The sequence below is a fragment of the Carcharodon carcharias genome, chromosome 28 (assembly GCF_017639515.1).
Source record: "Carcharodon carcharias isolate sCarCar2 chromosome 28, sCarCar2.pri, whole genome shotgun sequence".
Lineage (NCBI taxonomy): Eukaryota > Metazoa > Chordata > Chondrichthyes > Lamniformes > Lamnidae > Carcharodon > Carcharodon carcharias.
The window spans coordinates 18,486,520-18,630,698 of NC_054494.1; the positions used below are offsets into that span (position 1 = coordinate 18,486,520).

At 44.0% G+C, this 144,179-nt stretch overlaps 1 protein-coding gene across 3 annotated transcripts; it reads left to right on the forward strand.

The window, feature by feature from the left end:
* The first annotated feature begins 16,406 nt into the window (after positions 1-16,406).
* LOC121270841 (cardiac-enriched FHL2-interacting protein) lies at positions 16,407-113,919 on the forward strand. 3 transcript variants are annotated; one of them, XM_041176362.1, is made up of 7 exons: positions 16,407-16,466; positions 17,866-18,088; positions 45,288-45,361; positions 45,904-46,014; positions 94,505-94,613; positions 103,861-103,963; positions 109,730-113,919. In XM_041176362.1, exon 7 carries the CDS (start codon positions 109,890-109,892, stop codon positions 113,706-113,708), a length of 3,819 nt encoding a protein of 1,272 aa, XP_041032296.1. In that variant the 5' UTR covers positions 16,407-16,466; positions 17,866-18,088; positions 45,288-45,361; positions 45,904-46,014; positions 94,505-94,613; positions 103,861-103,963; positions 109,730-109,889; the 3' UTR covers positions 113,709-113,919. The 3 variants fall into 3 exon arrangements, with proteins under 3 accessions (XP_041032296.1, XP_041032295.1, XP_041032297.1); XM_041176361.1 differs by lacking the exon at positions 94,505-94,613; XM_041176363.1 differs by lacking the exons at positions 45,288-45,361; positions 94,505-94,613.
* Positions 113,920-144,179: the final 30,260 nt, after the last annotated feature.

Consider the following 144,179-nt stretch of genomic DNA (forward strand, 5'->3'; position numbering starts at 1 on the left):
CAGCAGGCTGCCTCCATCTACGCTACCAATATCAGGGATGCACCAGGACATGGCGGTAGGATTAAGAAAGTTAAAAAGATTCAGGAGCACAGCGGTGGCATGGGTGTTCGCAACATGTACATAATATACACAAATGTACCCATTTCACATCTCCTCTTCTGTAAGCCTCTATTTTATGATGAGCTGTGTTGCTGTCAATCGGGTGAGATACCATAGCCCCTTGCCCCATTTATCACACACATCTCTATCTTTGGCCTCTCATCTATGTAGTGTGCTTCCATATCACCACAATGTGTGTCCCTTTTGCACATCATTCTCAGCATCAGTGATGTCTCAACCTTAATGTTAATTGTGCTTGTGGAAGGAACCTCGTTTACATGCTTTGCAGGGTCATGTCATGTTTATTCTTGGCTGAGTAAGATTGAGGCAGAGGCGTCCTCCTATCTCGTCTGCATTCTGGAAAGGTGAAGGTGCAGTGCCTAAGGAAACATGTGTTCACACGCAGAGAGGCATCATATCTTGTTCAAATCCGTGTACTCTCTTCCCGGTAGATTCCCTGAATCATTTTAACTTTCTTATCCTACCGCCATGTCCTGGTGCATCCCTGATATTGGTAGCGTAGATGGAGGCAGCCTGCTGACTGCTATGTCCTGTTGTCTGTGATGACCTTGGTGAACGTCTTCTTGAGGGCCGAGAGCTGGAGGGCCCCAGCCTGCTTTGGGTGTCCAGCTGTGGGCCAGTGGCACCGTCCTTGGCCTGTGGAGCTTGAGTCCATACTCAGAGTTCGTGTGCGCTGATGTCGGCCAACTGTGTTTTCGACTTTCAGGGTGTATTTCTGCTAAGCTCAACAATAACTCACTTAGCCACCTCAAGGTGACAAGCTCGGCCCCTCTCAGCCACATCATTGCCCTAGAGCTCAATCTTCCAACCTTGAACATATCTCACCCTGCCATTGTGTGTCCTGGGGAGATAAGGCTCTTGTGACAAACTAGGGGGTGCAGCGCTCTGTGTCCCCTCACCTGAGCACTCGCTGAGGCCACTGATGCTAATTCCAAATGGTGTTTCCTGGTGGCCAATAGAGGCTTTGAGCAGGCTCTGGAAGCAACATGGTTGTTTTAGACAATGTGGAGGGAGCAATGGGATAGGAGCGAGGATGTAGTGAAGCTGAAATGTGCTTTTTATTAGCAATGACGCATGCCCTTGAGGACTTCATGGCGTGTGCACAGTGTGGACTTGGCAAGGACTCAGGGCTGGCCATGAGGACACAATATCAGTGTTAAAGAAGAGCCATTTTAATGTCTGGCAGGCAAGTATTTGACGTTGTCATGCTCACGTGGTCCACATCCATATCTCTGAGGATAAATGCAGCCCAGGATCCCTAACTGAGAGTGCTGGATGTCAGTGTGATTTGGAAAATGCATCATAGTTGACTGAGTCATTTCTAAGTGGATTCACAGCAGCAGAATGTCATTGGCTGCCTTGTCCCAAGTGTGAATTATCTGCTTCACCATCGATGTTACACAGGGTGCATAGTTCCTTTGTTTGAGATGGATCTTGTTGCGGAGCCTTGTGACATTGAAGGCAAACAGCTACGAGACCACTGAGGACCATGCAACAGCTCCTGGCTCTTGTAGGCTGCCGTTGTGACTGGGATGCTGGAGAGACGCTTGAAAGAGGCAGCACCTTCTGATGTCTGATGCCGGGACACCTTCCTCATCTCAGCAAGGACACATTCTGCCGAGCCTACATCATCTTTCGAAGGATCGGGACAATGTAAGCCTGGTGATACTTATCAATGTGAGTATGATGATACTTTTATATTGAAATATATGGGGTGAAATGAGAGGAATTACAATGACCCCTTGGACCCTTTGGAGACTAATGCTGATACTCATCTATTCCTCAATGATGCTGCAGAGAGGAGACCATCTGGAAGATGGATCCTGGATTTAGCGCTGCCTGTGTTATTGCTTCCAGCAGGAGAGAAGGAGACGATTGAGATGGAGGCACCTGGATCGCCAAAGGGGGGAGCTACTCCCTCAAGACCAAGGGCCAGCAGGGCCTCCTTTGGACGCAGGGGCTGATGCTCACAGAGACATTGTGTGTAGGCGTCTCGCCAGACCCGGTGTCTATAGAATTCCCAAGTCTTATCTGCAGATGAGTGAGAACCAGTGTCACCGACAGCTCCATGTCCAGGGATCCAGTGACTCACATTTGCCACATTCTTCAGGAATTGGTGCCACTGGGGACTGGGAGGTCATCCATTGCCATGGCTCCAAAGATAACAGCCGCTCTGAACCTCTATGCCAGTGGCTCTTCCAGGACTACATGGGATCTCTCAGGCGTCCATGCACAAATGCATACATGAGGTCACAGACGCCCTTTTGGCCAAGGCCCACAATTATGTCAACTTCGACAGGGATCAAGCAAGCCAGGTCACTAGAGCACTGGGCTTTGCTGAGATTTCCGGATTCCCATAGGTGCAGGGTGCCATTGACTGCACTCGTGTGGCTATACAAGCTCCTGACCACAGGCACTGCTATACATAAACAGGAAAGGCTTCCACTCACTCAGTGTACAGCTGATCTGTGACCACAAGAAGGTTATCGTGCAGGTTTGTGGCAGATACCCAGGAAATGTCCAGGGCTCATACATCTTGAGTAGACCAGACATCTTCGAGGGACCACCCAGGATCCAGGGCTGGCTTCTCGGTAGCAAGGGGTACCCGCAAAGGAAGTGGCTGATGATGCCCGTTAGGAGGCCTCAGACTACTGGAAAGAGGAGGCACAATGAGGCTCATGCCGCTAGCTGAGGATTGATGGAGCACAATATAGGGATCCTAAAGGTGTGATTCCGATGCCTGGACAGATCTGGCAGAACATTCCAGTCCAGTCCCCAGAGGGTCTCCTGGATTATCCTGGCTTCCTGCATGCTGCACAGCCTGGAATTGCAAAGCGGGGGTGAGGGGGACCTTGGCAGATGGAGGAGCTACCCCCCTGACTACACACCCTAACCTGACTACCCTCGCTAGCTGCCCCAATGACCACCTGAGCCCCCCAATGATTACCCCGCTGACCATCTGGTGCCTCACTAACCGCCTAAGCACCCCACTGACCACACCCCCCACCCACTGGTCACCATCCCCACTGACCACCTCCTCTGACCCACCCACTGACCACCCAATCCCCCCTCCACTGACTGCCCGACCCAGCTGACAACCCAATGCCCCCGCCACTGCAATGGCTGCCCAACGCCCACACTGACCACCACCCCACTGAATCCCCCCAACTATCTGACCTCACACCCAGCGACCACTCTACCCACCCCACCAACCCCCAATCCTGCCCTCTTACCTTATACACTTACCTCCTCGCTGGCTTCTCAAAGTGACTAGACCTTTAAACTTACCTGCTTTACGGCAGCTAGCATGGTTAAAAAAAGGGGGCGTAGCTTAATTTTCTTCCAACTCAGCTGCCTTTGACACAAGGCCTAGTGACCTTGCACCGCAACTTTCCCAACTGTCCTGAGTGGAAGGTGGGGCAAGATAGGTACGGCTTCATTTTCAGGCAAGAAGCTAGGAGCAAAGTGACAATCCAGCTACTCCATGGAAGGTTCCGGCCTCTGTGCATATCCACTGTGTTTAATCCTCTTAGCATATTTAATATTCAAGAGCACTCATCATGCTGTGTACGAAGACAACCCACCTATTATCAGCCCTAAATAGGCCTTTTATTAGTTTTACACTCAAACATTGCTGGAATTCATAATTTTTTTATACTAGAGGCTTTAATGTATTTCTCAACGTTCTTCCTGTCATATGCACTGAAGTAGCACTCTAAACAAGGAGAAAAAGTGTTAAAACTGAAGAAATCCCATTGCCATGGAGATAGCTATGATAATTTCAATGTAGCACCATCTGATAAGATCCCACAACAATTTGTGAGAATGTGTTTTGATTTAAGAGGAGAAACGTCTAGTCAGAGGATGTGAAAGGATTCAATGCAGCTTTTGTTTACTGCTGTTGAGCATTGCGGTGAGGAATATTCGGTGTTGCATAAGAATTAGTGGTTGGTGAGATTATTACGCAGAATATATCCTTCTGTACTTCTCTAAAATTCAATGTCACAACCACATTTATGTGACACTGATCTGGCATTCAGCATTCTGTGGGACGACTTATTCTGTAATGGCTTGCCCATCCTTGTCAATACGTAACTGACCTCCTGATCTCAAGTACATCATTCCAAGGGTCAAGTAAAAATTATTGCTGAGCTCTGAGTCTGAATCTAGTCAGAAATAGCCATTAGGGCCATGCAGCCAGGTCAAAACCCTGGAACTCACTCCCTAACAGCACTGTAGGTATACCTACATCAGATGGCCCACAGCAGTTCAAGAAGGCAGCTAATCGCCACCTTCTCAAGGGCAATTAGGATTGTGCAATAGACGATGGCCTTGTCAGCGATACTCACATCCCATCAACAAATATTAAAAAGCAGTGCGATGGGAATGGGAACTTAGAAAAAAAGGTATGGGATCAAACAAGGGAGTGAAATGAGACTAGAGCAAAGAACAAAGAAAAGTACAGCACAGGAACAGGCCCTTCGGCCCTCCAAGCCTACTCTGATCATATTGCCCGTCAACTAAAACATTTTGCACTTCCGGGGTCCGTATCCCTCTATTCCCATTCTATTCATGTATTTGTCAAGCTGCCTCTTAAACACCATTATCGTACCTGCTTCCACCACCTCCTCTGGCAGCGAGTTTACTCTCTGTGTAAAAAACTTGCCCTGCGCATCACCTTTACAGTTTTCTCCTCTCACCTTAAATCTATGTCCCCGAGTAATTGACTCTTCCACCCTGGAAAAAGCTTCTGAGTATCTACTCTGTCCATGCCACTCATAATTTTGTAAACTTCTATCAAGTCGCCCCTCAAACTCCGTCGCTCTAGCGAGAACAATCTGAGTTTCTCCAACCTCTCCTCATAGCTAATAACCTCCAGACCAGGCAGCATCCTGGTAAACCTCCTCTGCACCCTCTCCAATGCCTCCATATCCTTCTGGTAATGTGGTGACCAGAATTGCACGCAATATTCCAAGTGTGGCCTAACCAAGGTTCTCTACAGCTGCAGCATGACTTCCCAGCTTTTATACTCAATACCCCTGCCAATGAAGGCAAGCATGCCAAATGCCTTCCTGACTACCTTATCCACCTGCGTTGCCACTTTACAGTGACCTGTGGATCTGTACAACCAGATCCCTCTGCCCGTCGATGCACTTAACGGTTCTGCCATTTACTGTATAATTCCTGCCTGTATTAGACCTTCCAAAATGCATTACCTCGCATTTGTCTGGTGGCTCACATGGAGATAACTGGTCCAGCCAGGTCAAATGATTTGATCCTCTCACTTCCTCCAAATAAAAGGTGTGGCTATGGGTACCCACATGGGTCCCAGCTATGCATGTCTCTTTATGGGGTATGTGGTACATTCCTTGTTCCAGTCCTACTCCGGCCCCCTTCCACAACTCTTTCTCTGGTACATCGATGATTACTTCGGTGCCGCTTCATTCTCTTGTCGGGACTTGGAAAAATGTATTAATTTTGCTTCCAATCTCCACCCCTCCATCATTTTCACGTGGTCCATCTCTGACACTTCCCTTCCCTTCCTTGACCTCTCTGTCTCAATCTCTGGTGATAGACTGTCCACCAATATCCAATACAAATCCACCGACTCCCACAGCTACCTCGACTACAGCTCCTCACACCCCACTTCCTGTAAGGACTCCATCCCATTCTCTCAGTTCCTTCGATTCCGTCGCATCTGTTCCGATGATGCTACCTTCAAAAACAGTTCCTCTGACATGTCCTCCTTCTTCCTTAACCGAGGTTTTCCACCCACGGTCGTTGACAGGGCCCTCAACCGTGTCCGGCCCATCTCCCACGCATCCGCCCTCACGCCTTCTCCTCCCTCCCAGAAACATGATAGGGTCCCCCTTGTCCTCACTTATCACCCCACCAGCCTCCGCATTCAAAGGATCATCCTCCGCCATTTCCGCCAACTCCAGCATGATGCCACCACCAAACACATCTTCCCTTCACCCCCCCTATCGGCATTCCGTAGGGATCGCTCCCTCAGAGACACCCTGGTCCACTCCTCCATCACCCCCTACTCCTCAACCCCCTCCTATGGCACTACCCCATGCCCACGCAAAAGATGCAACACCTGCCCCTTCAATTCCTCTCTCCTCACCGTCCAAGGACCCAAACACTCCTTTCAAGTGAAGCAGCATTTCACTTGCATTTCCCCCAACTTAGTCTACTGCATTCGTTGCTCCCAATGTGGTCTCCTCTACATTGGAGAGACCAAATGTAAACTGGGCGACCGCTTTGCAGAACACCTGCGGTCTGTCCGCAAGAATGACCCACCCAAACCTCCCTGTCGCTTGCCATTTTAACACTCCACCTTGCTCTCTTGCCCACATGTCTGTCCTTGGCTTGCTGCATTGTTCCAGTGAAGCCCAACGCAAACTGGAGGAACAACACCTCATCTTCCGACTAGGCACTTTACAGCCATCCGGACTGAATATTGAATTCAACAACTTTAGGTCGTGAGCTCCCTCCCCCATCCCCACCCCCACCCCCTTTCTGTTTCCCCCTTCCTTTTCTTTTTTTTCCAATAAATTATATAGATTTTCCTTTTCCCATCTATTTCCATTATATAAAAAAAAAATTTTTTTACATCTTTTACGCTCTCCCCACCCCCACTAGAGCTATACCTTGAGTGCCCTACCATCCATTCTTAATTAGCACATTCATTTAGATAATATCACCAACTTTAACTTTAACACCTATGTGTTCTTTTGTACTATTGTTGTTGACATCTTTTGATGATCTGCTTCTATCACTGCTTGTTTGTCCCTACAACCACACCCCCCCCTCCACCTCTCTCTCTCTCTCTCTCTCTCCGCCCCCCACACACACGCCTTAAACCAGCTTATATTTCAACTCTTTCTTGGACTCGAACTCAAGTTCTGTCGAAGTGTCGTGAGGACTCGAAACGTCAACTCTTTTCTTCTTCGCCGATGCTGCCAGACCTGCTGAGTTTTTCCAGGTAATTCTGTTTTTGCAAATGATTTAAGGTTGTGCTACAACACTCTATGATCTTTGGAAACACGAGAGAAGATTGCAGTGTTATGAGGTAGGAGCAGGGGAGTGGAGCTAATTGGATAGTTCTTTCAAACTGTCAGCACAGGTATGATGAGTCAAATGGCCTCATTCTCTAACTCTATGGATGGTTTAAAAGATCTTGGTAACTATTGTGATATTGTATGCATGACAATGCAGACAATGACATGGACCTTTAAGAAGCTGCACAGTGACATCGCTATCCCATCCCTGTATGTAAGGCTGGAGGACAAAAGGTACAGTTTCCATGTTAGATGTTCACTATTGCCTGTGATACCTGCTACAGATGTTCACTACTGTCTGTGACTCTGTATCAGTGAAACTTCATGTATACCTTATGAGTCAGGCATATAGCCAAGTAACCAATCTATGTAACTGTTAGGGCCCAGGCTAGATCAAGGCCTAAATAGAGCTGTATGTAGTCCCTGCTAGTAATAAACTTCATGTAATTGTGTTCAACCAGAAGCCTGGTCATTCTCAATATCATGCTTAGCATGGATAGCATAGAGAGAGATCTGTTGAGGTCTACATCGAGACGTTCAATATATATGGTGACAGCAGACCACGAGAGACCACAACACTAACAGCGCTGATCTCATCTACAATATTACAATCATGGGCTGCACAAGGCTATAGTCTGGGTTTATGCTCTTGTACTGGGACTTACTGCTTTTTGCATGCCACAAGTCAAATATTCCCTGGTCTGTTGATGGGCATTTTGTGAAGTGTTAAAGTCAGGCATGAGTCCTTGTTTATTCCCTGCCAGTTCCATCTGATGAAATTGGAACTCCCCTCATTCTCACGATGTGCCATCACATCACTCGATATAGGTTGGAGGCTCTAATGTTAGCCAAGGTTGTCCAGTTTATGCTTGCTGAGGACTGTACTGGGCCTCTCTAATGTGATGAGTTCAATGTGCAATGACTGTCCATCACCATCCAACATTGGCCACTTGCAGTTAAGGGTTTCGTCATCTCTATTGTTATTATTAGATGGTGTAAAATTAGATGGTGAGATGATCATATGAATCTTTAATGTGCATTTACCAAATTCTCTTCTGCAATATTTAATGGAGGTGGGTAATTTAATGTCTCCATTAAAGAAATAGAAACAAGAATTCTGTATGGATAGATTCAACATTCATACAATAAGATCACATAGTAATTTTCAGCTGTTTCTTGTACCATTTTAATGGGAATGGTACTTTTCTCCCAGATACCTGTTGGATCAAGGTGTTTTTGTTCCTCTACCAAAAAGTTAACATTTAACTTTAAAGGCTTGACTTAATACCCCAACCTCTGTTGGTAATGCTATGACCATAATTACAATGCCAAGAGATGGTAAGATGTCTTAGTCATGCTTCTCTCCCAACAGGTACAGAGAGAGCCAGTTGCTCAACCACAGTGGAACAGTGATGGGTAACGTTGAAAGGCTCAAACTTAGAATCATTGACTGTCTAAACTTCACTTTATGAAGTGGTTTGAGCCTTCCCTCAAAGGGAGTTGAAAGTTTTCGATAAATCCATCGATTGCTGACATTGGAGCATATTTCCTCCCAGAGAGGCTAAAGCATTTGCTTGTGCAGAACTGCACAGTCATTCGCAAAAGTCCTATCATCATCTTGCTGTTCAGGAGCAGAGGCAGTGTAAAGAAAAATGAGACAGTTCCTTATTGGCTGGTGCACCTTTAGTGGATTGTCATTGGAATCTGGAAGTAAGTATCTCCTCCAGCCTCGATGAATAACCTTTTTAACGTGCTCAACCTTTTCATTCTGTGTAAAGGCACAAAAGAGGCATTAGCGTAAAGCAATGGTTATAGAGGCCTACAGCACAGAAAAAGGCCCTTCAGCCCATCATAAATTCCAGCTGCAGGATGTGGTTTGAACCCATGCTCCCAGAGCATTATATCGGATATCTGGATTACTAGTCCTGTGATATTACCACTAAGCCACCACTGCCTCCTGGTTAATGGTCATTAACTTCTGGAACTGGTCATTCACCCAGTGCAGGGATCGACAATCCAATTCCTTTATCATTTAGGACATGATAACTTCAATTCTGCCAGTTGTTGAAGTTATGAGGATTTGCTTTTATTGGAAATAAGGATACCTCATGCTAAAGTTTGCCAGATCATGAAGAGAAATTATTTACAATTGAATAGGGTTCATTTCCTGTTTTTATTTCAAATCCCAGGGCATGGGGCAGAATTTTCTGGATGACGGGGGCATGGAACGGGAGCAGACGTGGGTGAGCACGGACTCGATCGCCGCTCACGGTCGGGTCCGCACTGCCATTTTACGCGGGCTGGTCAATTAAGGCCCGCCCAGCGTGTTTCACAAATCCCGTGCACAGTGGGAGTGGGCGGGCGGCGGTGGGTAAGCTCAGGCCGCTGGGTCCATTGGCGACTCGATGGCCTGTGTAAAGGCTGCTCGCAATGGCTGGGCAAAGGGCTCTGCAGAGGGGCAATGGAGATTATGCAAGGCTGGAGGGTAGGCCATCGGGGCAGGCCAGGCCGGAGGGTAGGGCAGGGGGGGCCAGTCTGCCCCTCGTTTTTTGGATGACTGCCTTGCTGCCCTCCTCAAGGAGGTGGCAGCACGGTGGGAGGTGCTGGTTACCCAGGATGGGAGGAGGAGGCCCCCCCCCCCAACATGATGAAACGTGCCTGGGAGGAGGTGGCGGAGGTGGTGAGCTCCTGCTGTGACGTGGTGCAGCACACCTGGATCCAGTGTCACAGGCGCTTCAATGACCTGTTGTGCTCTGGCAGGGTGAGTACCATGTTGGCATTGGTCATTTAACCCAGCAGATTGGCTTACCACCCCCCACCCCCCACCCCAGCTGCACCCTCCTTACTCCACCCCCACTAAGTCTGAGTGCAGTGACTGCAGTGAATCATTGATGGCGTGTGTCCTTTGCTGGGTGGGCCAGCAGATATTGCCAATGCCAAGGTCAGCCTGAGTGGGTGAGGAAGAGATGGACTCTGCGCCTGCAGCATGTGTTACACTGAGTCCCACATGACTGTTTTGGGGGCAGCCTGGAGGAGCGGCACCTAGACGCAGTGCTTGAGCTGCAGGACATGTCCTAGTCAGGGTGATGGGATGTTGGGAGGGGAGCTTCAAGGTGGCGTGGCACCAAACCATCTGCTGCCCTCTGCGCTCCGTGTGCTTGTGCCTCCTTGCTATGGGAGGATATACCATGTAGTGCCTAATGCGATGTAGGCAGCATGTGTCCGGGGGGGCGGGGGGCGCGGGGTGGCAGCGGGGGGGTGAGGGGGAGTAGGGGGGGTGGGGGGGAGCAGGCCCAGCATCTTTGTGTGGGTGTTCGGCAGCAGCGGGGTGAGGAGGCACTGGAGCCCTGATACGTCCCACTCTGGTTGGGGTGGGCCGTGCGTGAAGAGAGTCCATGTGCAATTTGCACAAATCAATGCTCGTCTCTCATTTTCAGGAGAAGAATGTGCATAACGCTGCAGAGCGGGTGAGGACTGGCAGCGGCCAGGCACAGTTAGCTTTTCTCAGCCAGTTTGAGCAGGAGGCCCTGGATTTGGAGAGGTGCCATGCGCCCAGGTCCACTGGCATCGGTGAGGCTGGGATGCCATAGCCAGGTATTTATGCCCAGTATGAGGTCAGCATTGTTCTCCCAATAGCCCTAGCAGCGCTGAATGTTAATTGGTTTAATTTTATAACCTGGCTTGACCATTGCTTATGGAAGGATGAACGCATAATGATCCGGGAGACAGGGATGCACTTTGACATTGTTTCCACATTAACTGATCCAATGTCCTTGTTCTTCCTTTCAGCATCATTGGAGCAGGGCCGGGAGGAGGAGCAGCAGATGCCCCCCCTTACACCTGAGGGGCCTGAAGTCTCACCAGCATCACACCATCTCTGCCAGGCAGGCACCAGCGCTGATACTAGCGCCTTGGTGAGAATTAGAACATTGGCTACTGTCCCAGGGCACAGCGGTGAGGGCACTTCATAGTCGCTGCAGGAGCTGGCAGAGACAGAGAGTGCCCATGGTGCCAGCAGTCGGAGGACTGCAGGGGACCAGGCACATGCTCAGTCGGTGCAGCAGGGACAGGAAATGCGGCCGGGTGTGCGGGAGCATCTGGGGGAGATACATGAGGCTGTGCTTGGCTTGGTGGTGGAGGAGTCTATGCCGAAGCAATGAGCCACACATCCGAGCGCCACGCGTCCTCCGTGGAGAGAGGGCGACTCTCGTGGAGAGGCTCCTCCAGGAGACCCGTCAGTGCTTCCTGGGGATGCAATCAGACCAGCAAGCCCTCACGTCGGCATTGACCTCAGTTGGTCAGTGCCAGCGTGGGAGATGGTCTGGGCATCAAGTTTCCCAGCTCGGTGCCCACCCATCCACGGTGAGCAGGGAGGATCGAAGCAACCTCAGGTTGGTGCAGCAGCTGCCTGGCGTCTCTGCGGGCACCTCTCAGGGCGGCAGCTCCTTCGCCCCTCTCCCAGTGATGGTACCATCCGGTGAGGCTGCAATGACTGGGGAGATGCCAGCTGTGGAACTGGCAGCTCCCTCCCTGGTGGGGTCAGCACAGGCTCCATGTGTCAGAGGATGACCACCAAGGTCATCGAGGCCAACAGGACAGCAGAGTCAGCAGGCTGGCTCAGATGCCACTCCCAGCGATGGGGCAGCACCAAGACGTAACACCCGGAAATGTAAACATAAGGCACATTAGACACACCACGGGTTTCTCACTGGTGCTTTTGTGTTGGCCCGAGATGAGGTCTTTATGATTTGCTTTGAATTGGAACACCCTTGTCATTTTGTTTCATTAAGTATCTTTGCCTGTGATATTAAATTCAGACCATGGCTGAGGGTGCCTCTTTTCTTCTGCATGTGTATGGTTTCCAAAAATGTTAGGAGTGCTTTGTTACACATTCAGCTTTATTAACAAGGCCCTTAGTTACTGTTCCTAATCTGGCAGATTTTGCACTTAGGTGTCGAGTATCGAGCCAACAGCCCAGGCTTGTCCTGGAGGTCCATCTGCGGTGTTCCAGCTGAAGGTTCATTGGATCAAAGCCTCCTGGGTGTCCCTGCCTACCTGCAGCATGCCCAGGTCAGCGTCTAACCCTCAGCATTTCCCTGTGCATACTCATCCTCGGACTCACTGCTGGACACATTGTGTGCAGCTGCAGCCACTGCATTGACAACTTCATCGTCCACTGCGTCCCCCCTTTCCAGCGCAAGATTGTGGAGAGCGCAGTATGCAACCACTATCACAATCTGGGGGGTACTGGAGTGCGCCCCCTGAATAGTCCAGGCATCAGAATCACATCTTGAGAAGACCAATGGCTCTCTCCCCCACAGGCCTTGTGGTGCCGCAGCTCCTATTGTACCGCTGCTCAGCTTCTGTTCTTGGATAGCGGAGAGGTGTCATGAGCCACCTTCTGAGGGGATAGCCCTTGTCACCCAGCAGCCATCCATCCAGCCGGGCTGGAGCACTGAAGAGCCCCGGCACCTGGGAGTGTCTAAGGATGTAGGTATCATGGGAGATGCCTGGGTACCTTGCACAGACTTGTAGAATCAGCATCCTGTGGTCACACACTATCTGCACGTTCATGGAGTGGAAGCCCTTCCTGTTGATGAAGGCACCGGGCTCACCTGCTGGTGCCTTGATGACCACATGTGTACAGTCTATAGCACCCTGGACGCGGAGGAAGCCAGCAATGGCCGTGAAGCCTCTGGCTCACTGTGTCTGGCTTGCCTGGTCCCAACAGAAGTGGATGAAGGTCAATGCCCATCTGAACAGAGCGTCTGTAACCTACTTGGCACAAGTGTGGACAGCTGATTGGGAGACACTGCAAAGATCACCCACTGAACCCTGGAAGGAGCCAGAGGCATAGAAGTTGAGGGCAGCTGTGACCTTTGGAGCCACTGGCATGTGGTCTCCACCCACACAGTTAGGGGAGATCTCAGGCCCAATCATCTGACAGATATAGTTGACTGTCTTCCTTGAGAGACGGGGCCTCCTTCGGCACTGCACCTCAGACATATTGAGGTAGCTGCTTCGCCACCTGTAGACCCTGGCAGCAGGATAGTGGCATCTTCTGCAGCCCCTTCCGCCTTGGTCCACCTCTTGGCCCTGCGCCCCTTGTGGCTGCTCTATCCTCCCAAAGGTGGCTCCCCTGGAGGCTGATTGTGCACTTCTGGCCTCCTCCCACTTCTATCCCTCCCCTCCTCCTCAGAGGAGCTGCCTCCAGTGGAGAGTTCAGCTCCCATTCCCAGACTATGGGAAGGTTTCCTGAAACCTGCAGGCCCCAGAAAAGATTCCTCACTGCGGAGTGCTGACCTGAGGGTGAAGAGTCCAGACAAAGCAGCTGGAATGCATTCCAAAGTACTGCAGATCACACAGGCAAATTTCAAAAATTTTCACAAATAAATACATGACAGTGCGCACTCGCGACCCCAGTGAACTCTCTGATCTTGCCCATGGATGAGGTTTATACAAATGTCTCCTACCCGCCTGCCCATTGTGCCCGTGCGCCGACCTGAAGATCATACGGGCGCCGAAAAATCGGTGTCGATTAGTGAGTCAAGGGCCTTAAGTGGCCCGTTAATTAATGGTGGGTGCGCGATGATATCCGTTGCGCACCTGCCCAACGAAATATTGTGATGGCGCACGGTGATGTCGGGACGCTCGCCCGATGTCACTGTGGGTCATTTTACTCACGGACGTGCGGGACCCATCCTCACATGCCAGAGGGAAAATTCTGTCCCATGGTTATGCTGAAAATTTGAAACTTATCCAAAAGAAAGTCTGACAAACTTATATTTGTACAAAAGATTTCAGGCTTTTGGAAAGGTTAACTATCTAAGGAAAGACTCCAGAAATGGACAGCAAATATGTCTTCTAGAGAAAATTAGGTCCATTTCTGGACAGAGAAAATGGATGTGCAGTTGACAGTGTGTCCACGGTGATCACCCAAACCCATTGCTGAAGGCCCTCCTTCCCTCAGGAATGCCATCGAGGTGAAGATTAGTTGATCATTGATTCTAAGTTTTAACCTGTCGATGTTATCCATCACTGCTCCACTGTTGGTGAGCAATTTTCTCTCTCTGTACCTGTTGGGAGGGAAGCATATGTGAGATATCTTATCATCTCTTGGTACCAAAACTATGGTCGTAACATTACCAACAGAGGCTGGGGTATTAGGTCAAGCCTTTAAAATGAAATATTAACTTTTTTGGTGGAGGAACAAAAACACCTCGATCCAAAACGTATCTGGGAGGAAAGTATCGTTCCCATTAAAATGAGACAAGAAACAACTGAGTGTCCTTATTGTATGAATGTTGAATCTATCCATACAGATTTCTTGTTTCCACTTCTTTAATGGAGACATTAATTTACCCACCTCCAATAAATATTGCAGAAGAGAATTTGGTAAATGCACATTAAAGATTCATATGATCATCTCACTGTCTAATTTTATACCATCTAATAATAGCAACAAAGGTTCACCAGGCTGATCCCTGGGATGGCAGAATTGTCCTTTGAGGAGAGATTAAGGAGACTGGGCCTGTATTTTCTAGAGTTTAGAAGAATGAAAGGTGATCTCATTGAAACATTCAAAATTCTTACTGGGCTCAACAGGGTAGCTGCAGGAAGGATGTTTCCCCTGGCTTGGGGTGGAGGGCTCTAAAACCAGGGGACACAGTCTCAGAATAAGGGGTTGGCCATTTAGGACTGTGATGAGGAGAAATTTCTTCACTCAGAGAGTGATGAATCTTAGGAATTTTCTACCCAAGAGGGCTGTCGAGCCTCAGTCATTGAATATGTTCAAGACAGCGATTGATAGATTTCTCGATAGTAAAGTCACCAAGAGATATGGTGATCATGTGGGGAAAATGGCATTGACATAGAAGATCAGCCATGATCTAATTGAATGGCAGAGTAGGCTCAAAGGGCTGTATGGCCTACTCCTGTTCACATTCCGGTGCTCATATGTTATCAATTTTCAGGTTGAATTTAACTGGTGAGCCAGTTTTGGAAGACCAGAAATCAGCCAGTTTCTATACAAAACCAACCAACATTGAGGGGCAGCACTGGGGGTTGTGAGGTGGGGGGTTGGTTGCAGAGTGCTGAGACCAAAAGGGGCCAAAAACCAGCCAGCACAGCTGAATTGCTGTCATAGTCTTGGGCCCAAAGGAGCTGTTACTTGCTGAGCCCTACTAAAACTGACTCCCAAAACTTTCCAAGCTATATTATGGAGCAGACTCCAGCAGGAGTTCATCAAGGCTCCTTAGACAGCACCTTCCAAACACATGACCACTACCATCTAGAAGGGCAAGGGCAGCAGACACATGGGAACACCAGCACCTGGAATTTCCCCTCCAAGCCACTCACCATCCTGACTTGGAAATATATCGCCGTTCCTTCACTGTCGCCGGGTCAAAATCCTGGAACTCCCTCCCTAACAGCACTGTAGGTGTATTGACACCACATGGACTGCAGTGGTTCAGGGAGGTAGCTCAGCACCATCTTCTCAAGGGCAATTAGGGATGGGTAATAAATGCTGGCCTAGACAGCGAAGCCCACATCCTGTGAAGGAATTTTTAAAAAGGCCCCTTTAAGGTTAGGCCACGTAATGTCTGGCACAACATGGCCCAGCATACATGGATCTTCCCATATGTAATTGAAAGTTGCAACTGGGGTACTAAAACCAGAGTAGTTGGCATTTTTAGTTTTGGGCTGGAGTGCTGTGTGCCCATTTAAAAATCAGAGTGAGAATGGAATCAAGCAAGTCATATGTTTCAAGGGTGAAAGAAATGAGTTGGGGTCAGAGGTGCCCATCCCATTTTTCTCTGCTGCTTGCTTAGTTTTTCAGTCAGGAAGTTGTCAGCCAGCATTTGAAAATCACCCCTCTATGTCTTAGCATGGCCATCTATGGATTGCAACAGAGGAGATGAGGCTTAAGGATAACTAGCTTGAAAAGCGAGTTTCTGGCTAGAATGCCAATAGGGTAGCATCATTTCTTACAGTTTGGAATTTTTGCTGATTTGCATTGGTTTTAACGATGCAGTTCATCGAATTGTTAGTGCAAAAGATTGCAGAAGCATAAATTTCATTAAGTGCATGATCCAGTTTCCATGAACTTTTTGCGTTAGTTTTAGAAACATCAGGCCAGAATCAAGCCCCATCCATGAATACTGGAATTAATTACCAATGGGATTTGCCACAGACTGTACTCTTTTACAGGCCTCTGAGGAAGCTCTAAAGATTAAACTGGATCTTTTGATAGCAAAGACACTAATTGGTGCACTTTCAAAGGTTAGAATATTTATTTTTAAACATTTTAAATAACTGGTTACTATTACTGGTTAATCTAACTAGAAAATAGTTTTGCATATTTGTTAAAAGTCATTATTTTATTTTAAATTGGGTTATTCCTGGATATTGGAGTAGTGACTATGGTTTAAAATGCAAATATTTTGAGGTAAAGTCATTTTCAATGGTGTTAATCAAACATCATTATTATCACTCTTGGATATATCAAGGAAGTCTTTTTTTAAAGCAAAATTGATTTTTGAAATAAATTTGATTTTTGAAAGAAACTCTGGTCTTCCAAATTATTGATTAAATGATAGATTTTACCTTCTGCTTGAGGAGAAACATGGGGATATACACTTCTCAAAGTTCTGGGCAAAGTGTACACTGGAATCAGCAATTATGCCAAAGCAAAGACTTTGTTTTTAGAACTTTATAGTACAGGCACCTGAATGCATTGAATCTTACTATGAAAACCGTTTTCAGTTCATTCATAGATTTCACATAACCTAAACCAGTTTGCTAGATTATACTTGTAAGTCATTTTACTAGAATGCTTTTCAATTGAGCTACTTTATGGCTGGAGAGTGCATATGTCAGAAGCTGCAAAAATCATAACATCCATTCATTGTCCTGTGCTATTATTTTGTTAAATATTAGGCAAGAAGAGTGAACTCCTATTTGTATAGCATCTGAGTTCTGCTTGTGGGAATGATCAATGAAACTGATAATATCTGTCACCGACCAATGCAGTTCGTAACACTGTCAATGAGTGGGTGGATTAAAATGAACTGGAGCCCAGAGAAACGAAAATTCAATGTCACTATATCGACGTAAGACAAGTGCAGCAAGACTACCAGAAGCTATTAAGTCTCACGATAACTCAGTTTCACAGTGGCTTAATTACATCTGTGACTGATAAGTGCTTTTTAAGAACTTCCGGGGCAGTTTAACTCCCTAAGCATCAACTCAGACCACTCTGACTCTAACTGACATTGTTCCATTGGCTTCTCCTTATTAACATAAAAACGTAATCGGCATTTGGAAGTCAGTGAGCCGGGATTTTCACAATTTTGCCAGCAGAGCTTCACCTCGTCAGATCAGAGAGCAATATGGAGCCAGCAGTATAACTTAGGTCTGCAGTCTAAGCAGGTGTCAGTTTCAAACTGGAGCCTTTAGCATCACTGCACTTTTACTGTAATGAATTCACAACGGGAATTTGGAGGAAAAAAACATTATTCTGATGTAATACAGTCGGAACTTAGGCTTCTATAGGGTTGACTCTGAAACCCTTAACAGATTGCCCAGGACTCCATAGCATACCAATTAGACCCCCTCCCCCTACTCCTTGACAACCTGTTTTCTTCAAATGATACAACAGTCTTTTGCTCGATTCCCACAGGATTGACGTAGCTGAATGCTATCTGCATCACAGGAACCACAAAGTAATAATGGGATAGCTAATCTGCTGCAACAAATCCCAGTCAACTGCTGCAGCCGATTAAACATTTAGCTCTTGTATTCGCAAGCAGGAACAACGAACGGCGAAATCCTTTTGGCTGCTTTCCTGATGTCACGCTTGATCAGTTAGGAATCACATCGAGGAATTTCATTGAGCATTTCAGGTCAGTTACAAACATGCATTCAACATCAATGACTGTTTCTCGAGGCTACATCATGCATACCAATGATGTCAGAAGTGGAGAGAGAGGGAGGGAGAGAGAGAGGAGGAGGTGGGTAATGTTGAAATTAATATTGTATTAGGTTGATTGGAGTGTAGTGAGGATATAAAGAAGCTGTTTTATGGAAGAAATATTGTAGGTGGTACTAGGTTTTCTCGATATTAACATTATTGTAGTGTATTACTTGTTGATGAAGGGTGATTAATCATATAATTATTTTACCTCTTAAAACTTCACTGGACTGAAACACATAATATGGTAATTATGCAAAACTGTGAGTGTTGACAGCGATTGAACATGGTTAAAAATACCAGCTGCTTGAACATGGTTAAGACATAATATGAAAGGACAGGGAGTAGTGACATGTGTCAAAAATAACTGAAAAACGGCAAACTCCCTTCCCTAACAGGTTACCGTCATGTGTCCAGTTGTCTAGCGACTCATGCTAGGCTGGCATTTGGCGTGAGCTTTAAACGTTAGAAACTGTTAGTTTACCGACAAACTATATTCCCTAAACACTTGTAATTGTAGATTTTCTGCATTACAAATGAGAAATGTTGGAAATAATATCGTGGTTAGGTCAGCATTTGAAAGAGGAAGAGGCTAATGTTTTTGAGGCCATCTTTCGTTACGGGGAATGTCACATACTGGGGATCAGAATCAGGAATACAGATTAGTTTTGGCTACAACAGGACCAAGCCTGATGAAGGCGAACTGACGTCAACCGGAGTGTCTCAGTTAATTCAGAATAAGCATCGAAACCTTCCTGGTCCCCACCTCTCAGTGCCCCACGCCAAGCCATCTAGAAAATTAAAATGTTACTTGTATTTAGCATAAAATTAAAATGGAGACGAGTTTTTAAAAATTATGCATGCCGACACATTCGAAAAGAAGGAAAAGCTGGTATTTTGTCAGTTCCTCAGAAACGCCTCCAAATGTTGCACGTACAATGAATGTTTTCATCTGAAATGTTAACCAGTCTAGCTCCTTCATGTCGATTTGCCTCATGCTTTTACTTTAGATGACCTGAAATTCCAGATTTTAGTCTGTAACCTCTTTTGTGCATTCTGCATCCGTCCAATTTGAAGCTATCTTGATCGAGGTTGGGGTAAAAGTGTATATTAGCAAAAAGTAAGTTATTTTCACTAAGGTTATTCCTTGCAGGTAAATATGATGGAAGAATCTAGGACTGACATCTTGTACAATCAGTCTGAGAAACACAATGTGCTAATAATATCAACATTTTCTGTTGATGTCGCCTAGATGTAGGTTCTTAAACATGACTGTTAGCAAATACAGGAAAATGACAAAATAGTTACTAAAAGGTTACAATTGCTTGCTAAATCTCTCCAGAGGTCTGTAATCTTTCATGAATGTAATCAGAGGACAACAGGTTGCCAAGTAATTTTTGTCCTCTGAGATTACTAAAGAATGACTTCAGCATTCTAATGTTTTCACTGGACTGGCTAAACCTTTCTTCATATACAAGTGGGATCAAGCTTGCCTGAGTATTTTGCTGTTGACATTCATTGTTTCTCTCCCAGAAGGCTAACCATAAACAGGATGGTCTACCAGCGATGATACCACTTAGTCACATCTCTAAGCTGGCATAGTCTCCAGAACTGAAGTAAAGCTCATAGGCTGACATACTTATATAAAATTTTGAATGAACAATTAAATATTTCTAAGCGGTACATTAAGCTCAAATGTGACCAAGCTTGAAGAGTTTGCAACCAGTAGATCCAATGTATCCACCTCAACCTATTTCCTTTGCTAACTCCTTTTTTCCTAAGAACAATTAAAGACTGAACAATCTTGCACATACCTTAATCTCCGTGCCTTCTGAGGATTCATTTAAGGAAAATCTGTTCTTTTTTAATTAACATGACTATCGACTGCACTCATTCTGCACCTCTTGTGAGAATTCCCTGGTGGAAGAATACAAAGGAAAACCTTACCAAGTACCAAGTAGACCCTTAAGTAATCGCACAAGTAGCCTGCGTGTTGTTTAAACCTGCAGAGCATGCACTGCATGATAAAGTCAGCTTGACTTCCTGAGGCTCTAGTCCCAGAATATCTGCTGCCAAATTCCACTTCTATCTCATACTATCAATCTCTCAGTCCCTCACGCCCAGTGTACCATGTACCATTCTGAAATATTGTTCTTTTCAAAAGCTTTTTGTCCCCTTCCAATTTTATTCCTCCCTCTCTCAAGCTGGATATGTTTCCATGGTTTGGCCTGATGCTCTGCTGCCTCATCCAACCGGCCATTCCTTATAGACCATTTTAGGATAACATTGCGGCCAGCTATATTGCAGTCTTCACCTGATATCTATAGATGCACACTTTCTTAAGAGGACAATGTACTGGATATCAAGACCAAGAATAGTATCTGGATTAAATGCTAGGCTCACTAATAACGATCATGAACCTACCAGGTTGTTACAAAAACCCATCTGGTTCACCAATGTCCTTCAGGGGAAGAAACCTGCCATCCTTACCTGGTCTGACCTTCATATGACTCCAGGCCCTCAACAATGCAGTTGATTCTTAATTGCAGTCAGAAATGGCAAAGTCACTCAGTTGTAGGCAGCTCACCACCACCTACTCAAGGCCAATTAGGGATGGGCAACAAATGCTGGCCATGCCAGCGATGCTCACATCCTAAGAACAAACATTAAAAAGTTAGCTTTGACCATCCCAAGATCAAGTCTGAGGCAGACAAATTGAAATCAACTGACATGTCCCAGTTGAGATCAGATAATTTAGAATAGGAATCTAACTTTGAAATCTTCCTGGTCCCTACATCTCAATGATACAACAAGCCATCTAGGAAATTAGTGTGTTATAAAATTAAAATGGAGACGAAGGGTGGAATCATTCCAGATTTGCACTAAATGCGTTAGCAGCTCGGTGAAGCGATGTTTTACCCGTCAGCCGCAATGGCGGCTTTTCACCATCATCCCAAACCCATTGGTTATGCATTCCCAGGAAACACACCGTTTCGATGGCGGGCACGGTCTCATTCAGCTGCCATGCCATAGCCCTGTCTCTTCACCACACCGGGCTCCACATTTAAAGTGCAGCCGCACGCACACCTCTCAGTGCTTCCAGCCCAGGACTGCTGCACAGCAGACAGGATGGCTCTGAGCTTTTCGACATGGTGGAGGCCCGCCATGATGTCCTGTACCCCTGCTCTGGCTGCAGGATGGGCAGTAACATTATCTGTCCAGTTTGGGAGGCAGTGGCAGAGGTGGTCAGTGCCAATGCCCTGCAAAAGAGGACAGCCACCCAATGTCACAACAGCGTGAATGACCTCCGTTCCACCAGGGTAAGTCACTCTCCTCATTACACTCAACTTACACACCCACAAACCTATCTCACATCCACAGGAATCTCAGACCTCAAGGGACAACACCACTAACTCTCACACACACCCTCACATCTCCGTCAGACTCATATCCTCTCGAGCGCACGTCCTCATCCTGTACAAGGCTCCGTTCACCACACAAACATTCCCCTCAGTGCCATGTGTCCTGCTCACACTCTCTCCATCTGTTTTCATGCAGGAGAAGCTGGCTTACATCAACAGGGAGAGGTCCCAGACCGGGGTTGAAGTGGCCCACATTAGGCCCCTCACTCACTTTGAGGAGTGTTCCATCATGCTGACTGGTAAGGACATGAATCCTGCCTGCGGTGACGGTGAAGTCAGCGGCAAACACCCTCGTGGGGATCCTGCACCACATCATCCCTCTCAATACAACTGTGAATGCTCTCTCTCCTGCTTTTGACTCTGCTGCCATGCGCTACTTATCTCTACTGCCAAGCGACTGACACCCTCAGCCAGCCAGTCCCTCAGCTCCTTCCATTTCCTCACCCCCAGCCAAGAGGAGGCCTCCTCCGCTGAAGAGCTGGAAATAAGCAGTCTAGAAGACCTGTCACAGTGCTTACCCACACCCTCCACCAGCGCAGACACACACACCTCAGCGGGACATAGATCTAGAGCAGGCTCGGGTTCACAATCTGGTGGTTACTGCACGGGCATGTGTCCGCAGCAGGAGGAGGCAGGTTCAGCCGAGCTCTGGGTTTGGCCTCCCAACTCATTCTGGAGAGTCAGCAGAAAGCAGAGAAGATCAAGCTGTTGGAAGCCCTCAACAGAGTCGTATGAGAGTCAAAGGAATGCGTGCGCCTGCTCTCTGATGAAGTGGTGCCCACATGTGCGCACATGGAGGTCTCCATGAGAAGGATGGCTGACGCCATGGAGACTCTGGCCTGGCAGAACATGGAGGTTTGTGCAGACCTGCACTATATCGCGGGAGCCGTGGGTGAGTTCCTGCAGTAGCAATGCAAGAAGAAAGTGGGACTCCTCAACTTCCCTCCCTTAATGCTCCTTCCTCTCAAGGAATCAGGCTGGGGCCCTCAGGCACCCGAAGAGAGGAGGAGCAGCAGCTGGACACCCCTGGATCATCCACTCAGGAATCTCAGAGGCTGCCCTCTCCCTCCGAATCCCCTTCGCCTGTGACCCCTCAACCTCATCCTCTGTCACCACAGAGGGGGCAGCTGGTCGGCGAGTGATTCTGAAGGAAGAAGTTTGTATGTGGCAGGGCCTCGTGCAAGCATTCTCCCACACACACAACTCCTTCCTCATTACACTCACCTCAATGTCCAGAGCATTTTCAATGCCGCCTGCTGGGGTTTGCTTTCAGTTGTCCATCTGAGCTGACCTGCATCTCCGCCAACCCACCGATCACACTCCCATGCAGCACCTGACCTCACCCACCACAACTCTCATTTCACTTTCGATTTGGACAGCATGGTGGTGATACAGTATTTCATTCACTTCCCCATCCTTTCCCCTCCCCCAGCCATCCATTTCCTTTCCCCCATTACAGTTGACCACCCCCCTCCCCACCTCAGCATCACCTTCCACCTCCCTTCCTTGGCCTACCAGCCACAAGCCTTTTCTTTCGGGGATGTCCAGGTGAACATGCATGTTCCCTTCCTTCCTGGAAATCCCACATCCATCCACATTCAACTCTCTGACCTTCTCCTTCCCACCTCCCAGGTCCGTGTTTGCCTCCGGGTCCCCATCAACCATCCTCACCGTCCCTTCTACTGATACCATCAGACATTCGCCCTCCCAACATACCGTCTCACTCTGCCCTCGGTCACTGTCTCCATTCCCTCTTGGGCACCCACCCTCAGTTCACTCCCCAGGAGGATATTATGGACTCATCAGAGCCTTCCCTTGCACATTCGCCTGAACATCCCCCCCTTCCAGACCCCTCACCCCCCCCCGGAACCCCTTCCCACTTGAAATCTGTTTCCCCCCCACCCCCGGGAACCCCTACCTCCCTTGGAACCCCTTTTCTCCAGAACCCTTTCACCCCTTGTAACACCCACCTCCCCCCAGACATCCCCCCCAGCTCAGTCCTTCCTCCTTCCTGCCTCCTTCAGGCAGCCTTACTTCTTCCACCAACCTTACTCCTTCCCCTCTCTGCACTCCTTCTCCCCCCCGGACTCCCTCCCCTTTCCACACTCCTTCCTTCCCCCCCTGGATTCACCCCATCTCCGCATTCCTTCCTCCACCTTTACTCCTTCCCCTCTCTGCACTCCTTCCTCTCCCTGGACTCCCTCCCCTCTTTGCATTCCTTCCCACTCCAAACTCCTTCCCTTATACCTTCCACCCCCTTACATCTACCACCCCAGTTGCCATCTTCTCTCCTGTTACCCCCTCCTCCCCGTACACCCTCCCCTCTACATCCCCCCCAGAACTTCACCGTCCAACACCTTCTTTCCCTCCCTCCAAACCTCACCTGCTCCCTCCCGACACCTCTTCCTTTCCCAGTCAAAACTAGGCCTCCCTCTCCCACCCCCCCCAGTACATCTTCCTCTCCCAAACACAGCTGGGCCTCCCTCTCCAGACCCTGTGAGCAGACCCTCAACGGTGACTTCCCAACTCCCGTGAGCAGCTTCACAGCAGAGCCATGTCCATGAGAGTCCACCCAGCCTGCCATGGATGTTCCTCCAGTGTGGCACTGCCATCGGGCTCCAGCATTTTCTGCCCCTCGGATGTCCGCGATGTGAGCAAGGCCCTGGCGGGTAAGCCCTGACTTCTGCACGTCACACTTGCCAAGACGTGTTCTGCACTTTTGTGTTTCCCCGCCGATGTGGCCAGATGATCCAGTGTGGCTGGTGGCGGGGTGTGTGTGTGTGTGTGTGGAATGATTCCAGCAGGCTGGCCTTATAATAATATGCAGATGTATTACAACGAGGTTCCCAACGTCTGATGTTGGGAAACGCGGCCCCACCATCGACAGGCTGAGCGGGCAATCGCAAACTGGCTTCATGACACCATGGAACCCATTTTTGGCCTCCTTGCCATATTGTCCGCTCACACCCCCAAACACACTCAGCGCCAGCAGGCATGGAAAATTCCGGCCAAAGTTTTAAAAATTTACACATGCTGACTCATAGTTCAATAAGAGAGGAAAACTGGGATTTATTTGAGTGTCCAAACATCGCCAAGTGCTTCAAGTACAGCAAGTGGCTTTGAAGCTGTGATTATAGCATTCTGTGGTCATGCCTGTTGTCATGATGCAGGTCACAGGACGTGTCTGTTAGAGAAGCCTTCATAGTTTTCCACACATTAACACAAGCTGACCCTAGCCCTGGGTCATGTGCCTTCTTACATCACTGTGTGGGCAATAATGTACCTAGTCCCCCATTAACCCTGTATACACCAGACCCTTATACCACAATGCCTTCACAGACAGCTCACCCAAGCAAAGGCTTCACTTTTGGGCCACTTGCTTCACTGGTCGTGGCCCTCAGTTAAGGCCTGAAATATTATTGTTGGTGCGGGCGGGCTATGTTGGGGAAGTGGGGGAAGATATTGTGATTCTTGTGGAGTTTGGGTTCTACAGATCGGGCACAGACTGACCCATTGCTTTGTGCCCATTCTATTCTGAAAAGCGGGCACGATGCACACCAATTACTCCCCTAGTATCTTACATGTAATTTTACTATTCTACAGATAACATTTTAACTCTCACAAATGGTTCGATTGTTCAGGGAAGTAATGGGAAAGTGATACTGAGGAAATGAAGAGAGTTAAGTGTTATTTGCACTGAAGTTTACAGTGACCCAAAGTGTAATTCCGTGAGCAGCGCAGCTAAAGTAACCATGCGGAGTATGACCAAGCTGAGATTGGTTGCTGTAGTTGCTTTGCCTTCCTATTGTAACAAAATTACACTGCAAGAGGCAGGAAATTGTTTAAAATCATGCAAGAAATTGAAAGGGGCACTTCATGCCCAGGTTGCAGACGCAGGAAACAGCAAATACCTACACCTCCTTCCCAGCAAAGGCAATAAAACCATCAGAAAGGTTTGCCAGGGGGTTGGAGATCACCTTTCTCTTGACACTAACAGCACTGCTGATGATGTTGAACTGACCAAAATGAAGACACTTCTGACATTAATACTGTCGCCACATCCCCTCATCCAACCCACAACACCCCCTGCTCCACCCGCCTATTGCAACCTTACTTGAAATGGCATCAGGAAAAGTGTTATCTCATATAATAACTGGCACTATACAAGCCCTTCCCTCCCTCCTGTTCTAAAGATCTTCTTTGTGTCGCATGCGCTTCACTTGTACGCGTTTTAATCACTTGTGAGGACGTAGATTTGTAACTCACTTCAGAGGCATCACAGACTCCTGCTGCCAACAACTGCAGAGGAAATCTTGCCCAGAGTTTTGTTCATTTTTTCAAAAAGGAATTAATAATTACAATGCAAATCAATTATCCAGTGATAATTGGCGATGGTCTGATGGGTCAATCGCTTCTTTTGTTAGTGGTTTAAGGTTGTAAATTCAAAGAATCACTTCCTTTGGTCCATGTGGCATGGAGGGTGGGGGAGGACAATATCTCAGTCAGAGGCGTCCACTGCTCTGATGGCCCTGGAAGGAAGCTAATCTGTCTCTGATTTCCCTAGTGGTCCGGGAAGCTGACTTCCTAACCCAATTCAGAATTTAAAGTCTAGATCAATCCAAATGTTCATCCCTAAAACCTTGTAATAATGTCCCCAGGTCTTAGCCACATGATGATGGCAAGTGCAGTCTTTAGACAACCTTTCTTCAGTAAATGTATCTTTGACTGCAAGCCCTGTACTGCTGATTCCCCTGAGAGCTGGCGTACAAGATAATCAAATGGTGCTGAGCCAAAGGTTGCACAACTAAATTTTGGAATGACAATAGGAGCTGGGTCAACCGACTTCAAAGAGTTTTATTTTTAAATTGCCATAATTAGCCTGTCCTCCAACTCTCCATTCAGCTTTGCATCACAAGTCTAAGGCTTGCATAAAAAGACTGTCAAAATTGAAGGGGGTAGGAATGAACTAAAATGTCTTTCTCTGCTGTAACACTTGGCAGCTCTTTCCATTATAAATCCCTCTTCTACACATGATAAAAACTGAGATGTAAGCTGTAATTGCAATCTCACTGCAGTGAAAGCACTGCATTGGAACTGGTGGTGGGAAAGGCTTGTATTTATTTAGCACTTTCCACAACTACAGGCTGTCTCAAAGCACCTTATAGTGAATGAAGTACTTTTGAAGTGTAGTCATTGCAGCAAACGCAGCAGCCAATTTGCACACAGCAAGCTCCCACAAACAGCAATCTGATAATGATCAGATAAACCGTTTCTGTGATATTGAGTGAGGGATAAGTATTGACCAGGAATCCAGGGAGAACTCCTCTGCTCTTGTTCAAAATTACACCATGGGTTTGTTTGCATGTATCCAAGCAGGCAGAGGGGGCCAAGTTTTAAACAGCTCAGTCAAAAGGCAGCGCCTCCAACAGCACAGCAATAGATTTTGTGGTCAAGCTCTGGAGTTGGACTTGATTCTAGAACCTTGGGATGAATCTTCCGAAGTGTGCCAAACACCGATGGATTGCCAACCCACTTCTATTTTTTTAGAAGCTCTGTGTTTCTCACCCAGAGTTTTGAATCAGGCCGCTTCAGAAATGCGGAGCATGCCTCTTCTGGAATTCCTTCGTCGCTGGGCAGGAACGTCAGGGGAAGCCAAACAATGCTGCCTTTTTATGGTGCTAACTGCTGTATTTTGGTAAGGCTCCATTCACTAACACAGAGAAAAGCTTTGGGCAATTTAATAGCTTTTCACTGTGCTAGTGAATGAGTGTGAGTGAGGTAAGTGGGTAGGGTGCCATCTGGATAGGGTGCTATGGTGGCTGGAGTGGCAAGGTGGGTAGGGTGGCAGCATGGGTAGGGTGCTAGGTGGCAGGATGGGTGGGTGAGGCCAGGTCAGGTCAGGTTGGGGGAAAGTCAGAGGGACGGGAGGTAGTTGGAGGATCGGGACAGTCAGAAGGTTGGGGGTTCAAAGGGTTAGGGGAGAGTTGGAGGTCGAGGGAGAGTTGAAGGGTAGGAGAGGGGTTGGAGGATTGGGAGTGAGTTGTGGGGGGACATGTCAATTGTATAGTCACCCAGGAGTTAGATATTTCTTTTTACTGTCTGACATTTCCTGGGTAACTATCCAGTCAAGTAATCAGAACCCTTCTAACTCTAACTCAGAGTTGAAGACTTTTTTGGAGGGTTCCTGATGCACAGTGATTGCCCACCGGATGTTGAAACTTCCTGGACATTTCCTGCCGAGTCCTTTCATTGGGACTTCTGAGGGGTCTCCCAGCACATCTTCCGAGGTAACTCTGGGGTACGGCCATCCAGAGCCTGGAAGATCTAGGCTATTATGACTCCGAGGTTAAAGCACTACTAACTGAGCTAACTCGGGCATGTAATGGCAGCATGGCAAGGTGGCATAGACTGTACCATTATAAATGTAAACACAGGAATTATGAATAGAATGCAAAAAATGGTGCCCTGCTCCAAAATTCCCTATTCTTTTTCCCCATTTCCCCTGAAGATTTCACGTGGCCATGACTTTGTGACCATGGGAGATCACACCTATTCAACAAAATGTTCAATCGCCTTTATCTTTTGTAGCTATAACTCCCAGTCCATATGTCTCCTCTCAAGCACTGTCAAAGTTCATTAGCTCTTTCTAAATCTAGTTCCCATTCTTGGAGATTCTATTCCCTTGCCCATTTTTTCTCCTGTTCGCCTCGATCTTATGCAGGGCAATGAGCTCCAGTTCCAGCAGTCCAGTGGCCAACTCTGGTCAGACATGTTTCTGGAGGTACCATCACATGAGCTCCTGCCTCCAACTGCCCCAATTCCACACTCCTGCCACTGGCTGTCTAACCTCCTCCACCCAAACTGGGCACAACTGCCCCATTACTGAACAGGAGAAGATAGACTCATCATTGCTCGATTGAATTCTTTTTGACTGAGTCTCTCAGCTTTTTCTTTCTGAGATAAACGAGCAAAGAGTTATGTTTTATTGTCTCTCTGATTGTTTTTCCTGGGTTTCTTACAGCAGTCAAGTCTCCTGGCAACCACTTGGCAATGAAAATTCTATCTATTTTGGCCAAGTAATTATTCTCCATATGGAAGTTGACTACAGGTGGCATCCCAGTCAGGAACAATGCTGCACAGCAGCGATCACCAGCATCAAGAAGAAAGGAATCTTGAATGACTTTTCTTCTTCCTCGCTCTCCAAGCTAAGACTTTATAGCACTTTACTTGAAATCAGTCAAATCAGTAAAAACCAGATATCATAGAAACTTTTCTTATCTCCATTTCTGAGTATCATAAACGGTATGTTTACCTACATATAGTGTAAAAAAAAAACTGCATTTCCTTTAACATGTAACTTCATTACCATCACATCCTATCTATCACTTCTACAGAGCTATCAACATGCTGGAGGAGCTGGTAACAAGATGATCAAAAATATCTACCAAGGCAAAAGTTCCAGTGTTCCAACTTCTAGGGTGACCAACTCTGGCCAGATGTATTCCTAGAGGTACCATCCCATGTTATGCGCTGGAGAGAGAACACTATTACAATGTGACAAGCTTAGTTTTTAGAACATTAATCGCTAAACAGATTTTTTTTTAAACCATAGTCACTTTGCTGGCCTTTTTTTTCAAGCTGTATCTACCCAGTAGTTTGGTGGCTTCCTGTTAAGCATTTAGTTATCAGTTTTTCACTCTCTCTGAGTTTGTTACCTTCAAAATTCTAGTGAAAATCATTCCTGCCAACCCAAAAAATGACCCATTTATTCCTACTTTCTGCTTTCTGCCTGTGGGAGGTCTTGTGGCACAGTGGGTAGTGTCTCTACCTTGCAGTTAGAAACCCTAGGTTCAAGTCCCACTTCAGGATTTAATGGCCACAGAAGGTGTGTTCATAATGTAGCCAAACAGGTTCATTATCAGCCTGAAAATCCAATATGCCTGGTGGTAAGAGTGGGAGAGTCTCTTGGTTAGCCATACTGCAGAAGGCAACAGCAAGCTACTGCAATGCTTTACCAAGCATAATAGTGGACAAGTCTATGGTTGTTAGTGCCCTCTTGGGGCATGGTACCTGAGGGAGTAGATGGTGTTTCCTGTCCATTGACCAGTTCTCAGCACATGCAAATATATTACCCCGACTTCCATGAGCTCTAATTTTATACAATAATGTCTTGATCATGTTTTTGAAAATCCAAATATACTGCATCCACTGGTTTCCTCTTATCTGCTCTGCTGTTTACAACCTCAAAAACCATTAAAAGATTTGCCAAACATGATTTCCTTTCCATAAATCTTGGTTCTGCTTAATCAGTTCATGCTTTTCTAAGTGCCCTGTTACCATGCAACAGTAGGTTCCAGCATTTTCCTTACAACTGGTGTCAGGTGAACTGGTATATAATTTTCCATTTTCTCACTCCCTCCTTTCCTGAATAGCAGGATTACATTTGCACTCTGCAAGTCAAAGAAACTTTGGAAGATAAAAGCTAATACACCCACAATCTCGGCCGTTACCTCTTTTAAAACTCTAGGACGCAGGTCGTCCATTTTCAGACCTGACCTAATGGCCCAAGAGCTAGTGGATGCATTCTTTAATTTTTCAGAATTCCCTGCCACTACTGCAGCTATTCAAGAAGGTTATCACTTCTCAGGATAACTAGGAATGAGCAATAAATGCCGGCCTAGCCAGTGAAGCCCACATCTTGAGAATGTTGCTTTTGAAGTGGGGAGGTGGTGATGTATTGTCACTGGGCTAGTAAACCAAAGACCCAGGGTAATGATCTGGGGACCTGGGTTTGAATCCCACCAGGCAGATGGCAAAATTTGAATTTGATTAAAGTCTAATGATGACCATGGAACCATTGGCAATTGCTGTAAAAACCCATCTGGTTCACTAATGTCCTTTAGGGAAGGAAATCTGCCATCCTTACTTGGTCTGGCCTGATCCCAGACCCACAGCAATGTGGTTGACTCTCAGATGCCCTATGAAGTGGCCTAGCAAGCCATTCAGTTCTCAAGGTTAATTAGGGATGGGCAATAAATGCTGGCCCAGCCAGTAACGACCCCATTCCATGAGCAGATTTTTTTTTAAAGTGACAGCAAGTGTCTGTTAAGAAAAGTGGTTCTTGGACACAGAATTTACCCCAATTTTCCTGCTTGTGTATCCACTTACCTGCAGGCATTAATTAAGGATACAGGTAGGTGATTGGTGAGTTTTAACCTTTTTTCCCCTCCAAACTGGAGAAGTAGTTTAAACCAGCACTGGGGAACTATATAAGTATTATATTAAATTTATAGGCAACTATTTATGTTCATAATATAACTATGGATAATTGTTGAGTGATATTCTAAACTTGAAATCTGATTAGTTAAATGGAAACAAAATAAAGATGGCAGGGAGGTGATGTGTTGCAGCTGTAGAATGTGGGGCTGGTGGATATTTCAGTGATCCTTGGCAACCACATCTGCAGTAAAAACCTGCAGCTTGAGGAACTGTGGCTCAGAGTTCATGAGCTGGAGTCTGAGCTTCGGACACTGTGGAGGGGGACAGTTACCTGGACATTTCACTCCAGGAGACAGTCATATCCCTTAGGTTAGGTACTTCAGGTTTGGCAGGTATGGGAATCCGGAATGTAGCAATTGAGGAACCTCAGTCCATGCAATGTCCAACAGGTTTGAGGTTTGTGCAGCTTGTGTGGATGAGAGCAGTGACTACAGGGAGGATGAACAAACTGACCACAGCATCAAGATGCAGGGGGCCGTTCAAGTAGAGGGAGTTAAAAGGAATGTAGTGGCAGTAGGGTACAATATAGTTAAGATGATAGATACAGTTTTCTGCAGCTGAGAGTGAGAGTCCCAAAAACTTTGTTGCCTACATGGTGCCAAGGTTAAAGACATCTCCTTGTGGCTGGACAGTAACTTGGAATGGGAGGGGAAGGATCAAGTTTTCATGGTCCACTTGGGTACTAATGACATAGAAAGGAATAGGAAAGGGTTTCTAACAAGGGTGCATGAGCAACTAAAGGACTAAATTAAAAAGCAGAATCACAAAGATAATAATCCCTCAATTATTACCCAAGTCACAAGCAAATTGACGTAGGGTAAATAAGTTGAATGCATGGCTCAAAGATTGATGAAAGATGTTACCTCTCATGGGGAAATCTAGAACTAGTGGGCACAGTTTAAAAATAAGGAGTCTCCCATTTAAGATGTAGATGAGGAGGAATTTCTTCTCTCAGGGGGCCGTTAGTGTTTGGAATTCTCTTCCCCTCGGAGCAGTGAAACCTGGATCAATGAATATAGTTATGGCTGAGCTAGGCAGATTTTTGATCAGCAAGGGAGTTGAGGATTAAAGGGGCCAGGCAGGAAAGAGGAATCAAGGCCTCAAGCAGGTCCGCCATGATCTTATTGAATGGCAGAGCAGGGTTGTGGGCCAAATGGTCCAATCCTGCTCCTAACTTTATCACCTTATGGTCTTATAATTATATCTATGTTGTGTTCTTCTTCCTGGCCCTCTTCCTGTGAGCTCACAACCCGTAAACCTGCTGTCCACGCCTTTTAGGATGGCAAAGCTACAGCAGACAGTGATGACGATGCTGGGGATTTTGACTAGAATGTTAAGGTCTAAGCAGTCCAGACAACGGAACTATTGCTTAACATTCTTGTGGTCTGCCTGTAGTGAATCAGAGATGGCAGGGGCCAACTGAGACACCCAGAATCAGTTACACAGCCTTTGAACACAGGTCTTTGGGTACTTGGGTACTTGAGCACGCTGTGTGAGCTGTCATTGCCCTCAGGAACTGCACTTCCTCACCCAACCTAGACAGAACTAAGGGAACAGCCAAAGGAATTTCCTGTCTTGCAATCGTGTTCGCTGCAGCTTGTAATGCAGAAGTAATTGGCAAGAATTTAGCAAATGTGGGCTTTGCTAAATGAAAGCTTTAGCAAAAATGCAGAAAAAAATAGAAGAAAATTAAAATATGTGGTATGGTCAATGCAGAAGGAGAGAGATGTACCCCACAAAAAAAAGTTGCACTTCAATAGCAAAGACTGTAGAAACAGCTGCAAACTTGCTTTGAAAATTATTCCAAAACACATGAGGTTGAATGCTGGGGGTTGGAGGGGTGGGCTGGGTGGTGCGGTGATGGGGGGGGAGCCTCATCTTAATTCACGTAATTCAGAATGGGAGCCCGGGTATCTGCAGCCCTGAAATGATGTCGCATGCAAGGAATTAGGTGCATGACCTAGTGAGCCCCATTTAATGCCCTGGCATCAAGAAGGCTTCATGTCAACAGCAGTGCCTCTGAAAATTAGGGATAGATCTCTTGAAGGGACACATTGCATGACTTACTATGATAACATAGCACCCTCTGCAAAGTGTAAAAAGACAACATATGATTCTGACCTTAAAGTATTTCACCCTATTGAAAACTGAGCAGTTCACGAAAACTCATTGGAAGATATTTTGGTTATATAAGTTTCCCACTGATTGTCCCACTTACCTGATTTAAAAAAACATTAAAAGCTTCTGGGGCAGAATTTTTAGGTTGGCATGCGAGTGTGCGCCCGACAGGTCCGAAAGAGAAATAAAGCGTCAACCCGCACCCTCGCAATATTTCACTAGGTGGGCACGCACTGAAGATGGAGGCACGTCCGCTATTAATTAAGTGGCCAGTTAAGGCCCTTGAGACACCAATTGTCCCAGGGTTTATGGCCTGAAAATCGCAAAGGCTAAATAAGCAGGTGGGTAGGCCACATTTTCAAAAACCTCATCCACGAGCAGGACAAGAGGAGTGAGTGGGCTATTGATGTGAGTAGTTTGTACTTTAGCTTAAAACTTGCTGCTGTTTGCTTGTGCGAACAGGACATCTTCATTTCGCTTCAGAGCTGCTTTGACAGAAATAAGAGGCTTCATTTCAGGACTCAGTGTTTCGGAGGATTCATACCACTTGGGACCTTTCAGGTATCAGACAGCCCTCCCTTACTCTGGTAATGGGGATTGTGGTCTCCGCTGGAGGCACCTCCCTTGAGGAGAAAGAGAGGGCCAGAAGGTGGAGGAGGACATGTGTCCCTATTCAGCCTCCAGAGGAGCACCCTGCAGGAGGAGAAGCGCAGGCACAAGGGGTGCAGGGCCAACAGGAAGTCCAAGGCAGAAGGGGCCACAGAAGACACCACTATCCTGCTGCCAGGTTTACAGACAGCGATGCAGCTACCTCAATAGGTACAATGCTGAAGGAGGCTCCACCTCTCAAGGGAGACAGTGAGCTCCATCTGTCAGAGGATCGAGCCTGAGATCAGCTCTGACTGGACACCCCATGCCAGTGGCTCTGAATGTAATGGTGGCCCTCAACTTCTACGCCTCCGACTCTTTGCAGGGTCAATGGGGGATCTTTGTGGAGTCTCCCAATCAGCTGTCCATAGTTGTGTCAAACTGGTGACAGACATTCTGTTCAGGCATCATTGATTTTCATTTAATACCACACAGGCAAGGCCAGCCAGGCAGAGCGAGCCAGAGGCTTCGCGGCCATTGCTGGCTTCCTCTGCATCCAGGGTGCTATAGACTGTACACATGTGGCCATCAAGGCGCTAGCAGGTGAGCCCAGTGCCTTTGTCAACAGGAAGGGCTTCTACTCCATGAATGTGCAGATAGTGTGTGATCACAGGATGCTGATTCTACAAGTCTGTGCAAGGTACCCAGGCAGCTCCCATGACACTTACGTTCTGAGACACTCCCAGGTGCCGGGGCTCTTCAGTGCTCCAGCCCGGCTGGATGGATGGTTGTTGGGTGACAAGGGCTATCCCCTCAGAAGGTGGCTCATGATGCTCCTCTGTGAAGAACAGAGGCAGAGCAGTGGTACAACAGGAGCCACGTCTCCACAAGGGTGGTGGTAGAGAGAACATAGGTCTTCTCAAGATGCACTTCCGATGCCTGGACGACTCAGGGGGCGCACTCCAATACCCCGCAGATCGTGTGTCACTGATAGTGGTTGCACGCTGCACTCTCCACAACCTGGTGCTGGAAAGGGGGGACACAATGGAGGAAGTAGATCTTGACGCAGCTGCTCAGGCAACAAACGATGAGTCCAGTATTGAGTCCAAAGACGAGCATAGTGAGGAGAATACTCTGGGCATAAACACCCCAACCCGGGCAACCTCCAGGGAGGCAGGGATACCCAGGATGCTGCAGGCTCCATGCTCAATTCCTGACAGGAACATTTGCTTGGCCAACAACATACACCATGTGCCATTGCAATAAAGTTTAATGAGAAACTAGTCAATCATAACACCATGCAGATTACCCTGCACCTGCAGAACAAATGAAGCACCCAGAGACTTGTTGTACAAAAACACATTTAATGATATGGTGCCTGGCATACATTATACAAATGAAATTGAGAGGTTTTATCCATCACACCTTTGAACAATTAACACAAAAGTGGGGGAAACAAATATCACCCATGTTCTGATCAGTCCATGTTCTGACTAAGGTACTTTAAGTTTGTGTTTACGGATGTCACGTCTTGGTGCCCACCCCCCTCGCTGGCACCGGTATTGGAGCCAGTCTGCTGACTCTGCTGTCCTGTTGGCCTCGATGACCTTGGCGGTCGTCCTCTGGCCAGTGGAGCCTGTGCGGGCCCCGCCTGGGAGAGAGTGGCCAGTTCCACAGCTGGCATCTCACCAGTCACCGCAGCCTTATCAGATGCCACGGTCACTGGCAGAGGGGCAGAGGAGCTGCTGCCATCATCTGGAGCACCCTGAGAGGAGCCCACATAGACAACAAGCAGCTCATGTGCCAACGTGAGGTCACTGTGGACCTCCCTGCTCATCATTGATGGATGGGCATCTAGCTGGGATACTGGGTGCCCCATCCATCTCCCACATGGGCACTGACCAGCTGAGGTCAATGCCGCTGTGAGGGCTTGCAGTTCCGAGCACATCCCCAGGAAGCCCTGATTGATTTCATGGAAGAGTCTCTCCATGAGAGTCACCACTCTCTCCATGGAGGAGGCAGTGCGCTTGGACATGAGGGTCATTGCATTGCTCACACTCCACAATGACTCCTTCACATCGGAGACCATGGCACGCATTCCCTCATGGATCTCCGCCAGATCCTCCTGCACACGCTGCTGCACTTCCAGCATCTGCTGCTTCAGTGACAACTCCAGAGACACATCATCAGCCACCGACTGAGCATGTTCCTGCTCCTCAGCAATCGTCTGACTGCCGGCCCCCTGCACACTCTCTGCCTCTGCCTGCACTTCAAGCGAGTGTGAAGTGCCCTCACCAATGTGCACCGAGATACCAGCCTCTGATCTAAAGCCCACTGAGGTATTGGTATCTGCACTGGCACCTGCTTGGCAGAGAGGGTGTGTCACAGGTGCGTTGTGATGGGTGCTGTCCTCTGGGGTCAGGGTTGGGCCTTCAGGCTCCTCACCCCGATGGGCAGCCTGAAAGGAAGAGCAAGACACGTCATTAGTTGAAGTCATTACACTGTTACTGTGATGCCTGGCACCCGGATCAGGGTGCCCTCGTCTTTCCATTATCAATGGGGATTCCATGTTCGAGGCTCATATCAATATAGAGGCTACAGTGGAATGGTTGCAATGATAGACGTTCTGACCTCAGTGGACGGCACTCTTACCTCCCTGTGGCACCCCAACCTCACCGTGGCTGGTTGACCCAGGGGCATGATGCATCTCCAGCTCCAGGGTCTCCTGCTCATACCAAGTGAGGATTAGTAGGTGGGGTGGTCCTCTGCCAATCCACAGCTTCTCAGCATTGTCTTCTCCTGAAAGGTCTGAGGAGCGTTGATTAGTCCATCCTGTACCTGCAGCACCATTGCAGCCTGACCAACCCCAGCTGAGGAACACCTCGCAGAGCTCAGCCCATTCGTAACCCTGGAGCCGCAAGACACTCATTCCAAGCAGCCAGGGCTCACCCCCTTGGCCAGATGCTGCCTCATTGATATTTGCCGCTCAAACTCTAAGACCTCTGAGGTCCAAGGAGAAGAAGGGCAGATCATAACTGCTCTGCAAAGTGACCTGTGCTAACACGGTACTCACCCTTCCTGATCACAGGAGATCATTGAAGCGCTTGCGGCACTGCACCCATGTGTACCTCACCACATCATGGGAGCTCACCGTGGGCGCCATCTCCTGTCTCTGGGGACAAGTGTTTCCCTTCTGGCTGCCACCTCCTCCAGGAGGGCAGAGCACGACACTCATCAGAGAAACGCGGGGCCGAGTGCCCCGTCGACCTGCCCTCCCACCCGCAGCGCTGTCCCCCACGATCTCGACGTCCTTCGCAGGCAGCCTTCGAATGGCTGCCGTGGCTGGATACGAATCAGCTTGACCCAGAGGACATTGACCCCCCCCGCCCGCCTCTTCTCGCTCATTCCGCAGCTGTGTCCTACGCTGGGCGGGCCTTACTTGGCCCACCTGCGTAAAATGGCGGGGTGGAGCCGATGGCGGGCCGCGGTTGTGTTCCTGGTTGTCCCCGCCCACTCCCGCTGAGCCCGACCGACAAGGGAAAAATTCTGACCCTGGTCTGTTTGGGACTCAACTGATGAATATGAATTTCAAAGGTGAACATTGGTATTGTTATCCTGATTCTTTTTCTCCTCATTCTAACAATAGCAGGTGTAACTTTGTTAACAATCTAATGGAACGTACAGTTAACGATGAACAACTTTTAGCCTCTTTCTTTAAAGATGGTATTCAGTGAGCTTTTGAGGAATGGAGCTAAAGCTCTGTGCTTTTGGCCAATAAATTACTATGTGGTGAAGATCTATGGTATCGCTCATGTATTGTTATAGTCCTGCACAAGGTCATTTAAACATAAACCACAAAACAGAACAGGAACAAGACTTTAGTCCTGGGAGACTGTGATGACAATCCCTTTAGGATGTAAGTAGCTATCCATCAGCTACATAACATGTTTTCAGCGCCCATAATAAGATTGGAACTAATTTTGGACAGTCGTACAATTCATCCAATTCATTACTTAAATAGAAAAAAATGCATTTATATAGCACCTCTCAGAGGTGAAATCTCCTCCCTTCAGTTCAAGTTTTTGCTCAACATTAGTCAGGAGCTGCTGTGCTACTGCAGTGCAATTATCGATGTCTCGTTCCCAAACTCGTGTCAGAGCTACTAAATTTACCAACCCTCACTGATTAGGGAAGCTGTAGGTTCTGGAAGAATGATTAAGCAAGTGTAGGAATGGGTGCACCAGTATCTAACCCGTAGCTTTATAAACTTGAGCTCATGCAACATTCTGCTGCCAATGTCCTAACTCACACCAAATTCCACTCACTCATTACCCCTGTGCTCTTTGACCTCCTTTGACTACTGGCCCTGCAACACCTCAGTTTTAAAATTCACATTCTTATGTCCAAACCCCACCATGGCTTTGGCCCTCCTTATTTCCGTAACCTCCTCCAGCCCTTTGAGCACCTCAGGTCTCTGCGCTTCTCCAATTCTGGCCCCTTGTGCATCCCAGATTTCCTTCACTCCTCAGTTGATGGCTGTGCTTTCAGCTGCCTAGGCCCCAAGCTCTGAAATTCCTTCCCTAAACCCTCTCTCTCCTTCAAACTGCTATTTAGAACCTATCTCTCTGACCAAGCTTTTAGGCACCAGTTCTAATACCTCTGAGGTGGCTCAGTGAACAACTACAATTGAAGCACTTAGGCAAGATTTTATGTTCTCTGGATAGGTGAGTGTCACTTGTAAGGCTTTTATTGAAAAGGCAATAACAAAATAAGGGTCCAAGTAACATATACATATCATATTATGGTAGCTAGAAGGTCTCCTTAATTCATTGCCAATTATAAGCTGATTAACTCATGGCAGATGTGTCCCTTACATGTGGCTCTTGAAAGTATTTGTCAGTCTGCCTTTTAACTGAGTCACAAATCTAATTGCAGACGGTATTTGGATATTCCTCATGGAGAATACCAAAACATGTTATTCAGCCCAGTTCATGGTTGAAATTCTCTTTCCAAAATCTTTTCACTCGGGAACAAAAAGTAAGGAGGCGCTTTGAATATTGTAATTGTCTGTTCATTGAAGATTCAATTAGGTCAAGGCCCAGGGCTGACCTAAGCGAGTTAGATTGGAACACATGGGCTGCCGATGCTTCTGTTGTTTCAAAAACCCTTTGAAAACCTGGTCCTGCTTTGAAAACCACCCTATGTGATGGAGGTAGTCAACTTGAATAATATTAAATAATCTTCACAACCCATGAACACAAACACATGTTAATGATAAATAATCTATGTTTGGGCTGTTTTGACAAATCCCCCCCGGTCCCTGACCAAATCTTCATTAATTCAATTAATACCCTTTGGAACGTAATGAAGGCTTGATAGGATTACAGTGACGGTTTCTAGTTAGACATTTACTCTTCATAAGTTTAGCAACAAAATTATTTGCATATTATTTCTCTATTCATGAGCTTACTGTAGATATACCCACTGTAAGTGGTCACTATTCTATGTTGCTAAACAGAGTAAATGCATTCTTAGAGGTTACTACCCCAAATCCACTCAGATGCTGAGAGAGAAAGAATATGTTAGGTAAGGAGGTGAGTGAATCTGTATGGGATGGAAAATGTACATCAGCACCTGAGCCTTGAATGACCTTAGGCACCCTTGTGATGTCATTGAATCTCTTCCTGTATTGTGTGGTAGCTCTTGGGTCAATGGAGTGTGAGCTGACTATGTATGCTACCTACCTCCATCCAGACAGCCGACACCACTCTCTTCTGGGAACTCCAGCCCTGAGTGCATATTGAGCAGTCCCTACCAGCCCTCACTTCTGCCAAACAGCATCTCCACAGATGCATTGGAAAATCTCTGGACCCTTCCAACTGATGGTCCTCCTGAGGCTATTGCTGCTTCTGTTACCTTGTTGAAAGTTATCGTCCATTTTAAGCGATTAGAGCTTTTTAAAGATACATTAGATCTGTTTCCAACCTCAGTGAGTCAATATAGGGTAGTTTTGAAGGCCTCCACATGACTAATGAGAGTTCTGTAAGGATTTTATTTTTACTCATTCATGGAATATGGGCTTCATTGGCTGGGCCAGCATTTATTGCCCATCCTCAATTGCCCTTGAGAAGGTAGTGGTGAGCTGCCTTCTTGAACCGCTGCAGTCCATGTGCTGTTAAGGAGGGAGTCCCAGGATTTTTACCCAGCAACAGTGCAGAAATGGTGATATATTTCCAAGTCAGGATGGTGAGTGGCTTGGAGGGGAACTTCCATGTGTCTGCTGTCCTTGTCCTTCTAGATGGTAGTGCTCATGGGTTTGGAAAGTGTTGTCTAAGGAGCCTTGGTGAAATCCTGCAGTGCATCTTGTAGATGGTACACACTGCTGCCACTGTGCGTCGGTGGTGGGGGGAGTGAATGTTTGTGGATGTGGTGCCAATCAAGCGGGCTGCTTTGTACTGGACGGTGTCAAGCTTCTTAAGTGTTGCTGGAGCTACACTCATCCAGGCAAGTGGAGAGTATTCCATCACACTCCTGACTTGTGCCTTGTAGAAGGTGGACAGGCTTTGGGGAGTCAGGAGGTGAGTTACTCGCTGCAGGATTCCTAGCCTCTGACCTGCTCTTGTAGCCACAGTATTTAAGTGGCTAGTCCAGTTCGGTTAATGGTAACCCCCAGGATGTTGATGGTGGGGGATTCAGTGATGGCAATGCCGTTGAATGTCAAGGGGCAATGGTTAGATTCTCGATTGTTGGAGATAGTCATTGCCTGGCACTTGCATGGTGCGAATGTTACTTGCCACTTGTCAGCCCAAGCCTGGATATTGTCCAGGTCTTGCTGCATTTGTACATGGAATCTCAAGGGTGTGGATTAACCAGCAGGGTAATAGAAAGCAGGGTATGAAAACTGAATTGGATTTTCACTACTTAAAGGGTTAATCTTTTTTTAAGGAAAAAAAACTGAAGATAAAAAATTACAGACAAATCAATATTGTTTGTTTTATTTTAGTATCAGTAAAAGAATGAAAGCAATGCATCTATTTTACTGTACTAAATTGTCTGACTATGGTCTTGATCCAAAGCCCAAAATGACTGACATTTTTATCTTTTATGGCTAAGCTTAACCAATTCTGAGCTGGGTTCCTGACCTATTCAATTTTAAGGAGAAGGAATAATGACAAAGAGCTGTTCCATCTTCAACAACCACATATCATGTTGGACAATTATGGAGCAGTAGTGGTAAATTTAGAATGTCTGCCTCTTTCTACTGGAGGAAACATGTGCCAAGCAGCGGCGAGAACTTAGAGAGGAGGAAAGATATTTAAGATGTGGAAGAAGACTATGTATTTAATGAGTTATACATATATTTTGTGTTGGATAGCTTCATGCAGGCATGGTAAACCAGGATTAACTGGAGATTATCACCTTGAAACAGAAGAGTGGAGCTTAGTTTAAAAAAGAATGAGCATGAATATGATCCAATCAGTTAGTTGGTTGTCATAACCAGCTGACCACAGATATGATATGATTTGTTCTTAGGCTCTTCAAGTTCCCTCAGCTGTCTCTCTCTGTCACTCTTCCATTCGTTCTTTCACTCAGTTAATCCCACCATCCCAGCATTGGTTTCTCATGTATTTGTCTTCTCAGTTTGGCCCACTCTCCCTTCCAGTAATGCTACTCCTCAGTCACAAAAAGACTTGCATTTATATAGCATCTTTCACTACTTCAGGATGCCCCAAAGCACTTCACAGCCAATGAAGTATTTCTGAAGTGTAGTGTCCATTGTAATGCAGGAAACGTGGCAGCCAATTACACACAGCAAAGTCTCATGAACACACAACTTGCAAGCCCTGTACATTACAGCCTTCTCGCCATACATGCACACAGATCCATTGTTGTTGGCCATTCTGTTCTTTCAGCTGCCTTTCAAATACAATGGATCCAAAATTATCCAGCCTCTTCTCTGCCCTCTCGATGGCCTTAGTTTTGACACCATACAGAAGACTCAACCTAAAAATAACTAAAGACATGTCTCTTTTCATCCAGAGTGCTTTCTATAATCCATCAAAATCTTTCAGCCATGGCATTGCACCTTTTCCATTTATCAGACAGAAAACCTAGTAGATACAATGTCACTTCCTCCTTCCCATTACCATGGTTTACTTTTCTTACTTCACGTTTCTGTGCCTTACCTTGTATGTGCTCAATCCTTGGAAAACTGATATTGAGCACCCACTACTTTGTCATCTAACTCATAAGTCATCGTAATAACAGCATCTAAGATGTAATGAAAATGATATCTGTATAGTGCAGTTTTTTTTTACTGCTATGGGTGTCTTTACTTCCATTATCTTGCTCATAATATGGTTGGAATAATATTGAGGAAATGAGATATAAATACAATTCCACTGAACTCCTGTCTTCATCTGAAACCATTGTAACAGTTCCATTCAAAACTTTGTTCTATTATACATCTCCTTCTACAGTTTGGTCATTTTTCCAGCTTCTCTATAGAATTTCAGCAACTCCTTTATTATTAAGTACAAGTTTGCATAAAGCCTTAGTGAACCACATGGCGTAGTTCACAAGTATCATCTAAGGTTGAGAATTCCAATGATTTGAAACCCTCTAATTGAAGGAATTTTTCCTCATCTCAATCCTAATCCCCCTTACCCTGAGAATGATGAATAAGAGATCAATGGTCTCCTAGAAAAAAGAAGGTAACCCTATAATCACAAACCAACAGGACAATGATCAATAGATCGGGTAGGAAAACTGAAAAACAGCTCCTTTTAAGGGATGGGGGTGTGTGACTAAACCCCTATTCATAACTTAAGCTTTCTTTTACAATTCATAGACAGAAAGAGAGAGGAGAATGAAAGAATCGATGATGGCTACAGCTCTATACAGAGTGAAAGCAGATAACATATAGTTTATTTCTCTGTATGCCTATTGCTTAAGACACTGAATGTATCAATACTTCATTGAACTCAATAATTTGTTACCAAGATTGATGTCAAGCCTAATAACCTTACAATGGTACTGTGATAAGGGAGGAGCACTTGCATCTGAGTGCAAGGTAAAGGTATGTGGAAAGGCTGAAAATTAACCTGATAGCACTCTATCTAGGTTAAGTTGTGAATAAAACTGGTGAGGAGCAACAAACAGTGCAGTTACATATGTGTACTTTGATGCACTAATGGAATAAGTGAAAAAGATTTAGTTCAGCCCAGATGGATGGGTTCCCTGCTTTCTGATGGGGTCAAATTGGAGATGTAGACAGCCTACTAGAAAAGAACAATGCGAAAAGTGTTCAGTCCAAAAGGGAAAGGGAAAAGCAAAAAATGGTTTCCATGCTGTTGGGCTGATGGTGACTCACCTGCAATTGGTCAGAGTTGAATGGTACGACTTTTGAAATTCAATTTAGGCCTTGGAGATTTCAAGATCAGGGCAATATTTTCCACACCTTTATTGTATGGCTGTATTCCCCATCCATAGCCTTCTCCTCCTGGCAATGCGACTTGATCTAAGGGAGAAACTGGCTTGATGCTGTGAGTGAGTTTTTGGAATCTGATTTAAATACCATACTGTTTAATATTATGGTGTCTTGTGGTGCATTGGTAGCATCACTACCTCTGAGCAAGAAACTCTGGGTTCAAGTCCCAACTCAGGACCTGATGTTCATGAAGGTGTGGACCAATCTAATTGAAGTCCATGATTGCCAAGGCCCTCTCAGGACATGGTACCTGGAGGAGGGGGAGTGCTTGTTATGCAAAAGTGTGTTCTTGCCAAGGAGCACCCCTCCTTCTTACCAGGAGGCACACATTGGAAAATTGGAGGTAAAATCACAGAGAAGCTTTCCATTATTTCCCAGTTTATGTTCTTGGGAGCGCAGCTTTTTAAAAATCCTCCCTTCTATTTGTTCCATAGGTGTTCAGTGTAGTCAAAAACATTTAATCCCAATTTAATATTTGGAGTGATTCTCAATGATTTCTGCAATGCATTGGTGTACTCAAGTGTACAGCCATAAAGAGTTTCTTAACATTCAAACCTGTCGCAAGAGAAGTCAGCTTGGATCAACCAAACTTGGAAACACGAGTAGGCCATTCAGCCCCTCAAGCCTATTCCCCCACTCAGCTCGATCATGGCTGATCGGTATTTTGACCCCATTTACTTGCCTTGATTCAATATCCTTTGATGTCCATACAGATGAAAAATCTAGTTATTTAAGTTTTGAATTCTTCAATTGATGCTCTGCTTCCCCCCCCACCCCCCCCACCACCACCCGCCCACCCACCCGCACCCCCCACTAGCCTTAAGAGTTTTTTGTGGAGAAAGACTTCCAGATTTCCATTATCCTAAGTCAGGAGAAGTGGTTCCCTGATCATCACCCCTGAAAGGCCCAGCTCCAATCTTAAGGTGATGTCCCATTGTTCTGTACTCCCCTACCAGAGGAAATGGTTTCTCTCTCTCTACCCTACCAAATCCTTCACTTCTCTTTAACACCTCAATTAGATTACTTCTTAATCCTCTCTACTCAAGGGGGTGAATTTCTGTGGGTTTTTCCTACTCACCCACCATATTCTGGCAGAAGATATGCAGAACTGCTGGAAAAAGACACATAAACTGTGCATCTGTGGTGGGCAGGTGGGAGAATCTTCACAGAAATACATCCCCGTAATGCAATCCATATGAGTAGGGAACAACTAATATTAACTGATATGAGCTCCTTTCAACCTAAGCTCCACTTTGCTCTGTCTTACCCCCATTAATGCCCTTCCTCTTCTTGCCCCTCAACAGCAACTGTGCCTTCAAACATTTAAGTTCCATTTAGTGTCATTTCTATCTAAACTCCTCTGTCTCTCCATCTCCCCCACCACCTTTAACATTCTCTTTTAAATGCCCCTCTTTGAGCTTTCGTTCACCTCTCCTAGTCTCTGCTTTGGTTCAGCATTTGTTTTCCTCGTGCCACAATGAAGCATCGTGGGACACTTATCCAAAGACGCTTCTGTCTAAATGAAACTCGTTGATTCTCAATATTATCAGCCATTCAATAAAAAAAATTTGGAATTGCTATTGATATTTGGGAGCTGAAGCAGCCTGTGATTATAACTCTGTCACAGAGATCTAGGAGTGGATAAGTTAATAGCTGCTTTCGTTCATGAATCACTGACTGACGTCCAACCGCTTTCATTCCCCCCGCCCTACCCCGTAATCCTACAACGCATGTGTGACTGTCCATCAACTTGTACTGTGAGATCACTATACCAAGGGCCCTGGGGAACTTAGTCACCGTATCCATCGCCTATTATAGTATTGCTTGTCTACATATAAGGCTGCAGGGGGGATTACTAGACTAAGCAGAGAACTGGAAAGTGTGCTGTTCTCTTATTTGAGATATCCTGTGCACGTCTTCTGACCTTCTTTGCTGAGAGGTAAGTGTCTGAAACTTAAAGACAACTTCCCCATGAGTTCCCTGCTACTCTAAATGTTCCCAAATGCCGACACAGCACACACAGGAGATTGCTTTGAAGTTTAGCTCTTAAAATGCTGAGTTGTGTTTGGTCCAAAAAGCTCACCAAGATTAAAAATGTTTATTTGATATCAATTATCTAGCTTTATATTAAATGCCCAGCACCATCATAAACAATAATAACACAATAATGGATTTACTGAATTAAAGCAGAGCACAAAATCACTCCGTGTTAACCCTGGGTCTCTAATTCACAGCAAGGTGACAAACTGATGAGCTGCACTGGAAATTTCAAATCTTGCTCCAGTAGATGACTATTCTACTGGCAAAGGTATGACCGCACTTATTTTGACCTGATGATGCAACATTTTTATTTATGGGACAGAGAATCAACCAAGGATGATGTGCTGCTTAGCCTCGGTTCCTTTTAATGTATGCAAAAACAAGTTATTTGAAAAATAAAGCAAGTCCAGGTCAGAAAGCTGTTGTTATGATTTTCAGGGACTTCACAATGTTTTAGCTGTAGCTCAGGCATTCATTCTAGAAGATAGAGTATGTAGCCCATCAAAATAACCACCCAAATATAAAAATAGCTGACCAGCCTGTTTGTTTCATCCATGTGATACTCGACACTGACAGTATTGCAATGCGTGTACTAGCTTCCCCGTCTCGTCAACTCTTTTTGGTTTCTGCTTTCCTGGAGTCTATTTAAGTACCTCTTACTGACGCTGACTCCCCCTGAAATTTTTCAGTTCCTGCTCGTGGTTCGCACAAGATTTCTAAGAGGTCTGGCGAGTACCTTTCTTTGAAATGATTTTTGTCTGGTAAGATGGCACAGAAAGAGTAACAGAAATCACTTGCTTTTCACCACAGCTGCCCTGAACTGTATGAAAAGCATTCATAGGTTTACCAGAAAACAAGCACTGAGGAAGGGATTAGGAATGCGAGCACTTCAACTGTGACCAGAAAAAAAATACAGTGATGGTAAGTTAATCTCTCATTTATATTCATGTCTCAAAATCGAAGGGAAACTAAATCTCTGGTGTAAATATATGAAACCTCAGTTGTAAACAAAAATAGCTGGGTACAATGAATTTGATTCGTAGGCAGGAGTTACATACATTGTGGAACTTTTGATTATTCATTTTGAATGCATTTAAGAGTTTCCTTTTGCTTAATATGTCAAGTATAAATTATCAAAGTAGCACTGATTGATAAATCATTTCCAATCTTTATTGACAGCCCGAGTGTTGCTTAAGCTATGTCATGTGTTGTCTATGGGTCTTTGGTCATCTTGCAGAGGAGCTGTGCCTAATGTGTAGTGGAATGTACCATTGGCAACAAAAGAGTTCAGAACCACACATAAGGAAAGGATCTCAGTCACAGCTGTCAACTAGGGGCTAGTTAGCTGAAATATGAATTCGTCTCTATCTTATATTTCATTATTGCAGACAAGTTGTGCATTTGCATATTGTTAACAGCTAACTCATACTGTTTGTACCATATTATTACCTGCACTTTAAAAGCAGGTTTTCAGTTTTCATAAGTTTACACAGAAACATCATTGTGGCGATTGGCTAAAGGGAGAGCTTATTCTAGCTATGAGGAACATCACAACGCTCTTTGGTGAAATTATGATTTGAATGACAAAACAGGTACAGTCTCTGTTAAGTCAGCTTCTAGTGCAGCTTCTGTTTCTCCCACAGGTGATGGAGAGTCTAAGTTGTTTTAAATTTTACCGTAAATAACTGAATGGTTCAAACAGCAGGAACTACCTATTGTGGTTGGATGTCAGGCTACAACAGGACACCATGAGGTGCATAAGCATGTGAATTAGTGTGGAAGTAAAGGGTAGTGATGCACCCTCAGCTAGAGCATTCGATAATACAAGCATCTTGTTCTACGGTTTTAAGCCAACTGTTAAGATACTGCCTTTATTCCACAATATCCTACAGGCTTACATAATATTGGTGTCCACTGTTAGTTTAATCAGTCTTCTGCTTTTTGACATGGCTTCCTTGTCCAATCAGAGTCCACTTGCCAATCAATCAGCACTCTCTTCACATTCAGTTGTTTTCCCCTTATATTGGTATTCTTGCAAAGTGTCCTGATGAGCCCAAGACAAAAAGCTTCAACATGTCTCTTTTTGAGCAATACTCAAGTTCTGTCCTACCAAATAACTAAAAATTATATATTTTTAATTTTATGTTAACTTGATGCTAACCATTTTGTAACACATTCTGTAGTCTCATATGATTCCCTTAATAACCTTGTCCAAAATATAAATCTATAGGTTGATCATTATCAGCTGTATTTGTGTAAATTTAGGGGTAGACTATTGGCACAATAATCGCAATGCCCAAAGGCAACAAAAACTGATAACGTTAACACTGATCCATAGCTCCCAATGTGAAGACAATAGTAGCAAAGCGTGTCTTATTTGGAGCATTGCCAAGACCACCCTGACTTATGAACAGTTTGATTCTTGTTCTGTTTGGAATCAAGGACACTCATATGGTTTGGCAAATGTTCTTCTTATTCTTTAGTCTGTTAGTCATGAAGTTGAATTCCAGTGCAAGTCATGCTGTGAAGAGGATGGAACCTGTAATATCTGTCAATCTGGAGCATTAACGAAAGTCTGAACAGCCACCATCTCCAAATAGAGAAGGAATTTATTGTCCATAGTACCGTGTGTTGTCACAAGCTGGAATTATACCATTACAGTACAATGTGCTGTAACGTGCGCAGCTTTGTTCCTCCCCTATTATTCCACCCTTTGTCCATGACATGTAAACTTTAGCTATATCTTTAAATGGACTTTTTCCAACCTCAGCAGGCTGAAGGTTAAGTTCTTAATTTCAGGCTGATTTCTTGAACTGGAAGGTGGGTCAGCAAACTGCATGATTAACCACAGTGAAGGTGGGCAGGGAGAGAGCAACCAACCTACCAGTAGGATTTGGCATCAATTTGACCGATGACTACCCTGATCAATCAGACTTGGTGGGCCACCCAATTTGAGGGACCCAAGCCTGTAGAACAGATCAGGCTGAGCACTGTCTTTTTCAAATAGTTTGTGTTCAAGAATTACAAATTGACAGATTACAGGCACAATTGTGCCCAGCCATGACTGCAATGAAGAAGTTGGAGTTTGCCTTTCTGATTAGCCCTGTATCTTGCCTTCAAGGCATATTTAGGGCAGGTATCTGGAGTTTTCCTTCACACAGGGATGAATGAATACATGCAATCGATTTCCAGATAGAGTAGTATAGACAATAGGCTGAGAATTGTGCAAAAAGCGATTAGTTGCTAAATTAGGGAAACAATATGGGGCTGTATTTTACATGTCCCCACTGGGTGTGTTCCAAGCTCACCCCCATAATACATAATACGGGGGGGTGGGGTGGTGGGTAAGCACCAAAATTAGCAGCCCGTCCATCATATTCAAATAAGTAATCAAGGATCAATTAAGCTTGAAATCAAGCCAATTGACCATGGTAATACGCTGCCCACACCATAAATCGTATGGCATGGGCATTCGGGCAGGAACAGGCAGGCCGATTTTGTAACAAAGTTCTTCAAAGGGCGGGAAGGAAGGAGAGTGGTGTTGACCTCCGGGAGCTTTCCTTTGCTCATTGGGATGCAGCACACCCCCCCCCCCCCCCCCCCCTGCCTCCCCCCCACCCCCCCCCTCCAAGATCAAAACCCATCTTCCTGCTTACACCACCACCGCCCCCCAACCCTGGCAGCATTGAGCCCACCTCATCCCCCAAAGATCCCTCCCTGGCCTGCCCAAACCCTCCCTGTCTAATGCCCTGGACTTAATTGCTCCAGGGATCCAAAGGCCTTCTTCTCCTGCAGCCCCAGCAGTGACCACTGACACGCTCGTGCTGCTGCCAGGACTGATGGAGCTACTGGCTAATCGGATTGACCGGCAGCTTGAGATGGTGGAACTTCCTCCCCAGTGAGAGGCTGAAGTCCCATGGCCCTCGCTTAGCCCGCAAGCAGTGGTTTATGGCTGTGGGGGTGGGGTGGCATGGAGCATGTTGACTCCACTCCAACTTTGCTTCAGGGTCGGGGGACAAGCCATACATCCCCCTTCCCTTATTATTCAGCCAATGGTTTTTTGGACTAGAATAACTAAGATGGGCTGAATGGCTTTCCCCCTCTGTTAACAACTTATGATTTTGAACTCTTTGCCTGTAAGTTTTCCTATTATTTTCACACTACAGTTGCATTGGGTTATGATTTTTGTGTCATGGCTTAAAATTTCTGTAAAGTCATCAATAGGGGTCCTAATAACTCAGGGGATAAATACAATACCCTAGACATCCTTGAGACATACAAACCAGAGGGGGTTCTCCAGAATGTGCCCAGCTGGCTCATCTTGACCAAGGTTTTGGTAGAAGCATTATAATTGGCCTTAGTTGCTTCATAGGATCATAGAATGGTTACAGCACAGCAGGAGACCATTCTGCCCATTGAATCCATACTCTACAGATCTAATCCAGCTCCCAGCTTTCCCGTAACCCTGCAATTTTCTCACTCTCAAGCGCTTACCTAAATCCCTTTTGAAAGCCATGACTGAATCTGCCTCCACCACACTCCCAGGCAGTCCAGATTTGCACATAACTAATGATTGTTTGTGTGAGATGCCATAAGATGGTTGGCTTCTGTGGATTCAGCTCCAGCTGGGTTTGGTGTCCTGTGAAGGAAATTGGAAAGGCAAGGTGCAAATGATGGTTAAATGATCCTGTCATGTCAAGACAGATCCACTGGCACCATTTGCTAAGAAGATCTCCAAAGGGTTTGATATATACTGCACCAGGGCAAACCCAAACCAGTGTTCGATGGCCTTCTGGCTTTAGTGTGCTCAAGAATTACATTGGGAATGATTTACAAGTTATATTTGTGTCAATATGAATATAGAACCTTATAGCACAGTAGGAGGTCATTTAGCCACGAGGTCAGCCATGGTTTTATTGAATGGCAGAACAGGCTTGAGGGGCCGAGTGGCCTACTCCTGCTCCTAATTCACATGCTCGTGAATAAGCCTATCATGTCTGTGCTAGCCCTTTGAAATTTATCCAATTTGTCCTACTCCCCTGCTCGTTTCCCCAAACCCCTGCAAATTTTTCCTTTAAAAACACATATCCAATTCCCCTTTGAAAGTCCTGAGAGAGCCTGCTTCCACTATCCTTTCAAGCAGTTCAGGACAACACACTGCATTAAAAAGCTTCTCATCTTCCCCTCCCTACTGACTTTTTAAACAATTATCTGAAATCTGTGTCCTTTGATTACAGATCCACCTGACAGCTTCTCCTTATTTACTCAAGCAAAATGCCTCAGAATTCCATTTAGCTTCCATTTACACTTCAATATTTTTGCCCAAATTTTCATTGAGCTACCAGCAGTCAGACATTATACCTCAGGCATGATGACATTTTTTTTTTTGCCATTTCCACTATCACTGCCCCATTAGACTCACTGGAAAAATAAATGATCTAATGAAAGCTCAATGGAAAACTCAGGGATGGAGGCACCACATTTATTAAACCAAATATGCTGGGCCACTAGGTAGGAACGGTGAACCTGATCTGTGCCATTCCTGTCCAGCCCTGTGTTTCCTGTCCTAGGAAGGGAGCAGTTAGGTGTTGGGAGTAGTCTGAAAACTGTCTCCCAAACTGCCTTAGAAAATCAAAAATAGTCCAGGAGACCATGTATGGCCCTAATATTGTTGAAGGTGATTTTCGCCCCAGCCACAGAGTTCAGCTCTGGCCTGAAGGAACTCAGCGAACCACCATTCACCACACAAGAAGCAGTTTGTTCCAGAGGTCGACTATTCTCCAGGGAAGAATCACCTCTTGACATCTAACCTAGATCTGGCCTTACATAAATTGGGATTGGGACCCCAGTCCTCAGCTATTTCATTGAAACAACTGTTCACACAAACAGAATTGATGCCATCGCTTTATAAACCTCAATCAAATCACCCCCTTAATATGCTTCTCTGCAGGGTAACCAAGATGCTTTAAAGTGGGAGTGAAGAACATAGGAGCAGGAGTAGGAGTTGATCTGTGGTGTTCTGCTGCACACTTTCCAAAGCCTCAGTCTTCTTCTGTAGAAACCTTTGTTTCCATCCCTCATCGCAACATCTTTGAATCATTCCAGAGTTTCTATCTCTCCGCTATCAGGAGGACCATCCACATTGTTCATGTTTTGTAGGAAGAGGTGCTCCTTGACATCAATGCTAAAGTTTTAGACCCATAAAATTGTTCCGGCACAAATGGAGACCATTCGGCCTATCGTGTCCCTGCCAGCTCTCAGCATGAGCATATCGGCAAGTGCAGCCCTGCAGCCCCTGCAAAATTTCTTCTTCAGATAATGACGTAATCCTCTTTGAGATCCACAGTTGAATCAAATTGAGTTTTTACTGACAACCTAGTAGCTCCTGTGGTCATATTTTCCTTGTGGTAGCCAGCAGATTGTCAGATTTAATGAATTCCATTGTTCAGCTTTAGTTTCATAGGGTGGAATTTGAAATCTCAACCTCTGGGGTGCCCGGCCAGTATTACAAACAGTACAGTGCCATACCTCCCCTGAAAGACCTGCCTTTTCAAATGTGCAGCCATATTCTCCTGACCTTCAGTCATGGTTTAATCCGTGATTACCTATAACCCAACCTGCTGTACCAGCATTAGCTGCATCGGCTTCTGTCACACAGAGTCAGTCAGATACAGTTTCAAGTTGGATGATCCAGTGTTCTTCACTTGAAGGGAAGTGGGACACAAGATCTTTTCCCATCTGACTGAAGCTGTTTGATGCTATCTCCTACACACCCAGATGGAAAGTAAATCGTATGATGGTTTAAGCGGGAGACACGTGTGTTACAGTATGGCTGGTGACGACAAACATAAAAGCCAGGGCTTTACAGCCCCGCTGCGGCGTGTCTCCCACCCCCACCCACCCCCTGCCAGCGAATGCAGCGAGCCATTTAAATCTCCATTCAGTTCGGCAGGGCCATAATATCCCGCCGGGGCAGGAGGGATCGTAAGATGCTGACCATAATGCCAGAGTCTGGATCTTCAACCATACCCTCCAGCGTGCAAACATCCTCCGAATATTATTTAAATGGAGAGAGACCACAGGATGCTGCAGTATGGAGGGAACTGGCACCCTTGTACAAAGGAAGTTGGCACAGCAAGTCATTAAGAAGGCAAATGGAATGTTAACCTTTCATTGCAAGGGGGGTGGTGTTTAAAGCCTTGCTAACAACTGTACAGCGCATGGGTGAGGCTGCACCTGGACTACTGTACACAGTTTTGGCCTCCTTGCTGAAGGAGGAATATTGGAAGCTGTTCAGATAAGGTTCACTAGGCAGATTCCTTGGATAGTGGTATTGTCTTATGTGGAAAGGTTGAGTAGGCTAGGCCTATACTCCTTAGAGTTTAGGAGAATGAGAGATGATCTGACTGAAACATATAAGATTCTGAGGGAGCTTGACAGAGTAGATGGTGGGCTGTTTCCTCTCGTGGGGGGAATCTAGAACTAGGAGACACAGTTTAGAAATAACCAGTCATCAATTTAAGATACGGATGAGGAGGAATTTCTTCCCCAGAGAGCAGCAGAGGCCCAGGTCATTGAATATATTCAAGGCAGAGTTAGACAGGTTTTTGATCAGGGTTATGGGGCAAAGGCAGGAAAGTGGAATTAAGGCCACAGTCAGATCCGCCAGGATCTTATTGAATGATGGAGTAATCTCGATGGACCAAATGGCCTACTCCTGTTCCTATTTCTTATGACCTAATGAACCTCAGGAAAACTAGAAGACAACATATTTTATCTGTAAAAATAATTAGGGTTGATTGCATAACTGACCTGGGTTTAACCTAAAATAAAAGCAAAATACTGCAGGCGCTGGAAATCTGAAACAAAAACAGAAGATGCTGGAATTACTCAACAGATCTAGCAGCATCTGTGGAGAGAGAAACAGAGTTAATGTTTCGAATCTGTATGACCCTTCTTCAGAGGTTTAACCTGTCTCTTTAAATTAAACAAGCTGTTTTACTTTTGAATATGTGTCAGGCACAGCCACCAGAGTCACCACTCTCCTGCCAGTGTAACGCCGATTGCATAGTTTGTGATCCTCATCTCCACTCCAGTTGAGGAGATGTCAAAGGTGATGCAGGTATAGAATGAGCAAGAGGGAGAATGCTAACCTGCAGCATTGTTGGATTGAATGGTCACTGTTGCTATGTTGACAAATATTGCAGCCTTCCTGCACACAGCAAGATGACACCACCCCCCCCCACCCCGCCCCCACCCCGCACCTCCCCTCCCCCCCCAACCCCACACCACACCACCCCCCCCACCCCCCTCCCAGCAGCAATGAGATAAATGCCCAGTTGATTTTCAAGGTGCCAGCCAACACACTCAGAACATTCCCCACTCTTGTTCAAACACTCTGCCATTGGATCAGGACATCGACCCACCACCTTCTAAGAGGAAACCTCCAACAATTGAGTCAGCCTGCCAAGATCAACAGCTTTAATTTGAAAGATGATTTCATTCTTCCTGCCAGCATTGGTTCGGTTGATTGCCCTCCTTGCTGCTTAATTAAAAGGTTGATAGTTCAAGCCAGCAGCTAGTTCAAGCCTGCAAAACAGTCAGATTTTGTGATAATTGGGTTTCAATGGAGACAAGATCTATGTCATCAATTTTGGACTGAAAAGGATAAATCAGAATACTTTCTAAATGATGAAAAGCTAGGAACAGTCATGGTCCAAAGAGACTTAGGGGGTCTACATACACAAATTATTAAAATGTCCTGGACAGGTAAGAAACCAATCTAAAAGGCAAATGGAGTGCTGACCTTTATATCTAGAGGACTAGAATATAAGGGGGTAGAAGTTGTGCTACAAATACACAAAGCACCAATTGGCAATGCCCAGAGTACTGTGAATAGTGGTGGACTTAGGACGAATGCATGGCCTTGGAGAGAGTGCAGTGCTGATTTACCAGAAAGATACTTGGACTCAAAGGTTTAAACTATGAGATAAGATTACACAAATTAGGGCTATAGCCCCTGCAATTTAGAACGTCAAGAGGTGATAAGATCAAGTTTTCAAGATATTAAGGGAAGTTGTGGCTCAATGTGTTGCTCTATAATCTCTGAGTCAGAATTTGTGGGTTCAATCCACTCCAAACATGTAGATGTAAAATCTAAGCTGGCATTAATACTGCACTGTCAGAGACCCCCTCTGCATTAATACAGCATTGTCAGAGACCCCCTCTGCCACCAGATCATCTGATCATTGTCACAATGTGAATTTGGCTGTTTGAATGCTGGTTACAATGGGCAGAATTTTGCCATTGGTGAGCAGGGGGCGGGGCCCCACTCGCTGACGGGTAAAATGACTCAGGATGACATCAGGCGGAACCACCCATGTCATCCCGGCTCATTTAAATTTTCAGGAAGGCGGAGGGCACAGCAAAAGCGTCCAGGGTGATGGATAACCAGCAAAGATAAGGAAGCTCTTGTGTCCTTAACTATTGCAGTGTTGAAATGAAATGAATGGAGTGCTCCATTCTGATGATTAATACAAAAATTGAGGCCATTAACAGGATCATTTAAACAATTAAAGGACCTGTCCGTCCAACCTTAAGGTTAGTGGGCAGGCCAGGAGCTCCGGCGGGCAATAGAAAAAACATGAAACCTCATCCACCGGTGGGATGAGGTTTCATGCAGGGTTCTAAAAAGTTTAATAAAGTTTTACTGTAATTTATGAACATGTCCCAACTCATTTTAGGTTGTCACATGAATGGGGGCATGTTAGGGAATTTTTCTTTCTATTTTTAATTTTTTTTAAAGTGTCACCGATCTCCCTGAGGCGGCACTTAGCCTCAGGGAGATGTGCGCTTTATCGTGCGCATGCGTGAAAGAGCCCACTCTCGCTTTTGGTGGATGCCCCCCCAGCCCACACAGGGAGCACATAGCGCTTCCCACCGGACGTCACGCTGGGCGGGCCTAAATTGGACCCGTCCACGTAAAATGGTGGCGGGGCCCACTTCTCCGGTGGGGATTGGCTCCCCGCCCACCGGAGATTGGGTCGGACCCGACAGGCAGAAAATTCTGCCCAATGTTTCCCACATAACAGAAGTAAATTGAAAAGTATGCATTTATTTAACTGTAGGAGCTTTCGGTCATCCTGGGGTTGAATGTGCTGCATAAATGCAAGTTTATTTTTCAGGTGTAAAGTAGCATAAAGAGGAATGTAGTAGAATACACAGGAATGTGGGATGAGTGCGATAAGATTGGTACGGGTGCCAAATTTCTCCCCTCCATTCCCAGTGCTGCTTCTCTCCAGAGCAAATGCTGCATGGGGGTTGGCATGGTAACCAGGTGTTGCTTCCTCAATTCCAGGAAGGACAAACCTAAGTGAAAGTAATAAATGATACGATTCAATCCAATTCGATTATGATTTAAATAATTGAGCAGATTAGCTCTTAGAAACTGGATCATAATAGAAGTGAATTGATTTTTTTCCCCCCTTGATCTTCTCTTAGGCTGTGTAAGGCCAGTTGCCACATCACCTTTCACCATCTGTGCTGCCAAAGGAACTTACAGATAATTTTTGGCTCAATATGACACTTTGTAATTTTTTAATTATCATTTTAGTGCAGTGATTTCACACAGGCACAAAAGTGTTGTTTTTTTTTAAATCTCTCCATCTGCGGTTGCTATTTGCAGGATAATTTTCTACACCAACATCCTACTTGACAACTGTACTTTTTTTGGCACTAATGAAAACAGAAATTTCTAGAACAAAGTCACACCACTGCCTTGCAATGTAGTTCAAAATAGCTGATGGTTTTGGTCTTTAATGATGCGTAACATTCACACGAGCAAACCCGGAATGACTGAGAAATGGAATATTTTGGATTGAAGAATATACAGAAACAAACATGTTGATCTGTATGAAACTTTAAGACATAGACATAAAGCAATAAAACACCCAGGGAATTGTGTAATTCCAATGGAAAGGTGTCAACCATAACATTCCACTTCTATGCCAATCTACTTTTCAACAAAACCATTGCAAACCTCAGTCATATCAAATTGTTTCTCTCCCAATAATTTTTGCATTAATCATCAGAATGGAGCACTCCATTCATTTCATTTCAACACTGCAATAGTTGAGGACACAACAAGAGCTTCCTTATCTTTGCTGGTTATCCAACACTCTGGAAGCTGCCAAAGGTCCCCCAAATACATCCACAGTTTTCCTGTAACAGGGATGTGTTTCGTTTCAAGGTGGGATATGGGCCGGGATTTTCCGGCCCCATCATGGGTGGGACCTGCCTCGAGTAAGTGAAGTCCATTCACTTGCGGCTGGACCAGAAGATCGAGGCAGCGGGTGGGAGTGGAAAATCCCGCAGATGGCATCTTGAGTCCAACCAAACCTGCACGCAAGCTTTTTCTTTCCAATAATATGCTTCATTCATTAAATCTGTAAAATTACATTCCCAAACATTTGAAAATAGAGGAAGTGCAATAGAATTCAACTTTTCTCCTCACAGCATTTTGCACATTGAGGTGCCTCAATTCAGTTTCAATATGCATTATATTTATAACATGTCAAGCATATGTCATGAGGGGTTCTACACACTTTCCAGCCCCTCAGTGCACTATGGCTGAAAGGCCTTAGATGGTAGCCTTTCCCCGCTGCACCTCTGTATTAGCTGCCCTAAGCTTTAGTCCTAGACCTTGGAATGTGGCAGTCTGCAACAATCGGACATGGACACCTTTTTGCAATGGAAGATTTGCAGGTTTCAGGCAGACCAAAGAACCATACCTGTTCACAAGATTATGTCAAGATAGAGGTAGCCTGAGACTGCAATTGGTTGGTTGGTTCTCATGGTCTCATAGGGTAGCTAGCTTCTTAGATATCAGGTCAATCTTTCTGTTTGGCTTCTTTGTAACATTGTACTACCTCTCCACATGAAGTGGCCTCTCTGGTCACCAACATTGCCTCTAATTTCTTTTTGCTGTGCATAGCTTGTTTGTTGCACTGGGCGGATCTCTTTAAGATGGTTGCACAGCCAGACATGAAAAATAAAGGGAATATTGTGTGCTGTCTGATTGTTATCTGTGTGGTAAGTTTTTTTTAAAAATTTATTCAATCATGGTATGCGGGTGTTGCTGGCTAGACCAGTATTTATTGCCCATCTCTAATTGCCCATGAGAAGGTGGTGGTGAGCCACCTTGAGCCGCTGCAGTCCATGTGGTGTAGGAACACCAACAGTGCTATTTGGGAGGGAGTTCCAGAATTTTGACCCAGCGACAGTGAAGGAACGGTGATATATTTCCAAGTCAGGATGGTGAGTGACCTGGAGGTGAACTTCCAGGTGGTGGTGTTCCCATTCATCTACTGCCGTTGTCCTCCTAGCTGTTAGAGGTCGTGGATTTGGAAGGTGCTGTCAAAGGATCCTTGGCGAGTTGCTGCAGTGCATCTTGTAGATAGTACACATTGCTGCTACTATGTGTCAGCAGTGCAGGGAGTGAATATTGTAGGTGGTAGATGGGTTGCCAATCAAGTGGGCTGCTTTGTTCTGGATGGTGTCGAGCTTCTTGAGTGTTGTTGGAGCTGCACTCATCCAGGTAAATGGAGAGTGTCCCATCACACTCCTGACTTGTGCCTTGTAGATGGTGGACAGGTGTTGGAGAGTTCTGGTTTGCTGTATGGTTATTCACTCACGCAGTTTACAGGGAACATCATTGTTCAATGTACATATCACACATGGAGATTTCCTCTCGTTGAAATCAGAAACATGTTTAAAATGAAATAGCAGTCAAGTAAGATCTTCATGAATGGAGTTATGATCGCGTTATGCAATAACCAGAACAATTCTTCCCTTTAGATTCAATTTTAAAGGAGCTGATTTTGTCAGCAATTGTTTACTTTGCTTTTTCAAATCAGTTCAACTAGACTTATTTTCCTAAACCTCTTCCTTCAGAAAGTGATTTTCTGATGACCAAACCTTTCACTTTATTCTTTTTATTTCCATTGTTTTTGTGCACATTTCCCATCATTAATTTGATGTCAGGGACACAGCTCTGCAAGTTTGTAATGGCTATTCTGGTGACTCTGATATTAATGTTGCAAAATTTGTTGGAATATTTTGCATTAATCCACTGACCCGAACAGTAATCCATTAATAAAAACTATAATACTGTATAGAAGCTCAAGGCTCTGTTTTTTTATTCATTCATTGGATGTGGGCATTGCCATCTAGGCCGGCATTTATTGCCCAGTTGTCCTTGAGAAGGTGGTGGTGAGCTGCCTTCTTGAACCACTGCAGTCCATGTGGTATAGGTACACCCACAGTACTGTTAGGGAGGGAGTTCCAGGGTTTTGACCCAGTGACAATGAAGGAATGGTGATATATTTCCAAGTCAGGATGGTGAATGGCTTGAAGGGGAACTTCCAGGTGGTGGTGTTCCCACATGGCTGCTGCCCTTGTCCTTCTACATGATAGCAGTTGTGCATTTAGAAGGTGCTGTCGAAGGAGCCTTGGTGAGTTCCTGCAGTGAATCTTATAGATTGTACATAGTGCTTCTCACTGTGTGTCAGTGGAGGGAGTGAATGTTTATGGATGGGGTGCCAATCAAGTGGGCTGCTTTGTCAGCTTCTTGAGTATTATTGGAGCTGCACTCATCTAGGCAAGTGGAGAGTATTCCATCACACTCCTGACTTGTGCCTTGTAGCTGGTGGACATACTTTGGGAAGTCAGGAGATGAGTTACTCGCCACAGGATTCCTAGCCTCTGACCTGGTCTTCTAGCCGCAATATTTATATGGCTGGTCCAGATCAGTTTCTGGTCAATGGTAACCCACAGGATATTGGTAGTGGGGGATTTAATGATGGTAATGCCATTGAATGTCAAGGGGTGATGGTTAGATTCTCTCTTGTTGCAGATGGTTATTGCCTGGCACTTGTGTGCCGCAAATGTTTCTTGCCACTTGCCAGCCCAAGCCTGGATATTGTCCAGGTCTTGCTGCATTTGGACATGGACTGCTTTAGTATCTGAGGAGCCACGAATGGTGCTGAACATCGTGCAATCATCAGCGAACATCCCCACTTCTGCCTTTATGATGGAAGGAAGGTCATTGATGAAGATGATTGGACTTAGTACACTATCTTAAGGAACCCAACCAGAGATGTCCTGGAACTGAGATGATTGACCTGCAACAACCACAACCATTTTCCTTTGTGCTAGGGTATCACTCCAACCAGCAGAGAGTTTTCCCCTGATTTCCATTGACTCCAGTTTTGCTTGGGCTCCTTGATGCCACACTCGGTCAAACACTGCCTTAATGTCAAGGGCAGTCGCCCTCACCTCGCCTCGGTAGTTCAGCTCTTTTGTCCATGCTTGAACCAAGGCTGTAATGAGTCAGGAGCTGAGTGACCTTGGCAGTACCCAAACTGGGCATCAGTGAGCAGGTTATTGCTAAGCAAGCTTTGTTTGATAGGACTGTTGCTGACCCCTTCCATCACTTTACTGATGATCAAGAGTAGACTGATGGGGCGGCAATTGGCCTGGTTGGATTCATCCTGCTTTTTGTGTACAGGACATACCCAGGCAATTTTCCACATTGCTGTGTAGATGCCAGTGTTATAGTTGTACTGTAACAGCTCTGTTGAAGCCAAGGCATTTTGCACAGCCCCATTCTCTAAATTAATCTGCACCAGGATCAAAACTCGAGTTCATGGGAGTATACAGGAGCAGAAAAGATCATTTGTCCAGTCTCACTGTCTTGGAAATCTTGCACCCTGCAATACCTTTCATAGAGAAGATGTTTCCCCTCATTGGGGAATCTAGAACTAGGGGGCATAAGCTAAAGATAATGGCATCTCCCATTTAAGATGGAGATAAGGAAGTATTTCTTCTCAGGGTTGTTCATCTTTGAAATTGTCTTCCTCAGAGAGTAGTGGAGGCTGAGCCACTGAATATATTCAAGTTTGAGTGAGATACATTTTTGATTGACAAGTGAGTCAAGAGTTATGGGCAACAGGAAAGAAAGTGGCAGTCTGGCCACAGTCAGATGAGCCATGATCTTATTGAACGACAGAGTAGGATCGATGAGCTAAACGGCCTACTCCTGCACTTATTTCTTATGATCTTAAGATTGATTTTTTTTCTTGAATGTGCTAATACAATCAACCCTCATTACCAATTTTGGTAATCTGGTCCATGTTTTTACTACCTTCTGGATAAAGTAGTTAAACTGCCTTTTCACCCTTGCTCTTCTAACTCTGAAACTATCCCCTCAGTGTACAGTCTGTATTGATGTTTATCTTCTTCACGAATGGCCAGTGTTTTAGGGGAGGACAAAGTTAACATTTCAAAGACATTCTGAAGCTCACCTTGAAATGCAGCATTGACATTAATGATTACGAGGAGCTTGCTCGAATCATTCAGAATGGCGACAACTTGTCCATTGAGCTGCATCATGTTTTAAGTCACCATACCTTAATGATGAGGTGGAGCAGTGGCAGACAAGGAAAGGAAAGGAAGCAAATCCTGCACTCTGCATCCCACTACCTCATAAGACATCCTGCCCCATGTGCTCAAAGATCTGTGGGTCAAGAATCACCCATGAAGGACCAAGACAGAAAATCACGACCCTGAGTTGACATCATCCTCGAATCAATGGACAGCCTCGAATCCTCGAATTAACAGGCAGCCAACGGTGACTGATCTTGCCTCTCACATTTTAGAATCTTCAATGTGTCCACCATCAAGTCTTTTCTGTTGTGAACAATTCTAGCTTCTGTGGCTTCTCCTCATGACTCAAGTGTCTAATCCCAGCTATCAATTACATTGGTCTTTGCTGCACCCCTCTAATGTCTGGATGTCTTTCTCATAATTCAGTTATCAGAATTGCACACAGTACAATCCAACTATGGCCATATCTAAGATAAACCTAAGATTATTCCCTGAGATGGGTGCCCTGTTGAGTGTAGGTTTCTCTTTGCTCTCTTTACTGCTCCCACTTTGCTGATACTTTCCGTGATCTGTTCATCAATACTTTCACATCCACCAACCTCCCACACTCTTGATCCCTCTCCTGTGTTATCTCCAGTACAATGCCACAGCTTAGCTTATGTTGTTCTGTTCCCAATCTCATAGCTTCATACTTTTACTTGCTAAATGAAATTTTCTACTTATCAACTCAACTCTCCAATTTGTCTAAGTCCTTTGCTATTTGATCAGCCTCAGTTGGTTCACCTCTACATCGTTACCACCTGCCCCCGGCCCCCATCCATACACCATACCGAGTTTTATTTCTCTCTACACTTTCAAGCCATTTATCTGCATTGTAAACAGCGATAGCCCCAACAGTGATTGGGTACAAGGCCCACTAGTTACTGCCTTGTATGTTGACCAGATCCACATAAAACTTTTGCCTCCTCTGCTTCAATCAATTTTTGATCCCCTTCAGCAGCACTCCACCTGTTTCCATAGTTTCCAGCCATGGGGCACTATATCCAAAGGTTTGCTGAAATTATGGAACTCTTTACTCCCTTCTCCCTTCCCGTCATTCTACAGTAGATGTTTAAAGCTGGAGCTTGGCATCATTCACGTAGTCCTGATTTATCTTATCTTCTCTCGTAATCTAATTAAGCTCACTGGTCTCCTACATTATGGGCTTTGGCTCTTCACCTTGCGTTCTCAATTCATAAAACAGATGCTAAAAGTGCTGCATTAGAGATGCTACAAATAGCAGTTATGAAATCATGTTCTCTGTCTGGGTTTATCATCTCATGCTTCCCTGCTCCTAGTGCATCAGATCTGCTTGTTCATGCCTTCACTCAGGAACAGAACTTATAGCTCTTTAGGTAGTACTGTTCCCACCTATCCTCAGCGAGTGATCTTTGAACTATTATTATAAGATACTTGGAGCTGATGGACTCTCTGGTCTGCCCGGGTCATGCTTGAGCGACTAGACGCCCTTTCGAGCAGAATTTTCTTCACAGTTCTGAGTGATGATCGTTCCAATTTTGGTTTGAAAGCCCATTGCTTAAGCCATGTAATGTTCTCTTCATCTGAAGTGCTCATTAGTCTGATGCTACCAGTTTGGGAATGCAGATTCAAACTGTGCAAGGCCTGAACTAGGCCTCAGAACATAAATAAACTCTCAGCCTTGCTTTGAGATACTTTCTAAATTCAATGTGATTGATCGTATCGAACACACAACTTGCATTTATAAAGCACTTTTAACCTCTCAAGGCACATCACAGGAGGATTATCAAACATACTTTGGTGGTTTGTTAATCAAACTGTGTAAATGCTGGACCAATCCGGTTTATATACATAATGAATATTAACGCTATCTAACAATAAATTTCCCCATTGATTTTGTCAAATCCAATATGAATATTTGCAAACATCTATTATCCTTCAGTGTTTCATCATAATATTGCAAAAGGTTGCTCCTCTTAATATTCTGATGGTGACTTTGTTTACCTAGTTTTATTGTAAATGATTCATTTTATGCTTAATACAACCCTATTTTGTGGGAAAATGGAGAACAACTGGGTAGTAATTGAGACATTGGGAGATTGTGTAAAATGGTTGATATCAACTTGCCTGTTAAACGTCTGTTAAACATTTTGCAGCATTCAATTGCTTGGCGTTTGATTATGCATGTCTGGTATCTGTTCTCTGTTCTCTGTGTGGATTTGTTAAACCTGGGTGTGGTGACTGAGAAAGGGAAACTGTATGCGAGCAGCTGTCAACATGAGAGAGCAGACACTTTAAAGCATTGAATAAACTCCTGTATCATCTCTCCATATCCTCCAAGGCATAAAATACAACACATCTCTCCCAATTTTCATTGAAATGAAAGGGCATGAAATTTCATAGAGGTCTATAACAGGCAGTTCACTCAATATCACCCCATAACACAGCCACCCAAAGTCAAAATTCCCTCCCCAAGACTTTATGCTCATATAGATTTTTCAGTATCAGCTTTAGGTAGTTGTTACCACTTCCCTCTGAGCCAGAAAATTGAATAATGAAACCCCACTGTAGAGTTTGAGCACATAATTTGGAGCGATACTTTACCGCAGTAGGTGCTACACTGTTGGAGGTGCCGTCCTTTGGATGAGATGTTTACCAGAAGCCTGATCTGCTAGAATACACATTGCAACATTTTTAAAAGAGCACGTCTTAATGTTTCTGGCCAGCAATCCTTTCTCAAACCCCACCAAATAAAAACTGAAATGGTCTTTTATCGGAACATGCTCCAGTTATAAAAGTGGCTGCTTTGTTTGCAACAGTAACTATGCTTCAGCAATAATTTGTTGCATGTGAAACACTTTTGGATGCTTAGAGAGATATGGTAAGGTGCAGGTTATATATGTGCTTTTTCTTTCTACGTGGCACTTGAACTGTGAAGCAATGAAGTTAATGGTGCAGAACAAAATATTTACTCCAAGAGCACATAGCCACAGATGATAGAATTCTGAAAAGAAAACATATAACAGCAGAAAAACTCAGTGCACTGGTTGGCATTTGTGGAGAGAACGGAACATAGAATTATACAGAAATTATAAAATATGGTTGTTTGGTTGTGCTGGTGTTTACTCCACATGAGCAACAGTCTAATCCCACGTGTGCATTTTGTTTCCATATCCCTTCACTGTTCCTTTTCCTTAACTGCCTATCTAATTATCTAGAAATGTTAACATGAAATAAGCTGTCATCACAGATTTGGTTCCCCTGGGGTTTTGTTAGGCCATAGAGGTGGAAGACAGTCTGGGTGTTTGAGGATCTGTGGTACTACAGTGAAAGGAGGTTCTCTTTGGATGAATTGGCCCAATGGTTTCCTCATCTGTATCTACCTGTCACTGGTAACAATGTACTAAATAGATGTCATGCTGTAAGCCACCAGTTCATTCCTGCTGATCCCTGGCAAAGTGACCTTCAATCTCAATCAGGCCATAAGGTAAATGTAGAAAAGAAAGTAGTAAAATATCACAATATATATTTCTAACTGCCATCAGATATTTCCCGTTTTAATTGATTTAGCATTCTCCTAACACAGATGGAAAATCGGAATGTTGAAACCATCTAATATACTGTGTGTCATGTTTGTCTTCATAAACAAAAGGTTCTTGCTGGTAATACCATGTGCAGTTTAGCATGGATTTGACCTCATTCATCACTCAGCTGCTTGCATCCTAACTAGCACCAAGTCTCATTCACCCATTGCTCCCCTGCTTACTGATCTACATTGGCTCTTCATCTGGCCATGCCTTGATGTTAACATTCTCATCCTTGTTTTCAAACCCCTCTATGGCCTCAAGCCTCCCTATCTCTAACCTCCTCCAAGCCTATGAACCTCAGAGATACCTGTGCTTCTCCAATCTTGACCTCTTGGTCATCTGCAATTTTCATTGCTCCACTATTGATGGCCATGCCTTCAGTTACCTTCTTAGAAAACCTTTCATTTTACTCCTGACATTACAACTAGTCACAACGTCTCTGGACTAATATGGGAACGATAAGTGGCCACAAAAACTCTAGGTTGGGATGGGAAAACATCAGTGAAGAATGCTATTTAGCGACCTATGCGGGAAAGTGCAGTGGATGACCAGGATCAGCTTTGGATCTGTTAATCTCTGTAGTCAAATAACCTGCCACCACTCATGTTCTGGACTCACACTGGATTAGTGGTCATCTCTGTGAGACTCCAATGGGCAGCTGACATCAGTCTCCCCTATTACAGCACTAGTTCACCATACCACAACATGAGTCTACTATAGTACAGCACCAGCCTATTGTACTACAGCATCAGCCTATCGTACTACAGCATCAGTCTACCATACCACAACATGAGTCTATTATACCACAGCACCAGTCTATCCTGATACAGCACCTGTCTACCAGACTACAGCAGCAGCCTACCCTTTTACAACAGGAGTCTACTATAATGGAGTCTACTATAATTAAGTATATTGTGGGAAAATATGAACTTGTCCACTTTGGTTGAAAGAATAGAAAAGCAGTATACTATTTAAATGGAGAGAAATTGCAGAACCATATGGTACAGAGGGATCTGGGTGTCCAGGTACATGAATCACAAAAAGCTGGTATGCAGGTACAGCAAGTGATTAGGAAGGCAAGTGGAATGTTGGCATTTAATGCAAATGGAAATCAAGTATAAGAGTGGGGAAGTGTTGTACAGGGTGTTGGTGAGACCACATCTGGAGTTCTATGGACAGTTTTAGCCTCCTAACTTAAGAAAGGATATAATTGCATTAAAAGCTGTGCAGTGAAGACTGATTCCTGGGATGAAGGGGCAATCTTATGAGGAAAGGTTGAGCAGGTTGGGACTAAACCCACTGGAGTTTAGAAGAATGAGACGTGATCTTATTGAAACATAAAAGATCCTGAAGGGACTTCATAGATAGATGCTAAGAGGATGTGTCTCCTTGTGGGGAAGTCTATAACTGTGGGACACAGTTTAAAAATTAAGGATCTCCCATTGAAGACTGAGATAAGGAAGGAGAATTTTTTTCTCTCAGAGGGCCGTTAGTCTGTGGAATTCTCTACCCCAGAGAGCAGTGGAGGCTGGCTCATTGAATATATTCATAGCTGAATGAGACAGAAGTTGGATAGACAAGGGAGTTGAGGGCTATGGGGATTGGGGGTTACATGGGGAGAGAGGCAGACAGGAAGGTGGAGTTAAGGCCACAATCAGATTAGCAATGATCTTTTCAAATGGTGGAGCAGGTTTGAGGAGCTGAATGGCATACTCCTGCTCCTAATTCTTGTGCTCTTATGTGTACAGCATTAGTCCACCATACTATAGGACCAGCCTACCCTATTACAATAAGAGTTTACTATGCTATAGCACCAGTCTACCCTACTACAGCACTGATTTAACTTACTACAGCACCACCTATCATATCACAATGGTGCTGTAGTACAGAAAACTCTTATTGTAATTGGCTAGACTAGTGCTATTATACTGATGCTGTAGTAGGGCAGGCTGGCGCTGTGGTTTGATAGACCAGTGTTGTAGGGTGGGCTGGTGCAGTGATACAGCACTAGTCTATCATATTACAGCACTAGTCTATCATACTACAGCACTCATTTACACTATTACAACAAAAGTCTACTATAATACAACACCAGTCAACCCAACACAACGCCAATTTACCATGCTGCAGCACCAGGCCAGTATACTACAGAACCGAGCTAGCATACAATACCAGACCAGCATATTACAACACCAGATGAGCATATTACAACACCAGTACAGTATACTACAACACCAGACCAGCATACTACAACACCAGACCAGCATATTACAACAACAGTACAGTATATTACAACACCAGTACAGCATACTACAACACCAGTACAGCATACAACAACGCCACTACAGCATACGAAAACGCCAGTACAGCATACGACAATGCCAGTACAGTATATTACAACACCAGTACAGCATACTACAACAACAGTACAGCATACTACAACACCAGTACAGCATACGACAACACCAGTATAGCATACTACAACGCCAGTACAGCATACGACAACACCAGTACAGTATACGACAACACCAGTACAGTATATTACAACGCCACTACAGCATATGACAACGCCAGACCAGCATATTACAACACCAGTACAGTATATTACAACACCAGTACAGCATACTACAACACCAGTACAGCATACGACAATGCCAGTACAGTACATTACAACGCCAGTACAGCATACGACAATGTCAGTACAGCATACGACAACGCCAGACCAGCATATTACAACACCAGTACAGTATATTACAAAACCAGTACAGCATATGACAACACCAGTACAGTATACTACAATGCCAGTACAGCATACGACAATGCCAGTACAGTATATTACAACGCCAGTACAGCATACTACAACACCAAACCAGCATATTACAACACCAGTACAGCATATTACAACACCAGTACAGCATACGACAACACCAGTACAGTATACTACAGCACCAGTACAGTATACTACAGCACCAGTACAGTATATTACAACGCCAGTACAGTATACTACAACGCCAGTACAGTATACTACAGCACCAGTGCAGTATATTACAACGCCAGTACAGCATACTACAACGCCAGTACAGCATACGACAACACCAGACCAGCATATTACAACACCAGTACAGTATATTACAACACCAGTACAGCATACTACAACACCAGACCAGCATACGACAACACCAGACCAGCATATTACAACATGAGTACAGCATACGACAACACCAGTACAGCATACAACAACACCAGTACAGCATATTACAACACCAGACCAGCGTACAACAACACCAGTACAGCATATGACAACACCAGTACAGCATACAACAACGCCAGTACAGCAGATTACAACACCAGACCAGCATACGACAACACCAGTACAGTATACGACGACACCAGTACAGCATACTACAACACCAGTACAGCATACTACAACACCATACCAGCATATTACAACACCAGACCAGCATACGACAACACCAGTACAGCATACTACAACACCAGTACAACATACGACAACACTAGACCAGCATACGACAACACCAGTATAGCATACTACAATACCAGTACAACATACGACAACACCAGACCAGCATACGACAACACCAGTACAGCATACTACAACATCACTACAGTATACTACAACACCAGTACAGCATACTACAACACCAGTACAGCATACTACAACACCAGTACAGCATACGACAACACCAGTACAGCATACGACAAAACCAGTACAGTATACGACAACACCAGTACAACATACTACAACACCAGTACAACATACTACAACACCAGTACAACATACTACAACACCAGTACAGCATATTACAACACCAGTACAGCATACTACATTGCCAGTACAGCATACTACAACACCAGACCAGCATACGACACCAGTACAGTATACGACAACACCAGTACAGCATACGACAACACCAGTACAGCATATGACAACACCAAGAGCAGCATATTACAACACCAGTACTGTAAATTACAACACCAGTACAGCATACTACAACACCAGTACAGCATACTACAACACCAGACCAGCATACGACAACACCAGACCAGCATATTACAACACCAGACCAGCGTAGGACAACACCAGTACAGCATACGACAACACCAGTACAGCATACAACAACGCCAGTACAGCAGATTACAACACCAGACCAGCATATGACAACACCAGTACACTATACGACAACACCAGTACAGCATACTACAACACCAGTACAGCATACTACAACACCAGACCAGCATATTACAACACCAGACCAGCATACGACAACACCAGTACAGCATACTACAACACCAGTACAACATACGACAACACTAGACCAGCATACGACAACACCAGTACAGCATACTACAACACCAGTACAACGTACTACAACACCAGTACAGTATACTACAACACCAGTACAGCATACGACAACACCAGTACAGTATACTACAACACCAGTACAGCATACGACAACACCACTACAGTATACTACAACACCAGTACAGTATACTACAACACCAGTACAGCATACGACAACACCAGTACAGCATACTACAACACCAGTACAGCATACTACAACACCAGTACAGCATACGACAACACCATACAGCATATGACTACACCAGACCAGCATACGACAACACCAGTACAGCATACTACAACGCCAGTACAGCATACTACAACACTAGACCAGCATAGGACACCAGTACAGTATACGACAAGACCAGTACAGCATACGACAACGCCAGTACAGCATACTACAACACCAGTACAGCATACGACAACATCAGTACAGCATACTACAACGCCAGTACAGCATACTACAACACCAGACCAGCATATTACAACACCAGACCAGCATACGACAACACCAGAACAGCATACGACAACACCAGTACAACATACGATAACACCAGACCAGCATACGACAACACCAGTACAGCATACTACTACACCAGTACAACGTACGACAACACCAGACCAGCATACGACAACACCAGTACAGCATGCGAAAACACCAGTACAGCATACTACAACACCAGCCCGGCATACGACAACACCAGTACAGTATACTACAACACCTGTACAGCATACTACAACGCCAATACAGCATACTACAACACCAGTACAGTATACTACAGCACCAGTGCAGTATATTACAACGTCAGTACAGCATACTACAACGCCAGTAGAGCATACGACAACACCAGACCAGCATATTACAACACCAGTACAGTATATTACAACACCAGTACAGCATACTACAACACCAGTACAGCATACGACAACACCAGTACAGCATATTACAACACCAGACCAGCGTACGACAACACCAGTACAGCATACGACAACACCAGTACAGCATACAACAACGCCAGTACAGCAGATTACAACACCAGACCAGCATACGACAACACCAGTACACTATACGACAACACCAGTACAGCATACTACAACACCAGACCAGCATATTACAACACCAGACCAGCATACGACAACACCAGTACAGCATACTACAACACCAGTACAACGTACTACAACACCAGTACAGTATACTACAACACCAGTACAGCATACGACAACACCAGTAGAGTATACTACAACACCAGTACAGCATACGACAACACCACTACAGTATACTACAACACCAGTACAGTATACTACAACACCAGTACAGCATACGACAACACCAGTACAGCATACTACAACACCAGTACAGCATACGACAACACCATACAGCATATGACTACACCAGACCAGCATACGACAACACCAGTACAGCGTACTACAACGCCAGTACAGCATACTACAACACTAGACCAGCATAGGACACCAGTACAGTATACGACAAGACCAGTACAGCATACGACAACGCCAGTACAGCATACTACAACAGCAGTACAGCATACGACAACATCAGTACAGCATACTACAACGCCAGTACAGCATACTACAACACCAGACCAGCATATTACAACGCCAGACCAGCATACGACAACACCAGAACAGCATACGACAACACCAGTACAACATACGATAACACCAGACCAGCATACGACAACACCAGTACAGCATACTACAACACCAGTACAACATACGACAATGCCAGTACAGTATATTACAACGCCAGTACAGCATACGACAATGCCAGTACAGCATACGACAACGCCAGACCAGCATATTACAACACCAGTACAGTATATTACAACACCAGTACAGCATATGACAACACCAGTACAGTATACTACAACGCCAGTGCAGCATACGACAACACCAGTACAGTATACTACAATGCCAGTACAGTATATTACAGCACCAATATAGTATATTACAACGCCAGTACTGTATATTACAACACCAGTACAGCATACTACAACACCAGTACAGCATACGACAATGCCAGTACAGTATATTACAATGCCACTACAGCATACGACAACGCCAGTACAGCATACGACAATGCCAGTACAGTATATTACAACACCAGTACAACATACTACACCAGTATAGCATATGACAATGCCAGTACAGTATATTACAGCACCAATATAGTATGTTACAACGCCAGTACTGTATATTACAACACCAGTACAGCATACTACAATACCAGTACAGCATACGACAATGCCAGTACAGTATATTACAATGCCACTACAGCATACGACAACGCCAGTACAGCGTACGACAATGCCAGTACAGTATATTACAACACCAGTACAACATACTACACCAGTATAGCATACGACAATGCCAGTACAGTATATTACAGCACCAATATAGTATATTACAATGCCAGTACTGTATATTACAACACCAGTACAGCATACTACAACACCAGTACAGCATACGACAATGCCAGTACAGTATATTACAATGCCACTACAGCATACGATAACGCCAGTACAGCATACGACAATGCCAGTACAGTATATTATGACACCAGTACAACATACTACACCAGTATAGCATACGACAATGCCAGTACAGTATATTACAACACCAGTACAGCATACGACAACGCCAGTACAGCATACGACAATGCTAGTACAGCATACGACAACGCCAGTACAGCATACGACAACGTCAGACCAGCATATTACAACACCATTACAGTATATTACAACACCAGTACAGCATACTATAACACCAGTGCAGCATAAAACAATGCCAGTACAGCTTACGACAACGCCAGTACAGCATAGGACAATGCCAGTACAGTATATTACAATGCCAGTACAGCATCTGACAACACCAGTACAGTATACTACAATGCCAGTACAGCATACAACAATGCCAGTACAGTATATTACAACGCCAGTACAGCATACTACAACACCAAACCAGCATATTACAACACCAGTACAGCATACAACAACACCAATACAGTATACTACAACGCCAGTATAGTATACTACAATGCCAGTACAGTATACTACAGCACCAGTACAGTATATTACAACGCCAGTACAGTATATTACAACGCCAGTACAGTATACTACAACGCCAGTACAGTATACTACAGCACCAGTACAGTATATTACAACACCAGTACAGTATATTACAACACCAGTACAGCATACTACAACATCAGTACAGCATACAACAATGCCACTACAGCATACGACAATGCCAGTACAGCATACGACAATGCCAGTACAGTATATTACAACACCAGTACAGCATACTACAACAACAGTACAGCATACTACAACACCAGTACAGCATACGACAACACCAGTATAGCATACTACAACGCCAGTACAGCATACAACAACACCAGTACAGTATACGACAACACCAGTACAGTATATTACAATGCCACTACAGCATATGACAACGCCAGACCAGCATATTACAACACCAGTACAGTATACTACAACGCCAGTACAGCATACGACAACACCAGTACAGTATATTACAATGCCACTACAGCATATGACAACCCCAGACCAGCATATTACAACACCAGTACAGTATACTACAACGCCAGTACAGTATACGACAACACCAGTACAGTATATTACAACGCCACTACAGAATATGACAATGCCAGACCAGCATATGACAACACCAGTACTGTATACTACAATGTCAGTACAGCATACGACAACACCAGTACAGTATACTACAATGCTAGTACAGCATACGACAATGCCAGTACCGTATATTACAACGCCAGTACAGCATACTACAACACCAAACCAGCATATTACAACACCAGTACAGCATACGACAACACCAGTACAGTATACTACAATGCCAGTACAGTATACTACAATGCCAGTACAGTATACTACAGCACCAGTACAGTATATTACAACGCCAGTACAGTATACTACAACGCCAGTACAGCATATGACAACGCCAGTACAGCATATGACAACACCAAGAGCAGCATATTACAACACCAGTACTGTAAATTACAACACCAGTACAGCATACTACAACACCAGTACAGCATACTACAACACCAGACCAGCATACGACAACACCAGACCAGCATATTACAACACGAGTACAGCATACGACAACACCAGTACAGCATACGACAACACCAGTACAGCATATTACAACACCAGACCAGCGTACGACAACACCAGTACAGCATACGACAACACCAGTACAGCATACAACAACGCCAGTACAGCAGATTACAACACCAGACCAGCATACGACAACACCAGTACACTATACGACAACACCAGTACAGCATACTACAACACCAGTACAGCATACTACAACACCAGACCAGCATATTACAACACCAGACCAGCATACGACAACACCAGTACAGCATACTACAACACCAGTACAACATACGACAACACTAGACCAGCATACGACAACACCAGTACAGCATACTACAACACCAGTACAACGTACTACAACACCAGTACAGTATACTACAACACCAGTACAGCATACGACAACACCAGTACAGTATACTACAACACCAGTACAGCATACGACAACACCACTACAGTATACTACAACACCAGTACAGTATACTACAACACCAGTACAGCATACGACAACACCAGTACAGCATACTACAACACCAGTACAGCATACGACAACACCATACAGCATATGACTACACCAGACCAGCATACGACAACACCAGTACAGCATACTACAACGCCAGTACAGCATACTACAACACTAGACCAGCATAGGACACCAGTACAGCATACGACAACATCAGTACAGCATACTACAACGCCAGTACAGCATACTACAACACCAGACCAGCATATTACAACACCAGACCAGCATACGACAACACCAGAACAGCATACGACAACACCAGTACAACATACGATAACACCAGACCAGCATACGACAACACCAGTACAGCATACTACTACACCAGTACAACGTACGACAACACCAGACCAGCATACGACAACACCAGTACAGCATGCGAAAACACCAGTACAGCATACTACAACACCAGCCCGGCATACGACAACACCAGTACAGTATACTACAACACCTGTACAGCATACTACAACGCCAATACAGCATACTACAACACCAGTACAGTATACTACAGCACCAGTGCAGTATATTACAACGTCAGTACAGCATACTACAACGCCAGTAGAGCATACGACAACACCAGACCAGCATATTACAACACCAGTACAGTATATTACAACACCAGTACAGCATACTACAACACCAGACCTGCATACGACAACACCAGACCAGCATATTACAACACCAGTACAGCGTACGACAACACCAGTACAGCATACGACAACACCAGTACAACATATTACAACACCAGACCAGCGTGCGACAACACCAGTACAGCATACGACAACACCTGTACAGCATACAACAACGCCAGTACAGCAGATTACAACACCAGACCAGCATACGACAACACCAGTACACTATACGACAACACCAGTACAGCATACTACAACACCAGTGCAGCATACAACAACACCAGTACAGCATACGACAACGCCACCACAGTATACTACAACACCAGTACAGCATACTACAACACCAGTACAGTATACTACAACACCAATACAGCATACTACAACACCAGTACAGCATACGGCAACACCAGTACAGTATACGACAACACCAGTACAGCATACGACAACACCAGTACAGTATACTACAACACCAGTACAGCATACGACAACACCAGTACAGCATACGACAACACCAGGCCAGCATACTACAACACCAGTACAGCATAATACAACACCAGTACAGCATACGACAACACCAGTACAGCATACTACAACGCCAGTACAGCATACTACAACACTAGACCAGCATACGACACCAGTACAGTATACGACGACACCAGTACAGTATTCGACAACACCAGTACAGCGTACGACAACACCAGTACAGTATACTACAACACCAGACCAGCATACGACAACACCAGTACAGTATACTACAACACCAGTACAGCATACGACAACGCCAGTACAGCATACTACAACACCAGACCAGCATACGACAACACCAGACCAGCATACGACAACACCAGAACAGCATATTACAACACCAGTACAGCATATTACAACACCAGTACAGCATATGACAACACCAGTACAGCATACAACAACACCAGTACAGCAGATTACAACACCAGACCAGCATACAACAACACCAGTACACTATACGACAACACCCGTACAGCATACTACAACACCAGTACAGCATAATTCAACACCAGACCAGCATATTACAACCCCAGACCAGCATACGACAACACCAGTACAGCATACTACAACACCAGTATAACATACGACAACACCAGACCAGCATACGACAACACCAGTATAGCATACTACAATACCAGTACAACATACGACAACACCAGTACAGCATACAACAACACCAGTACAGCATACGACAACACCACTACAGTATACTACAACACCAGTACAGCATACTCAACACCAGTACAGTATACTACAACACCAGTACAGCATACGACAACACCAGTACAGTATACTACAACACCAGTACAGCATACGACAACACCAGTACAGCATACGACAACACCAGGCCAGCATACTACAACACCAGTACAGCATACTACAACGCCAGTACAGCATACTACAACACTAGACCAGCATACGACACCAGTACAGTATACGACAACACCAGTACAGCGTACGACAACACCATTACAGTATACTACAACACCAGACCAGCATACGACAACACCAGTACAGTATACTACAACACCAGTACAGCATACGACAACGCCAGTACAGCATACTACAACACCTGTACAGCATACTACAACACCAGTACAGCATACTACAATGCCAGTACAGCATTCTACAACACCAGACCAGCATACGACAACACCAGACCAGCATACGACAACACCAGAACAGCATATGACAACACCAGTACAACATACGACAACACCAGACCAGCATACGACAACACCAGTATAGCATACTACAATACCAGTACAACATACGACAACACCAGTACAACATACTACAACACCAGTACAACATACTACAACACCAGTACAGCATACAACAACACCAGTACAGCATACGACAACACCACTACAGTATACTACAACACCAGTACAGCATACTACAACACCAGTACAGCATACGACAACACCAGTACAGTATAGTACAACACCAGTACAGCATACGACAACACCTGTACAGCATACGACAACACCGGACCAGCATACTACAACACCAGTACAGCATATTACAACACCAGTACAGCATACGACAACACCAGTACAGCATACTACAACGCCAGTACAGCATACTACAACACTAGACCAGCATACGACACCAGTACAGTATACGACAACACCAGTACAGCATACGACAACACCCGTACAGTATGCTACAACACCAGACCAGCATACGACAACACCAGTACAGTATACTACAACACCAGTACATCATACGACAACGCCAGTACAGCATACTACAACACCAGTACAGCATACGACAACACCAGTACAGCATACTACAACGCCAGTACAGCATACTACAACACCAGACCAGCATATTACAACACCAGACCAGCATACGACAACACCAGAACAGCATACGACAACACCAGTACAACATACGACAACACCAGACCAGCATACGACAACACCAGTACAGCATACTACAACACCAGTACAACGTACGACAACACCAGACCAGCATACGACAACACCAGTACAGCATACGAAAACACCAGTACAGCATACTACAACACCAGCCCGGCATACAACAACACCAGTACAGTATACTACAACACCTGTACAGCATACTACAACGCCAATACAGCATACTACAACACCAGTACAGTATACTACAGCACCAGTGCAGTATATTACAATGCCAGTACAGCATACTACAACGCCAGTAGAGCATACGACAACACCAGACCAGCATATTACAACACCAGTACAGTATATTACAACACCAGTACAGCATACTACAACACCAGACCAGCATACGACAACACCAGACCAGCATATTACAACACGAGTACAGCATACGACAACAGCAGTACAGCATACGACAACACCAGTACAGCATACAACAACGCCAGTACAGCAGATTACAACACCAGACCAGCATACGACAACACCAGTACACTATACGACAACACCAGTACAGCATACTACAACACCAGTACAGCATACTACAACACCAGTGCAGCATACAACAACTCCAGTACAGCATACGACAACACCACCACAGTATACTACAACACCAGTACAGCATACTACAACACCAGTACAGTATACTACAACACCAATACAGCATACTACAACACCAGTACAGCATACGACAACACCAGTACAGTACACTACAACACCAGTAGAGCATACTACAACACCAGTACAGCATACGACAACACCAGTACAGCATACGACAACACCAGATCAGCATACGACAACACCAGTACAGCATATTACAACACCAGTACAGCATATTACAACACCAGTACAGCATACGACAACACCAGTATAGCATACTACAATGCCAGTACAGCATACGACAACACCAGACCAGCATACTACAACACAAGTACAGCATACTACAACGCCAGTACGGCATACGACAACACCTGTACAGCATACGACAACACCGGACCAGCATACTACAACACCAGTACAGCATATTACAACACCAGTACAGCATACGACAACACCAGTACAGCATACTACAACGCCAGTACAGCATACTACAACACTAGACCAGCATACGACACCAGTACATTATACGACAACACCAGTACAGCATACGACAACCCCCGTACAGTATGCTACAACACCAGACCAGCATACGACAACACCAGTACAGTATACTACAACACCAGTACATCATACGACAACGCCAGTACAGCATACTACAACACCAGTACAGCATACGACAACACCAGTACAGCATACTACAACGCCAGTACAGCATACTACAACACCAGACCAGCATATTACAACACCAGACCAGCATACGACAACACCAGACCAGCATACGACAACACCAGTACAACATACGACAACACCAGACCAGCATACGACAACACCAGTACAGCATACTACAACACCAGTACAACGTACGACAACACCAGACCAGCATACGACAACACCAGTACAGCATACGAAAACACCAGTACAGCATACTACAACACCAGCCCGGCATACAACAACACCAGTACAGTATACTACAACACCTGTACAGCATACTACAACGCCAATACAGCATACTACAACACCAGTACAGTATACTACAGCACCAGTGCAGTATATTACAATGCCAGTACAGCATACTACAACGCCAGTAGAGCATACGACAACACCAGACCAGCATATTACAACACCAGTACAGTATATTACAACACCAGTACAGCATACGACAACACCAGACCAGCATACGACAACACCAGACCAGCATATTACAACACGAGTACAGCATACGACAACAGCAGTACAGCATACGACAACACCAGTACAGCATACAACAACGCCAGTACAGCAGATTACAACACCAGACCAGCATACGACAACACCAGTACACTATACGACAACACCAGTACAGCATACTACAACACCAGTACAGCATACTACAACACCAGTGCAGCATACAACAACTCCAGTACAGCATACGACAACACCACCACAGTATACTACAACACCAGTACAGCATACTACAACACCAGTACAGTATACTACAACACCAATACAGCATACTACAACACCAGTACAGCATACGACAACACCAGTACAGTACACTACAACACCAGTACAGCATACTACAACACCAGTACAGCATACGACAACACCAGTACAGCATACGACAACACCAGATCAGCATACGACAACACCAGTACAGCATATTACAACACCAGTACAGCATATTACAACACCAGTACAGCATACGACAACACCAGTATAGCATACTACACTGCCAGTACAGCATACGACAACACCAGACCAGCATACTACAACACAAGTACAGCATACTACAACGCCAGTACGGCATACGACAACACCAGTACAGCATACTACAACACCAGTACAGCATATTACAACACCAGTACAGCATACTCGAACACCGGTACAGCATACTACAGCACCGGTACAGCATACTACAGCACCGGTACAGCATACTACAACGCCGGTACAGCATACTACAACACCAGACCAGCATACGACAGCAGTACAGTATACTACAACACCAGACCAGCATACGACAACACCAATACAGTATACTACAACACCAGTACAGCATACGACAACACCAGTACAGTATACTACAACGCCAGTACAGCATACTACAACGCCAGTACAGTATACTACAACACCAGACCAGCATACAACAACGCCAGTACAGCACACAACAACACCAGTACAGTATACTACAACGCCAGACCAGCATATTACAATACCAGTACAGTCTACTGCAACACTAGTACAGCGTACTACAACACCAGTACGGCATAGACAACACCAGTACAGTATACTACAACACCAGTACAGCATACGACAACACCAGTACAGCATATTACTACACCAGATCAGCATATTACAACGCCGGTACTGCATATTACAACGCCAGACCAGCATATTACAACACCAGTACAGTATACTACAACACCAGTACAGTATGCTACAACACCAGTACAACATACTACAACGCCAGTACAGCATACTACAATAGCAGTACAGTATACTACAATGCCAGTACAGTATACTACAATACCAGTACAGCATACTACAATATCAGTACAGCATATGACAACATCAGGCCAGTATCCTGTACCATGAATCTGCACCCTCAGGGGTGAGGAAGAAAAACTGAGGAAAACAGTTTAAACAGGCAGATGAAAAATCGAATGTACATATTTGACACACTGTTTTTCTCGCACGTTGTAGATAACGGAGTCAGCTTGGCTGAGTTTAAAAGGCATCCCTGTAAAATGTGAAGCCAGTGCAACACTTATAGACTGCTTGTAAAACCATTAGTGATGCCATTCTAAAGCTGGAAAAGTATGGAGATCGCTTGGAGCAGTGGCGATTTAAAATAGACCACACTTGAGTATGGAACATAGCAATGGTCTGGCAATTTTATATGCTCAGAAAACACTTTTCTCTGGCCTGACTCATTGGGTTTCTTATGATGAATGCGGAGATACTTCCAACCTTTATAACAGATTCTAGTGGGGAAAATGCTAGAATCCATTATAAAGGGTGTGATAACTGGACACTTAGAACATCATGGTAGGATTGGGCAGAGTCAATATGGATTTGTGAAAGGGAAATCAGAGGGAGAATTTTCTCCCTGTCGGGCAGCTGGTTGGGAGCAGGCAGGGGGCGGGCGTGGAGCCGATCGCCACCCGTGATTGGCTGGGCGCCGCCATTTTACGCGGGCGGGCCAATTAAAGCCCACCCAGCGTGACGTGCACCTGAAAGCGCTGAGCGCTCCCTGTGCAGGCGGGGAGAGTAGGCTGGGTCAGGGCCTGCGCTTAAATCTCCCTGAGGCATGGAGCTGCTTCAGGGAGATGAAGTTCATATTGAGAATTTTTAATTAAGAAATTTAAAAATCATTTACACACGTCCCCTCAGGTGATAGTGTCACATGAGCTGGGACGTGTTTATGAAATGAGCAAAATGTATTTACTAATTGAATAAAACCTTCACGAAACCTCATCCCACCCGTGGATGAGGTGTCATGAAAAATGCGAAGGCCGCTTGGGCCCTTCGTCTGCCACCCCCCCCACCACCACCCCACATCACCGCGCATCATTTTACACATTGACATGTGGGACCCGCCCCCCACTCACCAACGTGAAAATTCTCCCTCATGTTGGAGTTTTTTGAGGATGTAACTAGCAGAATAGATAAGGGGGAATCCAGTCGACATGGTATATTTGGATTTTCAGAAGATTTTTGATAAGTTTCCACACGAGCGGTTAGTAAACAAAATTAGATCACATGGGATTGGTGTTAATATACTGGCATGGACTGAGAATTGGTTAACGAATGGAAAACAGGCAGTAGGAATAAGCAGGCCTTTCTCAGGATTGCAGGCTGTGATTAGTGGAGGACCACAAGCATCAGTTCTTGGGCCCCAGCTATCCACAATCTATATCAATGATTTGGATGTGGGGACCAAATATAATATTTCCAAGTTTGCTGGTGACACAAAACTCAAGGGGAGGTGGTGTAATGGTATTGTTGTTGGGCTTGTAATACAGAGACCCAGGGTAATGCTCTGGGAACCTGGGTTTGAATCCCACCATGGCAAATGGTGGAATTTGAATTCAATAAAAATCTGGGTTTGAAGTCTAATGATGCACCATGAGACCATTGTCAATTGTAGTAAAAACCATTCTGGTGGTGTCCTTACCTGGTCTGGTCTACATGTGATTCTAGACCTGTAGTAATGTGGTCGACTCACTCAGTTTCTCAAGGGATGGGCAATAAATGCTGGCCTAGCTAGCGATGCTCATGTCTCGTGAATGAATTTTTTTTTAAATGTAGGAATATGAGCTGTGTCGAGGATGCAAAGAGGTTTCAAGTGGATTTAGGCAGGTTGGGTGAATGAGCAAGAACATGGCAGATGGAATGTAATGCGGAAACTGTGAAGTTATCCACTTGGGTAGGAAAAACAGAAATGCGGAGCATTTTTTAAATGGTGAGAGATTGGGAAATGTTGATGTTCAAAGAGACTTGGGTGTCCTTGTTCATAAGTCACTAAAAGGTAACATGCGGGTGCAGCAAACAATTAGGAAGGCAAACAGTATGTTGACCTTTATTGCAAAGGGATTTGCGTACAAAAGTAAAAATGTCTCACTGCAATTGTATAGACCCTTGGTGAGACTGCACCAGGAGTATTGTGTATAGTTTTAGTCTCCTTACCCAGAAAGGGTATACTTGTTATAGAGGGAGTGTAATGAAGGCTCACCAGACTGATTCCTGGGATGACAGGATTGTCCGTGAGGGGAGATTGAGGAGACTGGGCCTGTATTCTCTAGAGTTCAGAAGAATGAGAAGCGATATTCATAGAAACAAAGAAAATTCTTACAGGGCTCGACAGGGAGGATGTTTCCTCCGGCTGGTGGGATGGGGGGATGGGGGTGAAGGGACGGGGGGGTCATGGCTGGCTAGAACCAGGAGACACAGTCTTTGAATAAGAGGTAGGCCATTTAACATTGTGATGAGGAGGAATTTCTTCACTCAGCGGGAATAAACTTCACAATAGAGAGTGGTGAATCTTTGGAATTCTCTACCCAGAGGGCTGTGGAGGCTCGATCATTGAGTATGTTCAAGGCAGATATTGATAGATTTCTAGATAGCAAAGGCGTCAAGGGATATGGGGGTAGTGCCGGAAAATGGTATTGAGTTGAAGATCAGCTATGATCTCATTAAATGAAAGAGCAGGCTTGAGGAGTTGTATGGCCTGCTCCTGTTCCTATTTCCTGTGTTCCTAACTGTGAATTCCAGTTTGGAGGATGGTTTACTTAGCTCGCATGACTTTAACAAGACATATCAATGGCAACTAACAAGGGCTGCGTCAGTTGTGCATTAGGAACAAATGGTGATATTGTTCCAGCTCCTATTCCTGTGCTTGCTTTTGAAGCTAAATGTGGCAGCATGGAGTGTGAAATAACTCTAGGCCGGGTCTATTGCTCCCTTTAGTCCTTCCTTGAGGCAGGGGAAGGAACACCAGCACAATCTCTCCATGAAAGGTGCCAATCCAGTCACTGTTAATCCCCAGTAATCCAGTTGTAAAGGTGGAACCACCAAGCAGGCTGATGCCCCTGCAATTTGCTGCTGTGGCGATACTGGCACCGATCATCATAAGTTAGACCATTGTGCCTGGTGGGTACTCCATGGGCAAGTTTATTCCACAACCCTGTTCGCAAATTAATTGGGTTATATTACTGTGAGCATAGCTGAGGGGGTCCTGTCTGTCCTTTCAGGTGACTCGAGGCATGCCATGGTAATATTGAAAGACTAAGGAAACGCTCCCCAGTGTCCTGGTCAATATTTATCCCTCAACCAACATCAGCAAAAACTGTTTAATTAATCATTTATCTCATTGCTATTTTGGGGAGCTTGTTGTGTGCAAATTGCCTGCTGCATTCCCCTCTATTGCAACGATGAATACACTTCAAAGGCAATTAATGGCTGTGAGATACCTCGGGCAATTATGAAAGGCAGGAGATTTTGTCTGTTCTTTCATTCAAGACTATTTTTATATCTGTCTGGTTAGTTCATGGAACAGTGAACCCCCCTTTCAACACTACCCCTTCTTTTAGAGTTGTCTGAACACTATGGAAATCAAAGGCTTTTAACCTTTGATTCCTCAACCAGCCTGTAATCCCAGTGCTACTTCTGTCTTACCACTTGGATCGTAGCTCCATGTAAATAGGGACATTGTAATCACTGATAACTACATTCGCAACTCATAGGATTAACCATCTAAATTACATGTTGAAAAAGTCACATTTGGATGGAAGATTAAGGCCGGGAACCTACACCCACTGGATAAATATAACATTTTAATTAGTTTGCACGGGTGACACCAGATACTGATGTATCAGATGCCGCTGATGCCACTGTGGCAATATAAGTAAGTAATTAACCATAGTCCACACACAGGGCCGTAGGCATCTCTCTCCATTAGAGAAAGGGCGAGAGAGCCAACTGATTATATGTAGCTGGAGTGACAAAACTCTGCAAGCATGGGGTAAGCTGAGGGGGCCAGGCCTCCATGAACCACACAGCTGGTACAGGAATCAAACCCACTCTGCAGGAGTCATTCTGCATCACACTCTAGCCATCTAACCCACTGAGCTAACCAACCTCCACATTTAAATAATTTAAACAGTACATATGATTCCTGTGGTTACACCAAAGACACTGAGCCCACTGGTGCTATTCTGCAATGGCCTAAGTGGGTGATGCAATCATAGGGCGTTAATTCAGAAAATTGGATCTTGCCATTGATGAGAACGTGAAGCTATGATAATTAGCTAGAATGACCAACTTTTTTCAATATAAACTGCACGGATGAACTACAATCTAAACACAAATTATCAATATAAAATATTGTAATTGGAGAGATTGGTTACATAAAATAAAATAAATTGGGTAAGGAAAAAGCTCCTTGCACCCAGATTTGAATATAAAAACAATATGTCTGCACTTAAGGGACTGAAGCAAAGGGTAACTGAAGCAGGACGAGCTTTTGTATTGGAGGCGGCTTTAAATGAGTCTCTGCAAAAGTGATTCAGGGAGAGGAAAGGTTCAAGAAAGGGTTGTGTTAAACTGCAACAGATAAATACTCAGGCAGACGATAAAGGGAACAGGCAACTTAGGGAACAAGCCCACAGACTGATTTTAGCTGATGGGAGGCATCATGGACATTACTGCAAGAAAGTAAATGCAGCATTAAAAGCCTACTTCAGGGATACCAAGAGCCACCTTCTGACCGGTTACCAGTAGCAGCTCTGCCGACTTATTCTACCTAAACTTTTATTTCTAGCTCTTGTTTGAACTTCATAAGCCTGAAGGCTTACAAATGTTCTCAGTTCAGTTACCTTGATATCCAAAAAGACAAATCCTGTAGGTGAGCTGCCTTTACAAGAGTATTATGGGTTGGAAAATTGCAGATAGCTTGGCACTTTTTGACGCACTGGGAAGATGAGCAACTTTCCTTGCCATCGTACTTGGAAAACTTAGATTTAAATATGCATGTTAAGACTTTAATTTAAATTCAAATTAACATGATTTGATTACAACTTTTTATTTGGCCCAGGGAACAATTAAACAGTCAACCATACTAGAAAGCCTCTAGTCCTACACTTATTGCCTGAGGTAAATAGTTTGCTGACTGGAACTTAATTCTACCTGAAAGTCCTGTCACATATTTACAGACAATTAATTCTGAAAATTGTTTTGTAGGCTAACACTCAGCAAAGTGCTACAAAACAATGAACAAACGTGTGCCAGCAGCTGTGTCCCAATTGCATGGGGCTCCTGAGTGGATCCAGTCACCTGACATATTCTGCATCTGGGCAGTCGGTTTGTACAAACCATCCCTGTCACCCAGCCTTGGCTGCAATATGGGATGTTTCGCACAGACTGGCTCTCTGGAAATGCAGTACATTGGGCTGAGAGCTCACTGTGCTCCCATTGAGCGATACTGCTGGCAGCAGCAGCAGCTGATTGTGCAACACAAAAGCCTATCGAGGTGTGTCCACACAATTAAAGGCTGCAAGGAATCAGGGGTAAAGCATGCAACTTCGGCTTTGTGGAGCCATTGTGATTGTCGCTTTGCTCCGATGATGTAAATTGATTTTGGGAATAGAAACAGAAAATGTTAGGACACACTCAATAGGTCAGCCAGCATCTGTGGAGAGAGAAATAGTGTTGATATTTCAGCTCAATGACCTTTTGTCTAAATTTGCTTGGATTTTGCTTAATTACAAAAATTGAGTGCGTATGTCAGCTTTTGGCTGAGCAACCCATGTGATCGTACAGCCAGCGATCCCTGAGTGGTTCCAATCCCCAAACTGAACCCTTTGCATAGGGGACCCATAAGGTTAACAGCAACGCTCCACACCCACCCACCCTTCCCCCATCCCCACTTGTGCCTCTGCTCATGAGCAGTCAGGGATTTGTATTGTCAACTGTGCCGGCACTAAGAGTCCAAAAGTTAACAAGTATTTTGTTCATTTGATTTGATAGAAAATATACCAGTTAACTGATAATTGAAATAATTGCATCTGTGTTTAAAAATTATAGGCAATATTCAGTGCTCTAAGTGTGAGAGGTTGATCACCCACGTGCGAGAGTCTTTCCCTTTGCATGAGATTGAGTCTGATGATATGTGATTTATATTATGAACACCATGACACATTCCTTTATAACTCTTTGTGCAGCATCGATTTAATGCATGAATCTATACACCAATCTCATGTTTCCATTCATTCTAGTGGCATGACACTTGGCAACCGATGACTCTGTCCTATTCCTGATTCCTTCCCCACCAGGCATTGGACAATTGGCCCACCTATTTGGTTGTGACAAGAACTAAGTAAATTACTTGTTCAGATCATTTGCATAGAGTTTTGGTCTCCCAAGGTATGAAATCATATTGCTAATTTCTGCCTATTGTGTGGCTGAGTATGAACTCCTGTATGCACAATGTGTATGAAAAATAAGGGACAAGAAAAGACTTCCTGGTCCATCCAGCTTGTATTGTGTGCCACAATAAATAGCCCTTACCCCATTTCAGAGAGGCAAAAAGCCAGATAAAATACCATGCCATTTTTTGGATGGGAGGTGGAGGGGCTTGGAATGTAGGAAATTCCTCCCCCAGACCCCTTAGCTGATTGAAACTAGTTCAGGAGATCATTCTGGCACTAAGAGTTCTCTGCTGTACCTAACTTTTTGTACATATATAAACTATACTTCAGAAGGATGAGGGGGGATCTCATTGAAACTTACAGAATACTGAAAGGCCTGGATAGACTGGACGTGGGGAAGATGTTTCCATTGGTAGGAGAGACTAGGACCTGAGGGCACAGCCTCAGAGTAAAGGGAAGACCTTTTAGAACAGAGATGAGGAGAAACTTCTTTATCCAGAGAGTGGTGAATCTATGGAATTAGTTGCCACAGAAGGCTGTGGAGGCCAGGTCATTGAGTGTATTTAAGACCGAGATAGATAGGTTCTTGATTGGTAAGGGGATCAAAGGTAACGGGGAGAAGGCGGGAGAATGGGGTTGAGAAACTTATCAGCCATGATTGAATGGCAGAGCAGACTCGATGGGCCGATTGGCCTAATTTCTGTTCCTATGTCTTATGGCTTATGGTCTTACACACTTCACAATGCTTGAATCAATAGCCAAGAGTGGGAAAAACTGTATTAGTCAGGGTTATGTCCCCAGCACGTATCTTAGGTGGTACGTGTCATCTGTCCTACCAATATTGTCCAACTGTAGAGTTATCACTTGTTTTTTTGAGTGGCTTGTCTGACATTGGTAACATGCGGAGCCTCTATTACAAAACACACATCAATTTTTATCCATTTCCTTTTCTTGACTGAACTGGTAAACTTCATCAACTTTGCTTCCAATTTCTATCTTGCTCTCACCTTCACATGGTCCGTCTCCAACTCTTCCCTTCACTGCCTTGACTTCTCTGTCCCAATTTATAAGGATAGGCGGTCTATTAATATGCATTATAAGCCCACCAAATCAGAATGGTACTTTAAATACATTTCCTCACACCCTTCCCCTGTAAGGACTCCATTTCATTCTCCCAGTTTTTCTGTCTCCGTTGCATCTGTTCTGATGATGCAACCTTCCACAACAACACTTCTAATATGTCTTCCTTTTTCCTTAAACGAAAATTCTTCCCCAAATGTTCACAGGGCCCTCAATCAGGCCCCACCCGTTTCCTGCACTTCTGCTCTCACCCTTTCCTCTCCCTCCCAGAACCATGGTAGCATTCCCCTTGTCCTCACTTTCCACCACCCCCCACAGCCTCTACAAAGAATCATTCTCCACCATTTATACCAGCACGATGCCACCAGCAAACACACCTTCCCCTCGCCTTCCCTCCCCTGCCCATCAGCATTCCGAAGGGAGTGTTCTCTCTGCAACTCCCTAGTCCACTCCTCAATCACCCCCAGCACCTCATCCCCTTCCTACGGCACCTTCCCATCCAATCACAGGACATGTAACACCTCCTCTCTCCTTGCCACCCAAGGCCCCAAACGCTCCTTCCAGTTGAAGCAACAATTTACAAGTACTTCTTTCAACTTAGTCTACTTTTTTCACTGCTCATAATGCAGTCTTCCCTACATGGGGAGGCCAAATGTAGATTGGGTGACTGCTTTGCAGAAGGCCTCCACTCAGTCTGCAAGCATGACCCCGAGCATCTGTTACTTGCCATTTTAATCCAACGCCTTGTTCTCACACTCAGATTCCTGTCCTTGGCCTGCTGCACTGTTCCAGTGAAGCTCAACACCAGCTCGAGGAACAGCACCTCATCTTCCAATTAGGCACCTTGCAGCCTTCTCAACTCAACATTAAGTTCAACAGTTTCAGGTCATGAACGCCATTCCCCCATTTTGATTCATTTTTTTTTTGCCATGTTCCAGTCTGAATCTTGATTTTCATGTATTTTGCTTTCGGACAGAACTGTTCATTATTCTGCCATTCACACTCACTCTGGACAGATGCTTTGTTTCTTTAGTACAACCTTTACCACTCCCTTTGCCTTCTGTTCCATGATATCTTTGTTATTTAATTTCTTGCTCTCTACCTGATCTCAGACCTTCTCTTTACTTCTTCCTCCCCCTCCCCCTTTTCTACTCCATAAAATCATCACCATCCTTCAGTTCTGAAGAAGTTAAATTCAACTCAAAATGTTAACTAAGATAAAAGCAAAAAAACTGCAGATGCTGGAAATCCAAAACAAAAACAAAAATAAAATTACCTGGAAAAACTCAGCAGGTCTGACAGCATCTGTGGAGAGGAACACAGTTAATTTTCAACTGTATTCCTTTCCGCAGATGCTGTCAGACCTGCTGTGTTTTTCCAGGTAATTTTATTTTTGTTTTTGTTCAAAATGTTAACTGTTTCCCTCTTCACAGATGCTGCCTGACCTGTTAAGTATTTCCGGCACTTTCTGTTTTTATTCCAGATTTCCAGCATCTGCAGTATTTTGCTTTTATATTATTGAGCTTCCATTTTTACCCAGCTTGCTTGATGAATTTTGACCGGGAGGTTTTGACGTTGAGGTTCACGGTGTAATTTTATTATCTGTGAGGCAAACATCAGAAGTTAAGCCTCAGTCTGATTCCTAACGCCCCTTCCCACCCCCCACCCCCACTCCTGACCCCACTGCACTTGGCCCAGTCCCACCTACAGCTCCTTCATGGAGCGAGCAAAAAGAACAGCCTTATGACATCTATATTCTTACTTAACACCAACAAATCAGATCCAGGATAAATTGGAGGGTTTCCTCCACCAATAATATCCACTTAAGCAGACCCACTTCTCAGTGTCACAGCAAAATGTATACATCCCTAAAAGCCAATCATCTGAAAGACTGATTAGAGAAGAAATATTTATCCATATCTCCACAGTGGCACAAATATCTTGCAGTGGTCTGCGTTTTAAAGCGATTTCATAGCACAGTGTCAAATAAATTAAAACAAATGGTGCCCAAAGTCTATTAGTATAAACACACTACAAATAAATTCAACTTTGGTGCAGGAAAGTGTATCCTCCTCAACCTATTTAAGAAATATGAACAGGTTCCTCTTGTGTGCCAGCATCATTTTAGATTTTTTCACATATTTACATTTTCATGTTGTTCTGGGATGCCTCTAGTTGCTTTCACAGTCGATTCCATTCTCTACTTTGGGCCAAAAATGCTGTTGCCCCTATTCCCAATTTTTCCTGTTTATATATTTGACAATGCCTATTCGAGGATGGACAGCAACAACAGAACAACATGCAGGCTGTGTTCAGGGTCCTGCAATTATAAATGTGAGGCTTCCATGATGTCAAAGGTGCATATAGGCAGGATGTCCTTTTCTTTTCTGACTCACGTGGATGGGTTGGAAACTCCTGGCCAGAATAAAATGGCCTGGATCGCAGATGGAAGAGTCAATGTTGATCCATGTTTTCCACTGATTGCCCTTTGCCCTTGAAGGGCAAGGGATCTGAGCATCTTTGAGGTGGTGGTCCTTACCTGCAGATGCATGAATAGTCCTCCATTTTGGCTGCAGTCCCATCTGAAAATTCAGTTAGATCCCCCAGATTTGTTGGAATTTCATATTTGGGAATTAAGCCAGCCAGCAAGGAAATGGGAAAGAGGATTTGACCTGTTTAAGCTCCAAGCTGAAACCATAAATTCCTAATCTTACAACCAAGTAAATGCAGTAACCTTGACCTACCAGAAAGCTGACTCTTTGGTTGGCTCTTTATTTATATTAAAACATAACTGAACACAGATGGTCAGAAAAAAAAACAAAAAAGCTGCGGATGCTGGAAATCCAAAACAAAAACAGAATTACCTGGAAAAACTCAGCAGGTCTGGCAGCATCGGCGGAGAAGAAAAGAGTTGACGTTTCGAGTCCTCATGACCCTTCGACAGAACTTGAGTGAGTCCAGGAAAGGGGTGAAATAATAGCTGGTAGCTTATATTTCACCCCTTTCCTGGACTCACTCAAGTTCTGTCGAAGGGTCATGAGGACTCGAAACGTCAACTCTTTTCTTCTCCGCCGATGCTGCCAGACCTGCTGAGTTTTTCCAGGTAATTCTGTTTTTGTTACAGATGGTCAGAACCCTGTTTCCCACTGGTCAGGAAGCAATGCAGTATTGGAAGTATAACGTGGGTGCCCATTTTCAAGAAGGTAACATAGATAATGTATATCACATTCTTTTCAATTCATTCTCGGGATATGGATATTAGTGTTGCAAGTGCTATGACAACTGTGCGTGCTCTAATTATGAGTAAGAGCAACTGACACTTATTGGGGAAAGGTTGGGATACATAGATAAGAACCAGTTCCCACCTGGGGCGGGGTGGGGGAGCTGTGTAGAAGGGAAAATTATTCTGTGCTTATGTTATACCAGCTTTTGTAAATAAACCTCTGTTGAAGTCAGACTGGCTCCAGTTTCTTCCTTTGCCAGATGGATGTTCAGCCAGTTAACATGGACACCACTTTCAAGGCTAACATTTGTTGCCTATCCTCAGTTGACCCTTAGAAGGTGATGATGAGCTACCTTCCTGAATGCCTGAAATTCATGTGGTGAAATAACTCCCATAGTGCTGTTAAGTATTAAATGCCAGAAGGTTGCCCCTAGAATTCTGTGCTACAAATTCTATGTAAATCTCTATAAGTTAGCTTCACATCTGTCATAGGGAAAATGTTAGAAACTAATATTGAAGATGTTATAGCAGGACACTTAGAAAAATTCAAGGCAATCAGGCAGAATCAATATGGTTTTGTGAAAGGGACATCATGTTTAACCAATTTATTGGAGTTCTTTGAATGAGTCATATGTGCTGTAGATAAAGGGGAACTAATGGATGCGCTGTATTTAGATTTCTAGAAGGCATTTGATAAAGTGCCACATCAAAGGTTATTGCAGAAGATGAAAGCTCATGGTGTAGGGGGTAACAAATTGGCATGGATAGAAGATTGCCCAGCTAACAGGAAGTAGAGAGTTGGCATAAATGGGTCTTTTTCTGGTTGGCAGGATGTGACAAGTGGTGTGCCACAAGGATCAGTGCTGGGGCCTCAACTTTTTACAATTTATATAAATGACTTGGATGAAGGGACTGAAGGAACGATGACTAAATTTGCTGATGACCTGAAGATAGGTAGAAAAGTAAACTGTTAAGAGGAGATAAGGAAGCTACAAAGTGAGTGGGCAAAGATCTGGCAAATAGAGTATAATGTGGGCAAATGTGAAATTGTTCATTTTGGCAGGAAGAATAAAAGAGGCATATTATCTAAATGGTGAGAGATTGCAAAGCTCTGAGATTCAGAGGGATCTGGCTGTCCTAGTGCATGAATTACAAAAAAGTTAATATGCAGGTACAGCAGGTAAATAGGAAAGCGTATAGAATGTTATCATTTTTTGTGAGGGGAATTGATTACAAAAGTAGGGAGGTTATACTTCAGTTGCACAGGGAATTGGTGAGACCACACCTGGAGTATTGGATACCGTACTGGTCTCCTTATTTAAAGAAAGATGTAAATGTGTTAGAAGCAGTTCAGGGAAAGTTTATAGGCCAACAGCAGGAATGGGGTGGGTTGTCTTATGAGGAAAGGCTGGACAGGTTGGGCTTGTATCCATTGGAATTTAGAAGAGTCGGAGGCGACTTAATTGAAACCTTTAAGATCCTGAGAGGTCTTGACATGGTGGATGTGGAGAGGATGTTTCCTCTTGTGGGAGAATCTAGAACTAGGGGTCACTGTTTAAAAATAAGGGATCACTCATTTAAGACAGAGATGAGGAGAAATTTTTTCTCCTGTTTGACTCTGTTTGGCTCTGCCAGGCTCTGTTTAGCTCTGTTTGGCTCTGCCAGGCTCTGTTTGGCTCTTTTGGGTTATGAGTCTTTGGAACTGTCTTCCTCAAAAGGTGGCATTCTAATATATCCTTATGTGGCTGGATGTGACTTTTTGTCTGATTACACTCCTGTGAAGTGCCTTGGGATGTTTGACTACACTCAAGAAGCTATGTAAATGCAAGTCCTTCTTCATCTTCATCTTTATCTTCAGTTCCTCCATCAGAAACCAAACCAGAATTCAAAACCACACATCGATTACTGGAGGATGATTCAGCTATAGACAGGGTTAGTACTTCAACAATAACAAGTTGATCTGAGGACAATGGTCTACCTCAATACCTGGAATAGCACCGATTCAATCAAAATATTCTTGCATTTTACAAGCCTCGTGGTATCGGCTGACACTAGTAGTCTGCAGACTCAGCCATGTGACACATCCCAGCACTTTCAACATCTCCTGCAGTCATAGCTTTGAGAGAAGACTGACATGTCATTGCACTGAAATGACAGTCATGATCATCCTTTAAAAAATCTGGGCTCCTTTCCAGGACTGGTGAGGTGTTGTCCTCTTAAAGGAAAAAACTTATCAGAACCAGCATATCATTATTAATGTTAGTAGGTGAGAGACATATAAGGGGAATAGGGCTTCTGTCACATCTTTATCTGTATAATTTCTGCTGTAAACTACTGTATGTGAGTTCATAGAAGGTTCTTCTGCAGTTGAGTTGCCATCCATCTAAAATGTAAACTACACACCTGTTTTAAAACATAAAAGTCCATTTGTTCATTCACTTCTCTGCCTAATGTTGTCAAAGTGTTGATTATTCACATGACTTGATGCCTTTGTGAGCTCTGGAAAAGATGTGGAATAGACCTGGATCACAATTGCCAGTGCATCCAAGATGGCTCCTGGACAGTCAGCTCCCTAGGGAACTCCTCACGGCGTATGTCTATCCTTTCACCATCCTTCACCCTTTCTCCTCTTTTCACCTGGCTTCCTCTGACCCTAGATCCTTTTCGGAGCTCACAATGCAAAAAAGGTGCAACAGATCACAGACAGAAGCTGATGCTTACAGTGTAGTCAATGCAGTCCCCTACAGAAGGGTGGTCTTGATGTCCAGAGAAATCCATTAAATTGGAGACCAGGTTTGAGAGAAGCTGTACATCCAAGGCTTTTCCACATCTTTCCCAGGGCTCACATCAACAGCCAGTGACTCGGTATCAAGTTTTGCTTTGAACACTCCAATGTCACGTCTACCGACTCCCACAGCTACCTCGACTACAGCTCCTCACACCCCGCTTCCTGTAAGGACTCCACCCCATTCTCTCAGTTCCTTCGCCTCTGTTGCATCTGTTCTGATGATGCCACTTTCAAAAACAGTTCCTCTGACATGTCCTCCTTCTTCCTTAACCGAGGTTTTCCACCCACGTTGGTTGACAGGGCCCTTAACGGTGTCCGGCCCATCTCCCACGCATCTGCCCTCACACCTTCTCCTCCCTCCCAGAAACATGATAGGGTCCCCCTTGTCCTCACTTATCACCCCACCAGTCTCCGCATTCAAAGGATCATCCTCCGCCATTTCCGCCTACTCCAGCATGATGCCACCACCAAACACATCTTCCCTTCACCCCCCCCGGCGGCATTCCGCAGGGATTGTTCCCTTCAGGACACCCTGGTCCACTCCTCCATCAGCCCCTACACCTCAATCCCCTCCCACGGCACCTTCCCATGCAACCGCAGAAGGTGCAAAACCTGCCCCTTTACTTCCCCTCTCCTCACCGTCCAAGGGCCCAATCACTCCTTTCAAGTGAAGCAGCATTTCACTTGCACTTCCCTCAATTTAGTCTACTGCATTCGTTGCTTCCAATGCGGTTTCCTCTACACTGGAGAGACCAAACGCAGACTGGGTGACCGCTTTGCAGAACACCTTCGGTCTGTCAGCAAGCATTACCCAGACCTCCTTGTCGCTTGCCATTTCAACATCCACCCTGCTCTCATGCCCACATGTCCATCCTTGGCCTGCTGCATTGTTCCAGTGAAGCCCAACACAAACTGGAGGAACAGCACCTCATCTTCTGACTAGGCACTTTACAGCCTTCCGGACTGAACATTGAGTTCAACATTGAGATCATGAACTCTCTCCTCCATCCCCACCCCCTTTCCAATTCCCCCTCCTTTTTTCCAATAATTTATATAGATTTTTCTTTTCCCACCTATTTCCATAATTTTTAAATGTATTTCCATCCATTGTTTTATCTCTACCTTTTAGCCTATTTTGATTCTTTCACCCCACCCCACCCCCACTAGGGCTATCTGTACCTTGCTTGTCCTGCTTTCTACCCTTAATTAGCACATGCCTTAGATAATATCACCACCTTCAACACCTCTTTGTCTTTTTGTCTGTGATATCTTTTGGTTATCTCCACCTATCACTGGCCCTCTATCCAGCTCTACTTGTCCCACCCCCCCTTAACCTAGCTTATATTTCACCTCTATTTTATTTTTACTTAGTTCTGTTGAAGAGTCATATGGACTTGAAACGTTAACTGTGTTAACTCCGTTAACTCCGCAGATGCTGTCAGACCTGCTGAGTTTTTCCAGGTATTTTTGTTTTTGTTTTGGATTTCCAGCATCCGCAGTTTTTTGCTTTTATATAAATAATGGACTTCAAATCAGCAATGGTTTTTCCAAATTTCCATCAAACTCATTATAGATCAGACTTAGTTCCATCAAAACTCAAACTCAACATGTTTACAAAAATGCTCTTTTATTTTTAGCAAAGAACAGTTTAGGATGCTGCACAGTGTAAATCGAACAGTTACGAAAGTCTGGTTGGTGATGAATAAGCAGGTATTAAACTGCCCCATGAGATGAACAATATCAGAGGTAGGAACTGGCATTTTTTTTTATCTGCAGCTTAATTGCCCATCCTGTGTTGCTGAACCACTTGCAGTGGAAATGCTGCTACAAAATAGTGGGATCTCCCCTACATTCAGAGTTTACTCTGCTGAAACTTCGGGTTGCCAACTCTCCAGGATTGCCCTGGAGTTTCCAGAAATTAAAGATTACCGCTTGTGGTAGGCAACACCCAGGAGAAATGGCACTGAAACCATTGTGCGTCTTCTTCATTTTCTTTGAAAACTTGTGTTTATTAGCTGTAAAAACATTAGAGGCTTTTTGAACCGGGCTTGGGAGCTGGGAGGTCATGTGACAAAGCCTCTAGGATTACATCCAACCAGAGTTGGCAATGCTGCTTATACTGCAAGGTGAAGTTAAGATCATGGCATCACTCCAATGACTGCATTGCACAAGACTTAGGACTTTAATGACTCTGACTTTGGGCTCTCCGGAGTCACTGGGAGCTGTGCACTGGCCAGTAATGTTAAAATCAGACTGTTGGCTTATAGGACTGAGCTGACACATGGTGGCCTGACAAAGAGAGCTGCTGGCTGTTGTCATTAATGTTTACCACTGGTAGAAGTTAGTTTCCAAAGGCAGGCAGCCCCTCAAGCCTGCCCCACCATCAAATAAGACCATCACTGATCTGATTGTGGCCTTAACTTCACTTTCCTTCCTACCCACCACCACTCCCCCATAACCCTTGGCTCCCATGGCAACCAAAAACCTGTCTAACTCAGCCTTGAATATATTCAATGACCAGTCTCTCATTGGGGAAAAGAATTCCAAAGATTAACAACCCTCTGAGAAAAGAAATTCCTCCTCACCTCCATCTTAAACAGGAAACCCCTCATTTCGAAACTCTGTCCCCTAGTTCCTGATTCTCCCACGAGAGGAAACATCCTCTCAACATCTACTCTTTCAAGCTTCCTCTGAATCTGGAAAGTTTCGATAAGATCACCTCTCACCCTTCTAAACTCCAATGAGTATAGGCCCAACCTGCTCAACCTTTCCTCATAAGGCAAACTCCTCATCCCAGGAATAAGTCTAGTGAACCTCCTCTGAACTGCTTCCAATGCAAATATCTTCCCCCTTAAGTAAGGTGATCAAAACTGTACACAGTACTCTGGGTGTGATCTCACCAATGACCTGTATAGTTGTAGCAAGACTTCCCCACTTTTATACTCTATCCCCCTTGCACTAAGAGCCAACATTCCATTTGCCTTCCTAATTACTTGATTTACCTGAATGCTGACCTTTTTGTTATTCATGGACAAGGACACCCAGATCTCTCTGTAGTCTCTCTCCATTCAAATAATATTCTGCTTTTCTCTTCTTCTGACTAAAGTGGACAACTTCACATTTCCCCACATTATACTCCACCCACCAAAGTTTTGCCCATTCACTTAACCTATCCATATCCCTTTGCAGACTGTATCCTCCTCACAACTTGCTTTCCTACCTACCTTCGTAATGTCAGTAAATTTGGCTACAATACAGCTGGTCCCTTCATATAAGTCATTACTATAGACTGTAAATAATTGAGGCCCCAGCTCTGATTCCTGTGGCACTCCACTAGTTATAATTCGCCATCCTGAAAATAACCCATTTATCCCAACTCTGTTTCCTGCTAGTTAGCACATCTTCTATCCATGCTGATATATCATCCCCAGTGCCAAAAACTCTTATCTTATGCAGTAACCTTTTATGCGGCACCTCATCAAATGTCTTTTGGAAATCTAAATACACTACATCCACTGGTTTCCCTTTATCCACCCTGGTTATTACATCCTCAAAGAACTCCAATAAATTTGTAAAACATGATTTCCTTTAGCAAAACCATGTTCACTCTGCCTGATAGCCTTAAGATTTTCTAAATGTCCTGCTGCTACCTCTTTAATAATAGATTCTAGCATCTTCCCAATGATCGTTGTTAGGCTAACTGGCCTATAGTTTCCTGCTTTCTGTCTCCCTCCTTTCTTGAACAGAGGTGTTACATTTGTGGTTTTTCAAACCATTGGGACCTTTGCAGAATCTAGGGAATTTTGGGAGATTACAACCAATGCATTCACTATCACTGCAGCCACTTTTTTAAGACTCTAGGATGCAGGCCATCAGGCCCAGAGGCCTTTGCAGCTTTAAGATCCATTAGTTTTCACATTACTTGTTCTCTAGTCATAGTGATTGTTTTAAGTTCCGCCCTCCCTTTTGGCTCTTGATTTTCTATTATTTTGGGGTGGTTTTTGTATCTTCTACTGTGAAGATGGGTGTTCAAAGCCTCTGCCATGTCCTCATTTCCCATTATCAATTCCCCAGTCTCACACTCAAAGGAACCAACGCTCACTTTAGCTACTGTTTTACCTTTTATATATTTGTAGAAACTTTTATTGCCTATTTTTATATTTCTTGCTAGTTTTCTCTCACACTCCAATTTCTCCCTCTTTATTATTTTTGGTCTTCATTTGCTAGCTTCTAAAACTTTCCCAGTCTTTTGGTCTACTACTAATCTTCAGAGTATTGTACACATTTTCTTTCAATCTGATACCCTGAACTTCCTTGGTTAGCCACAGATAGCAAATCCTTTCACTAGAGTCTTTCTTCCTCAATGGAATATATCTTGTTGAGTGTTCTGAAATATCTCCTTCAATGTCTGCTACTGTTTCTTTACCATTTTCCCTTTTAACCTATCTACCCAGGTCCACTTTTGCTAACTCTGTCTTTACACCCCTGTAATTGCCTTCATTTAAGCTTAAGACACAAGATATGGATCCACAATTTGCACTTTCAAACTGAATGTGGAATTCCATCATGTTATGATCACTCTTACCTAGAGGGTCATTTACAATGAAGTCTTTTATACATTTCTCAGATCCAAAAAATTGCACAGGGCTTTGGTGAGACCATACCTGGGATATTGTGTGCAATTTTGGTCACAATATTTAAAGAAGGATATATTTGCATTGGTCGCAGTACAGCGAAGGTTCACTAGATTGGTCCCTGGAATGAAAGAGTTGTCCTATGATGAGGGGCTGAGTAACTTGGATCTATATCGTCTGGAATTCAGACACATGAGAGGTGACCTCATTGAAACATTCAAGATTATGAAGGGGCTTGACAGGTTAGATACTGAGACGTTGTTTCTCCTGGCTGCGGAATCTAGAACAGGGGAACACAGTTTCACAATAAGGGGCCAAACTTTTAAGAACTTAAGTACATAAAAACATAAGAAATAGGAACAAGAGTAGACCATTTGGCCCCTCGAGCTTGCTCCACCATTCAATAAGATCATGGCTGATCTTCTTGTGTTTCGATTTCCACATTCCCATCTAACCCCGATAACCTTTGATTCCCTTACCTAACAAGAATCTACCTACCTCTGCCTTAAAAATATTCAATGACCCCGCCTCCACCACCTTCTGAAGCAAAGCATTCCAAAATCGCACAACACTCTGAGAGAAAAAAATTCTCCTCACCTCTGTCCTGAAAGGATGACCCCTAATTTTAAAACAGTGCCCCCTGGTTCTGGACTCACCCACAAGAGGAAACATCCTTTCCACGTCCACCTTGTCAAGCCTGTTCAAGATCTTATATACTTCAATCAAACCACCCCTCATTCTTCTAAACTCCAGTGGAAACAAGCCCAGTCTGTCCAATCTTTTCTCATAAGACAACCCACTCATCAATCTAGTAAACCTCCTTTGAACCACCTCCAATGCATTTACATCCTTCCTTAAATAAGGAGACCAAAACTGTACTCAGTATTCGAGGTGCAGTCTCACCAATGCCCTGTATAACTGAAGCATAACAACCTTACTTTTATGTTCTACCCCTCTCATAATAAAGGATGGCTTTCCATTAGCCTTCTTAATTATTTGCTGTACCTGCAAACTAACTTTTTGTGACTCATGCACTAGAATACCTAGATCCCTCTGCACCTCAGAATTATACAGCCATTCTCCATTAAGTAATACTCTGCTTTTTTGTTCTTCCTGCCAAAGTGAACAACTTCACATTTTCCCACATTAAACTCCATTTGCCAGATCTTTGCCCACTCACTCAAACTATCTATATCCATCTGCAACCTCCTCATGTCCTCTTCACAACATGCGTTCCTACCTATCTTTGTCTCATCTGCAAATTTAGCTACCATGTCTTCCCTCCCCTCATCTGAGTCATTGATGCAATTTGAGTTTAGGACTAACAGTTGTGAATCTTTGGAAGTCTCTACCCAAGAGGCTTGTGGATGCTTCGTCATTAATTCAAGCCTAAGATGGACTGATTTTTAGTCCCTCAGGTGATCAGGGTATATTGAGAGCAGGTGGGGAAATAGAGTTGAAGCCCAATATCAGCCATGATCTTATTGAATAGTGGACCAAGCTCAGTGGGTCATATGGCCTTCTCCTGCTCCTATTTCTTACGTTCTTATGACACGAGATTCAATGAAAAGGGAAGTGATGGGGCCAGATTTGAAATGGAGGAGGATAGTACCTGAGAGGAGAGAACAATTAACAATGGGGAGCAGGAAGGGGAGTTGATGGTTAACAGTTTGGTGGGAGTAAGGTGGGAAGTGCAGGAATTGGGTCTCATGGACGAGAAAAGATATAGAGAGCACAAGGGGAATTTTGGAAAGATATAAGTTAAGGGTGAGGACAGGGAGGAGTTTGGTTTGATGGGCTAGGGGAAGGGAGACATGCGGCAGAGACAGATAAACAAGGGTCTCAATCTCAGTGGTAAAGATGTCCATGCTCACACTTCTTGTTGGAGGGAAAGGTGGAAGGGACAGAGGAGGGGTCAACAAGAAGCCTAATTGTGGAGAAAAGCTTAGCTTTTCATTGACGGATGGTCCTGGAGTAGTGAGCAGTTTTGACAGAGGAGAGCAGGATCCAATATGCTTTACATAATCTAACCAAATCTGCTGAAGAATGGCTAAAGCAGTTATCTGCATAAACTTTGTCCTTTGGATGTAAGAAAGCAAAGGAGGTGGCCTAACTGAGGGGAATGTCCAAAATGTGCAAGAGTAAGGGTCTTACCTGGAACAAAGGCATCCAAAATGGAGGAGAGTAGGTGACTGAGCAGATCGGTTGCTGCTGAAGTACATGGCAAATAGAAGGCAAGAGGCTTGGCTGTCCAGAATACCAAAGTGCTGCTGTGAGTGACCCAAGGGAGTTTTTTTTCCAGGAGTGGATGGAGAAGGAGGTGGGATTGGAAGGATGAAGCGGGTTATCAGCGGTAAAGATTGCAGGCAAGTAATTAAAAACAAGCATGTTTGGTGCAACATTGGGGAGGCTAAACACAGACTGGGTGACCACTTTGTGGAACACCTTCGGTCAGTCCACAATCATTACCCCCCATCCTTCCTCTCACTTGCCATTTCAATTCATCGGGCCATAAACCCCAAGCTTCCCGATGTCGGATTTGGGGGGATACCTCAAAGATGCACTGAGGAATCCCTCTCAGAGGCTCCCAGGTAAGGGTTTGCATAGCAATTGCCCAAAAGTGCATACTCCCTCTGGACAATTGCCCTGTGCTGGGAACCATCCAAAAAATATGGTTTAAATTGCAAACTTCGGGTCACATCAATTGTTACTCAGAAAAAGTTAGAAGAATTAAAACCTCTTCTAACTTCTCAGTAAATATTGTAAACAGCCAGACTGACCCAAAAGGACTCCCCCTACACCCCCAACGAACCTGACCTCCCACACCCCCAACCCCCAACCTCTGACACTGCCACCCCCAACCTCCGTCCCTCCAATCCTCACCACCCCCTCGCCCCCCCCTCCCCTCCCCCCCACCTCCCCGACAGTGCTATATAAAAGAGGGAGCAGCATCCTTGAATCCACCAGACCCTGCACTCAACTGGGGCCTGCAAGGACTCTTTCAATGTAGGCCCCAAGCAACTCCAGCGAATGGAAATGTCAGCGAAATTTTCAAGGGCTGGTGAGCACATATTTATTTCTTCTAATTCCCCTGGGCAATCTTTTTCTGACGCTAGTTGGAAGTTATGCCCAATATCTTGTTCTCATGCCCATATTTTTGTCCTTGGCCTGCTGCAATGTTCCAGTGAAGCCCAATACAAACTGGAGGAACAGCACCACATCTTCCGATTAGGCACTTTACAGCCTTCAGGACTTAATATTGAGTTCAACACCTTCAGACCATGAACTCTGTCCTTCATTTTGATCTTTTTAATTTTTTTTCCCAACCACCTCACCCCACAGGGCCATTCTGTAATTTGTTCTTATGCTTTGTTTTCACAGAGCACTGACCTTCGCTCTGCTTTTTAACATGTTCTGCTTTCTTACCTTTATGCCGCTATTAGCACCTTCTATAGTCCTTAACACTGTTATTAACACTCCCTTTGTCTTGTGTCCATGACATCTTTGTCAAATCTTTCCTGAGCTCCCCCCTATCCCTGACCTACTATTTTGGTCACCTGCTCCAACACCCACCTCCCCCTCTCCTCAGCAGTATAAAATCTTTCACATTACTACCTATCTTGACCTCTGAATAAGAGTCATATGGACTCGAAACGTTAACTCTGTTTCTCTCTCCACAGATGCTGCCAGACCTGTTGAGTTTTTCCAGCATCTTCTGCAGTATTTTGCTTTTATTATTATGTTTGGTGCTAATTACTTTTTAAATGTAAAGTCATTAGAAATTGAGGAAGCAAGGTGTCCTTGGCTTCAATCAATCTACAAGATTACATAGATTTTAGGCACATACTCCAGCAGAACTAACTGTGCCAGTAACAGATCCCTACAAACCTTCTTATATGGAATTGCAGTCCATTGAGTGCAAATCTATGAGTGTGTACCTTCATAGAATACACAATCTAAAAGCATGCATCTGGGTTTAAGGGAAGCGGCACCATAATGTGTCACATCCTCTCGTTGGAGGAGCTGAGCTCCAGGTTAGGAATGTGATGATGCCCTTTCCTTTAACAGTGCTGAAGAGTAGAGGAAGCAGGAACATTCTGGGCTAACCTTCAGAGGTATAAGGGGGTAGGGGAGCATTAATGTACCTATTGTCTATTGCCGTGCTGGAGTTGTGGAAGGCAAACAGTGCAGAAAAATTCCCTTTATCTGAGGGAGCTGTGGAACCAGGAGATCCCCGTCACATTTTATTGCATCTGTCTTTACACTATGTAGTCAGGAAAATTGGACCATGGTGTGCTGGTAATGTCCTTTCTTGTAAAGGGAACTAGAATGGGTCGCATGCCCCTCATAATCTTGTACACCTCGATTAGGTCACCCCTCAGTCTTCTCTGCTCCAACGAAAACATTGTGAAAGCTCTCGAACAAAAAGCATTTTAATATCCTCATCAATTAGAAAGCCAACAGCAATAGGAAACCAGCATAGTTCAGCTGCAGTCAGATTTTCCATCTATTTAACATTTTTGTATGATTGGACCTCAAATTGTATTGCATAGACATGTGGGCTTCCCAATCCAATTAGAATTCAAAATGGTGTGGCTGACCTCCCCTTCCCTATAGACAGGATGGTCAAATGGGCAGGAAAGTGGCAGATGGAATCTAATCCTGAAAAGTGTGAGGTGATACACTTTGGAAGGAGTAATTTGACAAGGAAGTATTCAATGAATGGCAAAACACTAGGAAGTTCTGAGGAACAAAGGGACATTGGCGTGTGTGTCCATAGATTGCTGGAGGCGGAGGGGCATGTTAGTGGGGTGGTGAAAAAGGCATATGGGACACTTGCCTTTATCAATCGTGGCATAGATTACAAAAGTAGGGAGGTCATGTTGGAGTTGTATAGAACCTTGGTGAGGCCACAGCTGGAGTACTGTGTGCAGTTCTGGTCACCACATTATAGGAAGGATGTGATTGCACTGGAGGGGGTGCAGAGGAGATTCACCAGGATGTGGCCCAGGATGAAACATTTAAGTTATGAAGAGAGGTTGGATAGACTTGGGTTGTTTTCGTTGGAGCAGAGAAGACTGAGGGGTGACCTGATCGAGGTGTACAAGATTATGAGGGGCATGGACAGGGTAGATAGGGAGCAGCAGTTCCCCTTAGTTGAAGGGTCAGTCACAAGGGGGCATAAATTCAAGGTGAAGGGCAGGAGGTTTAGGGGGGATGTGAGGAAAAACATTTTTACCCAGAGCGTGGCGATGGTCTGGAATGCACTGCCTGGGAGGGTGGTGGAGGCAGGTTGCCTCACATCTTTTAAAAAGTACCTGGATGAGCACTTGACACGTCATAACATTCAAGGCTATGGGCCAAGTGCTGGTAAATGGGATTAGGTAGGTAGGTCAGGTGTTTCTCGTGTCAGTGCAGACTTGATGGGCCGAAGGGCCTCTTCTGCACTGTGATTCTGTGAAATATGTTCACTTCATCTCCACACTCCAGCTATCAATTTCTCAGGACTAGGGAAAGCAGCGTAAACCATGGCAAATAACAGTTTTTAAAATGTATGAACTAGATGCGATAATATACTACTTAACATTGATGCTGCTATCATGGCAACAGCCACTTGTTAGCTGCTTCGCCACTATGTCCCTACAATGGAGCCATAGGGATCAGCACAGTCCCAGGTTTCAACCTTGATCTGTGGAGGATTAGCTGAGCTCAGAAAGGTCAGCCTTGAGTCCAGCAGGAAGAAACAATCAGGCTGCACACCCCATTCACATTGGCGCCCTGCCAAAAAAGTGCATGTATGGAATCATCAGGTGAGGATGGGACTGAGCTTGACTACGATGGAATTCTTTGTCAAACATGCAGCCTACATTCACTGCTTCGGCCTATGTATGAGAACTGGCTATTTGGGTGAAGTCAGGAAGGGGTTCTGTAACCTGTGTGATTCTACCCCAGCTTGAGGCAGGGTTTTTAGGAGGGCATAGAAAAAAAAGGGACACACAAGAGGGAAGAAAAGCATAACTTACCTTTATCAAGGACAAAGTTCTTCCGTGTCTTCTCCAGAGGGATCCCATTTTGAAACTGCACCAACATCGAATCAACGAATGGATCAATCACAAACTCATATGTTTAGAATACTTTATGAGTATGAATGATCAGCAGCTTAAGATTCTACGTGATCCATTTTGCCTAGTATATTAGTTTACACTCAGCATTTCTGATGTTAATAATGGGCTTGGTCTCTTTCCATCTATCGAGAGTTCAAGAAATGTCAAAATTGCTGAAGGTCACAGCTATGCTTAATCAAAGTTTTACTAGCAAAGGATCTAGTTCATTGCACTAAATTTAACTTCTCACTATAGATGGGCAGCAATGAGACCAAATGAAGGTGGGACAGCAGTCTATAAACGTACAGGAACCTGGTCGGAATGCACACAAGCCTTGCTACTTCAGCTGACACAGCAGGTACGTGTAAGGACAATGCTTTTCCTCTATAGTGTATAAATGTGTGTTATTTATTGTTCAACTGGAATTGAAACACAAGTTACTCGTCCATTTAAAGGTGTCCACTACATTTTAGGGCATTATTAAGAAGGCATATATTTTCTTTTACAATTGAAAAATGACTTGATAAATCTGAAAAATTTATGGCCTCAGTTCTTGTGCATTGCAAAATGCAGTTGTTCCAGGTGCAAAGTCTGACTTTGACATCTACGTGGCTTAACTCAGCTGAGCTTCAACAACTTCTGAAACCTCCTGTTGGTTGTCCATGAAATGACAATGGCAGCAATCGTGGATATCGACTGGGCCAGGCTGACCTTTCACCTCAGAGGAAGGCAAGGGGACGTAATCATCACTTGCCCATTTGACGTTTCTAAAGTATGCATCAAGCAATGAGGAACGAATGATTGACTCAGCAGGACACTTTCTCCAAATACTTCTTGTTACAATTGCCTCGATTGCACCTTTTTTTGTCACCAAATGGAATCATTGTGGCCGGAGGCATGAAGGGAAAAATACAGGTACGGTGAATTATAGTTAATCTATGAAGCCACAAGAACATTTTATCTGAGCCCTTGGCTCAAGCAGCAACAAGACTGCAATCTCACTGGGACCACTGGAGGGTGGCCCGCAGCATATGGGGAAAATCATTTGCAGGACCCACATTTACAGAATGACTTAAATCACTGACCTATCTGTGGAGGATTCTGGTGTCCTAAGCCGACACAGCCAAAGGAGACAGCATGGAGATCCTGTGGCACCTGTTATGGGCTGTTTTAATTACATGCAATGTATCCGCGTCGCCAAGCCACTATCAAGGGCAGGCAGATTCAGTGTCAGGCTGTTTTCTCTCAAAACTTTTTCAGCTGGTCTTGTACTTCGATACTTCAGTAAGTAGCAGTCAGTAAGGAGATGCTGTACTTCATGGACCACTCTGCCTTCTACTGGTGGGGCAGTTATCAGCAGACAATTCCTGCTAAAAAATTTTAAATTCAAACTCCTCAATTAATTCATGCAGTGGATATATCTCACTTATTTGAGAAAAATAGGGAAGCAGACATTCAACGGCATAAAGTCCAAGCTTATTTTGTAAGAGTCAGATATATTTCATTTAAAAATATTTGATTGGGTGCTTCCGCGAATTGTACATTAAATATAACCTGTTCACAAGTAACTTGAAAAGATGTATTCTTTATTCTAAAGCTAATATTTATTCAAGTGGAAGTGTACATCAAATAAGTATGTTTATACTGAATTGCATTAGCCATATGGTACAGTAATTACTGTTCAAATTGTGCTTCTTATTTTATATAGTCAGTATCTATGTTTAAGAATAATTCAAATCTGTTCAGTTGCATAGAGCATTCTACAATCCATCTTAAAAAGAAAAAGGGTATTTTTAAATGATCCTTCCTCTTGGTTTCAAGTTCTCGTTTAGCAAATGCATTGAAACACATTGTTTCAGTCTACGTTGCTTCTGGAATTTATGCACACTAAGGTGAGGGAAGCTGACCATAAGACCATAATACATAGGAGCAGAAGTAGGCCATTCGACCCATCAAATCTGCTCGCCATTCAATTTGATCGTGGCTGATCTAATAATCCTCAACTCCACTTTCCTGCCTTTTCCTCATAACCCTTGATTCCCTTACTGATTAAAAGCCTGTCTATCTCAACCTTGAATATAGTTAACAGCCCAGCCTCTACAGCCCTCTGCAGTAGAGAATTCCACAGATTCACTACCCTCTGAGAGAAGCAATTCCTCCTCACCTCTGTCTTAAATGGGTGACCACTTACTCTGAGACTATGTCCTCTGGTCCTAGATCTTCCACAAGGGGAAAACAGCCTTTCAGCATCTATCCTGTCAAACCCCCTAAGGATCTTATATATTTCAATAAGGTCGCTTCTCATTGTTCTAAACTCCAATGAGTACAGGCCCAACCTACTACAGAATGGAACCATCTAAGTATCAAGCACACCCAAGTCAGGTATTGCAGTTTACTTTATTACAGTAAAGCAAATCGCCCTCTACTCTGGCCCACCAACATATCTCAGCCCTGAAGTAGCCCAAGACCCCCTGTAACATTTTTTCCACTACTCTCACAATTTGCCAATCACAGACAACTTGATTTGGTGAGCTGGTAAACTGGATTGAGACTCCACTTTTCAGATTGGGCTATTGCTGCCTAACAGTTCCAGAGTTCCAGAGATGAAAAACTGGTGCTTAACTCACTGTGCCACCCAGTCTATAGTTAGAGCAGTGCCAAGACATTTTAAGATTGAGATAAAGTTAGCTTATTGATAAATACATGCCCCAGTATGGTACTGAGCCATACACATTGGGATAGTCCTAGTTCAATCTGATATGCTTTGTTAAGTGCAAAGTTAGTGGATATTAGTTGAGACACAAAAAGGAATGTTACTATTGGCCACAGTACTTTAGGGCTAGGGAGAGGAGAAAATCAGCCAGATTACACATGCTTTTTGGCTCTGATTACCTTTGAGATTAGTCCTACCCTGTATTCCTAAGAAAATTGAGACTTATAGCATCTGAGGCTCCATCTACTTATTCAATTGGACATGATGGATCCCATGGTATGGTTCAAAGAAGAGTAGGGAAGTTATTCCAGTGACATAGCCAATATTCCTCCCTCAATCAACCAACATCAAAAACAGGTTAGCTGTTCACTGTTGCCATGCACAAATTGGATGTTGTTTTGGCTACATAAGAACAATGAGTGCACTTTAAGAGTAATTTGTTGGTTCTGAAGAGTCTCAAGAAGGCCTGAGGATATGAAAAGCACACTATTAAATGCAAGCCTTTCTTTCTCATTTATTTAATAATGTACTGTGGTTTAATATGACCTTCAAAGCTTGTTTCATTGCCTTAAGGAGTCAGGGAAAAATTTCCGAGTGGGTTTCATTGAATTTGGCCACCCCATCCACCATTTGTCTTACTGATGGTAGGGAGGGTGATAATTTGCACTGTCAATTTGATAGTGTGAGCATCTCTCACTTTCTGTTTTTAAAGTTCATATGTCTAATCATTCCTGGTGGAACACATACCGCTGTCGATGTCTGGCTCGAATGGAATAAGGCTGGATTCGCATACCCACCCACCATCCTCCCCATCTAACTCAATGCTTATTGTTAAGTTTCACACTAGCCTCTCGATTTAGATACTGGAGAGTAACCAGCACCTTTGGAACTACATCCTAGGATTAGATGGGACCTTCTGAACACAAAGAAAATATGGGCTAACTCAGTACTCACAGTGAGGAAGCCGTTCTTAAGGGGGCCATGAGGTTGGAGGTAGATCTGCAACATTGTAGCCCCAATCTCCTATCGGTGCTTCCCGGAGACGTGACTCTCTATGGGAAGCATAGAATTAACTCTCGGGAGTTGTAAGAAGCCAGTCTGAGATTAAGATCAAATATTCTGATCTTGATTTTAAGATAAAATCAAATCTATTATATCTTCACCTGACCCATGGACTAATCCATTTCCAGTCAATAAAATGTGAATTTTTAGCTTTATTTAAGTTTTCTGAGATAAGATATTATTTCATGTCTTATTTTGTAGATCTAAATTTGAACCTGAGCTAACCACGGATTGAACTCTCTACTCTCCTTCTCTTGTTCATGCTTTTTTATGAATCAAATGAGCAAAGACAGATTAACTACCCTATTAATATAAAAATAAATGAAAAATTAAAACATGCTTCCTGTTACTTCAAAAAAGGTTGGTGATCTTGGAATTAACATCATAAATAATTCCATTCATAAGAGTTCGGCAAAAAATATAAAACATTTTTATTACACATTATAAAAAAATATATTTTTAACTTTACCATTTACAAGATGCACTGCAGCAACTCACCAAGGCTCCTTCAACAGCACCTTCCAAACCCACGACCACTACCATCTAGAAGGACAAGGGCAGTAGGCGCATGGGACACCACCACCTGCAAGCTTCCCTCCAAGCCACTCACCGTCCTGACTTGGAAATATATCGGCCGTTCCTTCACTGTTGCTGGGTCAAAATCCTGGAACTCCCTCACTAACAGCACTGTGGGTGTACCTTCACCACATGGACTGCAGCAGCTCAAGATGGCAGCTCACCACCACCTTCTCAAGGGCAATTAGGGGTGGGCAATAAATGCTGGCCCAGCCAGCAAAGCCCAAACCCTGTGAACAAATAAGCAAAAAAAAAATTATGGCAATGTAAGTGTCAACATCTGATAATAGAAAATAGATAATAACACCAACTTTATAAATTTATCTAACATTTCAAGGCTGCCCCCTACTTCAGATTCCCCTCCCTCTCTGTGATTAGAATTCAATTTATGTTTTACAATTACAGATAAATTTACAATTGTAATAATTTATACACTTGCCAAATAAGCAAAGCGGCCAACAGTGGTGGGGTTGGTGGGGGAGGGAACTGAATAGAGCTCAGTTAGGCTTCTGAACCCAAGGTATTCATCATTTCTGGCACATTTTTCTGTTTCCTTTCTGAATGTAGCATATTTCTTCAAATTTTCTTACAATAGATTTGGCCTATCCTCATCCAACATGCCTCCAGTTCGAGGAGGGATAGGGAGTGAAAGTTAACAAGATGACTTGGGGTTTGGGCTGTGCCATTGGCCAGTTTGGGCAGACTGACTCCTCAGGACACCAGCGCCCAAGGAAGATGGAGAAGGGGAGGGAAGAAAATGGATGAGAAGGTTGGGGTTAGGAATGATTTAGATGAAGGGAATAGAAACTGGTAAGGTCAAGAAACCATGAGTTAAGGATAAATTTCTTTGTTTAGATATGTTCTTGAACTGAGTACAGAATATGTTGAACACAAGTAGATGTGTGTAGGTTTATATTTCGTCATAGTGTCTCTTCTGCTTAGTTGAAATGGCCTGGAAAGGTCAAAGGCCTTTTATTATTCATATAAACATACAAGAATATGAAATAGGAGCAGAAGTAGGCTATTTGGCCCCTCGAGCCTGTTCTGCCATTCAATAAGATCATGGTTGATCTGTTTGAGTTTCAAGTTCCACACTCCCATCTATCCCCAATAACATTTGATTCCCTTGCCTAACAAAAAGTTATCTACCCTTGCTTTAAAAATATTCAATGACCCTCCCTACATCACCTTCTGAGACAGAGAGTTCCAAAGTCGGATAACCCTCTGAGAGAAAGAATTTCTCCAGCTTATGCTTTTATGAAAGAAATTGAAGTTTCCAACGAGTTAATTTTTCACCTCATGTCGAATCAGTTGGTGGGCTATTCAAAAAAAACAAGATGTTTCAGACCCAACCTTTTCAGGCCATTCTATTTATTTTGCTGTATATGTGGACATTGTGTGTCCTTCTTCTCCCCAGCCTTCCCCATTTCCTTTGTTCTGTTCAATTTTAAATGCTGTTCATATATTTTAGCTCTAAGGAAGGGTTCTACACTGAAATATTGACTTGTGTTCTGTCAACACAAGTTACCTGACCTGCATGTTTCCAATATTTTCAATTGTGTCTCAGGTTTCCAACATCCAAAGTATTTTGGTTTTATCTCCAGTCTCAATTTTCCTTTAACTCAAAATTTGAATGCATCCGAAGCTAGTAGTTTTGCTTAATTAGAGCACAAAAATTAAATCACAGTGACAAATGTTCAGCCTTAATTCACTGTTACAACGACCACAAGATAAATCTTTCAAAAGGAAATAACGGTATTTTTCTTTACACAGGAAAGAAGCCCTTGTTTCATGACTGGGTATCTGAATGGATGAAGAATGAAGAAGCTCCAGAAATATTAAGTGCGAAGCCAAATGTTTTAGAAACCCAACGGGGAGTAGAATTGAATGTGTGCATGTCAATAAAACAGATTCTGGTGAGCCTATCAGGATTATGAACTCTTTGGATAACTGGAGTGCAGAAAAACCAAGGATCATGCAGGGTCGTCCAAAACACGTGGATGGTTTTAGTGATACGTCGAGTGCTGGAAGCATTTTGGATGAGGCAGATAGAGAAGTAAGTAGACTTACGGAGCGTGCTTTTAAGAGCTTGTGTGTTGCAGAAGAAGGCATCTGTAATGATTTGGATATATCCAGCTTTCCATCAGCTGTCAGTGTGAATCAGGCAAGTGACCTCCCAAGTTCAGACAGGAGCAAGCTTTCTACGGGCGAATTGAAGAACTGCAATAAGTCATCGAAACTAATCCAAAAACAACCAAAAGAATTACCTGACACATTCCAGGAATCAACAGTACAGTGTTCTGTCGAAGAAAACGACGCTAAAGGTAGCACAGGAAATGGTTTCCTAAAGGAAACAGTTGGATCAAGTCAGAAACCGAGCATACAAAAGTCAAAAGTTTCCTCTTTGATTGAAGCATTTGATCAAAGTGATAATGATTTCACAGGAGACCTCATTTTGACTGCAAAACAAGCTATGAGTGGACAGTCTGAATTAGCAGAGGAAAGTGACGTTAAAAACATTGCACAGTGGGACTCATCAGCTGTCATCAACATGCACAAAGAGAAATCAAGCTTTTCGGCCGCATGTCAAGAAAATTATTGGGTTAACAAGAAGCAACTTCCACCAGGAAAAGGCAGCAAAGCCAATATTTTGAAGTACATGAAAAGTGCACAGCACAGAAAGCTAGGTCACCCCACTGACTTGACAATTCTTCAACATTCTAGTAAAAAGTCAGATGAAAGCCCATCTGAAAAAGCCAGCAAGGTGAAGAAACCGGATTTAAAAAGCAATTTCCTTCACAGTGAGTGCAGCGCGTTCAAATCCTGGCACGATCACAGTAAGTTTCTGTTTGAGGAGGATGACCACATTGAAGGTGTCAATCTTCAGTCCAGTATGCAGATGCAGAACTTGTGTGATGATATTATCAGTTGCAGAAGGGCACATTCACTGGTACAAGTGCAGTCCCCAAATGAACTCAGAACTAACACAACACAGAAGCCGGTGAACTGTTCGCCCAGTAGTAAGGATTCAGATTTTCGCCCATTTATGCCTGAAGAAAATAATTATAGTGTCAAAGAAAATGCTGAGCAAGACAATAGTTTGCAGGTAGTTAGCCCTGAAAAGAATAGTGGCGGTGCAATAGAAAATGGGGACGAGGAAAAAGGTTTCCAGCTGTGGAGAAGCTCAAGAAATCCACAGTATAAAAAGCAAGTGGATTCAGAAATTGCGAGTGGGGAAGTTGCCTCCACAGAAGGCCACCTTGCAGTTGACCTTAAAGAAGCTCCAACATTGACTGAACAACTTCCTCGAGAGGAGAGTCCGTCTTTCAGTATTTCAAAACTCCTAACACCAAGTATTGTCCACAATGCAAATGGAACAGGCGTGTCAACAAACCAGCCAATTGTACTGACACCTCCTCTGATTCAACTTCCTGTGACACAGGGGAATGAGCTTAAAGGACGTACTGATTACCAATCGCGTGATAGTTATAAATCCAAGGCTTCAAGCCTGCTGTATAACCTCAAAGATGTCAGGAAACGAGTAAAATCCACCTACTCATCTGCTGTTACTCCACAGAACCTTTCTGAGCAAGGCAGAAACAAGGACCACATTTTCCAAAGCATACATCGAGCCAATGAAAGAACGGCTTCTGCACCTTTAAGGCTGGACAATCAGGAAGACTATATGGGTGACTCCAGTGAACAGGAAAAACCTGACAAAATGCCCAATGCCGTAACTGCAACACCTACTGCTGGGTGTCTCAGTAAAGTTGCAATAATCCATAAAGCTGAGCCAGACACATGGAAAAAAGATGACTATCTCAACTTAAGGTCCCCGCAAACAGTTAAAGAAGCAGGAACTTACCCCACTTGGCGAACCAAAAATGCGAGGCCTCAATCTGCAATGATAGCAACGGAAATTCAGGCAGAGAGGGGCTTGGACACCAAGGTTGCATATCAGCTGAACAAACTCAATCAAAAGAGGGAAACAGATTGCCCTTCTACAACTTTACAGAAAAAATCAGTGTTGGCAAGAAATAGCCCAGAGGGAACAAAGGCAGTGCAAGAAAAAGCAGAAGAGAAACAAAATCGATTCCATCGCAACAGGAAACCTGAATGTCCCTTGTTCAGCCACATGTGCAAAGCTAACTGCCCAAATGAGAATAATTTCAGAAAGCAAGGTGACAAGTTGGCATTACAAAGAGCAGAAGACACTTGTCGACCAATGTTGGAAGCGGATGTGTCAAGCAATGAGATATCTTCTCATTCTGCGAAAGAAGGCAAAGTTATGCAGGACTTTAAGTTACCCAACCAGTCCTATTTTGTCTTAGGTGATGATTGCTCTCAGGATGCAGAACGTGTGATGGGTGACCACTCAACTGAGAGGTGCGCTGCCGGCAATGCCAAAAGGAGTTTTTTGAATAGTTATCCTGCAGCTGAGGTGCTGAAAGATGTTGAAAAGAATGAGTTGCAATATTGTGCATTGAGTGACCCAGCTGCAAATTTTGAGAGGAAAGACGAGAATCAAAACCTACCTATGGAGTTTCAGAGTCATCTCCAAGAGAAAATGCCAAGAGATTTAACAGGACATAGAGTAAAAGACAATAGTCCCTTGGACATGTTGTGTGAAGAAAAATTCTACAGCATTTTTTCAAAGCAAGAAATACGAGGACCAGGAAATAATATCACAAAGTCACCAAGGCCTACTATGATTAAAATCAAAGATAACATGTTGAAAACATCCTCAGTAACTAAAAGTATGAAACCAGCTATGCCCAAATCAGCACCTGAGGGTGGGGATGTGAATACTTTTAAGGAAACACCAAACATGTTTGTGCCAGAAAGAAACCCAGAATGTGACAAACTTGACTCTGAGGAGATGGCGACGGGCAGGTCGGCAGTGATGAATCCTCGGCCAGACTCGACGTGTAGTATAGATTCAAAAACAGCAGGGAAACCTCCCGTTGTTCCTCCGAAGTCTGAAAAAGCATTACGCCGAGCCAAAAAGTTAGCCACCAGGAGAAAAAGGACTGATAGCAAGCAGAAAAAGCAAAGTGATGATGACACGGAAACCAATATGGCTATCTCAAAAGCACCAGTGTCTCCCCCACGTGTACCCATATCACAAATACCTATTGTTTGTTCTCCGGTACCTACACTGCCAACTGATTCGTGTGTTATTCCAGCTGTACCCAACATCATGGCATTAAATAGTACACGGCCGATTGCATCCGTACACTCATTTCCATTAAGCCAGCGAAAATTGCTTCAAGATCCTGAATCTGGCCAGTACTTTTTTGTAGATATCCCTATCCAAGTGCAGACAAAGACATTGTACGATCCAGAAACTGGCAAATACTTCCAGGTGTCCATACCCTCAACAGGTCAAAATGCATCACTAGATTTTTTTAATAATTCCTATGTGTTATATCCTGGGTTTCTGTCCTTTCCTTTAACTTCAGTATCAGCCATCAGGTCACCTTCTCAAATGTCAGCGCCAGCAATTCTCCTGGACGTACAGGAAAAGGAGGAACCTTTAAACGAATGGACTAACACTGACTTGAGATGCACAGGGGAACAAGGGAATCAACCATATATTGAGACACTTTTTGATCCTCATACTGGGTGCAGGGCAGGTATTGAAGATGAGACTCGGTGCAGTGCAATGAGCAGTCAGTTACAACCAGGAGGCCATAATTTGGAGTTAATTGTCATGGGGGATCTGGAGGATATTGCCATTGAAAACAATTAGCAAAAGGTAACGCAGGCTGTGACAATTCCATACTGAAGGAATCTCAGCATTTTAAAGAATACATCCATGTCCGTAGAATAACTCAGAAACGACATCTGGAGTGGTTCATATATGTTACTGCTTTGTAAGCTGGTTTATAATAATTCAGGTGTTAAACTAGATGTGGCATCAGAAATTGGAAAATCTAATAAAGAAGCAAATGTATATAAAATATGTATCATTTCTTAATGACAAAGGAAGTGGGTTAACAAGCGCAAAATGGGTAGGCTTCATCAGTTAGGTGACTAAAGCACACAATATATCTCACGCTTCAGAGGGGAATTTTGAATTCTGTGATTTTCTTCCCCCATTATATTAGCTTTACCGCAAGGTTTACATGTAGTGATGTTAACATTTGTGGTTTTGATAAATTGAGGATGGCCTTGGCTAAAGCAAGAGATGACATTATTTTTAAAATTTGGTTTGATCTTATTAAATAAGGAGTGCCATGTTGATCGTAATGTAGTCCCATGTTGTCTGTTGCCAAGTGTTGGCACCATTCTATAAGCCTTGCACCAAAACGCAATTCCAACATGACAAATTTCAGCACCTTCTCCAAGACATGTCAACATTTATTCACCAAATCATCCCCCAATCAGTACATCTTACATTTGGAATGCAACTTAAAGCTGCTTAGATTTGTGTCAACTGAATTGCACATGTAGCTCTCAAATACTCTTCTTGGGAGCTGACCTGTATAACTCATAATTGATAACGTTCTACAGCTCCAAGTTCCTGTTGCATGTGTCTCCACTACACGATGCTTTGAACATGGTGCAATTTTGTTCCATATATTTTTCAGAATGCAATTGCAACAAAAATAATAGCTAAAATTGTAATTTCTCAGTTCATTTGAAGCATAACCTGAATTATAGACTAGTTCCCATCCCCCTTCCAGATGGGTGCGGGGAGTGTGCTGGGTGTTGGTAAATGAATCATGTGATGTAGATTTGAGCCGTAAATGCCAGTGAGGTCCCAGGCTCAATCTCTGAGCTGTAGAATTACAAAGAGGTTTTCCCTGTCTCCCATTGGAACTTCAGATTTCATACCATCTACAAGGCACAAGCCACGAGTGTGATGGAATACTCTCCACTTGCCTGGATGAGTGCAGCTCCCACAACACTGAAGAAGCTTGACACCATCCAGGACAAAGCAGCCCACTTGATTGGCGTCGCATCCACCAACTCAAATGTTCATTCCCTCCACCACCAATGCACAGCGGCAGCAGTGTGTACCATCTACAAGATGCACTGCAGCAACTCACCAAGGCTTCTTCGATAGCACATTCTAAACCCACAAACTCTACCATCTAGAAGGACAAGGACAGCAGACACGTGGGGACACCACCACCTGCAAGTTCCCCTCCAAGTCACACACCATCCTGACTTGGAAATATATCGGCCGTTCCTTCACTGTCACTGAGTCAAAATCTTTGAACTCCCTTCCTAACAGCACTGTGGGTGTACCTACACCACATGGACTGCAGCGGTTCAAGAAGGCAGCTCACTACCACCTACTCAAGGGCAATTGGGGATGGGCAATAAATGCTGGCCTAGCCAGCGAAGCCCACATCCAGTAAATGAATACATTTTTTAAAAAAGCAGCTGTTTCAGCTCTTTATGCTGTTTCTCGTAAAGGATCCAAACATTTCCCAGGATTATGTTGGGGAACTGGGTGAAATTCTGTTGGGGAGAATTTTCTTCGCGTCCGGGTTGGGGGGCGGGGGGGTGGGGGGGGCGGCGGTGTTGGCCGAGAGCGGATGCAGGCCGGCACACAGCCATTTTACGTGGGTGGGTCAATTAAGGCCCGCCCAGTGTGACGTGCACCCGGAAGTGCTGAGCGCTCCCTGTGCAGGCGGAGGGGAGGAGCCTGAGTCGGGGCCTGCGCGCGAGAGAGTGCAGAAATCTCCCTGAGGCACAGAGCTGCCTCAGGGAGACTACTTTGATTTTTAAGAATTATAATAAAGGAAATAAAAATGTTAAAGATGTGCCTCCTCATGTGACAGTGTCACATGAGCTGGGACAAGCCTATGAATTTTATTAAAAATTTCTATTAATGTTTTAAAACCTCCATGAACCCTCATCCTGCCCATGGATGAGGTTTCATGATAAATGCGAAGGCCCCCTGGGCTCTTCGCCTGCCCCCCACCCTCCACCACCAACTTTAAGGTTGGATGGGCAGCTCAGTTAATTAGTTCAATTGGAATTTAAACGGCCTTAATAGCCCTTTGACAGTTAAGTGGGCGCGCAGCCGACTCCTGTGTGTGCTGGCTGAATTGAATATCTGAATGACGCTCGGTGAGGTTGGGACATACGCTTGACATCGCCACGCGTCATTTTACACATTGGCGAGCGGGACCTGCCCTCGCTCTCCAACCCGAAGGTTCTGCCCATTGAGTTTCAGGCCTCTGCTGGCTTCACTGATCTCAGCTGGCATTGTGGTGTAGAGGGGAAGAGGTTGTAATTGGTCTCGTTGGACTTAGAACGGGAGAAAGAGCCATCTCCTTTGTGCAGAAACTCCTGCTACACGTGGTGGACACTGAGTGAGGGCAAAATATGTGCTTCACTGTAATGTCCTCTATAATTAAATGACTCACTGGCAGTCAATGTTCAACAGCAACCATTTGCATTTATATAGCGCCTTTAACTTCATACAGTATCCAATAGCGTTTTACAAGTAAACAATCAGGCAAAAATCAACACTGATCCAAAGAAGCACATACTCGGACAGGTGGCCAAAAGCTTGATCAAGGTGGTAGGTTTTAGGAAGCTTGTTCAAGGAGAAGAGAGAGGTAGAAAAGCAAAGAAGTTTAGAGAGGGAATACAGAGTTTATGGCCCAACTGGCTGAAGGCACGGTGACAAATGGTGAGGCCTGAGCTGGAGAAAAGCAGAATGCTCAGAGGGTAGCAGGGCTCAAGGAGCTTAAGAAGAGGAAGGTCCATGTGAACACAAGGATGAGAATTTTAAATTGGAATCATTGGTGAACAAGAAACAATGTGGGTCAGCAATCACAAGGGTGCTGGGTGAGCAGGACTTGCTGCACCGCGAGGAATGTTCACTTGGATTAGGTATCAGAAGGCTGGTGTTTCCTGTAGAACTACAAACAAGAGGAGGAAAAGTGCAATTTTTTTAAAAGCGCTAAAGGTTTCAAATAGTCCATTAATGTTGTTCCCCGATCTCTAGTATCACAGGAAGTCATTTTGTGCTTGAAATAATTGAAATTATATGGAGTGTGAAAGTTGCAGAGGATAATCTGTAATCAAGGTTCAACCTCATGCTGCAAATGGCATGGTGACTTCTCACATGTAAAACCCCTTCCATAAACTGCCCTTCTGATGAAATATCTTTTCACTTATACCAGTTACTGAAAAGCCTTCTGTGGTGCTAACCTCTGCCACTGCGAGTCATGAAGCACAGAATCTGAGAAGGCATCACAGAATGGTTACAGCACTGAAGGAGGCCACCTGGTTCATCTTGTCTGTGCTGGAGTAATTCACCCTGTGCCATTCCTCTGCCTTTAACCCACAAACCCTGCATATTTTTCCTTTTCAGATAATGATCCAATTCCCTTTTGAAAGCCTCGATTGATCCTGCCTCCACCACACTCTCAGGCAGTGCATTCCAGACCCGCTGTGTGAAAAAGTTTCCCTCATGTCGCCATTGCTTCTTTTGCCACTTACCTTAAACCTGTGCCCTTTGGTTCTCGATCTTTTCACCAATGGGAACGATTTCTCCCTAGCTACTCTGTCAGACCCCTCACGATTTTGAATACCTCTATCCAATCTCCCCTCAACCTTCTCTTCTCCAAGGAGAACAGCCCCTGACCTCTCCAATCTCTCTATGAAACTGAAGCTCCTCATGTAACATGTACATTTCTCCAGACCTCTGGCATCATCCCTGAGTCTAAGGAAAATTGGAAAATCATAGCTAGTGCCTCCATAATTTCCACTCTCTCAGTATCCTTGGATCCATCTCACCTGGTCCAGGTCCCTTATAAATGTTAAGTACAGACAGCCTATCCAATAGCTCCTCCTTATCAATGTTAAACTCTTTAAGTGTCTGAACTACACCCTCTTTCACCATGGCCTGGGTAGCATCTTCTTCCTTGGTAAATATGGATAAAAAATATCCATTTAATACCTCAGCCATGCCCTTTGCCTCCATACATAAATCTCCCTTTTGGTCCCAAATCAGCCCCACTCCTCCTTTTACCACCCCTATACTATTTCTATGCTTATAGAAGACTTTTGGATTCCCTTTTATGTTAGTTGCCTGTCTCTCCTCAAACTCTTTCTTTGCTTCTCTTATTTGCTTTTTCACTTCCCCTCTGAGCCCTCTATATTTGGACTGGTTCTCAATTGTGCTATCCACCTGACATCTGTCATAAGCACCTTTTCCTGCTTCATCTTAATCTCTGTCTCTGTCATCATCCAGGGAGCTCTGGATTTCCCCCCAGCTTTCCCATTCATGGAAATATACCTTAACTGTACTCAAGCTTCTTTAAAAGCAGCAAATTGTTCAGTTACAGGTTTGCCTGCCAACCTTTGATTCCAATTTACCTGGGCGCGATCTATTCTTACCCCATTTTGAGGTTAATTTTCCACCATTAATTATTCTTACTCTGGCTTATTATTTTCCTTTTTCATAACCAAACTACATCTTATGAAATAATAATGATCACAGTCCCCTAAATGTTCCTCTACTGACAATTATTCGATTTGGCCCACCTCATTTCCAAGAATCAGGTCTAGCTATTCCTCCTTTCTCATTGCACTGTACACATACTACTGTTGTAAATTCTCTTGAACATACTCTAGGAACCATTGACCCTCTTTGCCCTTTATATGACTATTTTCCTAGCCTAAACCCAGATAATTAAAGTCCCCTATTATAACTACCCTATAATTCTTGCACTCTCTGTAATTTCTCTGTAAATTTGTTCCTCTACATCTTTCCCACTAGTTGGTTGCCTATAAACTACACCAAGCAATGTAGTTTAACCTTTTTTGTTCTTTATCTCCAGCCAAATAGATTCTGCCCTTGACCTGTCTAAGACATCCTCTATCTCCAGCACTTCAATGTTCTCCTTCATCAATACTGCCACCCCTCCTTTCCTTCCTTTCCTGAACACCTTGTATCCAAGAATATTTAATACCCAGTCCTGCCCTTTTTTGAGCCAGGTCTCTATTATCACCACTACATTATATTTCCACATGGTTATCTACGTCTGCAACACACTAATCTTATTTACCACACTCTGCAGGCTCACATACATGCACTGTAAACCTAATTTAGACTTAATCACTTTTCCCCTTACTTTGAACCCTTACCTTACTATTTCCTACCCTTGTACTATTTGCCTCTCCCAATATTCTGTGCACTTTGGTATCCCTCTCTAATATTACCTCCTGGTTATCACACCCCTGTCAAGTTGGCTTAGACCCTCACCAATGCCACCAGCAAATTTATTGCAAGGAAATTGGTTCTGTTTGGGTGCAACACATCTGGCCTGCACAGGTCCCATCATCCCTAGTTCTGGTCCCAATGTCCCAAGAACCTAAAGCCCTCCCTCCTGCTACAGCCCTTCAGCCATGCATTTATCTGATCTAACCTCCTATTTCTATACTCACTTCCACTTGGTGTAGGGAGTAATCTGGTGATTACTATTTTTGAGGTTCTGCTTGCTACTTTCCTACTTAGCTCCCTAAATGCTTTGGCTGTGCTTCCTAGTTGAACCATCACTTTCATCAGTATTCAGAACTGAATACTGTTGGAGAGTGAGATGCACTGAGGGGACTCCTGCACTATCTGCCTACTGCTTCTTGACTGCCTGGTGGCTGCCCACTCCCTCTCTCCCTGCATACTCTTAAGCTGGAGGGTAACCAAATCTATAAATGTGCTACCCATGAAGCTCTCAGTCTCGTGTGTGTGACACAGTGACGCCAGATGCTGCTTCAGCTTCGAAGCTAGGTGATCGAAGCTGCCAACAGGACATAGGAGATGACCTGGAGTTCCCACATGGAACAGAATGGGCACTCCAGAGGTCAGAGCACCCTGCCCTTCCTCTACTAGATTCGAAAACTAAATACTTAAGAAAATTAAGCCTCACCAGCTATTCACCTCTCTTCTGTTGTCATTTAAATATAGGGAGGTTGGTTGAAATGTTTTACTTAACCCTTACATATTTGCATTTTCTATAATTCACTGTTAAAGATAACACGGTAGTATTACTGGGCTGAAATCCTACATTACAGAGGCCGCAGATATCATTAGGGAATGATACCCTTAGAGAATGAGGCTGGGGAAATAATACTAGGGAACCAGGAAATGGCAGAGGAGCTGAATAAACATTTTGCATCAGTCTTCACGGTAGAAAACACTAATAACATTCCAAAAATACTAAATAATCAAGGAGCAAAAGGTGGGTGGGAAGGGGAGGTAGAGGAAATAAACAGAATAACTATCACTAGAGAAAGAGTACTAGGGAAACTAATGGGGCTAAAGGCTGCGAAGTGCCCTGGACCTGATGGTATTAGGATATTGAAGGAAGTAGCTGCAGAGATGTTGGATGCACTGGTCGTAATCTTCCAAGAACCCTTAGATTCTGGAAAAGCCCCAGAGGATTGGAAAACTGCCAATGTAACACCTTAACTCAAAAAGGGAGGGGGACAAAAAACAGGTAACTATAGGCCAGTTAGCTTAACATCTGCCATTGGGAAAACATTGGAGTCTATTATAATGCATAATGTAATCAAGCAGAGTCAGCATGGCTTCATGAAGGGGAAATCATGCCTGACAAATTTATTAGAATTCTTTGATGAGGTAACATGCGGGGTAGATAAAGGGGAACCAGTAGATGTAATATATTTGGATTTCCAAAAGGCATTTGATAAGGTACTGCACATAAGGCTACTTAATAAAGTAAGAGCCCATGGTGTTGGGGGTAGTATATTAGCATGGATAGAGGATTGGCTAACTAATAGAAGACAGAGAGTTGGGATAAGAGGGGCATTTTTCAGGGTGGCAACCCATAACTGTAGTGGAGTGCCACAGGGATCAGTGCAGGGGCCACAATTATTTACAATATATGTTAATGGCTTGGATGAGGGAAATGAATGTACTATCGCCAATTTGCGGATGATACAAAAATAGGTGGGAAGGCAAGGGGTGAGTATGACACAAAGAGTACTTAAATGGAGAAAGACTGCAGAAAGCTGCAGCACAGAGGGATTTGGGAGTCCTTGTTCATGAATCCCAAAAAGCTAACATACAACGTCAACAGGTAATAGGGAAGGCAAATGGAATGTTGGCCTTTATTTCAAAGGGAATGGAATACAAAATTAGGGAAGTCTTGCTAAAACTATACAAGACACTAGTTAGACTACACCTAGAATACTGTGAACAGTTTTGATCCCCTTATCTAAGGAAAGATATACCGGCATTGGAGGAAGTCCAGAGAAGGTTCACTTGGTTGATCCCAAGTATGGAGGGACTTTCTTATGAGGAGAGTTTGAGTAGGTTGAGCCTGTGCTCATTGGAGTTTAGAAGAATGAGAGGCAACCTTATTGAAACATATAAGATTCTTCGAGGGATTTTGACAGGGTAGATGCAGAGAGGTTGATTTCCCTGTGGGAGAGTCCAGGACCAGAGGGCATAATCTCAGAGTGAGGGGCCGCCCACTTAAGACAGAGATGAGGAAGAATTTCTTCTCTCAGAGGGTAGTGAATCTGTGGAATTCTCTACCACAGAGAGCTGTAGAGGCTGGGTCGTTAAGTATATTCAAGGCTGAGATAACAAGCAGGGTAGATAAAGGGGAACCAGTAGATGCAATTAATCAGTAAGGGAATCAAAGGTTATGGGGAAAAGGCAGGAAAGTGGAGTTGATGATTATCAGATCTGCCATGATCTTATTGAATGGTGGAGCAGACTCGATGGGCTGAATGGCCTACTTCTGCTCCTACATCTTATGGCCTACTGGACATCGTCAATGAAGAGATGCATGCTGCAAAAATATTTTATTTCTTGTTTGGTTTATGGTCACCAGCACAAGACAACTTCATTGTGTTATGTTGCTTTTGATGTTTGAACTTGTTGCCTAATGCTCTTCCTGGCCTGTGCTTCTAGATATTGGGAAGATTGAGGCCATTGTCTATGATCTCTGCCACAAAATACTATGCACACCCAGTCCATCCCCTCTCTGGCCTCTGTGTAAGGTAAAACCAGAGCATTTGCAGCATTGGCAATTTTACCCTGAGTTGAGCTCTTGCCTACGTATTCACACCAACAAAACTGCCTACTTCCACCTCCATGAGGTCATTCATTTCTGCCTGTGCCTCAGCTCATCTGATGTTGAAACCCTCATCTCTGCCTTTGTTGCCTTTAGATTCAACCATTCCAAAGCTCATTGAACCAGACTTCCAGCTTGGACACTCCACGAACTTCAGCTGATCTAAAATTCTGCTCCCAGTCTGGCAATGCTCAGTGACCTCATCCCTCCTATTGTTGTTAACCTCCTCCAGCCCTAACAACCCTCTGAGATTTCTCCACTTCTCCAATTCTGGCCTCTTGCATATCCTCGATTTTCCTTGCTCTGCAACTGGCAGCAGTGCATTTCACTGCCTAGGCCCTAAACTTTGGCATTACCTCCTGAAACCTCTATACCTCTCTACCTCCCTCTTCCTTTTTTGAGGCAACTGTTAAAACCTACCCCTTTCGCCAAGCCTTTGGCCAATTGTCCCAGTATCTCCTTACGTGGCTCGATGTCAAAGTTTGTTTGATAGCACTCCTGTGAAGTGCCTTGGGTTGTTTTACCATGTCTGAGACACTATGTAAATGCAAATTGTTAGTGGTGATTTCAACAGTTTGTCTGAGAAGCACAGTATTAAACATAAATGTGTCAAACATTTTAGCGCACCTGCCCTTTGATGGTTCTTAATCCATTCCTTCATTAACGTTCCTTTTTAAGCAAGAATGGTTGATACATCTGCATCATTGCTCATGAGCTGGGCTGCACTGGCCTGTGTGCAAGGAGGAGACCAAGAGAGAGGTCAGGCTGAGTATGAGAGCAATCAATAGGAGAAGGATGAGTGATGAGTGATAGAGGTCCCAGGTCCAGGAAAGGAGAGGAGATACAAGTGTGGGTAAGCAGGGGAGATGTCAGGATTGACCCTAAATGGGTCAGAATGGTGTGAAGAAATGCCATGGTGGTTGAGAAGCAGTTGATTGCCCCACTTCTGCAACTATCCGATAAGGTCAGCGCCTCAACTATGAAAAACATCCAATCTGAGCCTGGGACATGAGTGAAAATTCATACAGTCAGACAATCACTGCAGCATCAAAGGAAAAACTTATTTTTCCCACATTAACACTGTGGGAAACCGTTATATCTGGCATGAGGTGTTACAAGATTCAGTCAAAAACTTGGCAGTACATTTGTCACCCACAGGAGTGCCTAGGTCAGTTATTTTGCTTGGATCAATGTATTTATTAAACATTAAAATAATTTTTGAATAAGAATTGAGTTAGATGGCATTTGTCAATGTAGCTTGAGCTCCTTAGATTCTTTCCTTCACACCTTACTTTACCAGTTATGTGTTTTTTTGAAGAATGTAGAGGCATGTAAATAGTTTTATTTGTTTAAGAGAAATACTGGAGCACAGTCCAGACTAGGCTAACAACTGAATATTTTTGGAATTTCTTTTAGAGTGCATGTATAAAAGAAACATAGCTGACGCATATGTAGATTTTCGACAGGCATTTAATAAGGTACCACACTGGGCACAGGGGAGATGATAAAATGTTGCTTCACTTGCCTGAGAAATCTAAAACATGGGGGCGCAGCCTCAGAATAAAGGATGTCAATCATTCTGGACTGAGATGAGGAGAAATTTCTTCACGTAGCGGGTTGTGAATCATTGGAATTCTCTACTTCAGAGGATTGTGATGCTGTATAGTTGAGTATATTCAAGGCTGAGATCTCTCAGGGAATCAATGGATATGGGGAATGGGTGGGAAAGTGCAGTTGAGGGAGAAGGCTAGCCATGGTGGAATTTAATGAATGATGGAGCGGGTGCAAGGGGCCATTTGTTCTACTTCTGCTCCTATCTCTTACAAGAAATGTCTTATTAAAATTCAGGCGCATAGCATTGAAGGGAAAGTAGCTATTTGGCTAGACAGATGACTAAGGGTCAACTGACTGGAATTTTCTCACATTGGACATGGATAATGGTTTTAGCAATTGACTGAAACTTCATTATATAAATGATTTGGTCAAAGGCACAGGAGGGATAATATATTATTGATAGGGAGCATGACAAAATGTGAGAAAGAATGCAGAATGCTATAGACTGGTTTACTGAGTGGTAGCTAAGTCCCTTTGGGGGAAAAAAAGTGAAGAATCTAAATAAAGATACTTAACAAAATGGAGCAACAGAGAGATCGGGACCAGAAACAGAGATCATTAAAGGCAGTCAAGAAAAGTTAGAGTTGCCAAATGGGATTCAAAGTTTATACAGCAGCACATTGAATATAAAATCAAGGAAGCGATATTTGAGTTTGTGCATGGCCAGTTCAGCCACAGTGTAAAGATGTGAATATTGAATTCGTCCGCGGGGGTCAGTGATGAAGCGTAGTTGCTCTCAACATCAACTCATCATTTGATCAAGTATAAAACAAAATAGTGTTTGGAAAACTAAGGTTAATGTGGATCAAAGAAAAACCCTTTCAGTGACACATAGACTGTTGTGAGTTGTCTGTGGCCATTCATTGCAGCCTCAAGACATCACCAGTTGAGTTTTTTAGGGTGTTATTCTCAGTTCAAACATCTTCAGCTGCCTCCATCATGAAGTCAGGAGGGGGCTGGTTTCTGATGCTGAACATTATTCATTCCTATTTGCAAATCTCCAATAAGGAGACAATTTAAATCAGATCCTCTCAAACCACAAAGTTAATACATGTGGAAGATCATTTGCACTGGACAGCTGTCTTTATTCCATTTCATGAAGATCTTAGATGTCTTCATTATATATAAATATATAACTACCTCATGATTTTCCAGTATGGCATTCCTAACAATGAGCTCACCCTTCACTGTAGACAATTTCAACATACTTCATTAAATGTGGAATTATTGATAACAAGACAAATGAAAATAAAATCAAAAGAGAAATTCAAGAGGACTTATGAAAATCACCCTGAATGTGTTATGGAATTGTGGGGCAGATTTTTTGGTCACAACATTCAGGCTGTGGACTGATGTCCTGTGAAGTTTGTTCTCATGTGAATTAGGAATGGGTAACCACAAGCTGACTATATATAGTTGGCTAGGATCATGTCTTCCTCCTGGAACTCAATCAATGGGAAGCAAAGCAATCCAACAACACTGCAGCTCTTAAACAGAAGGTCATTTTTTGACATCAAGAGGATGACAGACACAGTAAGTGAATCCCTGGAAAGCAATGGTGTGGCCTTCAATAATGCAGTTGTGCAGCTACTCCTTCAAGAGGTGTTAAAGAAAGTTTGGTGTGCTTGCCGCTGAAAGGCATCCCCTCCCCAGGTGAGCATTTAAATTGCAGGTGATCAAGTAGCACAATTGATAAGAGTGGTTACCCCATATTGAGAGAGAACAGCAGCAGGTGAGAATGAAGTTTCACATCCTCAGAATATCAACCCCTATAAGGTGGCCCAGCACTGCCAACTACACAGGAAATCAGCCAAGTACAAGGTGTTTCCTTTCACCTGTTACAATGCAACTTAGGTCACTTGCAATACACTTAGCCAGCCTCACAGCTCTTTTCAGCTCCGTATACATGCCCACACTGTGTAGGAAAAGCAATTTCTAACCAACGCATCAAACTGGGATTTTAATAGCACTAACATTGATGGAAGTGAGCCCACACAACAAGCTTCAACAAAATGCAGCTGCCTGATATGCAGGATGAACACTTTAAGGTTTTTTTCAAACTTCCCAACATCTCCCAACTAGTCCTATGCTTGCAAGGTAAGGCAACACATAGTAGAAATGGGCAAATCTGCATAGAGGGCAAGCCACACATTTTCTTGATTTTTTGAAGAGGCTGCACTGAAACTCCTGCAGCTTGAAACTGGAGAGAGAATAGGGCAGGGTAATAGTCTATGATCTTCAGCAAGGTATGGCTGGAATCTTATCCATAAAGGGAATGACTAAACACTGACCATATCTCTGGTCATCCTGCGAACAGACTTCATCCACCAAATTGGGGCGAAGACCACTTTCTGGAACAATCATCCTTCAAAATACACATGTGTGGTGGTAAGATAAATATGATGCTTGTACAACAAAAAAGCAAACTTTCATCAATATAGTGTCCTTTGTAACCTCAGGGTATCTCAAAGTGTACTTCATAGTCAATAAGTTACTTTTTGAAATGCAGTTCATGGTGTTATGTACACAGAGCAGTAGCCAATTTAAACATAACAAGGCTCTGCAAACAGCATTGAGATATATGGCCTGTTAATCTGTTTTAGTGGGGTAGGTTGATCGATAAGTGTTGGCTGGGATACCAAAAGAACTTTCCTGCTCTTCTTTAAATACTTCCACAGGCTGTTATACATTGACCAAAGAAACAGACTGCATTTTACCATTTTTTTTTAATTCATTCACGGGAAGTGGGCTTCGCTGGCTGGGCCAGCATTTATTGACCATCCCTAGTTGCCCTTGAGAAGGTGTTGGTGAGCTGCCTTCTTGAACCACTGCAGTCCATGTGGTGTAGGTACACCCGCAGTGCTGTTAGGGAGGGAGTTCCAGGATTTTGACCCAGCGACAGTGAAGGAACGGCGATATATTTCCAAGTCAGGATGGTGAACTACTTGGAGGGGAACCTCCAGGTGGTGGTGTTCCCATCTATCTGCTGCCATTGTCCGTCTAGGTGGTAGAGGTTGTGGGTTTGGAAGGTGCTGTCTAAGGAGCCTTGGTGAATTTCTGCAGTGCATCTTGTAGATGGTACACACTGCTGCTACTGTGCATCAGTGGTGGAGGAAGCAAATGTTTGTGGATATGGTGCCAATCAAGCGGGCTGCTTTGTCCTGGATGGTGTCCAGTTTCTTCAGTTTGTAGGAGCTGCACTCATCCAGGCAAGTGGAGAGTATTCCATCACACTTCTGACTTGTGCCTTGTAGATGGTGGACAGGCTTTGGGGAGTCAGGAGGTGGTTACTTGTCACACGATTCCTAGCCTCTTACCTGCTCTTGTAGCCACAGTTCCTGGTCAATAGTAACCTCAAGGATGTTGATAGTAGAGGATTCAGTGATGGTAATGCTATTGACCATCAAGGGGCGATGGTTGGATTCTCTCTTGTTGGAGATGGTCATTGCCTGATGCTTGTGTGATGCGAATGTCACTTGCCACTTGTCAGCCCAGGCCTGGATATTGTCCAGGTCTTGCTGCATTTGGACATAGACTGCTTCAGTATCTGAGGAGTCACAAATAGTGCTGACCATTTTGCGACCACCCCCGCATCTGACCTTATGATGGAAGGAAAGTCATTGATGAAGCAGCTGAAGATAGTTGAGCTGAGGACATGACCATGAGGAATTCCTGCAGTGATGTTCTGGAGCTGAGATGACCTCCAACAACCACAAAATCTTCCTTTGTGCTAGGCATGACTCCAACCAGCAGAGAGTTTTCCCCGATTCCCATTGACTCCAGTTTTGCTCGGGCTCCTTGATGCCACACTCTGCTGCCTTGGTGTCAAGGGATGCCACTCTCACCTGACCTCTGGAGTTCAGCTCTCTTGTCAGTTCTGTCGAAGGGTCATGAGGACTCGAAACATCAACTCTTTTCTTCTCCGCTGATGCTGCCAGACCTGCTGAGTTTTCCCAGGTAATTCTGTTTTTGTTTTGGATTTCCAGCATCCGCAGTTTTTTTGTTTTTATCTCTTGTCCATGTTTGAACCAAGGCTGAATTGAGGTCAGGAGCTGAGTGGCCCTGGTGGAACCCAAACTGGGCATCGGTGAGCAGGTTTTTGCTAAGCAAGTGCCGCATGATAGCACTGTTGATGACCCCTTCCATTAATTTACTGATGATCGAGAAGGGATGGTAATTGGCCGGGTTGGATTTGTCCTGCTTTTTGTGTACAGGACATACCTGGGCAATTTTCCACATAGCCGGGTAGATGCCAGTGTTGTAACTGTACTGGACCAGCTTGGCTAGGGGTGCAGCAGGTTCTGGAGCACAAGTCCTCAGTACTATTGTCAGAATATTGTCAGGGCCCATAGCCTTTGCAGTATCCATGCCTTCAGCCATTTATTGATATCACGTGGAGTGAGTTGAATTGGCTGAAGACTAGTATCTGTGATGCTGGGGACCTCCGGAGGAGGCTGAGATGAATCATCCACTCGCACCTCTGGCAGAAGATTGTTGCGAATGTTTCAGCGTTATCTTTTGCACTGCTGTCCTGGGTATCCTCCATCACTGAGGATGGGGATATTTGTGGAGCCTTCTCCTCCAGTGAGTTGTTTAATTTTCCACCACCATTCATGACTGGATGTGGCAGGACTGCAGAGCTTAGATCTGATCAGTTGGTTGTGGGATCGCTTAGCTCTGTCTATCACTTGCTGCTTATGCTGTTTGTCATGCAGGTAGTCCTGTGTTATAGCTTCACCAGGTTGACACCTCATTTTTAGGTATGCCTGATGCTGTTCCTGACATGCCCTCCTGCACTCTTCATTGAACCAGGGTTGATCCCCTAGCTTGATGGTAATGCTAGAGTGGGGGATATGCCAGACCATGAGGTTACAAGTTGTGTTCGAGTACAATTCTAGTGCTGCTGAAGGCTGACAGCGCCTCATGGATGCCCAGTCTTGAGTTGCTAGATCTGTTTGAAATCTATCCTATTTAGCATTGTGGTAGTGCCACACAACACGATAGAGGGTATCCTCAACATGAAGGTGGTACTTCATCCCCACAACGACTGTGCGGTGGTCACTCCTACTGATACTGTCATGGACAGATGCATCTGCGGCAGACAGGTTGGTGAGGATTTGTTGGTTCCCTCACCACCTGCCACAGACCCAGTCTAGCAGCTATGTCCTTTAGGACTCGGCCAGGGTGGTCAGTAGTGGTTCTACCGAGCCACTCTTGGTGTTGAACCTTGAAGTCCCCCACCCAGAGTACATTCTGTGCCCTTGCCACCCTCAGTGCTTCCTCCAAGTGCTGTTCAACATGGAGGAGCACTGTCATCATCTGAGGGAGGGTGGTACGTGGTAATCAGCAGGAGGTTTCCTTGCCCATTTTGATGCCATGAGGCTTCATGGAGTCCGGAGTCGATGTTGAGGACTCCCAGGGCAACTCCCTCCCGACTGTATACCACTGTGATGCCACCTCTGCTGGTGGGCAGGACATACCCAGGGATGGCGGTGGTGGTGTCTGAGACATTGTCTGTAAGGTATGATTCCGTGAGGACGACTATGTCAGGCTGTTGCTTGACTAGTCTGTGAAACAGTTCTCCCATTTTTGGCACATAGATGTTAGTAAGGAGGACTTTGCAGGGTCGACAGGGCTGCGATTGCCATTGTCATTTCCGGTGCCTAGGTCGATGTCAGGTTGTCTGTCTTGTTTCATTCCTTTTTTTGAGTCTTTGCAGCGGTTTGATACAACCAAGTGGCTAGGCCATTTAAGACTCAACCACATTGCTGTGGGTCTGGAGTCACATGTAGGACAGACCTGGTAATGATGGCAGATTTCCTTCCCTAAAGGACATTAGTAAACCAGATGGGTTTTTACAACAATCAACAATGGTTTCATTGGTCATCATTAGACTTTTGATTCCAGATTTTTATTGAATTCAAATTCCACCATCTGCCATGGCAAGATTCAATTCCAGGTCCCCAGAGGATTACCCTGAGTCTCTGGATTACTAGTCCAGCCACAATATCACTATGCCATCATCTCTCCGATCTGACTGATGGCACCTCTAACAATGCAGCACTTCCTCAGTGTAGACTCGAATTGTGCTTGAGCTCTATAGTGGGGCTTAATCCCACAACCTTCTGCTCAAACTGCACTTGCTCTTTGGTACATTTGAAACAGGCCCTGAGGTTGCAATGTGGACCATTCCTATAGAGAAAACTTGTTTCCTGCATGAATTTAGCAATATTTTCTATAAGAATATTAATATTACTACAGATAAGCCTTGGCTGTCATGATAGATTATAACTAATAGCCCTCTTCATTTTTATGTGTTATTGTATTGTGTTGCTCGTCATAAATGATGAAGCTTATTCAGTTGAGCTAAAAACATTAGTAAAGGTTGGTGCTTGGAGCCTTTGTAAAACTCTGGTTAGGGTGCAACTAGAGTATTGTGTCCAATCCTGGTCACCACACTTTATGAAGGATGTAGGAGTCTTTGAGATAGTGCAGAGGAGATTTAACAATAATGGTTCCAGAGATGAGGGATTTTAGCTTCAATGTGAGGTTGGAGATGTTGGGGTTGCTCTCCTTTTGCTGGGAGATTTGATAGACGTGCACAAGATTATGACAGGTTTAGGTTAGGTAGACAAAGCAAAACAGTTCCATTAGCTGATTGTACGAGGACTGGGGGACACAGATATAAGGTTTTGGGCAAGATATGCAGGGAGAATGTGAGGAAGAACATTTTTACTCAGCAAATGGTAATGACCTGGAACTCACTGCCTACAATGGTGCTGTAAAGAGAGACAATCAATAATTTGAAATGGAAATTGGGAACTTGAGGGAAATAAACTTGTCAGGTTATGGGGATAGGCCTGGGGGATGGGACTGACTGGATTGTTCTACAGAGAGCCAGCATGGACTTGATGGGCCGAATGTCTTCCTTCTGCGCCCTAATATCTACGACTATGACTATGACATGCTATATTCACAACACAAAATATTGCACCCATGCTAACTGTACTTATTGTTAATCTCAAACTAACATGTTTCATCAAGTTAATTATAGCATTTCAAGTCAGTTTGTTCTCAGTGAGTTCCAACTTGGCACAGTGACCAGTAGAACATTGCTGCATTTCATCACATATATCCTACAACCTTGTAATGACACAATAATACAGCTTTCATACAGCGGTACCCCTCCTCTCACATCATTACTGACAGGGTACAAGTTGTCTTGTTCGTCACATTTGCCTCCAGAGTGGCAGTAAAAGGAAGGTCTTCAAAAGATAACACTTGTCTCCAGGAAACGTGGCATCAACACCAGTGAACATGGCACTTTCTATCAGTTTATTAAAGACATTGTTACACAAATGTAAAAGTGTTACAGTAGGTCCCTAACCACTTGGCCACAAGGTGCTTTAGTTGCAGCTGGTAAATAACAATCTACCCACTCATTAATTGTACAGTAACCCTTTTTGCAGATGTACAAGTGTTTGCCCTTCAATAGGGCACCAATTGGGATTAATTAACTGCTCATTATATTGAGGCTGCATAGAATTGGATTTGTCCCAAATAAAGTTCCTTCAAGACATTCTGGCATGATTTTGGTCCCTTTCACGGTATCTTAGGCATTACACAAATACCAATTGTGCCTTAATGGTTTACCACAATAGAAAATAAAGGTAGGATTCATTTCGGAACAAATATATCATGTTGGCAGTCATATATTGGCAATGCTATTATATTTGTCATGTTGCTATGCAAGGATACTACGGAGCAGAGTCATGTAATATTCAAATGCGATTGAGATGTAAATGCACTGGGGGTTATTTTAACCTAGCCTGGCATTTGGGAATCTGATAGAATCATGTGCAACACTGGTCTGACTCCCTATCCACTGTTACTCTGTAGTAAATCAATGGCAAAGAGAGTAAAACCAATATTCCACACAATCTCATGGCTTTCCTGTCCAGTGAGCTAAGTTAAAACTACCCTAATTGAATCTCTTATGCATCATCTGTGTCTAAACTCAAGAAGTTTAAAGGTTTATGAATTTGCTATTGATATTACAAGTGATATAATGTTTTTTGTAAGTTAGAAGTAAATCGCAACTGAAAGAGAAATAACATAGCCAACACTGCATTCTTTCATAATACACAGGAGATCTGACTTGATTTTTATGCTTATGAACATAATGTTATACCATTACAGTTACAATCTTCGTCCAATAGATAACCAGTGCAAATGTTAACTACAGATCAATCATCTACAAAATCATGCTAATGTAGCCCCTGTTTGGCCCAGAAATCAATACTATTTCATTCTTGTTCCAGAGTGCTGATAAACAATTAGTATTACTTCAATAAGTGTTGTGCAAGATCCCCAAGGTAGATAAGAATGACACCAAGTGTTACCTAACCTTACATCTTAAAACTGGAGTTAAATTTCAGCAAGACAAGAATGTATTTTGCATGAATGAAAATTAATTTTAAAACCAGGGGACAAACGTAAAATCATCAGATTAATAAAAATTAGACATATTTAAATGATTGTTATGCCTTTCACATTAATAAAGTAAATACCATTGCTTCACTTCAGTAGAACCAAGCTATTATATGCTAAAAATGCTGTTCGAATTTGTGTCAAATAGCAGGATTTTTTGAGATCAGTTTCAGCTACAGAGTATTAACCATAAGCAATCATTTATGCACAATTCTGTTGTAAGGGTGTTAGTTACAGAATAGTGTCTCTTACAGACATCTTCGTAGTCTTCAGTAGGTTAACTGTAAGTCTTTATTCACTGCTAGAACTGTTTACACATGTGCAGTAAAGGGTACAGGCTATGAGCTATCTCCATGTTTAGGTCTTTACACGTCTCTAATCAATGCCACAATAACCCCTGGGTCTGGGTCCTGTGCCTTCTTACATCACTGCATGGGTGGTACTGTACTCAGTGCCTGTACGTGCCAGACCCGTACACTACAAACTTCTTGACTAAAGGCTTCTCATTGAGAGTAATTTTGCCCTCCTGGTTATGAAGGTCTCAATTAATGTAAGCACTGCCCAGTATGATACAGGTCCAAGAAAGCCCTGGTTCTGATAGCCAATCTGTGTGAGATTGCAGATTTTAACCAGGATGGCAACAAAGGCATCAAGGCAACCTAATAAGGAAGGGGAAAGACAGAATCCAAGGATTCCTGGTCCTGTTCATTATCTACTGGCTACAACTGGAAAGGGGACATGTGTAAACATCAGCTGAGGCACAGTTTGGATTAGCTTAACTGAAAGCCCCATTGATGTCCAATGTCCAATGTACAATGACCACTTGGGAGAGGTAGAGTTAATATTAGCAACCCATGAAACAATACTCCTGTCAGCATCTTCTGGAATAAAGTGGCAGAAATTGCAGCAGATATGCTAAAAGGCCATGTCCCAGTTTTAGCTGCTGATTGACAGCAGAGTGACCGTAGATTTTATTGCAAGTTAAGATCTGCTCCAAAGCTAATACCAGAAAAGATACCACCTGATAGAAAAGGCATGTATAATTGTTATTCCTGTCAACTTTTAATGATGGTTCATTTGTAGCAGCAGTTGAGTGGTTCAAAGAAAAAGTGCACCTTGTGCTCTGAATCATTACTCCTGTTTTTTTCTTTTAAAAATGGGGAAACAAACTAGGCAATACATTTTAATTAAAGGCAGGATCTGCAGATAAAAACCCTGTTGTTAAAATGCATGCATGATGAAGTGATCAGCAAATGCTGCTAATATTAAAACTTAATTCAAGCACTGGCATTCCACATATGAATGAATAATTACACTGGGGGCCCAAAGGCAAATATCCATGGAACCAACAAGTAGATCTTAATAATTTCTTTTGTGACACTCGAAGGATTGGGTTGTACTTAGAGATGATCCTGTTCAGTGTGGAAATCCTTTGAATATTCAAGTAGAACCATAAAACATCAGTGCGTTATTTTGTATCCACAACATGTGATACCCTGAACAACAGTTTGTGAGACCTAATTAAACCAAGGGGATTGTGGTATCTATTAAAAAGCACTTTTTTACACATTAAGTGAATTTAGTTCATTTGTTGCATTATATATATTTATATATATCACATGGCCTTTCTTCATTTATTACTTTGATACCTGCTCATGCGAAGAGTTTCAATTAACAAGTAATTACGGAATAATAAAATGAAGTGGACAAGAAAAATAGTGTTAAGATGATTTCCTTTTCTTTCCTATCTGGAGTCACTGAAATGAAGCTAATTTTGTACTCTTAATTTGTGTTAAAAAATAAATTCCGGGGAATTTATGTGCAATTTAGGTGCTGTTTCAAATCTAGGGCTTGATTACAATTCATTCCCTCACAAGGGTCCCTACTAGAAATTAATACCTACCTTCTAATGGGTTTATATCTGTGGCACCAGTGTTGCCAACAAACAGGCAGTAAATTGCCATTTACTCTCAAACAAACTGCACATGAAGCAATTGCTGTGATTACAGATGCTGCTCTGGCATTGCTGTGGCAATGTGTAGGGAACTCTACTCTGCACCTAGCGCATACCATATGGGACCTGAGAGTATTTGACGCTGATGATGGTTGCCAAAGGTGAGCAACGTGCTCATTTCACACTTCTCACCCTGATAGGCGCTACATTAATGATCTGAAAATCAACGTTAAATAAGATAGTGGGAGGTCATAAAAAAAAACTCAGTGCATTACAAATATGCAACTGTTACATCTGTCGGACAATGATAAGATCCTGCTGAGTTAGGAGCAAATACGAGGGCCAGAATTTTCACCTCGCTGGGTGAGCACCCGACCCGATCAAGCGTAAAATGACAGGCAATGCCATCGGGCAAGTGTCCGATGTCATCGTGCACTCGTGCAATATTTTGGTTGGCAGGAGCGCAAGGGAGTCAGCAGCGTGCCTGCCAACGGTTAACAGGCCTATTAAGGCCATTAAAGTGATAATTAAGTTCAATTTTCTGCTGCCCGTCCAACCTTATGGTCGGCGGGCAGCCAAAAAGGCCAAAGCGGCCTTTGGATTTTTTTAAGGAAACCTCATCCACAGGCGGGATGAAGTTTCCAACAGCAAATAAAAATTAAATTAAAATGTTCAAATTTCATTCATTGCATTTCCCTGCTCATGTAACAGAGTCACATGAGGGGACATGTTTTTAACATTTTTAAATCTTTCCTTTTTATTTTCAAAAATCTTCATCTCCCTGAGGCAACTCTGTGTCTGAGAGAGCTTTTCCTATGTGCGCCCATACTGCAGGACGTGTTTCACGCTGGACAGGCCTTAATTGGCCCATTGCGTGGAATCACAGCCGCGGCCCGATCTCTGGCAGTGGTTGGCTTCCTGAATGCTCCTGCTCGCCCCAGCTCCTGCTGGGTCCAACAAGGGCAATATCCTGGCCAAGATGAAAAAGGACCAAGGTCCATCTCATTAAGAACTTAAGAACATAAGAAATAGAAGCAAGAGTCAGCAGTATGCCCCTGCAAACCTCTTCTGACATTTAATAAAGTCATGGCTGATAGTCAACCGCCTATCCTCATATCCCTTAATTCTCTTTGAATCCATAAATCTATCGATCCCAGCCTTGAACATACTCAATGACTGAAAATCCCCAGCCCTGTGGAGTAGAGAATTTCAAAGATTTACAGCCCTCTGATTGGAGTCAAGATATTCCTCCTTATCTCAGTTGCAACTGGTAAACCCTTATCCTGAAACTATGACCCCTAGTTCTAAATGCTCCAGCAGAGAAAACAGCCACTCAGCATCTCCCCATCAAGCCCTCTCAGAATCCCCTATATGTTTCAATGATTTCACCTCTCATTCTTCTCAGCTCCAAAGGGTATAGGCCCATTCTACTCAATTGATCCTTATGGGATAATCCTCTCATCCCAGGAATCAAAATCCTTGAACTCCCTCCCTAACAGCACTGTGGGTGTCTACATCACATGGGCTGCAGAGTGGTTCAAGATGGCGGCTCACCACCACCTTCTCAAGGGCAATTAGGGATGGGCAATAAATGCTGGCCTAGCCAGCGATGTCCACATCCCATGAATGAACAAAAAAAACTTCACCTTCTACCACAAGAACACACAAAAAACACAAGGATTAGGAGCAGGAGTGGCCATTCGGCCTGCTCCACCATTCAATAAGATTATTGCTGATCTGACTGTGGCCTCACTCCACTTTTACCTGTCTGCCTCCCTTAACCCTTTACTCCCTTGTTGATAAAATACCTATCTAACTCAGCCGTCAAAATATGCTATGGTCCAGCATCCACTGCTCTATGGGGAAGAGAATTTGACAGACTAATGACCCTCTGAGAGAAAAAAAAGTTCCTTATCTCAGTCTTAAATGGAAGATCCCTAAACTGTGCTCCCTAGTTCTACACTCCCCCACAAGGGGAAACACTCTCTCAGTACCCACCCTGTCAAGGCCCCCCAGGGCCTTACAAGTTTCAATATCACCTCTTGATCTTCTAAATTCCAATGGGTATAAGCCCAACTTTCTCAATCCTTCTTCATAAGATAACCCCTTCCCCCCAGGAAAAGTCAAGTGAACTTGCTCTGAACTGCCTCTACCTTCCTGCTAGTGACATTAAACAATGATAATGGAGTTGTTGACTAATCATCACAATCAATCTCTATCAAATAGTCTTCAACAGACAATTAAGGAGCTTGTTTTTATATTCTTCTATTTTTAGTTTCCTTGCTGATAAGCTCATTTATTTCAGTCTATTTAATGCCACAGATTTCTTTGTCTTCACCATCGTGTTTGATTCGACAAAGGGGAAATATTTCTCATATGGCTGATCCAATAAGTTTTCTATATTACAGGAGAGATGAAACACTCCCCTGCCAAGCTTTGCATCCTGTCCAATAATTGACCTAAGAATGGAATACGAGACTTATAGTCAGGGTGAGCAGTCGAGTTTGTAACTCTCTGGTCAGCACTCCGATACCCCATTTCTATCATGTTTCCACAATCTGTTCATATTTCCTTTCAAAAACATTTGTTCCCATTATAAACTGCTCAAGATCTGAGTTAGTATGTTTGTTGATTGTCCTCTCAACCAGACACTGTGAAATATTCAGCTGTATATAGAGACTTCATAAGCCTTTTTCAAAAAGTCTTCTTTTCCTTGAATGAATTGTTTAATCCAGATATTTTTCTGTCTCAGATACATAGCCTAATGCAGCTTCCTTCTTCAACATCCTACCAGGTTTATAGAACATTACTTGGCTTACCTATACTGCTCCCATATTCCTCATCTCAGTCTTAAACTGCGCTATCTAGTTCTACACTCCCCCACAAGGGGAAACATTGTCTCAGCATCCAACCTGTCAAGTCCCCTCAGGACCTTCCATGTTTCAATATCTTGTTCTACTAAATTCCAATGGATATTGTTACATCAGTTTATTCCAGCTCCCTCTATAATGTATAATTGCAGCTCAGCCATCAGACCTTCCTGCCTGGATGCTAATTGAGGCCCTTAAGAAGGAAATTAATGCCTACCTAATGGCCTCAGCCACCGCAGGAATCCAACCACCAGCGGATAGAGGATTACCACACAGGAAACCCAAGACACAAACCCAGTCATTTTTACTTGCAGGCACCCAGGGGTGTCCCTCATTCTAAGGCACACTCAGTGTCTGATTGAGGGACCCAACATCAGGAAGGGAGGCCCACAGAGAGCTATCCCCTGCCCTTTCTTCCCATTCCCCTGCCTTCCTAGCCAGCAATACCCATCCCTCCACAGCCCGCATCCCACCCTCACTCACCTGTAGCCTGGGTCCCTCGGCGACCTTAGCCCTCTGGTGGGTGCATTGCTGGCAGCTGTCCTGGAGGTCCTAAATCCCGGAGAAGGCCTGCCTCTGGCCAGTTAATGCTGATGGAAGTGATGCAGGGCTGTCACCAGTCTCCAGCCAGTGGTCAAGACCCCTGTCACCTGAACTAAGTTCCAACCCACGTCCCTCTCACCCATCGCCCATTGCACGAGCTATATTGTCTCCATGCCTTGTAACACCCCAAATCCAAAATTCTCACACTTAAATTCTCCACAGCCTCACTTCGCCAAAATGCTATCAGCCCTCAAACCTCCACCAAACTTTCCATCCCTCCAACACTAGCCTCTTATGCATCTTTCACATTGGTCTACCATTGACAGCCATGCCTTCAGTGATCTAGGCCCGGCCACACTCTGGAATTCTCCCCCTAAAACCTTTATCCCTTCCACTTCTGTACCAAATAAGACCCCCATTAAAACCCATTTTTTACACCAGCCTTTGAGTCAGCTGTCCTTTTATTCCTTAACACTTGAGAACAGTCACCAAAAAAAAATTGCATAATAGGTTAATGAAACTAATTTTTATTAAATTACTTTTGCAACTAATCTTGGGGATATTTTGCATTTGTCTGTTCAGTTTATGTAAACTTTAAAGGAGATGGTCAGGATAATTTGATTCTTAACAATTTTGTTACGGGTGCAATGAAATCTATGATATAGGTTTATAAGCTGGTTTATCCATCCCTCTGAGCTTGAGCATGCACCAGGCGAATATGGAACAAAATTAATATAATTGCATTTTATACAGTGGCACTGCACATTTTTTCTAATTTCGAGTCTTATGATTTTGTGGCACTGTTTTATCTACTTCTTAGCAAGGAATTGATGGAAATAAAATTGGACATGTTCAAAAAAGGTGGACGAATCATTCAAATTTTCACCCAGCGCTGAAGTCACATATTTATCCCAGGGAGCTTGCTTTAGTGAAGCTCAGGTAAAAGGACTGTATTTCCCAGGTGAAGTACTCCAGTGAAAGACAACTGCCAACACAATTTGGTTTCCAAGCACTGTCATCTAAGATCAATTTAATTAGACATGGAAGCCCTAGGCTTAACACTATCAAACATTAGCCATGCAATCAGCACAGCACTCAAACTGATATGAGTACTAGTTCCAAGCTTTGTAAAAACTTTATGATTGTATATTAATAAATTAACAATTTAATAATTAACTATCTCCTTAACAAACTAATTGCTGTTTTCTTCTAAGTATTTATGGCCTTGTGCCTTCAAAGCAACTGAAGGTGATGTCATGACATTTTGAATACTGCTGATCAGTAAAAGTAACATTTGTGGCAATATTCCCTTCAAATTGTCTTCATCATAATCATGATCTATTCCTCAGTGGTCAGCCGACGACTCTTTTTCAGCTTTTGTTTTTCCTCTTTCTGTTCAATAGCAGTTACCTAAATCTGCTTATTTTCAGGTCTTTCGGTGCAGTGGGCAGCACCCCTGTCTTTGAGCTAGCAGCTCTGGGTTCAAGTCCCACCCTCCAGGACTTGATTGCCAAGGAAGGTACGTTAATGACACAGCCAAACAGGTTGAATATCAACTTGTAAATCCTCCCAACACATGGCAATGGCAGGAGGTAAGAGCAGAAGGTCAGCCATGTGATAGTAAGAGCCTTTAAGCCTCTACCATCACTATCTATAGATCCAGGCTACAAGGTGCATGTCATGATGCCACAGCAACATAGGCTCCCTGAATGAACTGTAACAGACCACCAAATATATTTTTATCAAGGTAACAATGTCCATACAAAGAAAAGAAAAGTATAGCACAGGAACAGGCCCTTCGGCCCTCCAAGCCTGCGCCGATCATATTGCCTGTCACACTAAAACATTTTGCACTTCCAGGGTCCGTATCCCTCTATTCCCATCCTATTCATGTATTTGTCAAGCTGCCTCTTAAACACCACTATTATACCTGCTTCCACCACCTCTTCTGGCAGTAAATTCCAGGCACTCACTACCCTCTGTGTAAAAAACTTGCCCCGCCCATCTCCTCTGAAGTTTTCTCCTCTCACCTTAAATCTATGTCCCCTAGTAATTGACTCTTCCACCCTGGGAAAAAGCTTCTGACTATCTACTCTGTCCATGCCACTCAAAATTTTGTAAATTTCTATCAAGTCACCCCTCAATCTCTGTCGCTCTAGTGAGAACAATCCGCGTTTCTCCAACCTCTCCTCATAGCTAATAACCTCCAGACCAGGCAGCATCCTGGTAAACCTCCTCTGCACCCTCTCCAATGCCTCCATATCCTTCTGGTAATGTGGTGACCAGAATTGCATGCAATATTCCAAGTGTGGCCTAACCAAGGTTCTATACAGCTGCAGAATGACTTCCCAGCTTTTATACTCAATACCCCTGCCCATGAAGGCAAGCATGCCATATGCCTTCCTGACTACCTTATCCACCTGCGTTGCCACTTTCAGTGACCTGTGGACCTGTACACCCAGATCCCTCTGCCAGTCGATGCACTTAACTAGAGAACACCATCGAAGAAAAGGATCAGGATAGAAGATAAAATAGAGCCGGAATAAATGGTTAAGCAATACAAAGCCTGGGTTTTAAAAGGCTGGAGATTGCAAGCTGATAGAAAACTGGGTGAAAGAAAGGGAGTCCAACACATTGATGTCCATGGAAAGAGTAGGAAACTATATGATGAGTCCTGCTTTCAAAAGAGTGACCATGTAAAGAGGAGAGAGGGCCTGTGTCATGGTATTTTGAACATAAGGAGGAAAAAGAGTGGAAGATTTAGAGGAATGCTGATCATAGTATTCATATATGGAGAGGAGGGAAAGGCTGGGATTGTGTATCTTGTCCAGGAGTGCAAGGAAGATGTTTGAAGAGCTGTTTGTTCCTGGATCATTATCTCTAAAATAACTGATAGAATTAGGAACAAGAGCTTTGGGGAACTAAGTGGCACAGTAAAGAAACAAAGAACTTTCATTTGTATAGCACCTTTCATAACCTCGAGATGTGCTAAAGCACTTTGCAGCCAATGATATACTTTTTAAAGTATAGCCACAGTCGCAATATAAAGAAAAGCACCAGTCAGTTTTCACATAGTAAGACCCCACAAACAACAATGAGATTAATGAGCCGATAATCTGATTTTTCAATGATGTTGATTGAGAGATAAAAATTGCCCAAGACACCAAGAGAACTTCTCTGATCTTCTTCAGAATAATGCCCTGGGATCTCTCACATCCACAGAAGAGAGCAGTTGGAATCTGAGTTTAGTGTATCATCCGAAAGATGGCACCACTGAAAGATTAGCCCTGTTTGAATCTATCCTAGTTTATTAGATGCTTTGAGATGTAAAATTTCTATGATATGAGTTTGGACTATTAGTGTTATCATAAAGGTTATTTCTAATTTGGTAATCTTACTCAGAAACCATTGTTAGTTGCATATTCATTATGTTTAATTGTATGCAGAGGGTGGGCATTAACTGAAGGTTCACCTGAACCCACTAAACAGACACCGACTGAAAATCTGGTTAAAAGCAAAACACCGTGAATGCTGGGGATCTGAAATAAAAACAGAAAATGCTAGAAAAACTCAGCAGATCTGGCAGTATCTGTGGAGAGACAAACAGAGGGGAGCAGGCGCAGGCAGACGCGGAGCTGCCATTTTACGTGAGTGAGCCAATTAAGTCCCACCCAGCATGACGGGCATCCGGAAGTGCTGAACAACACCCCCTGTGCAGACGGGGGGAGGAGGGAGAGTTGGGGAGCTGCCTCAGGGAGATTAATTTACTAACAAACTATTGCAAAAAAAAATAAAATTACTCAGAAATGTCCCCTCATTTGACATTGTCACATGAGCTGGGACATGTTTATGAATTTTCAAAAGACGTTTTATTTAATTAATAAACACTTCATGAAACCTCATCCCGCCCGTGGATGGGGTTTCATGAAAAATGCAAAGGCCTCCTGGGCTCTTCACCTGCCCCCCCCCACCCCCCCCCCCGCCAACCTTAAGGTTGGATGGGTAGCCCTGACAATCAGTTTAATTAGTTAATTAATGGTCTTAACAGGCCTTTGACGGTTCAGCAGTGCGCAACCACACGCTGAAAGGAAGATTCTGGCCAGGGTTAATGTATCAAGTCCGTATGAAGAAGAATCATATGGACCCAAAATGTTAATTCTGTTTCTCTTTCCACAGAAACTGCCAGACCTGCTGAGTTTTTTTCCAGCATTTTCTGTTTTTATTTCTGAAACCTTGGTTGTTGAGTTAGGAATTACATGCATGGAATGTGTAACTCTGTAAATAAATGCTTATAAAAGTGTGTAAAGATTGGCTCCAGTTCCATCCTTCACCAACTGGCTTTCTGCAGCATAATAGCCGCAGGAAAGAAGTGTCACATTAATGCAGTTTAGATGTTTTTCTCCAAATGAAGCTAAAGCACTTTGTTGAACAGGTGGAGCTTTACACTTCAGCTAACTGTGTTCTGCCTCACCCCACAGTGCTTGACAATGCATGATTGAAACAGGCAAGCTCCCATTCAGTTTGATGAACATGTAAATTCACACAAGACGCTATTTTTTACGTCTACAGACCCTGGCACACGAAATGGAGGCAGAAGAAGCGATTTATTGACAAATTAGGGCCAAGGGATCCTGACTTTCTCCCCTTGCAACCCAGCAGCCAGACAATAAACTCAGAAGACATCACAGTTTGAAGGTTAGGAGTTACACACCCGACACCAACACTAGGGGGAAGCATCAGGGAGGAAAACACTAAGATCACACACACATGACAAGAGGTTGGTGAGGGCTGTGCTACTTTTGTCCATGTTATCATCCTGAATGAATGGAAAGTGATCGCAGAGCCAGAAATGGCCACTGATATTGAAAGCAGTAGCTCAAGCACTTAGCTGAATGCATCTTGGATGAGCACTAAGAGCATTGGTTTCATTGCTACATTGGAGTTTCTATAGCACCGTTGCCTTGGCTAGTGAGAGCACAGGAGTTCTTTGGATACCCTGGCCAAAATTTACCCCTCAATCAACATCACTAAAACGGAGTTATCTTATCATCAACTCATTGCTGTTCATCAGACTTTACTGTGCACAAATTGGCAGTCATGTTTCTTTTGAGTTACAACAGTGACTACATTTCAAACAAAAGATATAATTTGCTGTGGAGTACCTTGGGCATTCTGAGGTTGTGTTCATGTATCTTAGATAATGTTTTGGTAATAAATCTTGCCACAGTCATTGTAAATATGCTACTACAGTAGCCAGTCTTCATCCTTTTCACATACATGAACTATGATGGTAAAGCAGCTGTTACCACACACATTTTTGGTTAATGTCTTTCATTCCCTATGAAAAACAAAGCATTCCTATATTATTTATAACCAAAAGCAAAATATTTATAGTCATGAGATGTTTCAGGCCTTTTTGAAACTGGTCTCTTATTTTAGAAAATGCATATTAATTCACAAATGCACGGTTATCCTTAGATAGCACCTTCCAACCCATGATGACTACCATCTAGAAGGACAAGGGCAGCGAAAACGTGGGAACACCACCATCTGGAAGTTCCCCTCCAAGCCACCCACCATCCTGACTTGGAAATATATCTCCATTCTTTCACTGTCGCTGGGTCAAAATCCTGGAACTCCCTCCCTAACAGCACTGTGGGTGTACCTACACCACATGGACTGCAGCGGTTCAAGATGGCAGCTCACCACCACCTTCTCAAGGGCAACTGGGAATGGGTAATAAATGCTGGCCCAGCCAACAAAGCCCACATCCCATGAATGAATAATATATTTTTTAAGTGAGAGCATAGCTTCATTTCAATGTAAATTTAAGCCTAGCACTGCTCCCCTTCATCTAAAGAAGGGTCTGATTTCATAAAATCTTATAAAATGGTTACAGATGTATCCTTCAGGTATCTTTGTACAGATATGTCTTTGAGTTGTTTATTCTGCTCCATCTGTGTGCAGTTCCATGGATAAATCCATCCAGCATAAGATTAATAGGGGTGATTTTGATTTTGTGTGATAGTGTATAATGCATGACAGTGAGCTACTTCTTGTTTTACATCACTCACAATTTTATTTCCATGTTTGTTGACTCGCTAGGATCCACTTTACGTAATCACTCAACATCAAAAGTGCCCCATTATTTGGTACGGAAGCACTATGTAAAGTCTGAATCTTCTATTAAGGTGGCTCTGTGGAATTATAGACACATTCCTCATATCGTGTTACGACAAAAGAATTCTAGCGCATTCCAGAACGCGATGTGGGACTAAAGCCTTCTTCACTGGAATCAATCTTGTGATCGATGAGAGAATTGTGGGCACAAATTAATTGGAATTCTTGTGGTATTGTGAAGCTAGGTGTTGTTCAGGTTATCCTGTATATAAAATGGACGTTTTATTCAGGACTTGATTGGACAATTGGGCTAACACATCCGGGGGTATGTGATGATGAGAGAAGCATTTGTGTGTTGATGGTCCATTTCTGACTCACAAATTACTCTTCAACACATGAACACTTCCTCCCTTCAAGGAGCTCCTTTGTTCCTGAGATCTGGTCCATTAGGCACACGGACCACGACTGCATTAATAAATCAGGTACAGAATGTTATGATGTCTTCAAAACAACATAATTTTCACTACATTATCACAGTGACCACTTTGATAAGG

Bases quoted from the DNA above. Each gene is read 5' to 3' on its own strand.
- LOC121270841 (XM_041176362.1), top strand. From the start codon at position 109,890: ATGAACTCTTTGGATAACTGGAGTGCAGAAAAACCAAGGATCATGCAG.